Genomic DNA, 144,179 nt, shown 5'->3' with positions numbered 1-144,179 from the left:
TGATACTGAAGTACTATTGTAACTCAGTTAGCATTGAATCAACTTGACAATCACTAAAATAAATGCTTCTTAAGATGTTTAATGTGATTAACCTTAATTAACTTAGTTGTAGAGTCACAAAGTAAATAACATGAACACATATGACACCAAGATTTAAGATGGAAATCCAATTTAGGAAAACCCACCAATTGCAACTCGTTACTATTTTTTACTCTTTTAAAGTGAGCCTTGTTGGGAGCCAACCCTGCTAAAGGTTACAAAACACACTGTTAGGTGTGACCCTGTTAAAGGATTTAATCACCTTTTTAGGAGCGGCCTTGTTAGAGGCTTTTAGAAACTTCAATCTAGAAATGCCACCTTGTTAGAGGATTTGGAAAATAGTTGTTAAGCTAACTCTATTAAGAGATTTGATGCACTGCTACAATTCTTAGAGAGTAACAACGATACAACCTGATTGCTGATGCAACTGTATTGTTGATTTTAGATATCTATTTTGGCTTGAATACTTGATCCTTCTTGATCTGATAAAACTTTGCAGCTCGGTCAACTCAGAATACTCTAATATCCTTCCAATTCACTTCCTTGATTTATCTTTTCAATACTATGCTTCTCTCATTCAATCCCATAACTTGACATTATAGTTATATCATTTGCCTTGTCAAGTCAGCTTGAATACACTTTCAAATATTCAATATTCATTCCTTAAGTTGGCTAGCCTTAATAAATCAATCCATCAAACTAAATATGTTGACTCAAGAATATTCTTTGTTAGCCAACCCAGTTCGGTCAATAATAACTGAGAGAAAATTCTTCAAACTTCCCTTGGTAACACTCTGCACCTTGAACTAAATTTCCTTTGTTAACCAAGTGAGCTCGATTAACACTGGTTCCTTGCCCACCTCTCTTTGGTGCCCGAGTGAACTCGAAAGACGTTGTCTTCCTACAAACTTCCTTTGGTGCTTTAGTGAACTCGACAAACACTGTCTCTGAACTTGATTATCTCTAGAACGCTCGACAAACATTGGAAACTGTCGTCATCCCGAGTGAGCTCGAGAAACACTGATTGGTAAAGACTTTACATTTTGTGTAACATTAATGACAATATACAATTTGAACAATTATTTTCAACAAATTTAGGATTCTTAAATTTGCATTGGGATGTGATTTTGGAATACAATTTTGGGCACGTCTATCTTGGGTTTCGGTTTGTGTAAAATATATGTATTTGTACTAGGACATGGTTGTTTTCCATATTGTTGTAAGAACATATTACATCTTAGGTTTGCATCAAAAGCTACAACCAAAGTTTTTTCTTCACTTAATTCTTTCCTGTTGGTATGCTCCCCTAAATCGGGTTCACTGTGTAGTCCTTTTTTACAAATAATAAAATGTATATACATTTTTATTTAAACAATATTTTTTTTGTTTATTGTATTTTATTTTTAGTTGCTTCATGGGAGAGGTCTCTAATATAAACGTATCCAATTATTATATTTTACTTTCTTTTAACTATTATGACTTAAAATTTTGGTAATTACTCTTACTACCTTATTAATGTTGATAGTACAAATCATCAATTTTCTTTGCATCAATGTCAAAAAATAATGATTACTACTATAGTATATATGAGTTTTCTCCGATCCATAAAATTATTGTAAGAATATTTTGGACTTAGTTATGTGTAATTTAGTATTAATATTTCAAATCATGCTCAATGATCCATTATTAGAGTCATGAGAGCTATGATGAATGTATTCATCATGTCAAATTTTCCTTGAGTAATTGTGGACCTCCTCTAAATTAATACCGAGAACTGAAAAATATATATTTCACCAACTTTTTATAGACTAGTGACAATATCTCACCTTTTTTTATTTCAAATCATATATTAAAAAGGAGATCTTTATTAATAATTAGCAAACTCTTAAACTTAATGAAGAAATCAAAAGCCACAAAATAAATTGAAAAGTTATAAACAAAAATAACATGCTACATTTTTTTTTAAAATAATAATTTCATACTGGTTGTATTCTTTTTCGTTCCTTGATCTAATATTTTCAATTTTTTAGCTTTTGACCTCTCATAATCTTGAGAGTGTGGTCTCTCTTGTGTTTTCTTTGAAAAATTGTCACAATCACAAAATCTAAAGTTAGCGGAAGTACAACTTAGATTTTCTTAGAAGCATATATTCCTTTAGTCAATGAATCACTCCTTTTTGCCTTCTTTCTATTGACGTTTTGTTTGTGGAGGCACTATTGAATCTTAATGTGGATTTTACACATTTCGATGTGGACTTTGAGTCTATTTTAATTACTTTAGATTTAATTTTTGCTCTTTGTTGCTTGCTCAAATCACCCAATGCAAGCATACGCATAAGAAAAACTAATCTAGAAACTTTACTGAGTTTTCGAATTATAAATCCAAGTGTAAATATATTTATATTATTATTTAATACGAGTGATTTGTATTTCAATATTAGCATATTAGTATAATATATGAGTGGAATGGAATTACATTTCAAATATTTTATGTGCCTATATTGTAGATAACATTATCTTAGTGTAAAAGGAGAATTATAAAATAGGTGGGATCTAATATATTTTAGAACTTACATTTATTAACAATAGATTTCTAGTTTTTATGGACTTTTTTAATCATTACATTTGTCAAGCAATAACATGATTATGAGAAATACCAAGATCTAATGAAAAAAAAAACATTTCATTGTCAAATTAGATAGTATGACAATGTTGAAAAATAGAGGAATATCAACATGAAGGAATCCAAAATGATTGTTGAGGATGTGGATAGCCTTGGGAAACATTGTATCCTCGTATAAAACTATGACAACAAAAGCATCAACATAAAACAATGTTAAATGTTGAGTTCTCTCAAGCTAGCTTATTTACATAGCTTTGTTTTGCTTGAAAATGTTTCATTTTCTCTATTGTTTTATTTTTATTTGCTCCATTTCTCTTTATATTACTACTCTTCTATTTTTATTTATTTATACTAAAAATGTAGAAAACTGTTAGTATTAAAGAGACATAAATAGTAATCACATGCAAAGATAACCAATGTTAGAAAATAATAAACCACACAGAAGTGAACACAAGACAAAAAGATTTAATGTAGTTCACCTAATCCCTGGGCTACATCCACCAACAACAAGTCCAATATTCTTATTATCTAGTGATTACAATCTGCAATTGCTTACAACTCAATACTGCCACAAGAAGCTATAATCTCATCATACATTATAAAATCCATAACACTAAGCCGTTTTATACAAGCCTCCTTTTTTGCTTACAAATTTAGGGCTAGAATAAGTCATCCAATAGAAAAATAGTAACTGATGCCTTTTATAATAATAGAGTTAGTTGAGCTTTCAAGGATCTTGCCCTTGAAAACCCAGACATGGGTATTGCCTCTTGACCCCACCATGTACAGTGATGGGGAGCGCACTTGGGGCTCTACTGCAGGACCTCGAAGGGGCACTGCCCCCTGACCCCATCATGGGGGTGCTGCTGCCAAACCCCCATAGTAAATTTTGGGGGGAAAGTGGGCAAAATTAACCTCTTAGCCTAATTTGGCTCCACATAATAACACAAATATTGCATACTTAAATCTTATTTTTGATAAACAATACGTTTCCTTTCTCTTCATATTAAAAATTGACCATTATTTTGTAAGGTTCCATCAAGGAACCTAGAGGATGAACAACTAAAAAATTAAATAATGAGGATCAACATAACAATATTTCCCCCCCTTACAAATGGTTCTACTACAAGTACTGACATAATATCTATATCTCATGCATCTTAACTGTAAACATTAATATGCATATGATGCATAAGCATCCTTGTGTTCTTGGCAATCTTGCATTTTCAAAAAATACTTTTTTTATTTTCTATTTTTTGGTTCTAGTCTGAGTGTTGAGGTGGTGATGTTGTTGTAAATAAATATTACTAGTTACACTTTATTTAAGGTTACTTAAGTTAATGCATTTTTATATTAGTTTTCATGTAGACATACAAGAGTTTGCATTTTATTTTGACAAATGTTGTCCTACACCTCTCTTTGTTAGACACACCTTTGTATTCTTATCCTCTCATTGTTGCACAATGTTTCATGTACAAAGGAGGGTAATCCACCTTTGGTGGACATGTGCTTAGTTGTTATTCTTATCACTTGTACGACTCTTGGCCATCTTGCATTGCCTATATATTCAGGTACTTCTACATGCATTGTATCAAAATATCACTAGGCTATTGATCATTGTACTCTTTATTATTATTGACTGAATCATGTCATCATCATTTTGCTAGAATGGTTAGAATAACTAAGAGGGAGGTGAATCAGTTAACCAATTTAACATTTACTAACTTCAAACAGCTTAAACAAACTCATTAAATCACTCGATCAATATAAAAACTCATCAACAACTTAGCATTCTTTAACTCTTTCTTTTGTACACATGTCAACTAACAATAAAGTAAACAATTATAAAATAACATGCATAACATAACATTCACACAAGTAAATGACACCAAGATTTAACATGGAAATCCAATTTAGAAAAAAATACTAGTAACATGCTACCTACTTTTCACTCTTCTGAAGTGAGCTTGGTTAAGAGCCAACCTTGTTAAAGGTTACAAAATACATTGTTAGGTGTGACCCTATAAAAGGATTTAATCACCCTGTTAGGATTGGCTTGGTTATAAGACTTGATTAAAGGATTTACAAAATGATTGTTAGGTCAACCTTGATTAAAGGATTTTGATCGGTACAATGGTTAGAATGTAGCACCAGGTTTGATCTATAATACACAACTCACTTTACAAATTTAGATCTCCATTCAACTCATTTTGGTTCATTGACTGACCTCCATTATGTTTCTCCTTCTTTGATATGCTTGGAAACTCTTCAAGCAATTACACTTCACCAATCTTCTAACTTTTCCTCTACTACTATGTTCTTCCAAGGTTCTTGATAAATAGTTAACTTTAATCTTCTTTTTTTCACTTAAACATCACCATGGATCTTAGGGTTTGATTAGAATCAATGAATCTAATCACCATTTTGTTCTTCCTCTTCTTTCTTGAAACTTCTCGTCAAATCCTTTCCTTTGATTGCATAAGAAACTCAATCCTTGCATTAAATATGCTAGCTCATCAATTTTTATCTTTCATGCATTTTGACCATGTTGAAATTCCAACCATGTCAACCTCAAAACTTGATTCTTTCACAAAATGTTATTTTACTGACACTCGGTCATCACTATGTTATTATGCTCAGTCATCACTTGATTGATCAATCATCATTGTTCTCTCCAATGATCAAGTTTCAATGGCTCGCTCTATCTTCACTATGTTGGGTCACTACTCCATATTACCTTTCTCTTTCTCAGCCATAAATGGCACCTAACTTATAATTTTTGCTCAGATATCTCTTAAGTTCCTTAATCTTCTGCTTCAATTCCTTCATTGACCTTGTGAAATGTTCACTCGGTCAAGCTTACTATTTTACTCAATATCTTGTCTTGTCTTCAAGAATCTCTTCCATACTTCAACTCAATTTTCTTCTCTACTTCTTATAATGATTAAAAAATACATTTTCTCATCAAGGACTAGCTGATCAATTTCCCAATGTAATTCCATAATACTTACACTAGTTTTCTTATTAACACCACTAGTTCATCTAGTTATATTTTATTTTTCAAATTCTCTTCATCAATCAATTGATATGGCACACAACACTTGTTAGAAAATGTCTTACCATAAGGTTTGACATCAATGAAAACATAACAATTGTTCCAATTATAGTTTCCAACAATCTCCCTCTTTGGCATTGATGGAAACACCTCAAGCTACCATGCAAATTCAAACAACATCACTTGATTTGTCACTATCATCTCCCCCTATATTTTGTAACAAATATTCATTAATATGCTTAGGTTTATTTTGATTCTCATCCTTTTTGTTTCATTCTAATTCTCATCTATGCCATAACCAATATGCTTCCACATTTTTCTTATAGTATCAACTGTAATAGCTCCCTCTATCACATACATATCCAAAAATCTTATGTCTCCCTCTTTCTTGAGATTGTAACTACATACATATTCTCCCTCTTATACCTCAACACATACTCTCACTTATTCTGATATAGGATGGTAGCTATATACACATTCTCCCTCTTTGACAACAATGCCAAAGACATAATCTTTCATTCTTCCTTACACACCATCTTCATGTCACTGTACTCACTAATATAAAAACATCACTCCATATTTCGTCTTTCTTCATGACTTCTTGCAACTCCATCTTCTCATAATTATGTTCTTTCTTTTCACAACTTTAGACAACTCCTAAAGTGTGACCTCCTGCATAAATGTGTAAGATATTATGATCATAACATTTGATGCAATATTGCATCTCAACTTAGTTTTTTTTAGATAGGGGAATGACCCCTATTTTACCTCTTAGATACTCATATGCATCCTTAGATAACATCTTAGTGAATATATCATCTATTTTCTCTTTTATGTTCACATATTGCAGTTTCACTTCTTTATCTTGTACCAACTCTCTCAAGTAATGTCCGTTAATAGCAATGTGTTTTGACTTTGTATGCATCATAGGATTCTTAGATATGTTTATAGAGCTTGTATTATCATAGTATATCACCATAGGTTCCTAATCTCTTAATTCATACTTTTCAACAATTGCTTGATCCACACAATGTTTGAACAATAAATTACTGCTACAATCTATTCAGTCTCTACTGTAGATTGAGAAATACAATTTTTCTTCTTTCTTTCCCATGAAATCAATCTCCTTCCTAGAAATAAAGTGCCTCCACTTGTACTCTTTCTATCATCAATATGGCCTACCCAATCAACATCCATGTAAACCTTCACCTCAAACTTATCACTCTTTTTTTTACCATAATCCATAGTCTTATGTTCCTTTCAGATATCTCAAGATTCTTTTCACTGCCATCATATGAGTTTCTCTAACATGAGTATAAAATCTAGCTACAACACCAACTACTAATATATTTTGATTGTGTAATATAAATATCTTTCTTTGTTAGAAAAACTTGCAAACCAACAAAGAAATTGATCTTACCAAACATTGACATCTCAAATTCCTTCTTCATCTCATTAGCAAATGAATTTCACATCAAATCTTGTCCTCCAAATATGATATCATTAACAACTATTTTAATTAGCAATATCTTACTTTTGGATTCACTTTTCAAGTACATATTATTATTGTCATTAGTTCTTGAAAAATTGATTTTCACCAAATAAGTGTTTAACCTTTCATACCATGCTCTAGGGGCTTGCTTCAAACCATTTAATTCTTTGTGTAACTTACATACCATATTCCTCTTTCTAGGATCAACAAATCGTTCATGTTTCTCAACATAGACTTCTTCCTCCAAGATTCCATTCAGAAATGCAGATTTGACATCCATTTGGTATACTTTGAATCCTTTGTAAGAAGAATATGCAAGAAAAATTCTCACTCCTCCCAACCTTGCAAATGGGGAAAAATTTTCTCCATAGTCAACTCCTTCTTGTGCATATCCCTTACAAACTAATCTTGCCTTGTTCCTTGTGACTTCACCTTTCTCATTTAGTTTTTTCCTGAAAATCCACTTGGTTGCAATTACATACTTATCCTTTGGCCTTGATACCAATGTCCATGTCTTGTTTTTATCTATTTGATCAACTTCCTCACTCATTGCCTTAATCCAATCTTCATTCTCCAAAGCATCTTTAACTGACTTATGCTCACACTCACATAATAAACATGTGTTATTCTTCAACTTTTTCTTGTCAAGACTCTAGAATCTCTATCTCCAATGATTTAGTTATGGTGTATGATTAATCCTCACATATTTTGCTAAGATAGATTCAGGTCTTCTCTCTTCTTGTTGTATCACACTTGGTTTAGCTTGTTCAACATCCTCAATTATCTCTAGTTGTAACTCAACATTGTCTGTCTAGTGTTCAATCTCCTCATTCTAACATCAACTTCTTCATTCTTTTAATTGACTCTTATAGCCTGATGCTTGGCAGCCTACTGATGCTCAACAAATTTTTTTTTCTAAACCTCGATAGTGCCTAGTTGTTCATGCTTTACAACCTCCTTCTCTAGTTTAGGTAAGGTACTATTGTGGTTTCACAATGGATGCCCTATTTTGGACTCAAAATGAGGACCCTCTTTGTTTGCAAAGCGTGAGACCCCTTTCAAGGCACCCAGTTAGGTGCCTCAATGGATTAGGATCTCCCTCTAAGTCTAGGCAATTTTAGAGTGTCCATTCAAGTGCCTCAATGGATTAGGATCTCACTCTAAGTCTAGGTATTTTTAGAGTTTCTAGTTAGGCAAGTCCAAGCAGTGCGAGAGGATCAAAAAGGAAAATTTTGGCTAAGAGAATAAAAAAACCATAGGTGTACAACATGCACACACATCTCCAACCTTAAAGGAACACATGCACATGTGCACACCATCAGAGGTGTGCACTCTCCCAAGCCCCCACCCATAAATATGACATCCCTCCCCTCTTTTCATTCACTTGTTCACATATAGAATCTAAAAGATGCACCTTTGCATCTTTAAAGACTCTGCATCTTCGAGGAGTGCACATCCACATCAAACATTTGTAAATGTAAAATGAAGGTGTGCACAAGAACACATGCACATGTGTGCACCCTCCAAATGTGCGCATTATGCGCATAGTCCAGGAGCACCCCCTTTCTTGCACAACCATAGTGCACATGTTGCACACATGTGCATGTGCGCTATGTGCACAACATGTGCATGTTATTTCTTACTTTTTTTACAAGCCCTACATGTGTAGGTGCATCATGTACATGAGGTGCACTCTTAGGGTTTTGAGTTAGTTTTATTAGTCTATGACCAATCAGGTCATGTTTTCAAGGTCATCTTAGGTTTTCCTTGTTAATAATACTGACATTTATCTTTTGTGCAAATAAATGGCATCATCTTAATCTACTGTCTACAAAGATTACACCTAAACTAGTTGCATTCAAATATCAAGGAGCACCCAAGAAATCTAGGTTCACAGATAATCACTCATAAATATAAGACACAGAGTTAGGAGACATCCATTGGAATGCCTTCTTGTTACTGTGCAACAAGCCTAAGGAAAGATCAACTATGGTATCTACGTTGATTATAAGTGGACTAGTTAATGCAGATTCTCATGTGGTGTCAGTCTACTTATCATAACTAATTTATGACCCTAGCACACCACTATGTACTGAAAAAGAAAGTGGCTAAAAGTTTGATAAGGGAAATTGTCTTGGACATTAGGCCTTGAAACATCTAAAAGGTCTTCCATCTACCTTGGGTAGATCAATATTTAAAGATCACCTATGACATGGCAAACGTGTGGTATAGAGAGAATGAATTAGAAGTGAAAGAGTTGGTACAAGGGAAGTACCTTATTAATAGATCACCATTGGGCTAGAGGGGTGGAAAAGTTGATATGACCCAAGGTTATATGATAGATGACATTGTCTACTCTATATTTCTTTTGAGTAGAGCCATGGGCCTCCCTACAACCAGCCACCTAGAAACCTAGATGGTACATTTCATTGAGATCATCAGAATGGGGAAGATGCCTATTGATTGGGCTACCATTCTTAGTAAAAATATGGATGAACAACTCATTTTAGTGAAGAATGACCCACGCTTCTATATGACGTCTTATGTTTTATACCTTCTAGTAGCAAGACCAATAGATTACCCTAGGTTGGTTAAAAAGGGAAGTACGTGGGATGTAAACACCTAGCCATAGATTTTCTATCTCCAACTTGTAAGGAAGAAAATTCCTTTCAAGAGCCCTAAATATAGGTTGGTCAATGATGGATTCATTTTTATCATCATTTGGTTCATAGAAGGAGACTATTCCAAAAGGATGTCAGTAGAGGTAGTAGCTCTTTCATCTAGTTCAACACATTTTCATATATTTGTGTATTTGGTACTCTCCTATGCCCAAAGAAGCTCCCTAGATATTCATCAGACAAACTATTTCTATTAGAGATACCAAGAAAATTGGATTCTTTTTATGAAAGGTTATGAAAACAACATAAATATGGGTTTGGCCAATCACAATTAGGGGTTTTGAGATCAAGAAAAAGCTTAAAATATCTACTTTTGAGTCAGAATGGGACCAGTACCCTTTGGAGGATTATCAATCACCTCACCCATACTTTGACAACATCAGGATGGTAAAACACTTACTAAGGAAGACATTTGTACCTGATGTGGCGATTGAAGATCACTAGATAAACTATGTAGATGATTATGAGGTCTAGATTAGGGACTATTGTAGAATGAGTCTATAGCTTGTGAAAAAGGTGTTGAACTTGTAAGTATCCCTCAAAACATGGAATAAGGATGCCCCCAAGGTACTAGATCCATTATACAATAGGGATAAGATATATGAGTGTCTGTCATGAATGTAGAAATTGGCTGAAAGGAGATAGATGATATTCATCATAGGGCTCGACATGCTATATAATTAACAAGGGAGTGGGTTAGGAAGCCTTTTTCATTTGGATCCAATTCTCCAAGCTCTAACTCTACAAGACACTTCTTAACTAAAGAAGGTTAAAGGAACAAAAGTTATAGTTCCTACATACCCCATAAAGGCACTAGTGAGGCTAGAGACAGTGCATTGACACAAGCGAGAGGTGGAGTATACCAAACTAAATGGGTAAAGAGAAAGAAAAGAAAGAGGGTCAATCAAGAGAGAGACCAACAAGAACTGTCAACACATGAGGAAGCCCAAGCCAAGCAAGAAGAGCCTCAACCCAAGTAAGAAGAAGCTCTTAAACAAGAAGACCTCATAGTCCCAATAGAGGCTACCCCATTAGTGCCTGAGATAGTTCAAACTAAGATGAATATGGTATGAGAGAAGATAATGAAGTTAAATAAGAAAAACACTTTGTCACCTCAGGTTCTGGAAACTATTCTAGAGGCTCAAGATCAGGAAGAGGGGGAGAAGATTGAATATATCCCACTAAATAAAAGAACCTACTTAGGAAGACCTACAGAAGAAGAAAGAAGGAGTTTGACTAAAACACCACCTTCTATCCCACAAGATCATGTTCATATAGAAGCCTTAGAAGAGGAATAGGAGAGGGGGATAATAGAGATGTAGAGTGAAGGAACTAATATCTTCAACATTTTAGACTTCAACTTTATGCCAGTAGGTATGAAGATGGCATGGGAAAGGATATGGGATACCCCTCAGAATGAGTCATTAGGAGAATATTAGGAATAATTGCCTCCTCTACCTAAAGGAACCCTTGGTTTACCTCCTCTACCATTAGAAGACCTTCCATCTATAGCTCCTCATTTAGGGAAAGAATCAATAATACTACCTCCTCTGATAGTAGAGCCCGACAGCTAGACCATAGATGAAGGCGAGTATGTCTAGTTACATAAAGATGAGGTATCAGAAGGATAGATTGTTGAGGGATGGGAAAAAGTTCTTCCTATAGTAGAGACTAGGTCTTCAACTTGAGTAGAAACATAATCTCAATTAGTAGCCCTCTATTGATAAGAGAAGTCTCTAGAGTGAGGTGATAAAGGGAAAGGGCCAACTTTAGAACCTATGTATTCTACCAGTAATTGTCTCCAATAGGAATTACCCTCGCATGGTTAAAAAGGGAGGTTTTCATCCAACAAAGGAGACATATGGAGTTGACTAAAAAGGAGGAAATGATAGAATTGATAAAAGCAGTCTTGATGCTAGAACCACCCAAGGATGATGCTAAAACACTAGCTTTTATCATGAAGAACCAAAATGAAGACCTTTTGGAATATATTGTGATTCCGCTTTCCCATGTTGATACAAAAGAATTATCACCAAAAGACTATCAAATGAAAGAGGCAGTGTTGGGAAAACCCACACTTGATACAACAAAGGGTTTGACTATCGTGAACCTTAAGCAAGTGTTTTCACACTTAGATAAAGGTGAGTCCAAAATCTTTGTTTTGAAGATAGAGAAGTACAAATAATTGTGGGTAATTTAAACATTCTACATAGCATTCAAAATAACATCGACAAATTGGTTATAGCAGTAAACGAATAATTTGGGCTAATGGATGAAGTGTGTACCTGGGCTAATGACCTAGAAGCTTTGAAAACTATTAAAGGGTAAAGGTATTGAATTTTAATGGAAGTATATATGATAGAGGGGTTAGATAAAATAGATGATTAAATAGAGAAGGTATCAACAAGTAATAAGATTATGAGAGAATTATATGAAGATATTCAAGAGATAAAGAATAAAGCTCCAGGGAAGTTTTTGGAAGCAAACAAGTATTATAATGCCAGTAGAAATAATTGTGCAATAATTTAGAACATTATTCAAGGAAGCTTCATTCGAAGATGATGTTAGACACATATTTAAGACATAAGAAGCATTACTGTTAGATTATAGATTAGAAGATTTTGAGGATACCATGCTAGAAATTAGTAACTACTGCTAGATGGTGCCAAATAAATATATGAGTCTTTGGATTTATTGGAAGCTTAGGAAACCATGACTATTATCCAAAAGTTTAGGAGCAAGCATCCAAACATCATTTTGGTCCATAGGGAAGAAAACCTAGATGCTAGATTAAATTGAAATTTTGACACTTAGCAAAATCGTGGTAATTTTGATCCTGACAGAAGGTGTGCTTCTCTAGAGGTGTAAGAATTTAGCTTAGGCCAGAATTCACCTAAGACCAAGGAACTCAACGCAAGCACATAGTAGACCAAAATAGAGAGAGTATGATCAGAATGACGATATTCACTCAATATGCCAACTTGAGAGTACACTAGGAGTGCCTATATATAAAGGCCTCAGGATAGCTTCTAGAATGCATAGAAGCTACCATCACGATAAGTCATACAACCAGGCACATGTCCACTAGATATGGGTTATCCTCCATTAAGCACAAAATTAAGTGCGGTGATGTGAGGATATGTCTACACTGGTGTAGCACGCAAATCAGTGTTGTAGACAACATGTGCTAATTTAGGAGTGCGAATAACTGTGTTGTCAACATGACAACTCAGTGAAATAATGTCAACTCCTGTGTTGTAGACAACATGTCCATAATTAGAGTTGTGTAACTCATGAGAGTACACAAACTCCTCAGTGTCTCACCTAAATAAATAATAAAATAATAAAAAATAATTAAAATAATGCATTAACCTAAGTAAACTTAAGTAAGTGTAATAAGTAAATACTTATTTACACCAACACTCCCCCTTAAGTGCAACTTAGGGGAATGCCCTTAAGCTTATGAAAACTAGGATGATATGCATAATGAGTCCTGGCTACTAGGCCATGTTAGGTAGCCATGTACATAATGATATACAATCTCTCATAAAGCGAGGAAAGAGGGAAAATCACGTGGAAAAAACCCTTCCCTAAAAAGAGAGATAAATAGGGATGCATGGATGGATGGAGTAATCAAGACCCCCCCATTACGATATACATCCAGTATATACATAAGAGTATGATAAGAAGAGGAAGAGAGATAGGATAGGCTCCTCCCCCCCCTCCCCAAAGAAGAATGCCGAATAGTGACTACTCCGATGAAGAAGCTGATCCAAGACTGCAGAATGGTGTTCCTCCCCTTAGGAAGAAACAATGCCAAGGGTACAAATGAGACACTTCTGCTGTGCATGGAAATAATCCCATGGATAAGTGATGTCTTTGAAACCTGCTCAACTAGTTGAAGAACCTATCCTAAAGAACTATCTATCTCTGGAACTGATGAAGAACCCTACTGCAACTGCTAATCATAAGTATCCATAATCACTTCAACTTGTGAGGATAGATCATGTAGAGAATGAACAAGAGGATCTGATGGAGCCCTCGTGACAACTAAAGAAGGAGATTTTTCATCAAGAAGAAGAGGTAGATCATCAGTAGTGTCCCCCAAATCTATCATTGAATCTATATTTGGAAGACTAAATGTACCTTGCTATTCTAGACCTATCACTGTGGCGATGTATACATGTGGACTGAACTGAGGTAGTGACCTCTTGTTGCAACTGTCAATAGAACCCCATGTCTCTAAATCTGTTGAAGCACTATTGCTGGTGTCACTATCAATTTTCACACTATATGATGTGTGAAGAGGATTAGAGGACAAGCTTGCTGAACTTTCCTCAAAGTATACATCCTTCTCAACAAAAATCTGATGTGTCTTAGTATTTAGAAGTCTATATGCCTTCATACTATCTTCATAACCAATTAAGGTACAAGGCCGAGCTGACTATGCCTTGCATCCCCTAGAAGATGTATTTGCCCATGTATGACAACTGAAGACTCTGAAGTGTGTCACAATAGGTTTTCTGCCACACCATGCCTCAAAAAGAGTTTTTCCATCTAAGGCTAGATGAGGAGAACGATTAAGAATGTGAGTGGCACTAGAGATTGCTTCAAATTCTAATGATGGATCTAGAGACTTTTCTTGTATCATGCAACTTGCCATAGACTTAAGAGTTTAGATCCTCAAAGCTACAACATCTATCTTATGTGAACTGAATGTTGGTGGAGTCTGAAGATCAACACCCTCAAGTCTACAAAATTCCATAAGTCTTTTGTTCACATACATGCTTCCATTATCCATTCAAAGTACTTTGATGGCTTTCTTAGATTTCCGTTCTACATGAGTCTTGAAGTCTAGAAATGTGTCCAACACTTCAATCTTGCTATGAAGAAAGTAGACCCAAGTGAACCTTGAAAATTCATCAACTAAGGTAAGTATGTAGCGACCCTGGCTGAATGCAAAAGGACCTGCTAATACCATGTGAACCATCTATAGAACACCTTGTGCTCTTGAAGACTTCCCTCTATGTAACTTCCCCTCTGGATGCATATCTACTAGATCTATTGAACATTCACCCTTAGAAAAGTTGATTTGAGGTAGACCTTTGACCATTCTATATGTGCAAAGTTGCTAAAGGTAGTGGAAGTCAAGATGACCATACCGCTCATGCCATAATTACATGTTTGAATTTGATTGTGATAATAAGGCCTTGGAAGGAGACTTGGGCACAAAATGAGAAAAAGAGTACAACCTTTTGTTATGATTCACTTTCCTGACTACAAACAAGGAGTCATCTTTAAGATTGTGCACTTTTACTAAGTCTGGAAGGAACCCAACTCTATGTGTAGATTGATAGGAGATTTGAACTTAGGTTTGGAACACAGAGAACATCTTGAAACTCTCCATTTTCCATTTCCACACTTCCTTTTCCTTCAACTTCCATTTTTCTATCATCTCCCATGAAGATGTGTGGTACCTAGGACTGCTTCATTGAACAAAAATCCTCTTTTGAAGAACCCATGTGATATGAGGCACCTAAGTCAAATATCCATTCCTTTGAAGAGTGTGACTTTACCATGAATGCTTTCCCTTTGCCCTTTGAATCTGAAGAAGATCCCTTCTCCTTGTATGCATTAGGAAATGGAACATTATGTTTCTTCATGATGTTGGTCAACTCATCAATCTTCTTGAGATAACACTCATGCCCTTCATGACCCGATTTCTTGCAATAAGCACACTTTTTCTTCTCCTTATTATTGTCCCCCTTCTTGTTGGAATTTGAGGACTTACCTTGTTGATTAGATTGTGGTGTTGACTTTTCTACATTCTCTGATTTGTTTTTCCATTTCTTCTTACTCTTTCCTTTATTTGAAGACTGTCCAACTGAATTTTGAGAACCCTCATTGTTGGCCACCAATTCTTTAGACTGAGGTGATTTGAGAATCCCCATTGATTTCAACTTCTTTTCTTCATCATCCAATAGTTTAGCATATTTGTCAAAAGAGACTTTCTTGTAGGCAGACCCTAAGGTAGTCTTTGAGGTGTTTAAAGAAGATACAAATGTGGAATATTCTGATGGCAGCTTGTTGTGTATAAGATAGATTAGTGTGTCATCTTTGATAGATTTCCCACAATCAGTAAGCTTTTTCCTTAGTTCATTCACCTTGATGATGAAATCTTGTATGGATCCATATGACTTAGGATCTAAACAAATAAGCTCATCTTCTATTTTGAAAACATCCTTTTCAGACAGTTTACCATAAAGGATTTCGAGGGTATCCCAAGCTTCCTTGGATGTAGAACACTTCTTGATTCAATACATGATCTTATCATCTACCCCCAAAGATATATCACCTAGGGCTTTCCTATCCATGGCTGCCCAATCTAAAATTTAACTTGTTGATACATTATCACCTACTAGTTTAGGAAGAGTACCATCTACATATCATGAAACTCCATTATGCATTAAGTTATACAACATTTTGATTGACCACATAGCATAGTTATGAGGAGTTAATTTAGGAGACTTAAAGTTTCCCATAATGTAGAAAATGAAAGAAAAGTGCAGAAAAGAGAGAACACAACACCAATAACACCCCCCTTTTCACTAAATCAAGAAACCCCCCCAAAATAGATGCTTTGGGTACTTTATCAGTAGTGTGATCACAATGGGCCACTTACCAATTTTGGCCTTCATGGACTTCTAATTTTTCTTGTTACAACTTCTTAATGGAGTACAAATCTAAAACTTTACAATGTGCTACAATTCTGAAGCAATAGAAAGTAAAGCAAGGTCCTATTGCTGAAAGTGATACTTTTCTCCACACCACACTACAATTCGATAGTGGATCTAGAAAGTAGACAAAAAATAATGCACCTCCAAAAAGAATGGAACCTATTTTTGACTCTAGATGTGCTCGTATGGAGCATTTGAAGTTGCAAAAATGTAAGATTATGCAGGTGCAAAAAAAAACAATTTTTGAACAATCCTTGTATAAAAACTAGAAAAGAGCTACACCACTAAAAGGTTTAGGATATTCTACCCAATTTCAAAAAAAATTGCACCTGATTTGGAGTCTGAATGTCTAAGTTATGGCCTCCCGAAGTCAGACTACAAAAACCAAAATCAATCTAGAGAGGGGTTGCATCAACAAATGACGAGGTTAAATTTGACAGTCATACAACCATTGCAGTAGTTGAATTTTACCCTGAAATGATGGTCAGATGACTATCAATTTTAAGATAATGAAATGATGACATGGTAGATGATGTGTTGCACCATACTATATAGACTGTACATAATTGTTGGAATATTGACTGGACTACTATCGTATGTCTTGTTTACATGGCTATTGTATGATATCTAACTAGATTGGCGAGTCAATAGGGTTGATGTTAGATGTGATGATGTAGTGCCACGTGGGGCACTGACTGTGCACTACTAAGTGTGATTACAACATGTTGGGACTTGCCATGTGGAATTTTTGGATTCACCTATGTGGATGTAGGCTAGTGTGTAGCTATGTAGTCACAAATGCTAATGGGGCAATTCAAATGATGACATGTGTCATTATCTTAGCTGGCGACGTGTCTCTAAGTGTAGGTTATACTCATTACACTGGAGTTTCCTCTTCACAGGCGCCAAATTTTTTTAAGCAATTGTTAGATTGTTTGGGAAATATCCCACATTCATGGGAAAAGGTTTGCCAAGCTACTATATAAGGAAAGCACCGCAAAAAGAAAACAAGATGTGCATCATCAAACATTGGGGACTGTCCGACTAGAGGTAGTGATTGGGCCACCGATAGGATGGAGTCTACCGGTTTGATGGGTTCGGTCGAAAAAATTATGCGCTTTGCCAAATTTTGTGCACAGTATGGCTTGATAATGTATGTTGCTCGTAGTGATAATGAATAATATCCCTGCGTATTAATAAATAATATTCTGCCACACCAAAATTAAAAAGCCAAACCAGGCTATCATTGCCTGGTTTGGCTAATTTTTTTTTCTCTGACTATCCAAATAGGAAAAATAATTGCAAAGATAATAGAGAAATTGTAGAGATTCAGATCCAAAATATAATAATCAGATCAAAAAACAATCATACCCGGATTGCAAATCGGGGCCTTTGAGTTTCGATTTGCAAATTTTTTTTGCCTCATGATCAACTTTCACCTAGCATAGACAAATTTATAGTTGATCTTCACCAAATTAATGCTCTAGACACAATGGTGAGGTCAAATATGGCTCTAGACACTCCCAATTTTTGTGGATCCTTAGGATTTAGGTCGAGGTGTTGAAGCATGAATGGTCTTGAATGGCTATGTGTAGAGAATCTCACTCAGCTCTGATACTATGTAAGAATTTGGCTTAGGCTAGAATTCACCCAAGACCAAGGAACTCAGCACAAGCACAAAGTAGACCAAAATAGAGAGAGTATGATCAGAATGGTGATATTCATTCAATATGCCAGCTTGAGAGTACACTAGGAGTGCCTATATATAAAGGCCTCAGGAGAGCTTCTAGAATGCATAAAAGTTAGCATCATGATAAGTCATACAACTAGACACATGTCCACCAGATATGAGTTATCCTCTATTAAGCACATAATTAACTACGATGATGTGAGGATAAGCCTACAATGGTGTAGCACGTAAATCAATGGTGTAGACAACATGTGCTAAATTAGGAGTGCAGATAACTGTGTTGTCAACATGACAACTCAGTGAATGATGCAAACTTTTGTGTTGTAGATACCATGTGCATAATTAGAGTTGCGTAACTCATGAGAGTACACAAACTCCTAAGTGTCTCACCTAAATAAATAATAAAATAATGCAAAATAATTAAAATAATACATTAACCTAAGTAAACTTAAGTAAGTGTAATAAGTAAATACTTATTTACACCAACAAGAGGTTTACTTTTCCAAAGGTGCATTTTTTACAATGTTCACCAAATCAAAATGTGTGTCAATAATTTTGAAGATGAAGTAGTGTGTCGATAGTTAACTACTAGTTACTATTTTTGAGCATTCCATGCACCAGAAACACATTTTGATGATAGTTCAACTCCCAAAAATACCTAGAGAAGGCCAAGCTTGCATTTGTTGAAGTCCCAATGACTCTTAAATCATCTCATGATCTCTCTCTTCTTATCTTCTTCTTCTTGTATTATTTTAAGTTGTGTTAATTTATATAAACAAAGGTGGAGACCTACTTAGCACCATTTATAGAGTTAGTTTGTATGTAATTAGCTTTATTTTATTATTTTTTAGAATAATGTTTTCATTATAAGATCTCTCACTGCTAACACAAAAGGAGGAGAGGATTTATTTAAAATACATGGATGTAAAATGTACTCTAGGACAATATTTTAATGCAATAATAAATGCTATTGGTGCTTTAATTATGACTGTAGTAAATCTTGCCAGAGTTTGTTATTTTTTGTGAATTGGAGCTAATGGCTTTATTGTGTTGTTATAGTTGTGTAATCTTGTAATTATGGTATTTGCCTTATGTTAAGAAATTATGTTGTTGTGACGAATTGGAGAAAGGATCTCTATTTTTCTTACATAGTGTTTTTTCTCGCATGAGAAAACTTGATATGGCCACATGATTTGATGAATCATAAAACATCTTTCAGTTTTCATTAAATTTCCCATCAACGATTGTATTAGTGGATTTGGGAAAGCATTGTTTCTAATTTCATTGGTTTCCAACCAGATCCTTTTGATAATATAATTCATAGACGTGTTGTTTATTTTGCTTATGTCTATTAGGAATTTCCCTTTCAATAATTTTCTTTAAATATATTGTTACTCTATCTTTTTTTTTAAACACTTGGATAAAATAGGAATTCATATAGTTGCATTGATAAGAAATTCCATTCATCATAAAACAAAAAATACAAAAAATATATTGGTTTTGTGGTTACATTTAAGCAAAGTTGTGAAAATTTGGTGGATACTAGCAAAGGCCTCATTGTGGACATTCACATTTATCTTTGATTGAGCTACTCAACAGATTGAAAAATAGCCATCCGGATCCTTGGAATTGGTCATTGATCTTCTTTTCAAGAGAGAGAGATTAGAAAGAATTTTTGTCATTAGCGTCATGGTGGAAAGCGTGCTTACACAAGACAAAATGCTATTTAAGAACAATAGTGATCCTTTCTTCAATTTGTCACAACAGTAGAATTTGTTAATATAAGGAAAACAAAAGAATTAAAAGATTTCACAATTATAACAACACAATAAAACCATTAGCTCCATTATCCTTCATTAACATGAATTCACAAAAAATAACACACTTTGATGAGATTTACTACACTTAGAATGAGAGCAGCAATAGCATTTAATATTGCATTAGAGTACATTTTACATCCATATATTTAAAAGAAATCCTCTCCTTTTGTGTTAGGAGTAAGAGCTCTTCTAATGTGAACAATATGCTAAAAACTAATAAAATAAAGCTAATTACAAGCAAACTAACTCTTCTCCTCCTTTTGTGTTAGGAGTGAGAGTTCTTCTAATGCAAACATTATACTAGAAAATAATAAAATAAAGCTTATTACATACAAACTAACTCTCTAAATGGTGCTAAGTACATCTCCACCCTTTTTTATATCATTTAATGGGTGCATGAGCCTTTGCATGACTTAAAATAATAAAATAAGAAGATAAGAAGAGAGAAGTCATGAGACAATCTGAGAGTGACTGGGACTTCTAAAAATGTAAGCCTGTCCTTCTCTAGGTGTTTCTGGGAGTAGAACTAGTATAAAAATACATTTTTGATGTATGAAATGCTCAAAAATAGGAATTGGTAATTAACTATTGGTGCACTACTTCATCTTCAAATTGACGATGCACCTCTTGATTTGGTGCATGTTGTGCAAAGTGCATCTTTGGAAAAGTAGACCTTCTAAAAAGTGTAGCTATAAAAAAGTGCACCTTCTGATAGGATCAAAACTACCAAGATTTTGCTAAGTGTCAAAATTTCAATTTCCAACATTTGGGTTTTCTTCCCTCTAGACCGAAATGATGTTTGGATGCCCACTACTAAACTTTTGGATAATAGTCATGATTTCCTAAGCTTTAGGTATATCCAAAGACTCATATTTATTCCATACTAGTTGGAGGTAATTACTAATCTCTAGCCTAATTTTTGTAAAATCTTTTAATCTGGAATCTAACTTAAATAATGCTTCTTTTGTCTTGAATAATTTTTGAAGATCATCTTTAGATGAAGCTGCCTAAAATAATGCTCTAAATTTTTGCACAATTTTTTCTACTAAAGAAAGTTGAGCCCTTGAGTTATCCCCAAAAATATCTAGGCTAAATGGTGTTAGAATATATAGTGCACCAATATAACTGAGAAGGGGGGGAGGGGGGGGGGGGGGGGGGGGGATGAATCAGATATACAACTATTATCACAATTAACAACTTTAAACAAACTTAACCATATGAGTAATGTAATAAAAAACCACAACAAGATACTCATATAGAATAAAACCAAATATGTTAACTAGGGAAACCCTTGATTAGAGGGAAACCCTGATGGAGATGGTAGCCACAAGATGATGTACTAATATAAATATTCCTTGTTAGAGGATGCACCCTATTGGGAGTCTATAACAACATTTGATACGTATCAGTTCCTATTAGGAGACTTTGAATCCCTAGTAGGAGATTCTAACCTTGTTAAGAATTGTGACAACCCTATTAGGAGTTGTGGAAGACAACTAAACCCACTACCCAAATAGCATCAAGGATAAGACCAATGAACCCATTATCCAAATGATCTCTATATTATTCCTTGCAGAATAATATAAATGAATAGTACTTCCTCCCTTTGTCCTGTCAATAGACCTCTACTCCTAATCTTGTAACCAAATTAGAAAACATACATCCAATAATCCTTTGGATCACTTACTTCCATTTAGTAAAACACTTTACTCCTTTTCACACTTCACACTTTATACAGTGCTTGATACACTTTACAAACAATGGAAACATATTTCCTTTATACTACATCTTAAAAATAATTCCTTGAGTTAGCCTCGAGGCTTTCCCAATTAATTATAATAAGATGATTAATTAATTACAATTATAATAGCACTTTTAGCTCACATTCTATACAAAACTTCACACATGTGACACTAGGGCTTGTGCACTCACTGACATCACCAATAGACTATTCTCTGTTAGTGGCTAGTGTGCATCTCTTCATTGAATCTTAGATGTAAGATAGAAAACTAACATTAGGTACTACTTTCCTAATGCTCTATTTCTGTAGTGCTCTCTATAAATAAGGTATAGCTTCTATACATCTTTGACTTACATAGTGCACATTAAACCACGTCATCAGGAAACTATGTTGAACATGTCCATGATTGTGGATCACCAAACAATCAAAACATTTTCTGTACAACTAATATCTTTGTCTTCTACTTTGGAAATCTTCACAAACTTACTACTATGTTGACATGAATGAAAAAAATAGTCATGAATGCAACATGTCAATACTTTCCAATGCTTAGGATACTCCCCCAAAGTAGTATCATCAAAATTCATGCTAACAATCTCCCCATTCGGCATTGATGGTAACATAGATGAAAAAAATCTAAGTTCCAAGAATACCAAAACAATACTCTGCTGCTACTATTTTCATCTTCTCGGATACTCTTCATTGATCAAAGTCTGAAATCCTTTAGAACATTGCAAAATTCTTCTTCCTCTTTAGGATTGGCAATAGTTATTCATGATAAACAACTCACAATACATATCTCTCCCATAGAGATATGTCTTCAACCAACTCAAGTGTCCAAAAACACTATTCAAAACCAAATACCAAGAGTCCTCAATGACTCCACTCATGTCAGATACTACCCCATACAAGAAGCATCAACATTCAGTCTAGTCTAACAATAATGCTTTGTGGCAGTGGACTAATGCACTTATTTAATCATCTACTCAAAAGTAGGTAGGGACATAACTCCAAGCATACCTCTCAAGTACTCAAATGTATCTTTAGGTAAGGGCTTCATAAAGATATCTGCAATCTAATCTTTAGTACACACATACTCTAATATGATCTCTTTTTCTACTGAATTCTCTCTCAAGACATGATACTAAATAGATATATACTTAGTCTTAGAATTCAATATAGGATTCTTAGACATACTCACTATAGTTGTGTTATCACAACAAATGATAACAGGTTCTACAAACTCAATTATGATATCCTTTAGCATTTGTATCATCTACATTACTTGGTTACAGTTATTTGATGTTGCAACATGCTTTTCCTCAATTTTTCTCTATGAAATACAATCTTGCTTCTTACTTAGCCAAGAAACCAATCTTCCTCCAAGAAAAAATGCTCCACCACTAGTGCTCTTTCTATCATCCATACTGCCTACCCAATCTGCATCAGTATATGCACATAGAGTGAAGTCACTTGATCTATTATAACAAATCCCATACTGAGTGTTCCTTTCAAATATCTAATTATCCTCTTTATTGTTGCATAGTGATACTCCTTAGGATTAGCTTGAAATCCAATCACAATCCCAAGTCCATTTTCTATATCTATTCTATGGGATTCAGATATCGCAAACCTCCAGTCATGGATCTGTACTTCTTCTTCTCTATTGCAGATGTCTCATATTTGTTGGATAACTTGTGACCAATTATCATAGGTGTACCAAGGGGTTTACAACTTTCTAATCCAAACCTTTTCAATAAGTCCTTTAGGTACTTAGCTTGTGAAATGAAAATTCATCACTATTTTGCACAATCTGGAATCCTAGGAAAAACTCCATTTCTCCTATCATGCTCATTTCAAACTCATTCTTCATCTCTTTAGCAAACCTATCACTTGCTTCATCATTTTCTCCAAATATGATGTCATCAAAAAACATTACTATTACCAGAAAACCATTCTAAATTTCTTTCAAATACAAGTTACTGTCTATTGTACATTTAGCAAATCGAACCTTTTCCAAATAGTTGTCCAACCTTTCATACCAAGTTCTAGGTGTTGTCTTCAAATCATATAGAGCTTTCTTTAGTTTGTATACCATATCTTTTTCTTTTGTCAAAAGAAAACCTTTAGGCTACTCAAAATATACCACTTCTTCAAGATCTCCATTTAGGAAGGCTAATTTAACATCCATCTAATATACCTTGAGCTTCTTATTTGCTGCATAAGACAAGAACATTCTTATTTCTTTCATTCTAGCTACAAGTGCATATGTCTCCTCATAGTCTATGCCTTCTTGCTATGAATATCCCTTCCATACAAGTTGAGCCTTGTTCCTCACAACTTTTCCTTGCTCATTCATCTTGTTTCTAAATACCTCTTTGGTTCCTATCACATTCTTATCTTTAGGTCTAGGAACTAATTATCATGTTTCATTCTTCATACCCTGATCTAATTCTTTCTTCATTGCCTAAATCTAATTATCATATTTACATGCTTCATCGGCACTCTTAGGTTCTACTTGAGAAATCAAACATATCTCTTCATTAGTTATGTTTCTTGTCATCACACCTTTGTCTTTTCTTCCAATTATCTGCTTTGGAGGTTCATTCTTTGTTAGATTCATGTTAGGGCTAGGAGTTAAGATCTCAAATCTTATCTCATCTCTAGGTTCATATCTTTGCTCTCCTCTTTTCTCAACAATTAACCATGTTAGAATATATAGTCCTCTGATATAACTAAAGGGGGCAGGGGGGAGGAGTTGAATTAGCTATCCAACTATTCATTATCAACCTTAAAAAAACTTATCCATTTGAGTAATATAAACTAAAACCACAAAAATATACTCATAGGCAATAATGCCAAATATGTTAACTAGGGAAACTCTTGATCAGAGGGAAAACCCTGGTGGGGATGGTACCGACAAGATGATGTACTAATATAAATGTTCCATGTTAGAAGATGGACCTTGTTAAGAGTCTATGAATACATTCTGTACATATGAGTCCATGTTAGGAGATTCTAACCCTATTTGTAGTTGTGGAAGATAGTTGGACCCACTAGCCAAATAGCTTCAAGGGTAAGAACAATGAACCCACTATCCAAATGATCTTTATCTTATTCCTTACAGAATAATAGAATTGTGCTATACTATTCCTTCCTCTTTTTCTATTCTGTCAACTAGACTTCTATTCCTTTTGATCTTATAACCAGATCATAAATCTTGACATCCAATAATCCCTTGGATCACTTACACGCATTCAGTAAGCACTCTGCTACTTTTCACACTTTACACTTCTTGCAAAAATGGATACTTCTTAAAATCAAGGAAAACATCTTTCCTTTATACCATATCTTCAAAATAATTGCTTGAGTCAACCTTAAGGCTTTCACAATTAATTATAATAAGATAATTAATTAATTTCAATTACAATAGCACTGTTTGCTCACAATCTATACAGAACTTTACACATGCCATACTAGGGCTCGTGCACTTTCTGACATGACTACTTGACTACTACCTAACTGTGCATCTTCTTACTGCATCTCAGATGTAATCTAGCAAAAAAAATTAGGAAATGCTTTCCCAATACTCTATTTCTAAAGTGCTCTCTATGTCCATCTTTGACTCAAACTCTATGCACTTAACCATGTCATTAGGAACCTATGTCGAACATGTCTATATTGTGCATCACCAAACAATCAATCCATTTTCTATACCATCAAGATCTTTATTTGTTACTCAATCAATCTTTACAAAAACCATGTTATGTTGACATCAATGACAAAAATATTCATGAATCCAACATGTCAATACTCTCCAATGCTTAGGATACTCCCCCAATGTAGTATCATCAACATTCATGCTAACAATCTCCGCCTTTGGCATTGATGGCAACATAGATGGAAAAACCATCTAAGTTCTAAGAATACCAAATAGTGTTATGTTGTTGGTACTCGCCAACATCAGTTGTCCACATGCTAAAAAGAATCTCAAAACAATAGGTGCACAATAGGCCCATACTCCTTCTTCTTAGACAACAATTGTTTACTTTAGACTAAACGATTCACAATACATCATATGTATATTCCTACTTGCTTTCATGAATCTTTCTAAATCTCTCTAAAGAGATATCTCTCCCCCATACATAAGAGATGTTTCTTTTCATGCATACTCTCCCCCATGCCTTAGGAGATACTCTTCCCTACACCTTATTAGAATTTTTTTTTTCACCATCATACTCTCTCCCAATCATATCAATGTCAAGGACCTCAATCTCAGTGTTACTTCATACGAATTGATAGATACCAATTGCTAATTGTTACCAATTTTTACTACCCTATGCAAATTGGTGGAACTACTATTAACTATTCTTAGTAGGGTTTCTAAAGATGTATTTTTCTTCTTAGACTTTCTAAAATTGTATCTTTCCTTATAAAACCCTAGGGAAATTGCGTTATCTCATGTTTTGTTTAAGTTTCTCATAATTGACACTCCAATACAAAATGTGAAAATCTTGCTTATACATCGATATCCCTAAGTCATTTTATGCTTCTTAAATATTTTAAGTTGTGGTGTTGTGAAGGTATTTATGGTGAAATATTGCTTCTTTGTAATCACTAACTATTTGGAAAGATGCGAGGATGTGAAACACTTACCAACAGGCTAGTGTGACTTCATAGATGTTAAGGCTAATTGTCATGTTAAAGGTGTGAAGGAGATATTTAACGGTAATTGCATGATCACAATGGGTTCATGACATAAAATATTTTAAGTTGCAAAGTCATGATAAAAGGAAGCAGTCAACAAGTTAATGGTTAGTCGCAACATCACAAGAATTTTAAATTGAAGTAAATGTCAAGTTGCAATTCTGCAAAAAGAAATTAAGATAGTTAAGATCTAATTAGTCATTACCTTGCATGAAGTTAAGGTTAACTTGAGATCAAAGTGGCAAAGTGGAAAAAATCCTTCATTCACACCATCACAAAGGTATTTAAGGGGCAGGTTAATGATTAGATTTTGAAGGAGTTGTCTCATTGGTAAAAGGGGTTAAATTTCAATCAAATCACTCCATCAAAGGAATCAGATAAGCCTAAAAGTTTAAGTTGTGACTGTGCAAAGGGTTAACACAACTTTTGTCAAATCTAGGTTTGTCACATCTTCACAAGCAATTAAGAGAAACCCAAGGTTAAAGTGATGATGTAGCAAATGTTTTGGTCACATTTTCTTAGGGTTAAATGCTAAACTCTAGTTTTAGGTCATGAGGAAATTACTATTCGACGCGTGTCCCTACGGACCTCTCTATGGTTTCCAAGCAATGTAAAATGATATATCTTCCTAGCCATTAGATTTTAGTAGATCAACATCTATTGCTTTCTTTCTTTTCAAAGTTTCATGAAGGATAGCCACAACAAGAATACAAGCATTGGACACATGTCTGGTGGGCCTGATTCATAAGAGATCCTTCATCACATTGTCACAAGGCTATGAGGTAGGTCAATGCAATCAATTTTTGAAGGAGTACCTTATTAAATAAAAGAAAATAAATTAAATCAATATGACTTCATCAAAAAGCTTCAAATTTTCAAGTTGTGAGGATGCAATGAAGGTAGTCAAGTGGTTATCATTATTTTGCAGTGGTTAGGAAAAGGAAATAGTTTGCAGTTGTGAAGTGGCAATCAACACTTATATTGGTCTTCCTAGCCAAGTAGGTTAATATGGTCAATCAGGAAAATAGGTTGTGATGATGAAAAGATTAACATTTGTGGTTAAGGTCCTTCAACTTAACATTGCTCGCAGTTAGATAAACCCTAAAGTTCAAGTCACAAAGTTGCGAAAAGGGAGCAACAATAGTTAAGTCAAGGTGATCACATCTTTGCATGAGGTTAAGCTTGAATTGAGATCAGAGATTTAAGATGGAAAAAATCTCATGGTCATAGCACCACACTATTAGGCTTTTAACAAATATCTCAAGTTGCAAAGTTCCAAGGAGTGTCTAACAGTTGAAGGGAATAACCATCACACCATTGCAAGGGCTCAAATTGAAGTGGTTTAAGTTGCAAATGTGTGAGAAGGTGATCAAGACAATTAAGAACTAGGCATTTGTAGCATGGTTGAGAGTTACGGTTAACCCCTAGTCAAGGCTACGAAGTTGTGAAACACTTTTTTTTGCATCTTCACTGGGTTAGTGTGGTAGTTAGAGTTTTTAGTTGTGAGGATGTGAACAAGGAAAACATTAAGACCAAGGCAGCTAGTGCAAGATTGCAAGGATTGATTTGCAGTTATGATTTTTGGTTGCAAAGTTGCAAAAATAGTTGGCAGTCATCCAAGGTAGTGATCTTAATAATGTGTAGTTAAGTAATCTTTGCATCTGGTGGTTGTGTAGAGATGACATAGTTAATGATAAAGGTATTACAACTTCACTGGTAAAAGAAATATTAAGTTCGAAACCCCCATTAAGATGTGAAGTAGTTAGTTGATGGTCATCACAAAGTTGCATGTGCTAGGGAATTGGAATGATGGATTGCTTCAAGAGATTGTAAGGTACAGAAAGGGTTGGGCACGACTTTGCAAGGTCACACAAACAATGAAAAGATATGGTTGTAAAGCCACAAAATAGTTAAAATGACTCATCTCACAAGATTGCAACCATAAAGAGGATATGGCATTCAGTGTTCTAATCTTATGATATGTTGTCATTGTAAGATCATAAAGAGGGAAATGTCAAGTTAAGTAGGGCCAGGAACATGGGCATAAATAAATCAAGCACATGTCAGTAAGTCTCTGAAGACATGAAATAATAGAGGGCCCTTAGCCAATCAAATGTGATAAAAGTATAGGGCATGCAAACTTGAACAAGTTATATCAATGATTCACTAAGGTGGTAGAGAATACTAGGTTTAAAATTTAGATTTGTAGGAAAATGTCAACTCTTATCAACCAAGAGCAATGAGAATTGATGCTCAATCTATACCATGATGATGGAGATTTGATGAAATGAGATACACTACGTGACCCATCATGAGGGAATTAAATGTCTTGGAGACAAATTGGAGAGATGTAGGCTCTGTTGGTGAAAGCAGTTGAATTTTTGATAGCCAAGGCAGTGGAGGAAAAGTAGAATTAAATGAAAGAGCCTTGCATTAAGTGTTGACATACTGATTTTGCAACTATTATCCTACTTTTGTCTGAATACAAAGAATACTTAAGTATAACACTATTGATATCTTTGTATTCATTCTTTTAGTTAGATTTTGACATATGTCCTCCCATCTGAAGCTTGTTGCAATCCTTCTCTATTTAAGGATTTCAAAGATGTGAAGTGGAGGTTCCAAATTTTATGGAAAAAAGTAGTTCTGTCATGATCTCTTAGGAGTCCTTCAATATATTTTCTGTAGATTACTTTGTAACTAGTTTGATGAGTATTATTGTGTTACCTTTGAATCTCAAATAAGGAATAGTTTGGAAGCACTTCTTGCATTCACTTTTCTATCTAAACCTCTAATTTGATATAAATTTTGTAATTTATTCTGCATCCTTGAGTTTGTGTCTTAGTTTTACCTATAACCACATTTTGGATTATTCATATAGGTTACCAGTTGTGAGATTATGCTTTCTTTTTAGGTTAGTAAGTGTGAGTGTCATTATTCTTATTAGCATCCTGTTCAAAGTCTTTCCTTCTTATGAAATATTTATGTATGAGTTTTCTAAGGTCAATAATGTGCCAACCCTTAGTTGTTTTGGAAAACTTCATCACATCAAGTCAATGGTCATCTCATCTTAATGTTTTTGTACATCACCTTAAATTCAGTCAAGTTTACTTATTAGTGTTTGCATTTCATACAAGTAGTCCTTCTATCCCTTTCCCTCCCAAGTTTTAAATTTATGTTTGAAGAGAAAATAGGAAAAGCATCATAAGGAACTGACATAAAATCCAAAGATTCACTCCTATTCCTAGTACACGCACTACCTAGGAGTGTTTCCATGTTTCTTAGAGTGGCTAAGTTTTAGGATTTAGTTTGGGTGCAACATTGAGAGATAACACTAATAAGCTACTCCAAGTCTTCAACTAGTGTGAGTGTCCAAAGACACTATTCAAAACCAAATACCAAGAGTCCTTAATAACTCTTCTCATCATAGATACTACCCTTTATGGGAAGCATCAACATTCAATCCAGGATAACAATAGTGCTATGTACCACTAGACTAATGAACTATCTGCATCATCTACTCAGAAGTAGGAAGGGGCATGACCTCAAGCATACCTCTCAAGTACTGAAATGTATCTTTAGGAAAAGTCTTCCTAAAGATATCTATAATCTAATCTTTAGTACTCACATACTCCAATATAATCTCCTTTTCTTCTACGTTCTCTCTCAACACATGATACTTAATAGATATATGCTTAGTCTTAGAATACAATACAAGATTCTTAGACACACTCACTATACTTGTGTTGTCATAGTAAATGATAACAGGTTCTTCAGACTCAATTTCGATATCCTTCAGTATCTACTTCATCAACATAACTTGATTATAGTTATTTTCTACTACAACATACTCTTCCTTAGAAGTACTCTATGAAATATAATCTTGCTTCTTTCTTAACTAAGAAATCAATCTTACTCCAAGAAAGATAGTTAGATGTCCCTTTGAAATATCTGAATATTTTCTTCTCTACTGTAAAATGATACTAATTAGGATTAGGTTGAAATCTAGCTACAATCCCAACTAAATTTTCTATATTTGGTCTGGTGTGAGTCAAATATTGTAAAGCACCAATCATGGATCTATACTTCTTCTTCTCTACTGCAGGTGTTTCATCATTGCTCGATAATTTGTGACTAGTTATCATAGGTGTACCAATAGATTTACAACTTTCAAAACCAAACCTTTTCAACAAATCATTCAAGTACCTAGCTTGTGAAGTGAAAATTCCATCACTACTCTACGCAATCTGCAATTCTAGGAAAAACTTTATTTCTCATATCATGCTCATTTCAAACTCATTCTTCATCTCTTCAATAAACTTATCACTTGTTTCATCATTACCTTCAAAAATGATGTCATCAAAAGATACTACAATAATTAGAAAACCATCTTCAACTTCTTTAAAATAAAAGTTACTATCTGCCATACCTTTAGCAAATCCAAGTTTTGGAAAATAACTATCCAAACTTTCATACCAGGTTCTAAGTGCTTGGTTTAGACTATATAAAGCTTTCCTTAGTCTACATACCATGTCTTTTCCTTCTTATAAAGGAAAACCTTTAGGCTAGTCAATATATACCTCTTCTTCAAATTCTCCATTCAAAAAGGTTGATTTAACATCCATCTGGTAAACATTAAACTTTTTATTCACTGCATAAGCTAAGAACATCCTTACTGCTTCCATTCTAGATACATGTGCATATGTCTCCTAATAGTCTATGCCTTCTTGCTATGATTATCCCTTGCATACAAGTCTATATTTATTCCTCACAACTTTTCCTTGCTCATTCATCTTGTTTTTGAATGCTTCATCTACACTTTTAGGCTCAACTTGAGATATCAAACATATCTCCTTATTTGTTGTGTTCCTTGTCATCAAACCTTTGTCTTTGCTTGTAATTATCTACTTAGGAGGGTGATTCTTTTTTAGATTCTTGTTAGAGGGAGGAGTTAATATCTCAACTCTTATCTCTTCCTTAGGTTCAGATATCTGCTCTCCTCTTTGCTCAATAGTTAGCACATCATTCTACAAATCATTGTTAGTCTCAAAGAAAATTACAACATTTTTTCTAATAATTCTAGAATTATCTTCTTCTTACATTTGTGCATTCAACTATTGTCTTAGTTCCATAGTTAAAACATTTGTATTCCTTTCTTTTCAATCAATAACCAAGAAACATACCTTCATCACTTCTTGGAACAAACTTACCAATGTCATGATTTCTCTTAATGTAATATTTTCTTCTGAATATTCTAAAATACTTAACTAATGGTGAATGACCAAACCATAGTTTATAAGGTGTCTTGTTCATACCTTTTCTAATCTATACTCTGTTCAGAGTGTATATTGTTGTATTGACTACTTCTCTCCAAAATGTCTTAGAAACATCATTCTCAAACAAAATTTCTCTTGCTACTTCTGCTACTGACTTATTCCTTCTTTCAACAATCCCTTTTTTCTCAAATGTTCTAGGTGAAGATAGATGAATTTTGATTCCATTCTCTTCACAAAATAAGTTAAACTCTCTAGAGGTGAATTTTTCTCCTCTATCTAAGCTTAAATACTTTATCTAAACACCAGACCCATTCTCAACTCTATTATTAAATATCTTAAACTTCTCAAAAGCTTCAGATTTCTCTTTAAGAAATGATACCCACATCATTCTAGTGAAATCATCAACAAAAATCATAAAATACCTTTCACAATAGGATCCTATTGTTCTAGAGTGACCACTTAGATCTATATGAACGATCTCTAGCTTCTCTGTGGTAGTGAACTTCTTGCTAGGAACAGATACTTTCTTCTACTTAGCCAAAATACATTTCTTAAACACAACATTAGTAGGCTTAGTAAACTTAGGAAAGTCTCTGACTGCAAAAGTGCTACTAACCTTCACAATATTATCAATGTTTTGTGACAGAATCTTCTATGCCACAACCACCTATTATCCACTTTAGTTATCAAACATGTCATTTTAGTAGGATTCAACTAAAATACATTACCTCTAGATCTAGTGTCAGTTCCAATTATCTTACCATCTATGTCTTTGATAATGTAGGTATTCACAGTGAACTATAACTGATAACCCTTGTCATCCAACTATCCAATACTCAACAAGTTATGCTTCAGTCCATAAAAAAAAAATCATCAATCTTAGTTTTACCATCAAGAGTAATGGATCCAATTCCTATTATATGAAAGGTTGCATTGTTACCAACTCTAACAATACTTCCATCATTATTCTTGAAATTAACAAACTTATTCAAATCACTAGTTACGTGATGTGAACAACTGCTGCCAATTATCCAATCAGATTTCTTTTCCACTTGGGATATTAGAGCTCTTTCTTCTCTAATTTCTATATCAAGATCATCTTCCTTGATAGCCACAAATCCTAATTCGTCATCACTTTCACTTTAACCTTTCTCATCAGACTCTTCATCTTCATTTTCATACAAATGACTTCTATCTCTATCTCTTCTACGCTTGAACTTTCCTTTATACTTTCTCTCTCTTTTAGGAATGTCAGATGCATAACAACCAAATTCATCATAAGTCCAACATTTAAATATTTTCTTACCATCTTTTTCTCTTCCCAAAAGAAGGGATATTCCTTCCTCAATATTCTTGTTTTCATTAGATCTGCTACTACCAATGAAATATACATGTATGCTTGCACTCATTGTCAGATTAGGTAGAATATTCAGGGCATTGAAAGTCATTTTGACTCTTGCTATATCTCCAGATTGTCTCAAATCTATATTTTCTTATTCTAATCTTCCAAGCAATGTTTCCTTTGTAAAATCCTTAGTGCAGGGAACTACTAGTTGAATCATCTGAGCTACTTGCTTGAATGGTGGTGTCAAACTTTTCAAGATCTTCCATATAACTTCATCTTCTTCTTTGGTTCCACCATGAGACTGAGTTCTTGCAATAATTTTTGATATTCTACCAATATAACTTCTTACAAATTCATCTTCCATCATTTTAGCATCTTGAAATACACATATCCAATTTTGTAATCTCATTCTCTTTGCATGATCATCACCTTCAAAAGTGGATTCTACTACTTTCCAACTTTCAAAAGATGTTCCAAGTAATTTTACCTGACTGTATTCATTCTCTTGAAGAGTAGTAAGTAAAGCTTCTCTTGCTCTCATTTTACACATGAATAGATCTCTTTCATCTTCATTACATTTTTTTTTTCTTCAATGATTGTCTTCTTACTCTTTGTCAAGATCCAATATCTCAGACCCATGCACAATAGATGAGTCTTCATCTTCTGCTTCCAACTATCATAGTTGGCCCCATCAAATCTAGGAATATCCTTTCTGAAAAGATTTTCCATCAATATCCCAAAGTTGTTAAGCTTATCCTTCAAGGACCTAAAGCTTTGATACGAATTGTTAGAAGATATAGTCCACTGATATAATGTTAGAATGTATAGTCGATTGATATAGCTAGGTGGGGGAGGGGTGGGGGGGCGAATCAGTTATCCAACTATTATCATAATTATCAACCTTAAACAAACTTAGCCATATGAGTAATATAAACTAAAACCACAACAAGATACTCATACACAATAACACCATATATGTTAACTAGTGAAACCCTTTGATTAGAGGGAAAACCCTGGTGGGGATGGTACCCACAAGATGATGTACTAATATAAATGTTCCTTGTTAGAAGATGGACCCTGGTACTAGTCTATGGATACATTCAGTACATATTAGTCCCTATTAGGAGATAACAAAACTGTTAGGAGTTTTGAAAGACAGCTGGATCCACTGCCCAAACAGCTTCAAGGGCAATACCAATAAACTCACTATCCAAATGATCTTTATCTTATTCCTTGCAGAATAATAGAATTGTATTATACTATTCCTTCCTCTTTCTTTGTCCCATTGGACAAACTTCTACTCCTTCTAATCTTGTAACCAAATCATAAATATCACATCCAATAATCCGATGGATCTTTTACACACATTTAGTAAGCACTCTGATCCTTTTGCACTTCACACTTCTTGCAATAATGGATGCTTCTTATAATCAAGGAAAACATATTTCCTTTATACCAAATATTCAAAATAATTCCTTGAGTCAACCTTGAGGATTTCTCAATTAATTATAATAAGATAATTAATTAATAACAATTTGATGTAGTAGTGGATAGTGAAATCCTTCAAAAAACAAGGAATGGTGATGTTTCCAAATCCCTCAACACCCAAGGTGAAGGGTCCAAGTCCAAAATACATATCATAGGTATAGAAAAGGGCTTAGAGAAGGTTATCACAACTTTACAATGGAAGGTAACCTTATCACTAGGCCTACCAGGGTCCTAAGCACCAAAACTCATAATTGCATTAAGGAATCTCTTCAACAAAAAGAGGGATCAAACACCCAAAAGTGGATAAAAAGATTAGGATTGGCCTAAAATCACAATTCTAGCCTATTTAGGTCTTATTCACAAGGACTCAATTGTTCTTTCCTTCAAAAGCAACCCATAACACCAAGTTGCTTCACAACCCAAGGATTTGGCTTATAGCCCTTCCTAAAGTGAAAATTGTACATAAGTTTGAATATATCCAAATGAGATGATATTTTGGTTAGGGATTATGATATCCTTTTTGGTTTTACAAGACATGTCAAAACACCAAAGGATGGAAATGCATAGAGGTTGTTGCTATTGCAACATTAGACCAGGTTGATAGGCTTAATTAGGGCTCCAATTGCACTATAAGTGCTCTTTCTCCTATGCCAAAACACAAACCAAGCATGGAGAAATTTTTGGTGATGTAAAATAACCTAAAATCCAAATTTTTAAGCTTTGATGAATCCCCAACCAAGATCTAAGGATAACTATCCTTAATTGTTGTTTGGTGTACACATAGAGATGCACACCTAGGGTATGGTGGCAAATCCAGCACTCTACATTCTCACACTCCTAGCCTAAAAAGTTTCAAATTAAATTGATAGAGCTTGGATTTCATCAAGTAGAATTAATTTCCCATGGAGGAATGTGCCAAAATACCCAAGCCCTATTAGAACCCTGATTTTAAGGCTAAATTCTAGGCAACAAGAGTAAAAATTTGATATCTCCTACACTAGATTTGAATAAAGCATGAGACTTGTTGCAAAAGGAAGAAGATTCAATTTTCCAACTTTTATGTTTATTGGCACATGGACCAATGTCTATATCTATCCATAAAATAGCCTGAAACATGAGATTTGTAGAGAAATGATGTTTATTTTATTGATTGAAATGCCAAATTGCATTATTCTTCCTACCACCCACCTCTAAGGGATTTGTAGGGAATTCCCAATGGTTAGATGACCAGTTTAAAAAATTTTAGCCATTGGGAGAAGAGATTACAAGTTTATGACAACTTTTAGAGTAACTTTTGCAAAATTTGCAGAATTGCAAATCTAGTGACCAAACTTGGTCCAAACACTGTGCTAATGATCCAACATAGATATAAACCTTAAAAATAATAAAAATCTAAGATCCTATGAATTTTTAGGCTTACTAACCATTTTTTTGACCTTATTTATCTAGGGGCTCATAATTATGCCAATCTTACAACTAGGCCTTACAACTAGGTCTATGTGCCCGTCTAACCTAAATAGAATGTTTAGGACTCTAAGGTACATTGTTTGATGAGTTTAGAGTAGGTGCTCCTACACCATACTCCACTCGAGTTTTAAAACTCAAGTCCCTGAGGGTATAAAATCCATTGAAGTGCCATGTTGTTTGATTTGGTCTTCTATTAGCCAAGTAGTATCTATGTTGGGAAGGCCCTTCCATTTAACTAAGTATTGCATGTACTTCTTAGTTCTAGTCTACCTTAGTATCTTTGAGTCCAATATTTCCTCTAACTCCTCTGGTTTTCTTTGTGGAAGATTGGTAACATAATCTTCATCATTTTTGTCTTCACCTTGTTGATTTGATGAACCTTCTATAGCCTTATATGGTGTGAGGTCTGCCACATTAAATATGGGAGAGATCTACAAAGTTGGGGGAAAGGAGATTTCATAGGAATTGTCAGCTATTTTATTAAGTATGTAGTAGGGGCCTACTTTCTTCATTTTTAGTTTGGAGTATCTTCCCTTAGGTAGTTTCCCCTTCCTTAGAAAATCCCAAACTCTGTCTCCCACTTTGTAGTAGACCTCTCTCCTTTTCTTGTCAGCATTTTCTTTATAGTTCAAACTAGACCTATGCATAGTTTCCTTTACTTGCTATTGTACCTTTTTAATGAGTTCTGCCAACTCTTTTCCTTGAGCACTAATTTTAAAATTAGACAAGAGTTCCATCAAATCCAATGGTCCCTTGGGCTGTAAACCATATAAAGCTTGGAATGGAGTTTTAGCTGTTGACCAATTTATAGAGTCATTGAAGGAAAACTCTACTTGGGGTAGGATTGTATCCCAAATTTGTGAGTATTTCTTGGTTAGGCATCGTAGGAGATTGCCTAGGGATTTTTTCACTACCTAAGTCTACCCATCTGTTTGTGGGTGATAGGTAGAACTATAGGTTAGGTTTGTACCCAACTTCTTGAGGAGTGTCCTCCAAAAGTGCCCTTGAAATTTTACATATCTATTATTGGAATGTTCAAATGGGAAGAGTATCTAGTTTTTATCATTTTAAACCCTCATTAACACATAACTAAAAGTAAAGTACATGCATGTGAACATATAAGCAATCATAAAATGAAAGCATACATCAACACATAACACAAAAAATTTGGTAACCTAGAAACCCTCCAAGAATAAGAAGGTAAAATTGGGGTGGGGATGACACCCACACAAATTACTACAGTAATATGTTCAACCACTTATGATGGTTTGCCTTGTTAAAGGCCTGCCCTATTAAAGGCTTTACACTATGTCAATAGTGACCTACTTAGAGGATTTACAAACACTTTACAAGAAGTGTCACCTTGTTAAAGGATTTACAATAGGTTTTTAAACCCACCTAATACATAGGATTTTCATCACCTTCTCCAAATTTTTTCCCACCTAGATGTTAAGCTAACTTATCAACATAGGATATTCATCATCTAATACAATGGTAAGAAAGTATTAGAACATTTGACCTAATAGAGTGCAATCTTCAATTGCTGGGTTTAGGTACTAGATCTACTCTTCCTATTTTGATCCTTGCTTGATCTGATCTTTGTATGTGTCCCTAGTTCTATTCTAATCAACTAGATATGTAATTGCTACTCCTTTCACTAAGTCCTTGACACCCTTGCTGATTTCTCTCTTCTACAACAATATCTTAGCAAATTGATAACTTCAACAACCTTGACATTATGGTTTCCAAGTCCCCTTATAAAGATATTGTGGACTTAGGGTTAGGTATGGATCTACAATCCATATTGAATCTCAAGTTCTCGCTCATACTTTTCATTTTTTCTCATTGGTTGCATGCCTTCTCCATTGTTCTGATTGGCTGCATGTAGATCATATATGGAATGTAAAAGATTCATCCTTATCCTTTTTCTCCTTCAAAATATCTCTATGTCAGCTCCAAAAATGATTTACATATAAGTTTGTGAGGGCACAAACTCATATGTTAATTTTGTGTTACTTGGCACATATTTTATTACTGGTGCTCAACACATGAATGTTCCTATATTGCTCGAGATATGTTACATTTTTGGATTTCTTTGCACCTATTAAACTTTGTGTTGCTCGGCATGAATATTCTTGAATCACTTGGCATGTACTACACTCTGTCTTGCACGACATCTATTACTTGCTCGACACCTATTAAGATTCTAATTCAGCAACTACTATAACTCACTTGGCATACATAGTGTACTTGACATATATGGTGGAATTGAGTAAGTATGTTGACACTCGAATATCAAGACCATTCTAAGACCAACATTCTCCCACTTTGACATGAGTGTCAAAAACACTTAACTATGCATTAATGAACTGATTTGATTGAGTTCATTCTTTATTCTTGCTTGGCATACATGCCAAATTTCAAAAATTGTTCAAAATTTTGTGAGCAACAATATACCTTATGACTCCTCTTGAGTTGATTATGCCTAGTCCATTCTTGAAACTAAAATTCTATGTTGATGTGTGTGATTCTCTCTATCTTTTGTCCTATTCCCTTCCCTATGCCTGTGTACTATATCTGATCCATATGAGTTCCCTATTTTAGATCTATTTTCCACATGCTTGTCAAAATTTTGCATCTCCCCCTCACTTTGTCTTATTTCTTGTCTCCCCCTTTTTGGCTATCTACAAACTATGCACTTTGTTCTCAAAAAGAATGAAAGAATGTAATCAAAATTATCAAAATTTGGTATTCTCCATATATCTTTATATATCTCCCCATATATACATATCTCCCCCTTTTTGACACTGATGTCAAAGGGTTCTAAGGAGTAATACCATACTTAGCCAAAAATGTGCTATTTACCTCAAGGAGTATCTTTAGAGTTGCATCTCAATTCTCTAATACAATGTCTAGTGACTTTTGTTGGATGGAAGTCTCTATAGAAAGTTGTACAAGTCCATCTAGGGTAGAAATATTTGGATTTTTCTTTAGGACTATTTCTGTATATGTTTTCTCCTTGTGGAGAACCTCTAAGTGTGGGGTTATGGAGGACTATGTTTGAATCAATTTTGCCTTTATGTTTGCCTCCTCTGCTAATAATACAACTAATTCCCTTTGTGTGTTAAGCATCTGTGCACAATGCTTCTCACTCTAAGCTAGATTTGTTGGAAGTTGCATGCTAGAAATCTTGAGATTTCTTTCCAAGCTCATTACTCTTTGGCTAGTCTATTGTGTGAAGTTGGAAAAATCACATAGTTTGTTGTACAATGAGAAAGTGTTCCCAAGTACAATTTTTAGTCTTTCTAGTTTCTTAGCCAATTCAACTTGTGCTAATGCTATATCATTTGATATTTTCTCATTTACTTTGCCCTAGAATTTTCTTTCTAACCATTCCATTAATTTAACATTTGTATCATGGTCTGCATTAGTCACCTAGTCAACTATATCTGATAGTTGTTCTATTATAGACCTTGTTTCATTTGGTGACTGCAAGCTAAAGGCATCCATGAAGATGTCCTTTATCTCATTTAATGCTTACTTATACTTGTATTCTCTTCTCAATACTTCTTGTCTCTTTCTCCTATCTAGTGCATCTTGTATTTAATTCATCTTTTCTATGGTGAGGTTGTTGGATTTATAGGAGGGAATGATGATCTCGTCATCAAGTTTAGGATCTCCATAGTGAAGTATCCTGGCTACCTTTCTAGAGCTCAAGCTTGGTGTTTGAACTTGTATTGATATCATATCAATGCTCATCTTCTGAAGAGTCTGAGTGGGAGTACCAATTTTTGGTATTTCAACCAATGTTTGTATTACAACTTGCTCCTCAGCTCTTTTTTCTTCCTTCTTTTCTTCTAATTTCCCTTTTTCACTGACAATTTCTGGGGATGAACCTATTGACTATTCTTGTTTTCTTATATCTTCCCTTGTTGCTGAACTCGACATTTAAACAATTTCACTTGTTGCACTTGGTGGAGGTGGTGGTGGAAGCATCAGAACCTTAGTTCTAGTAGTTGTGTATGTGAAAGGTGTATCCTTTGTCTTCACCTTTTCCTTTTGTGGGGTTTCTACTACTCTTTGTAGTTCATCTACACTCACCAATACAAGGTTTGTACATAACTATGCCTATAGAGTAGACTGATGAAGGATCTCTGAGAGATCCTCTATAGTAAGTGGATTGATATTTTAACATAAAGTGTCAATAACATCCTTTATTTTTATGATCTTTTTAGGTGTGATGGTGGCATGAGGAGGGCTAGGAGGTGGCATTTGTATGTCTTGCACACTTTGCTCTTCCTATTCATCTAATGCTTTTTCCTCTCCTCTAGATGTATTCTCTTCTTCTTCTTCCTTATTTACTTCCTCTTCTACTCTTCCTTCCTCACCTTTCTTCTCCTCTTCATTTTTCTTCTCTTCCACTTTATCTACTATCCCATTTTCTCTACTGTCGCTTTTGATTCTTCTCTCTTTGACCTAGCCTGTGCCTTATATTCCTCATCAAATACATCATCAATTGACTTGTAAATTGATTTCCACAATTTTGTGAATTTATTTACAACATCCTCTATCTTATTTTGGAGGATGCAAAATGCTCTATTTTTAGGAGAAAATTTTCTATTATGCCTTTTATTTGCCTTAGTCATTTGACCTTTAGTCAAGTCTAGAAGCACTCTAGCTAAGGTTGATTCTCTTATCTCCCTTTCCATTTGTAAACAACTATCTTGGATAGCTCCTTGGGCATTGTACCATCTAATTCTAGAGGTGTTTGTTTGTATTCGACCATCATTACATACACTGATTCCTCTATATTTTTTTTCTCTTCTTTATTGAGCTTATTAAAGTCTATAGTCTTTAAATCATTCAAGTTTTATTTTCTAATACTTACACATAACTTGTCAATGGCAGACCCTGATGGATGACTTACCACTCTAAACTAGATGTTGTCATTTGACTCTATTCTTTCTTCTTTTGAGTTTGGCTGGGCAACATATTTCCTTCTCTTCCTTGGTTCTTCACTAGTCTTCTTTGTAGTTTTCTTCTTCTCTTTAGCTTCATCTTTTGCCTTTTGAGTTGCAACCCTAGTGGTAGCCCTTGTAGTAGGCTTCTTTGTTTTGACTGCAATGGGCTTTGTCCCCTTCTTTTCCTTGGTTGGGGTGCAGGTTGAGTTTTGTCTTTCCTTTTTGAGTTTTGTCTTTCCTTTTGGGCTTTAGTGGGTGCTTCCTCAGATTCTTCTTCCTAAGCACCTTCTTATTTGCCCTCTCCTAGGCCCTGTGTCAATTCCAATGGACCTTTCCTTGGTTCATCTTCTTCTTGTTCACTCTCATCTTCATCTTCATCTACTTCTTCTTTTGCTATAGTGCCTGCTACTTCTATATCAGCTCCTAATCTTTTCTTGAGCTTTCTTATCATTTTGTCCTTCTTCTTTAGTGCAGAGGATATCTTCAAATCTATTACCACCCTAGATTTGACAATATCATAAGTCCCAAAGGGTTTTGTAGCCTTGTGTATCTCCTCTGCTAGTAAAGCAGTGATTGCAATTGAAGCTTGGTCTACATCAAGCTCATATCCAAGTGGCCTAAGCCATCTTAATCTATGTCAACCAAGAAAAAAATGTCATTTACATTCTATTCAACCAGTGATACTAGTATCCTCATCCTTTTTTTCATGGACTTCTTCAAGTCCTCAAAGTAGCTTGTCATTTGAGCATCAAAATTATCTCCCATTTTATCAATAAACTCATTGACTTGGGTGACAATTGTATTGTTAGGATCCCAATTTACCTTTCCAATTGATGAAAATTCTTCCATGACATAGGAAAATATGCAAACCAACACTAATCCAAATTTGCATTGAGCTCCTTTAGATCTCCTTATGGCTCCCAAATTTTCATTGATTTGTTGTAGTATGAGCTCTGCTAGGTCATAAGTGTGGTCCTTCTTCACAACTTTGTATGCAACATCCATTGCTATACATGGCACATTGTTCAATCTACTTGATTGATAGAATTTGTTAGATATGACTCTGATGGCAAAATCAAGTAGGGGTTCAATGATGGTATCAATGGTCATTCCCCTATTGTTCCATTTGGCATCGATGTTTTTCTCTATTGCCTCCTTTTCGGCACCAGAAGTAACTAGTTTTTTTTCTTTTTAAACCCTCATTAACACATAACTGAAAGTAAAGTACATGCATGTAAACATATAAGAAACATTAAAATAAAGCATGCATCAACTCATGACACAAGAGATTTGGTAACCCAGAAACCCTCTAGGAATAAGAAGGTAAAATTGGGGTGGGGATGACAACCACAAAAATTTCTACAATAATATGTTCAACCACTTCTCATTATCTACCTTGTTAAAGGCTTTACACTGTGTCAATAGTGACATGGTTAGAGGATTTACAAACACTTTACAAGAAGTCTCACCCTATTAAAGGATTTACAATAGGTTGTTAAACCCACCTAATACATTGGATTTTCATCAGCTTCTCCAAAGGTTTTCCCACCTAGCTATTAAGCTAACCTATCAACATAGGATTTTCATCATCTAATACAATGGTAAGAAAGTATTAGAACATTTGACCTGATAGAGTGCAATCTTCAATTGTTGGGTTTAGGTACTAGATCTGCTCTTCCTGTTCTGATCCTTGCTTGATCTGATCTCTATATGTGTCCCTTGTTTTGTTCTGATCAATTAGATAAATAATTGCTACTCCTTTCATTAAGTCCTTGAAACCCCTGCTGATTGCTTTGTTCTGCAACAATCTCTTAGCAACTTGATAACTTCAACAATGTCGACATTATGGTGTCCAATTCTCCTTATAAAGACATTATGGACTTAGGGTTAGGTATGGATCTATGATTCATATTGAGTCTCAAATTCTTTCTCATACCTTTCATTTTTTCTCATTGGTTGCATGCCTTCTCCATTTTTTTGATTGGTTGCATGTAGATCATATAGGTAATGTAAAAGATTCATCCTTATCCTTTTTCTCCTTTAAAATCTCTCTATGTCGGCTCCAAAAATGATATACATCTAATTTTGTGAGGGCACAAACTCATATGTTGATTCTATGTTATTTGGCACATATTATATTACTGGTGCTTAGCACATGAATGTTCCTGCATTGCTCAGCATATGTTACATTTTTTGATTGCTCGACACCTATTGCACTTTATGTTGCTCAGCATGAATATTCCCAAATCACTTGACACATACTATGCTCTATCTTGCTCAACACCTAAATTCACTTAGCACCTATTAAGTTTTTGACTTAGCAACTACTATAAATCACTCGGCATACATAGTGTACTCGACATATATGGTGGAATTGATTAAGTGTGTTGACACTCAAATGTCAAGACCATTCTAAGACCAAAAATATATCTGATATAATTGTCTGAGGCAAGCCATGAATTCTAACTACTTATTTGAAGAATATATTGGATATATGAGATGCATCATTTGTACTCTTGCATGGCACAAAGTGGGCCATCTTGTTGAATATGTCCACTATGACAAATACACTATCACATCCTTGTTTGGTTTTGGGTGTCCCATGAAAAAATCAATTGATATGGATTCCCAAGGTCTTGAAGGGATTGGTAAGGGTTGGTAGAGCCCTTCATTTGTTGTCATCCCTTTAGCTTGTTGGAAAATGGTACAACATTCAATGAACTTCTTAACTTCATTGTTCAACTTAGACCAAAAATAACTTCTCTTCACCATGTCTATTGTCTTGTCATTGCCAAAGTGACCTCCTAGGCCACCACAATACTTTTCTCTAAATATATTTTCTCTCATTGAACAATTTGGTATTCATAATTGTGTTCCCTTGAATAGAAGCCCATTTTGAATCAGATATTTAGAATATCAGTGTGATATCTGCCCTCCATTTTTGTGCAAATCATATATATTTTTACAAAATCAAGGTCATTTGGGTACAACTACTTGAGAGACTCAATTCCAACACTTTTTAGTTGAACTTCTTCAATATGACCAATCCTCCTACTAAGAGCATCAACAACCTTGTTTGCTACACTCTTTTTATGCTTAATATTGAAGGTATAGGCCTACAATTGTTCTACCCATTTCAGATGTCGAACTGATATTTTTTCATGTGAATTTAGGAAGCATAATGCATGATTGTCTATGTAGACTACAAATTATTTTGGAATCAAATAGTACCTCCATTTATTGAGGGCTTTGACCATGGCATAGAGATCTAGGTCATATGTAGATTACTTTCTTTTAGCCTCATTCAATTTCTTTGAAAAGAAAGCAACTAGTTTGCCTCCTTGGCTTAGGAGTGCAATTATAGCCAAATTTCTTGCATCTATTTTCACAATGAAGACTTTTTTAAAATTTTGGAGGACCAAGATATGATATTGGGAGACCCTATTCTTCATGTATTGGAATGCATCATTTGCTTCCTTTGTCCATGCATTGGTGCACACACATGACTAAAAATTTAGATAAAATTTCTGTAGAAAGTTGAAAGCCCATGGAAGCTTCTTACATCACCTTGATTCTTTGGTGGAGGCCAATTAATGCTTGCATCTACCTTCTAAGGATCTATCTTGAGGGTACCTTGTGAGATCACAAAACCTAGGAACACAAGTTCCTTCTTCATAAACATGCATTTTTCCATGTTGATTACCAACTTGTGCTGATGGAGTCTTCTTAGTACCTATTCCACATGATCAAGATGATCTTCCTTGCTATGATTGAATATTAGTATGTCATCAAGGTAAATAACTAAAAAAATTTCCAATAAAATCTATGAATATTCATTCATAAGTCTAATAGAAGTGCTAGGATTATTGCTTAAACCAAATGACATTACTAACTATTCAAACAAACCTTAATTAGTCTTGAATGCTATTTTTCATTCATCTTCAGGCTTGATTCTAATTTGATGGTAACCAAACTTTAAGTCTATCTTGGTGAAGTAGAAATCACCTCCTAGTTGATCTAATAGGTCCTCAATCCTTGGCATGGGAAATTTGTATCTTATTGTGATTTTTTTTAGGGGCCTGCTATTGATACGTAACCTCCATTTTCCATCCTTTTAAGGGGCCAAGACAAGGACTAAGACTCTTTTGGATGAGCCATCTCTCTAATAATTCAATGGCCTATTTTGCAATCTTTGCATCATGCAATGATGTCATTTTATATGGTTCCTTATTAGGTAGGGATGAGCTTGGTATAAGGTCTATTTGATTACCAATGTCCCTAATGGGAGGAAGGCTAGTGGGTAGGTCACTAGTAGAAAAATCTTTATATTTTTGTAGTAGTTTAATAACTTCATTTGGTATGGGCTCCTTTTGATCAAACTTGATGTTATCTTTAGGCTTTGAGATTAAAATAAATGGCTCCATATTAGATTCTTTCAAGGTTTTTAGCATCTCCTTTTCCCCTATGATAATCATAGTAGGTTGCTTTTCAGATTTTTTATTTGATAGGTGCTTCATAGTGAAGGTCTTCCCATCTTTACTGATGGAGTATGTGTTCTTCCTACAATGATGTACAACATTAATATCAAATTACCAGGGCCTACCTAGAAGGATGTGTGAGGCATCCATTTCAACTGCATCACAAAGGACCTTGTCCTCGAAGTCAACAATAGAAAACTATATCAAAGATTGTACTGCGACTAGATTTTGTTGGCCTTTGGTTAACCATGAAACATGATAGGGGTAAGGGTGTGGCTTCTTAGGTAGGTTTAACTTCTGAACCATTTCACAAGACACATGATTTTCAGTTGAACCAGAATCTAAAAGAAGATTGCATGCCTTTCCATGACATTTGATCTTTGTCTTAAAGGGATTCTTCCTTTATGGAGGTTCTTGGGTTTGTGGAACTTGAAGGAAGACCTACCTCATCATCAAGCATGTTCCCTCTTCTATTTCCAATTCTCTAGCATCAACATTGTCTTCTTGCTTATATTCTTGGGCAAGTGTTCCTCTCCTCTCACCTTGGTTATTGTTGTTCCTTTTCTCAAGGAATCTTCCTATATGGTGTCTCATTTGGTTGCAATTGAAACATTTCAATGGTTCATTACCTCTTCTTGAATTCATTTTTCCTCTATTGAAAGTCCTTCATCCTCTATAGTTTCATCTTGGATTAGAGTCACTATTTTCTTGGTCTCCTTGGTCAAAGGTCTCGCTACTATTGCCACTAATTTGTCCCTTGTTCCAAAAGTTTCCCTTGAATCTAAAGTTCTTCCCACTATCATTATTCTTCCCTTTGCCAAAGTCTTGTTTTCTCTTCCAATTTTCCTCTACCTTGAGTGCCATTTGATATAACTTATTGATTGTAGTAGGGAAGTGTAGAATTAGTTCCTCTTGAATGGTCACCTTCAAGCCATTCATGTACCTTGCCAATTTCTCTTCCTCATCTTCTTCCATATTGGTCTTCATACATAGTTTAGGAACTCCTCAGTGTACGAGCCTACATCCATGTCCTTTTGTTTCAAGCTTTGCTTCCTCCTATGGAGTTGTACTCCATAATCTTGAGGTACATATGCATCTTTGATGAAAGCTATCATCCTTTTCCATGAATTGATCATGTTCTTCCCATTCCTCACCCTCTTTGTTTGGATGAAGTTCCCCCAAGTTAGGGCTGCCCTCATTCAACTTGGATCTTGCCACTTTTACCCTTTGTTTTTTAGGGATGTCCTCACATTCAAAGAATATGGTCAAAGCCTCTACCAAATCCAAGGCTAAATTTTCATTCATCTTACCATTGAAGACTAGAAAATCTATCTTCCCCTCCATGGTTCTCCTCCCCATGGATTTCAAGGCATCTATGAGAGGCCTTTGGTCTATAGGGATGTGTTTTTCATATCCATCCTCCTCTTCTTCACTTCCTCCTTCATCTTTAGACCCATTTTTTTTGTCTTTGTCATCAAGCTTCTTCTCAAGTTCTTGAAGCCTCTAATTTAAGGCCTTATTTGTAGCCTTGTGTTCTCTCACCATCTTTTCCAACTCACTATTTGTGACCCTTGCAGAGATCTCCTCACTCTCAGGATTAGACATGGCTCTGATACCACTTGATGCAGCAATGGACAATGAGAGCCTTCAAATAGCAAGGAATGGTGATGTTTCCAAATCCCTCAACACCCAAGGTGAAGGGTCCAAGTGAAAAATACCTATCATAGGTATAGAAAAGGGCTTAGAGAAGGTTATCACAACCCTACAATGCAAAGTAACCTAATCACTAGGCCTACCAAGGTCCTAATCACCAAAACTCACAATTGCACTAAGGAATCTCTTCAACAAAAAGAGGGATCAAGCCACAAAAAATGGATACAAAGACTAGGGTTGGCCTACAATCACTATTTTGGCCTATTTAGGTCTTATTCATAAGGACTCAATTTTTCTTTCCTTCAAAAGCAACCCATAACACCAAGTTGCTTCACAACCCAAGGATTTGGCTTATAGCCCTTCCTAGAGTGAAAATTGAACATTATTTTGAATATCTCCAAATGAGATGATAGTTTGGTTACGGAATCTAATACCCTTTTTGGTTTTACAAGATATTCCAAAATACCAAAGGATGGAAATGCATAGAGGTTGTTGTTATTGCAACATTGGACCAGACTAATAGGCCTTATTACAGCTCCAATTGCACTAGAAGTGCTCTTTCTCCTATGCCAAAACACAAACCAAGCATGGAGACATGTGTGGGCATGTAAAATAACCTAAAATCAAAATTTTCAAGCATTTATGAATCCCCAACTAAGATCTAAGGATGACTGTCCTTAGTTGTTGTTTGGTGTACACATAGAGATGCACACCTAGGGTATGGTGGCAAATCCATCCCTCTACATTCTCACACTTCTAAACTTCAATTTTTGAAATTACATTGATAAAACTTGGATTCCACCAAGAGGCATCAATTTCCCATGGTGGAATGTGCCAAAATGCCCAAGCCTTATTAGAACCCTAATTTTAAGGTTAAATTCTAGGTGACGAGAGTAAAAGTTTGATATCTCCCACACTAGACCTGATCAAAGTATGAGACTTGTTGAAAAAGGAAGAAGATTAAATTTTACAACTTTTTATATTACTATAACATTCCCCAACATCTGTACATATCCATACAATAGCCTAAAACACAAGATTTGTAGAGAAATGATGTTTATTTTATTGATTGAAATGTTGAATTACATTATTCTTCCTACCACCCATCTATGAGGGCTTTCTATGGAATTCCCAATGGTTACACAACCAATTTAAATTATTTTAGAATTTGGGAGAATAGATTACAAGTTTATGAAAACTTTTAAGAAAGTTGCATGACAACTTTTAGAGCAACTTTTGCAAAATTTGCAAATCTAGTGACCAAACTTGGTCCAAACACTATGCTAATGATCCAACATGGATATAAACCTTAAAAAAATGAAAAACCTAAGATACTATGAATTTTTAGGCTTATTGACCATTTTTATTACCTTAGTTAGGTAGGGGCTCATAATTATACCAATCATAGAACTAGGCCTTACAACTAGGTCTATGTGCCTAACTAACCTAAGTAGAATGTTTAGGACTCTTAGATACATTGTTTGATGAGTTTAGAGTAGGTTCTCCTACACCACAATTAAAATAGCACTTTTAGATCACAATCTATACAAAACTTCACACATGTGATCCTAGGGCTAGCACACTCACTAACATCACCATATGATTGTCCTCTGTCAGGTCCTATCTATGCATCTTCTTACTACATCTCATATGTAATCTAGAAAAAAAACATTAGGAACTACTTTCCATTTACTCTATCTCTAAACTAGGCTTTCTAAATTAGGTACAAATTTCATCAGTCTTCCACTCAAACTCTGCACACCTAATTACGTCATCATGACCTTGTGTCAAACATGTCCGTAATTTTGTGTTGCTAGAAAATCAAACCATTATCCATACCATCAAGATCTTTTTTTGTTATTCAACTAGTCTTTACAAAAACCATGCTATGTTGACATCAATGACAAACATAGTCATGAATGCAACATGTCAATACTCTCCAATGCTTAAGATACTCCCCCAATGTAGTATCATTAGCATTCATGCTAACAAACACATATTTTTGCATATCATTGTTATTCTCAAGGAAAACTTATGCATTTGGTCTAAAAATTCCATAATTATCTTCTTCTTCATTAGAGTTATAATCTACCATCTATTCCTTAGTTCCAAACTTTTCATCAATCCATACATTTGTGCATTTAACTATTATCTTAGCTCTATAGTTACAACATCTATATGTCTTTCATTTCAAAGAATAACCAAGAAGTATACCTTCATCACTTCTTGGATCAAACTTACCAATGTCATCATCTCTCTTAATGTAACATTTTCTTCCAAATATTCTAAAATACTTAACTCATGGTGAATGACCAAACCATAACTCATAAGGCATCTTGCTCATACCTTTTATGATCAATACTTTGTTAAGAGTGTATACTATTGTATTGACTTCTTCTCTCCAAAATGTCTTAGAAACATTATTCTCAAACAACATTACTCTTGTTGCCTTTGGTACTAATTTATTTCTTCCTTCAACAATTCCATTCTGCTCAGGTGTTCTAGGTGAAGATAACTACCTTTTGATTCCATTCTCTTCATAAGATATGTTAAACTCTCTAGATGTGAATTATCCTCCTCTATTGTATCTCAAACATTTTATCTTAACACTAGATCCATTCTCAACTCTATTCTTAAATATCTTAAACTTCTCAAAAGATTTAGATTTCTCTTTAAGAAATCCTACCCATGTAATTCTAGTTAAATCATCAACAAAAATCATAAAATTCCTTTCACCATAGAATCCTCTTGTTCATGAAGGACCACTCAGATCTATGTGAATGATCTTTGAATTCTCTATGGTAGCTAGTGAACTTCATGCTAGGAAATGATACTTTCCTCTGTTTAGCCAAAATACATTCTTTACAAACCATATTATTAGGCTTTTTTATCTTAGATAAGTCTATGACTCCAAATGTACTATTAAGTTTTAGAATATTATCAAAATTTATGTGACAAAATCTTCTATGCAACAACCAACTATTGTCCACTTTAGCTACCAAACATGTCATTTCAGTAGGATTCAACTGAAATACATTACCCCTAGATCTTGTGCATGTTCCAATCAACTTACCATCTCTATCTTCGATAATGCTGGTCTTCTCAGTGAATTGCAACTAATAACCCTTTTCCACTAACTATCTAACACTTAACAAATTATGTTTCAATCCATCAAAAATATAAACATCATCAGTGTTAGTTTTACCATCAAGAGTAATGAATTCATTTCCTGTTATATGATAGCCTACATTGTTATCAACTCTAACAATACCTCCATAATGATTCCTAAACTTAAAAAACTTATTCATATCACCATTCATGTGTTGTAAAAATCCACTATCAGTTATCCAATCAGATTTATTTTCAACTTGGGAAACTAGAGCTATTTCTTCTCTAATTTCTCTATCAAGATCATCTTCCTTAATAGCCACAAATTCCAATTCATCATCACTTTCACTTTGACCTCTCTTATCAGATTCTTCATCTTCATTTTCATACAAACAAATTCTGGGTTTCCTAGTGTAGACACTCAAAAATGGTTCATGTCTATGGTTTCATCACATTTACATACTAACTCATCCTATTTACTCACTCCACTAACTTTGATATTTTGGCCAACTTGATCATATCTCAACAACATCTGTCATCATTCATATCCTCTTTTACATCAATTTCATATCATTTCAAAACCATTTCAAATCAACTCAAAATCATACCAAATCAACTCAAAATCACCCCAAATAAACCTAGAATTAGTCTTAATCAATTTGGAATGTGTTGAACATCCCAATCAATCATCATCTATCCAATCCTAGGCATTGCTGTGACTTTTAGTGCCTTGGAAACCTATCAATCTATCAAATCTTATCAATCTAACCTTACTACTATCATGGCTCTTAGTGCTAGGTCAAACTATCATTCACATCATTCAATCTTTGACATTATCAAGTCTTTTAGTATTAGATCATAGCATTTTCAACCATTTAATAATATTGACAGTGTCTACCAATGTTATTATGATCAACCTTATCAATCAATCTTGATCCTGTAGCATTTACAATGTTAGTTAAATGTTACATATCTTTAATTCATGTCATGTGTCCTTGGAATGTTATCAATTTTTTCAATCAATCAATTTGACCATGGCTTTCGTGTACTCATCATCATCCTAGTCAATTTCCATTATCATCACATTTTGTTAAAGGATATTGTCACACTTATTTAATCAAACTGGCCAATCATCTATTAATTTTCTCTATAGGATTAAACAACCATCATTTAATCCTATGTCTTTTCACTAATTATTCTTCCTAACTAACATCCTCAATTAATTAATTGGTTCATCATTCACAAACCATGGATATTCTCAATTTCCTAAGTCATATTTTCCACTATTAATTCCATTTTTACTAATTTCTATTTGTGTGGAATGAGGGATTTTTTAATTCAAATATTCTACATGATATTGACATCATTGTGACACATGGGCATGACACATCATGGATTCTCCATTTATACTTGGCTAAGATATGTCATAATCTATATATTCTTATTCCTTATGCACATCTATATTTGTCTTCCTTTCTCATAGACTCTTGGCTTTAAGTGCGTTTGAGGTGTCATATGAAGCGTCATAAATCCTCTTCCATTTATAACCACGTTTGACTTCCAAAGAATCATACAATCCTACATTTGGCATCTTGTGTCATGGATTATCAAAGGAATATTTTGCCAAGTCACATGTCCAAGGTGACAATTACAATGCTCTCATCTTGCTAGTTGATTATAAATTGAGCATTCTTCCTCTCATTTTTGGTCCCTAGCTTCTTAGTATTTTTGCTCTTTCTCTCACACTAAAATCACATCTTCTAGTATTCTCATAGAATTATCACTATCATAGGCTTTTGCTTCAAAATTGTGTGGACTATAAGAAATTTGGTGCTACATCATATGGAGAAGAAAGAAGGACATGGGAGCTACAAATGAAAGAGGGATTTTTTAACATTGTGTTTCTTCCTTTTATTTATTTGGCTTTCATGGTAGACTAGAGGGTGTCAATCTATGCTTATTGAGTTTGGGATTTTCTCATAGTATGTTAGACATTACCTTATTTTCTAGTCCTAAAATTGGTGAACCTGACATGAGCATGCTTAACTAACTTGGCTTTATTGTGTTTGTGCTTGTAGGTGCAAGGAAGGAGCTCACTTGGAGGGGTATAATGCTTATTTTGTCTCCTTTATTAGACCTAGTCTAATTATGGGGCCTTGTAATATGATTTTATGCTCTCATTTATGCATTCTATTAGCTTTCTTTCCTAGGGTGCACTCTGCTCTATTAGGGCAGACTTGGGACCCCTAGGAGACAATTTTAGGAGCCTAGGAGCCACCATAACCCACATCTATTGTTCCTAGCTTGCCAACTATACTTAGAAATGACCAATTATGCCCTTCTAGGACCCAACTACACCATGGGCATAGTCTACACTATTTGAGCACACTTGGGAGGGTAGAGTTCAAAAATTTAGTTTTTGGGTATTGTTTAGGGCTCAATTCTCCACACTCTACAATTGGCCTCCCAATTGTGACCAAAAAATACTAACTGCACCCTTCTGGACACCAAGTGCACCATGGGCATAGTTAGCACTATCTAAGTTCATGTGGGGGTATTGTGAGCCATTCTGGCCTTCTGAGATGTAGTCTGCTCTATTAGAGTGCACTTGGTTCACAAAAAGCACATACATAACTCAGAATCTGCATCTTGAGTTTCTATCTATATTTAGGACCTAAAGTAGATATTTTTGTGTTACTAATGGTATATTTATAGCATGCGGCTATCATGGGATGAAGACTAATCATTAAAAAAACTACTAATGCTTGTTTGCAGGATGTTGTCAAAGACCCTATGTGTTTGTCAAAACCATGTGTGTGGATTTCTAGATTAAATAACATTTCACTTGATGAATAAAATGAACTTTTTATTTTCTGCTTGGCATGTCTACAGTGTTTAAAACCCTAGGGTTTATATGAATGCATCCTCTCTCCTCGCCATTTGTGGATCTTGGGTGTAAGAGAAATCCATGTGACTTTTATAGGAAGTCTTTCTTGGACCAAGATAACCAATATTGGGTATGCCAGGGGATGTCTTTAGAGCAATAATTGGCCAAAATCCAAAGTCAACTTTCAAGCTGCTATATAAAACTTGATTATGGTGTAAGCCTTGTTGGCAGTATTGCTATGTGATAGCTCTCCTCTAGTACCCTTATGGTGCGTCAAACCCTGATTGTCGGGGATGGGAGACCTTCTAAGGAGTTTTATCATTCACTTGTTGAATGGAATACCCTTACCAAAACCCTTGATTTAGTGGCCAAAATCCTTTCTATTAACCGGCTCAAGGGGTCACCCATGCCCATGAAGACATCCTACATTCTCGCAATCCTTAGTAGAGACAACAATCCCTTGGGAATTCATGCCCCTTGGGAAGTAGATCTTGGTAGCCCCAAGAAGTGAGTGCACTGTAAGGTAGAGCTTGTGGTACCAAGATCTTAAGTTGTTTTATTTGGATAAGCATGGATGAACATTGATTCAAGTAGGAATTTATCAAATACAATCCTAAAGCCTAGGTTGTGGTGTGTTTGTTCACTTTTAACAACAACTATTCGTGTCTTATTGTGTCTTGCATGTGTGTAAAACATTAATCAGGATAGAAGCCAACTTTCAAATTTAAACCTTGGATATCATTTGAACCTTTTCAAAACATTACACATTGTCAAAACATTACAACCTTTGTCAAAACTTTGCAAACTTTGGTCCAATACATTCAAGACTTGGAAAACATGGCAACTTGTGATCCTAGATATGCTTGGCAAAACATAGATTTCATCCTTGCATAGAATCCACTCGCATTCACCTTAGTTTGAGAATCATACTTACATTATCTAGGCTTCATCTTACATCTTTTAGTCCTCATTTTTTATTGCTTATCTATCATATTGCATTCATTAGGGTGTAGTTTGCATTCTTTGCATTTCAACCTCAAAATCTACACTTTGCATCTTCCATCTTGCATCTTTGCATACCCAACCTTCATCTTACACACCTTAACCATCATTTTGGGTGTCTTAACCTTCACTTTGCACATTCCTCCTAGTCTTAGCATTGTCCTCTATCATTTGGCTCTCTGTTACATCAATCTAGAAATCCCAGCACCTAAAACCATCTTAGTTTTAGCCTAGTTTACCAACCACACCCTAAAACTACCAACTATGCCCAAACTGTCCCCAATTGCACCATAGGAATATTTGGTACTATCTTAGCACACTTGGTGGTCTGAGGACCTAGTTTGGGCTTCTAGACAACATTCAAAGTCTCCAGAGGTGTCCTTAGGTACCTGGATAGGTCCTCCTATATTAGCATGCCTTGATTTGCATTCTGCACCTCCTAGCCTTCATTATCTTCACTTAGATCATCATTTCTTAGTTCATAACCCTCATAACACATCTCCCATCCAATCATAACATAAAACCTAGCAACTTGGCTCTCTGGTAGAACAACTTGGCAATCACTCAACTTAGAATCAGCAACCATTCAACCTAGTCTCCCAACTGCACCATGAAACTAACAACTATGGCCAAACTATCCCCAATTGCATTATAGGCATAGTTGGTACTATTGGAGTGCACTTGTACCTTTTAGAGCATATTTGGGCACTTGGATAACCATTTTGGGCCTCCAAACTACATTTTGGGACCCTAAAACTATTTTATTAGGAAGCCTCCAAAGGCACTCATTGTGCATATGACCCGAAACAACATCTTGCACACAAAATATCATTTTTCATCTTAGTAAATCTACATATTACATATCTAATAAGCATAACCACCATTTTGAGCCCCCTAAACATCACTTTGAACCCAAAACCTTTGAATTTAGTCAAAAATTTGAACAAAGTATGAGTCCTAGAGTATCTACTAGTTTTGATGGATGATGGATCTTGACTAGTGCTTTTGTCTTGTTTACTATTTTCTTTGGTCAAACTCTATCTATGTATTGATAGATTTGACCTTTTCATCTTTATCAACTTGATCTTTTTGTCTTTTACCACTTTTTGGTCAAGATCCAAAGTCCATCTTCACAAGATTAAACTCTTAGAAAAGATACTTTCCAAAGATTTCACGTAAGTTCAAAAACCTTGCATATACCCTCATCATTAGCATCATAGTATTCATAGTCTGCCTAAATTTCATTTTGACTTACCCTAGTGGTATATCCCCCTCATCTTGCATTTTCAAAACCCTAGCATCATTTCCACTATCAAACCCTATCAACTTGTCTATCAACCAACTTGCCTCTTTGATCACTTATGCTCATTTTGCATAGTCCAAACGTCATTATCAACCTTTGCATACCATCCCTTGCATAGTAGAACTTGCATATATCAACTTCCAACATCATTACAAACTCCAAAATCCAACCCTAATCTTCATTTTGCATACTCTAATCTTCACTTTGCATATCCTCTAGTCAACCTCCAAAACGTCACTTTACATTTGCATTTGTATAGCTTCTTGGGACATTTTCCCTTGAATATCAAAACCCTAGTTCATTTAGCACCTCCTTAGGTTTCATAACATCCCTAAACACCTAAAAATCCAAAAAAAACTCATGTCTTGCATACCCACTTCCAAATTTCCAAGTTTTTCCTTATTTTACCAACTGCTTCAAGTGTACAGTTGTTAGTTTCATGTGTAGTTGGTAGTTTCAAAGCATGCTTGGTAATAAAGGATTTAATCTTAGGTTCCATAACCTTAACCTGCACTTCCATAGTTTGCATTTCATCCTAAGACCCTAGAAAACACGCAAAATCACTCAAATCATTTATATTCTACATTTTAGTCACCCTAGCACCTTTTTTTATGAACTGCATACCTTTTTCTTACCAACTGCTTACCTTTAGGGCTCCAATTGCACCAAGGGTGCACTTGGTACTATTTGAGCATAGTTGGTAGTTGAGGTGTGCACTTGGAAGGCAGGGAGTCCATTTAGGTTTTCCTCCACTGCATCTGCATCCTTAGGTATCATGCCAGCACTCACTAGGACACAATCAGCTCAGAGACCCGAAGAACTTTACCAACCCTTATTTTTTGAGGCACCAACACAACCAAAACCTCATCTAAGACAAAAGAAGAGAAATAAAACCCAACAAACATCTGACAAAGACCAAATTGAGGCATCACAACCATTACCTTTGGACCCATTAAACATGTATCTACGAGATCATCATAATCAAGAGATTACATAACAAACACTAAGAAATGCACCTACTATGAGGTTTCCTTAAGACACTTCCCCTACATATGAGATGATTCAATGGAGTCCTAACTTTGAACCTATATTTGTATCAATACCACCCAAAGGTGGAAGTGTACCAACCACACCTGGGGATGAACAAACACACTCCTTTGAATTTAACAAACCCAACACAAGTACCTTCAACTCTAATACATCAAACACACAACAAGGTACTATACACCTAAGTGATGACTCTAAAACTTATTATGGCATTACTGATGAAGAAATGGCTAGGGCATGTCAAGACAAAAAAATTTGCAATAACTTCAAACTTTTGGCAGCCTAAGAAATTGTCAAGTTTAATCCACATTTGGAGGGACCTAAGTCCAAACATCAAAAGAACACAACAATTGAAAAGATACAACCCATGATCAATTTGGACTTAGATAAGGGAAAACAACCTTTGGAGTTATCAAACACAACAATTCCACCTATAACGTCCCATCAAGAATCAACTATCAATATCCTCCAAAGTACATTTGAACACATCAACATTAATCCCTTGTTTGATGAACGATAACCAATGAATGGAATCAAGAACCTTCCTAAATATCCCAAGAGGATGTTAAGACTTGATCTCAATCACATGATGCAACAACAAGACATGCCTAAAGGGAATTTTACTCTAGGGATGCCAAACATACCTCCTTTGGAGGAAAATCATCAAAGCACACCTTTGCTCCTAACTCTACCAAATGTTATGACATCAAATGTTATGGGACCTCCCATGAGTACAACATGTGAAACATCAATTACAAAAATCCCTATTGATTTTCAAAGGAAAATTTTTATTGACATTACACCCATTCCCAAAAGGAAGACATCACATTGTCAAGTCAATATGATGTCCCAAGGAGAAACCTCTAACACACAAAGGTACCAAAACAACAATGAAAACATGATGATCAATTCTCAAGGACATAACCGACTCCCTTAAAACATCAACCTATAGTAGTACAAGGACTTAATGTTTCCAACACACATTTGACATACCAACAACAACAACAACCTCAAGTGGTGAAAACATCCAATGTCCCTAACACACAATCCAATGTAAACCCACTTGACTTACATGAAATGTACCAAAAATAATTCCAACAAAAACAAGCCATGTTTACTAAACAATGAGAGAAACTCAAACAATAGTTGGAATACCAAAGTCACCTTGAGCAACAAATTACATATCAACAACACTTTTTGCAACAACAACATGTGCCACAGATCCCAAGAGGATGTTAAGACTTGATCTCAATCACATGATGCAACAAAAAGATGTGCCTAAAGGGACTTGTACTCTAGGGATGCCAAACATACCTCCTTTGGAGGAAAATCATCAAAGCACACCTTTGATCCTAACTCTACCAAATGTTATGACATCAAATTTTATGGAGCCTCCCATGAGTACAACATGTGAAACATCAATTACAAAAATCCCTATTGATATACAAAGGAAAAGTTTTATTGACATTACACCAATTCCCAAAAGGAACACATCACATTGTCAAGTCAATATGATCTCCCAAGGAGAAACCTCTAATGCACAAAGGTACCAAAACAACAACAAAAACATGATGATCAATTCTCAAGGACATAACTAACTCTCTTGAAAACATCAACCTATAGTAGTACAAAGACTTAATGTTTCCAACAAACATTTTACATACCAACAACAACTTCAACCATAGCAACAATAACCTTAAGTGGTGCAAACATCCAACATCCCTAACACACAATCCAATGTAAACCCACTTGACTTACATGCAATGTACCAAAAATAATTCCAACAACAAGCCATGTTTACTAAACAACGAGAGAAACTCAAATAGTAGTTGGAATACCAAAGTCACCTTGAGAAACAAATTTCATATCAACGACACTTGTTGCAACAACATCATGTGCCACAGATACCTCTACAATAGTAGTCACATAGATGGTCTCACATGCAACCAACAGAGGTATCTCAACAACTACCACAAAAAAAACACATAGTACAATAATCATAGTCAATACCACAACCAATACCACAACAAATACCAAAACAAATACCATAGCATGTACCACAACAAAGACCCTTTTGTCTTTGAGGTACTAACATACCTCCACCACCTAGTGACACATCACGTAACTCTTCAGACACAGAAATGTTAGAACTGGGTAGACATAGTTCTCACCGTAGCAAGTGATCTACTCATAAACATAAAAGACTTGAAGAGAAAACTCTTATGCAAAACTCTAATGAAGAATTAGTGCAAAAATTCAAACAACTTTCCAAACAAGTTGAGGAATTAGGAGTCCAAAAGAAATAAGCTCTATATATAGAACAGGACTTACGTCCTAATCTATTTGATAAAAGTTTGTACATGCCTCCATTCCCAAAACACTTCGAGGCTCCAAGATTCAAAAATATCAAAGAAAAGGTAACCTTGTTGATCACATCAAAAAAATTTGTGCCTCTTGTACCAAACTTAGTGATGAGCACACTTACCTCATGAGATTTTTCCCCCATTCTTTAGGTGGGCCCACACTTGAGTGGTACTCCAAACTCCCTGGTACTATCAAATCTTGGTTGGAGCTAGTAGAGAAGTTAATCTTCCACTTTGCCTTTAACATTACAAATGAGGTAACACTCTTTGATTTTTGCTCCACTAAACAAAAGACAGGAGAACCATTTATCATATTCTTACTACACTAGAGAAGCTTAGTCAGTAAATGCTCGCTAGACATTCCTAAAGAACAAAAAGTTAACCTATACATTGAAAACCTAATCCTTGACTTAATGTATGAACTCAAAATCAAAAGTCCAAGCACCATTTCTAAACTAATAAAAAAAGGGGCTAGTATTGAAGATGCTCTTATCTATGACAGAATCCTCAAGACAAACAAGGAAAAAACAAACAACAACTCATCTAATGAAAAGGAAAAAAATTTCTCTAAAAAAAAGAATGTGACTAATTATGGAATTTTGGATGCATGTACAATTAGCACAACACAACCTCAACTGACTTTGAAAGGTGCAAACCCTAAAAATTCACAAACTCCTAATTAAACATCACCTCCACAATAGAAATTTGAGACTTCCACGTAGGATAGACCTCGAAGACATCCTAGAACCAAAGATATAAAATTCACGCCCTTGGGGATACCTCTTGAAATTGCACTTCAACAATTACTCAATAATAACTTTCTCCAGTTACCCCAAATAAAAAATGAGCCACTAACTAAATCTTCTTGGTGGGATGACAAAAAATTTTGTGATTACCACCGCACTAAAGAACATAAGACCTCATCATGTTTCCAAACTAAAGCATGCAATACAAGACCTAATTAATGATGGTGTAATCATAATCAATCCATCACTACTAGCATCCAACTCTGATCACATTTAGGTAATCATGACAAAGAGAAACCCTCTAGTTCAAACTCAAACTCACAAGCTAATGTGAATTACACACAGACTAGTTATGACTACACCATCAATTGTTTCAATGAGTTCGATTCTTGCATATCCACATTCACCTTAAAGGATGAAGACCCTCATTGTGCTATCACTACACACCATACCAAGATCACCCTACCTAGACCTATTACCTCTACTAGACCTACACCTCCTAGTATACCTATTGCACCTAATTCATCTGATTATAGCTTTGTTAAATAGCTTAGTAAAACCCCTATGAAAATATCCATATTGGACCTACTACATGCATCTCCCCAACATAAGAAGATCTTTGATAAAGCCCTAAAAGATTCGGTAGTCCTAGATAACATCGATGTTTCCCAATTCCAAGCCATGGTTGAGAATCTATCTGCATCACATCATATCACCTTTTCCCCTTAGGATATTCCTAAAGAAAAACCCAACCACAATGATCCCCTTCATCTTGAAGTCTTTATCCATAATGCCAAGGTTAGATGTGTCTTAATAGATGGAGGAGAAAAATCACAATAAAGACCTCTCGTAGAATCACAATAAAGGCCTATGATGATGGAAAATTCTTCTCTAAGGGCGTCATCATATTACCCATCAAAGTTGGTCTAGCTACTAAGAAAACATTGTTCCAAGTCCTAGATATCAAAATGAACTACAACATGATACTAGGATACCCTTGGATGCATGCTATGAAAGAAGTGCCATATGTATATCATCAATGTTTGAAGTTTTCCTACAACAATGTGGAGGTTACCATCCCTAGTGATCCAAATCCATTCTAGTTTTGTGCTAATATGAGAGATGCTACTACATACCAAGTCCCAACAAAAAATGAAGCACAACCCACAGATTCCTCTAAATATGTGGATGCTGATATACTCCTCAGTAAGGCCAAGGAAAAGATGAAGATTGAAGATAATGGGTTTGGAGAATACTTTATGTCTCAAGTATCCCACATTAGGGAGTCACCAATTTCTCCCCAACCTTATGGTAAGTCAAAACTATTGCAAGACCAACACTATGAGATTAGTACACAAAATACCACTTCTATCAATGAGAATGCATTTGTATGTATTGAGGAAGCAAAAGTAGAACAAAAATTGACTTTGATATCTCCTAGCAAGTATGGACCTGGGTTTACTATCATGCAGAAATAAGGCTATGATGGCTACAACAGTCTTGGATATCTAAAATAAGGAATAATTGAACCTATCACTACAAAAGGATGACCTCCTAGTTTAGGTCTTGGATTTAGACCATTACGAATAGGTCCTCCTAGTACTACGGTACCTACATGTAAAACTATGGATGTTTTGAATGATGAAAAGGCATCTGAGGATATCCAATCTGAAATCAACAATCCTCCAACTTCTAAGCATGACCCCAATTATACCACTAAATTAGATATCCATATATATACCTTCAACCAAAGCCCATTCAACATTGATGATGACATCCCCTCAAGTTATCCTAAACTGTTGGATTGGGACCAATGTGGACCACTGATTTTTTATCGATTCAAAAATGATGATGCTCTCACAACAGACTTTGAAATCTATGAAGGCATTAAAATTGGTGATCATAAAGAAACAATTTCTCCTAAAGTGAACACATTCGCATATTTTGGGGAGCCAACTCCACCTTCTAGTTGCAAAGAAAAAAGAGAAAAAATGACAAAAGTAGATCTCTTGGCGAAAATTGAAAGGCACCATTAGACCATGAAAATTCAAAAGCTAAACAACTCTCAAGGATACAAGATGAAAAAGATGATGCCATGAATATCAGTTGTCCAGTGTTCAACATTTTTGAGCTCTTTCGATCAACCTTCATGTGGAAGGTTATTGGTCTCAATACTCCCAATCCTCCCTTATATCCAGTTGTTTATCCCCAAATCCAGCTACCTAATTTTTCCAACACCCAAGATCAAATCTTTATCCAACAACCCTTAGCATATGTCATCATCAATAAAATTCCATACAAAGAATCCTTTGACCCATATATCCTCAAATTCCTTGATTTACAAGAGGCAAAAACTATTATATATATGGTGCACGATGGTATACCTTGAGGCCTTTCCAGTGGTTTGATTTTAGCTACAAACTTGGAATGACTCTTGCGTAGTTATGGTCAATTGTGGGTCGAGAGATTATCAGCTAGCAATACCAACAACAGATTTATTCTCAAATTTGTTAGCAATGTTCTTGATTCCATCTAAAAGTCCTAAAATATATATTTAGAAAAGAAAAGAAAAAAGTGAAAAAGGTCATGGAAAAATGGATGCCCTGATGAAAACCTGGCAAGCAAGCATCTTGGCACAAAAATTTGAGTCAAGAGAAAAAATTTGTCCAAAAGTGAAAACCTAGCAAACAAGCACTTTGGGCAAGTACCATGGTGAAAACCTGGCAAATAGGTGTCATGTGTAACCAGTTATTGCTCCTCCATGTATTGGAATTCTATTTAGTTTTTCCACTTTTGTCATTCCCTGATCATATCCTTTATATTGCAAGACATCCCTAGTCCTTGATCATGGCCCACAAACTGGTTAATATCCATTGTTATCTTATCTAAAACATCACCAGTATTTACATACTCTATCTTTGGCCTTTGTACATAGTATGTGTCTTTTCTGGGGGCATATTACCTACATGGTGCATGAGCTTGAACTTGAACTAGGGGCATATCCCTAAGCACTTTTTATCCATTGGACTTATCACATAATTGATTGGAGGTAAAACTTGTATATGCTTTTATGATCCTAAAAAAATCTGAAAAATTCAAATATGATCATATAAAAATCCTAAAAAATCAAATATGAGCTTCAAAAAATCATAAAATGTCATGAGCCAATTCACTAAAAATCGTAAAATGTCCTAAACAAATCACTAAAAATCATAAAATGTCCAAGAAAATTCACTAAAAATCATAAAATGTTCTAAAAAAATTCACTAAAAATCATTTAATGTCCTAAAAAAATTCATAAAAATTGTTAAATGTCCTGAAGAAACTAGTCACGCAAAAAACTAAAATATCCTCAAAAACCCTAAAAATCAAAAAACCCATCAAATGTTTGTAATAAACCTTGTACATAATCAGCCCTTTTGCATAAACACTTGCACTTTTATAGACTACAACTCCAAGCATTTCACTTCAATGACAATCACACCTATGTGAGCAATGTGAACCAACAATTAATCTAACATGTCACTATGAACCTATCAACTGAATCCACAAACAAAACTATCAAATGATCAACCTATGAAACACTATTTGAAGACTTAAAAAACTAAAAAGCAAGTGGCTCATGTTTTTTAGTGAGTGATTTATTCTTGCTTGTTTTTTCTTCGATCATGTTTCTATGCCACTCAATGATATAAACTAATCTTTGAGAGTGGCTAGGATGGTTCATGGTCATCTTTTATTTTCTATCTATTATAATGCACCTTTGATAGTCTAGGGCATGTATATATGTCTCAGAAAGGAAAAGGTTATTTTCTATCTACATCATGCTTGTTTACGCAAAAGGTTTGCATTTGTACTCTGGCCCTTTATGCCATGATCAGTTGCATTCCATTTGTCATATCAAAATAAAGCTCCACTTGACATATAGTGCACTTTTTGAAAGAAAAAGTCTTCAACTCATTCTAATTGGTCCTCATATTGTCTCCTTGAACTTCTATCATTCATCTTGCATTCCTACATTCTTGCATCATCCTACACTATCTATCAACCTTTTAGGGCTTTCCACCCAGTCTACCTTAGTCTAAATTTTTTTTGACCAAGTTTAACCATATTTGACCATTTTTGACTAATTTCACCCATGTTCTAACCTCTTTCCATGATTTTGGGCATGCACGCAAAGTTGCAAACTATTTTGAGTCCTATTGGGTTGTTTTTGGCCCTTGAAGCCTTTTGGGCTGCAGTCTGCAATTTTAGAGCACACTTGGGCTTCCCAAGTGTGCCATAGGTGCACTTGGTACTATCATAGCACACTTGGGCTTACCAAGTGTGCACCAAGTGCACTTGGGTTTGTTTTGGGCACACTTGGGGTAGTTAGATGCCCAAAACTACTCTAAGAGCCCCTATGTTGCACTTCAGAGCCCATAACTTTTGCATTTCAACTTCAATTTGCAAACTGTTAGTTGTGTTGGATTTGTATCTTTTTTTTGGAAGAATTGAGCTGTCATATTCATTTTGCACTCTAGACCTCATAGCTTTCACATTTTAGCTTTGATTTGTAATCCATCAGTTGTTATGGTTTTGTCTTCTTATTGTCAAGAAATTGAACTATGATGTGATTATCGTAGTCAATTTCTTAAGGGGGAAACCATATATACCACCATTATTGGGGCTTGTTGTTGTGGCTTTCCATCAGTGCTCTTTGACACAATACTCTAAATCACACTGTATCAAAGAGGGGCAAAATGTAGATGCTCAAATATACTTCACATCTATGGTTTCATCACATTTACATACTAACTCATCCCATTTTCTCACTCGACTAACTCTAATCTTTTGGCTAGCTTGATCATATCTCAACAGTGTCTATCATCATTCATATTCTCTTTTACATCAATTTCATATCATTTTGAAACCATTTTAAATTAACTCAAAATTATATCAAATCAACTCAGAATCACCCCAAATCAACCTAGAATGTGTTGAACATCCCAAATCAATCATCATATATCCAATCCTATGCATTTGTTTGGCTTTTAGTGCCTTTGAAACCTATCAATCTATCAAATCTTATCAATCTAACCTTAGCACTATCATGGTTCTCAGTGCTAGGTCAAACTATCATTCACACCATCTGATCTTTGAAATTGTTGAGTATTTTAGTGTCAAATCATAGCTTTTTCAACCATTTAATAACATTGACAATGTCCATCAATGTTATTATGATCAACCTTATCAATCAATCTCAATCCTATAACATTTACAATGGTAGTTAAATGTTACATATCTTTAATTCATGTCATGTGTCTTTGGCATGTTATCAATTTCATCAATCAATCAATTTGACCATGGCTATGGTCTACCCATCATCATCCTAGTCAATCTCCATTATCATCACATTTTTTCAAAGGATACTGTCACACTTATTTAATCAAACTAGCCAATCATCTACTAATTTTCTCTATAGGATTAAACAACCCATAATTTAATCCTATGTCTTTTCACTAATTATTTTTCCTAACTAACATCCTCAATTAATTAATTTTATTAATTAACTGGTTCATCATTCACAAAGCATGGAAATTCTCAATTTCCTAAGTCATATTTTCTACTATTAATTCTATGTGTACTAATTTCTAGTTGTGTGGAATAAGGGATTTTTTAATTCAAATATTCTACATGATATTGACATCATCATGACACATGGTCATGACACATCATGGATTCTCCATTTACACTTGGCTAAGATATGTCATAATTAATATATTCATATTCCTTACACACATCCATATTTGGCTTCCTTTGTCATAGATTCTTTCCTTTGAGTGGGTTTGGGGTGTCATATGATGTGTCATAGATCCTCTTCAATTTATAGCCACATTTGACATCCAAAGCATCATACGATCCTACATTTGTCATCTTGTGTCATATGTGTCATGGATTCTCAAAGGAATCTCTTGCCAAGTCACATATCCAAGGTGACAATTCCAATGCTCTCATTTTGCTAATTGATTATAAAATGAGCATTCTTCCTCTCATTTTTGGTCCCTAAGTCTTAAGTCCTTGAGTCCCTAGCTTCTTAGTAAATTTTTTGTCTTTCTCTCACACTTAAATCACATCTTCTAGTATTCTCATAGCATTATCACTATCTTAGGCTTTTTATTCAAAATTGTGTGCACTATAGGAAATTTGGAGCTACATCATATGGAGAAGAAAGAAAGACATGGGAGTTGCAAATGAAAGAGGTGGTTTTTAACATTTCGTTTCTTCCTTTTTTTTATTTCACTTTCATGTTAGACTAGAGGGTATCAATGTATGCTTATTGAGTTTGTGATTTTCTCATAGTATGTTAGAAATTATCCCATTTTCTGGTCCTACACCTAGGTTTGAACTTTCCCTTATAATGTTTCTCTCTTTTAGGACATTTAAAGATTTTCTTACCATCTATTTCTATTCTCCAAAGAAGGGCTATAACTTCCTTCATCTTCTTGTCTTCATCAAATTTACTACTGCTAGCAAAATCGCCATGTGTGCTCGCACTCCTAGACAAATTAGTTCAAATTTTAAGGACATTAAAAGATTTTTCTACCCTTGCTAGATCTTTAGAATGTCTTAGATCTAATTCTATAGCTTCTAATATTCCAAGCAACACTTCCTTGGTAAAATCCTTAGTGTAGGGTATCAATAGATGAATCATCTAAGCTACTTGCTTGAATGGTGGTGTCAAACTTTTCAAGATCTTCCATACTATCTCATCTTCTTCCTTGGTTCCACCATGAGACCGAATTCCAATTTTTGATATTCTACCAATATAGTTTCTTAAAAATTCATTTTCCATTATTTTAGCATCTTAAAATGCACATATCCAATTATGCAATCTAATTCTCTTTGTATGTGTATCACCTTCAAAAGTAGATTCTAATGCTTTCCAAATTTCATGATATGTTTAAAGTTACTTTACCTAACCATTACTCATTTGTAGGAAGGGCTGATAGTAATGGTTCTCTTGCTCTCATGTTACACATGAATAAATCACTCTCTACTTCACTGCATTCTTAAAGATTTCTTCTTTCAAAATTGTCTTCTCATTCTTTGTCAAAATCCATTAACCTATACCCGTACATAAAAAATGAGTGTTCATCTTCTCCTTCCAACTATTATAGTTGGCCCCATCAAATCTAGGACTACCATTTCTAAAAATATTCATCATGGATCTTCCAAATCTATTAAGCTTTACCTTCAAGGGCCTGTTGCTCTAATACTAATTGTTAGAATATATAGTCCACCAATATATTTGAGAGGCGAGGGGTGGGGTGTGAATCAATTGTCCAACTATTATCAAAATTAAGAACTATAAACAAACTTAACCATATGAGTAATATAATCAAACACCACAACATGATACTCATACTTGATAACACTAGATATGTTAACTAGGGAAACCCTTGATCATAGGGAAAACCCTAGCGGGGATGGCACCCACAAGATGATGTACTAATATAAATATTCCTTGTTAGAGGATGCTCCCTATTAGGAGTCTGTAACAACATTCAGTACATATCAGTCGCTATTAGGAGACTTTGATTTCCTAAAATAGGAGATTCCAACCCTGTTAGGAGTTGTGGAAGATAGCTAGACCCACCACCCAAACAACTTCAATGATAAGACCAATGAACCCATTGTCCAAATGATCTTTGTATTATTCCTTGTAGAATAATAGAAATGAATAGTACTTCCTTCCTCTGTCCCATCAACTGGACCTCTGCTCCTTCTAATCTTATAACTAGATCACAAAACTTGCATCCAATAATTCCTTAGATTGCTTACTCGCATTCAATAAAAAACTCTACTCCTTTTCACACTTCAAACTTCATACAATGCTTGATACAGTTTACAAACAAGGAAAACATCTTTCCTTTATACCATATCTTCAAAATAATTCCTTGATTTGGCCTTCAGGATTTCCCAATTAATTACAATAAGATAATTAATTAATTACAATTACAATAGTCCTGTCACCTCACAATTGATACAAAACTTCACATGTGGGACACTAGGGCTTGCACACTCACTAACATCACTAGCAAACTATCCTCTATTACTGACTAACTACACATCTTTTTATTGCATCTTAGATGTAAGATAGTGAACAAACATCAAGAACTACTTTCCTAATGCTCTATTTTGGTACTTCTCTCTATAAATCATGTATAACTTTCATACATCTTTGACTTACATGTTGCACATTGAACCACGTCATCAGGATATTGTGGTAAACATGTCCATAATTGTGCATCACCAGAAAATAGAAAAAAATTCCATACAACTAATATGTTTGTCTGCTACTTTGGCAATTTTCACAGACTTACTACTATGTTGACATCAATGACAAACACACTCATGAATGCAACATCTCAATACTTTCCAATGTGTAGGATACTCCCCCAAAGTAGCGTCATCAACATTTATGCTAACAAATGGCATTATAATACTTGTCCACTTCCAAAAACTACCCTCAAGCTTTATTCTTTATCTCTTGATTATCTTCATATAGTCCTCTCATAATCTTATTAATCGTTGATACATTTTCTATCCAATCATCTATTTTATCTAACTACTCTTCCATATATACTTATAGTAATGTTTGATACCTTTTCCCTTTAATAGTTTTCAATGCGTAAGTTGAGTTGAGAAAGTGTTGCTCTTAATTTCATTGGTTTCCTACCAAATAATATTGATAATTTAATTCATAGACGTGTTGTTTCCCCCAAAAAACTCTAGGCTACTAACATTAATACTTGTCTATTTCCAAAAACTACCCTCAAGCTTTATTCTTTTTCTCTTTAATATCTTCATATAATCCACATTAAACCTTACCCCCACCTACTGTCCCACCAAACCCTCCATCAGTGGGTTTCTTTGCAAACATAGTAGATTTACCAATCAACTTTCAAAGTCCATGTATGTGTGAAAACCTAACCTGTTGGGAGCACACATAAACAAGAAAACATTAGTTATATAAGTATATATAAGATTGAAGTAAATCAAAATACAGCTAATTCTACTTAAGTTTTAAAAATTAATGCAACTAATAGACAAGAGTTTCCATGCAACCTCAAAGTAGCTCAATAAGGGCACCTATAAGAGGCCTTTTTGGTGTGCTCAATAATGAGGGAAGTGGATGTGCTCTCCTCAAACACAAGTATGAATGAATCCCTTTGAAACCATTCAAATGAATGTAAGAATGAAAATATGAAACTATACTAAAATGTATGTGGAATACCTTCAAGAAATGGCTATGAGTAAGCCAACCTGAAAAGGAATCCAAGGATGTGAATGTGGAAATGAGATACAATGAAGAAAGCTAACAATACTACGGTACCATGAAACTATGATAGAACTAGAAATTGATGGAATGCAAACAACTACCAAAGATTAGCTCTAAGCATGCAAATCTCTAAAAACTCTAAACTTAAACTAGCATGATAACAATTCAATGGAGGAGATAAAAAATTCTTGAGACAAGGGCTCTATTTATAGGCTTGAGGGAGAGCTTGAGGAGGTGGCATCTATGTGACATCCACATAGGTGCCACAAGGGAGACACATGGGCTAAGGGGACAAGCCATGCAAAGGTCAACATAAGTCTTTTGTGATTAAGATGGATCAAGGTGTGTTCATAAATGTGTAAGCAACCTTGGAGAAAGGAATGGGGGGACAAGGGTATAAGAGGGTTTTGGATGAATTAATGAAAGGGGGACTTTCTAGGGATTGGAGTTCCTCACACATGTGAGAAAATACTTAGGGGATAAAAGGTGTTTAAGAGGGTATTTAGGATAATAAAGTGGGATTAAATAGTTGGTAGGCTTAGAAGGATGATAGTGATGGGTGGTAGGCTAGGCTATGGGTGGGTTTAGGATTTAATTAATCATAGGATTATATAATTTATTAAAGTTAAAGGAAATTAAATAAATTGGAATTTATTTAAAAGGGGATTTATGGAGCACTATACATTGAATAAATTTAACACATTAGGGAGAAGTATTCAAATTAAATTTAAATACGTTAGGGAAGTGAACCTATTTAATTAAATAATTAGAAGAATAAGACAAATATAACTAATTGATTAATAATCAATTATAATTTAAAGGAAAATATTAAATAAATTAATATAGTATTTGGGATGATTTTAAGCATCTATAGTCCACTCAATGATTGCCCAAGAACCTTGATAAATTATGCCTAATGTTCATTTATAGAGAAACACTAATAGCCAAAGACCACATCAAGGTTTTTAAAGAAATATGCAATTGAAAAAAGATTCAAGAAGTAAATGTGGTCCTTCATCTATTCCCATATACATTGGGAGAGGTTACATTTAACTAGTATGTAAATATGTCGCCAAGGTCTATTCCAAACTAGGAAACTTTTGAAAAGTTTTTCTTGGATCAATTCAAAACATTCATCAATCTGGTCATGATACACCACTGGTTCATATATATCAAGCATGATCTAGCAGAGACTATCTCACATTTCAATCATCATTTTCAAGTGTTATACCGCAAGATGGAAACCCCTTATACCATACCAGTATGAGCTTCAATAAAAATCTATTTAAACTCTATGGACTACCTCACTACTATCTTCCTAAGGAGGTTTCCTTTTGCATACAATGCAACTCTAGAAAAGGTCTTCAAAGAAGAAGTTAACCTTTACTAAACAGGCTAACCCCAATGCAGGAGGTATGATGGTTCCAACTCATGCCAGTACAATAGTACCACCATACCATGTTGGAGTGCACATGATGCCTAGTCAATTCATTCCATTAACTCCAATCCCATTACAATAGGCACCAACTACTTTAGTGCTAGCTATAACCTACCTAGGATACAAACCTCCAAAAAATTTCTTCTTTGAGAAAAAAGTTGCACCATTTTGTTGAGGCAGAAAACAATGTTACTACCAAGATAGATCAAATGAAAAAGACCATGTCTTAAATAACCAATGAGTTGACCCATCTAAGACTATCTTACGGGTAGAATAACAATTTTTGAAGAACATATGCAGCCCCATACAATAATAGCTATGGTCAAAATTACAACAAGAATTTTGGCAAAAATAATACTAGTTCAAGAGACAGAATCAAGAGTGGAAGTATCCTTGCAGACACTAATAATAATGCTTAGTTCATTGATATCAATAAGCTCAACACTAGCCAAAGTACACCCAATGATGGCAACTCATTTTTTTATGGACATCTAGAAATGAACTAGAATTTTCATTGTGCTAACAATGTGTCCCCTATTTAGTACAGAACCATGTTGTTATTATAATATTATTATTCTCCATAGAACACCAAAATAGGAGACCTGGTCAATGAAGAGTTCATCTTCCCATTTAACCAAGAATCAGACCCTAAACCAACTGAAATATTCATTTTTCAGAATGATATTTGGAATACTTACAACCTTCACAATCAAAGGGAACCCATGACTGATGGAATCCCCCTAGATTAGAGCCAATGCCACCTAACCCAAGATAAAATAATAATCCAACACCTGCAAGACCACCCTTCTTAGGAAAAAAAACTTAGACACAAGGGAACATACCTACTATATTAAAAAAAATCCTTCTTGGTCAGATGAGAAGTATATTTCCATAGAGAAGTACATCACCATTGAATGATAACTAGAATACTTACAACCTGCACAATTAAAGGGAACCCATGACTAATAGAATCCCCCTAGATTACAATCAATGTCACCTGACCCAAGAGCAAATAAAAATCCAACACCTGCGAGACCACCCTTCTTAGGACAACAAACTTAGAGACATGGGAACAAACCTACTATATTAATGAATCTTGCTTATTCAACTAAGAAGTACATTACCATTAAAGAGTTAAAAAGTGTTGAACTAACAATCGATGTTTCCCTTTGAGATTCATGACATGGATTAACCTCCTCCTATTCTCTATTAGTTGCATGGTTGTATTAGATTTTAATAGGTTTTTCTTTTAGCATAATACAAAACATGACAACTTTTAAGTTTCTACCAATTGGTATCAAAGCTTTATAAGGAAACTCAAGGGCAAAAACAACTTCCTACACTAATCTCTTAAGGAAAGTATTGTGCAAATTTTTTTAAATCTTTACAATTTTAGATTCAATATTATGTAAACAATAATATTATAGCCAACCATGAATACAAAAAATAGATAGAGAAATAATAACACATAAACACAAAGATATGTCGGTGGGAAAAAAAACCTTTTGGTAAAACAACCCCAACCCTCCAAAACCTAGACAATGTATTATCTTCAGCTCAAAGGTTACAACACACTTGCAATGCAAGATCTTTTAGGGCATGGAAGACTTATCTAGTAGCAACCAACAATACACTACTCACACACTCACAGATCTATCTACAACCCTCAAAGTGCTTATATAATACAGTTTCTATCTGTCATAAGAATCCATCTTAGGAATCTATCATAGGAATTCATCATATGAATCTGTCATAAGAATCTATCATAATTCAAGATGCTAACACATGCAAGTGGAGTGACACATCAAAACTCTTCCACTTGTCAAACACCTTGTAGAAGCAAAAGGAACATAACAAGAACTAATCGCTATAAGCCAAAAGGCCCATAGGCTCCGAACACCATCTAAACTTCTCTGTGCCCATGAGTTTTGTCAATGCATCTACAACATTCTTTATAGTATCTACCTTCTCCAAATTTACCTTTCCATCTTCCACCATATCTTTAACAAAGTGAAACTGCACATCAATGTGCTTCATTCTGGCATGGAAATTGGATTCTTTGCAAGGAAAATAGCACTCTAACTATCACAACAAATAGTAATTTTTCCTACATCAACACCAATATCAAAAGATAGTCTCTTAAGTTAAATGGTTTCCTTGCAAGCATGAGTAGCAACCATGTACTCAACTTTTGTAGTGGACAAAGCAACCATAGGTTGTCGCTTACTCATCCAACTGATGGAACCACCAAACACAGTGAATAGATAAGTACTGGTGGATCTCTTGCTGTCAATATCACCCACCCAATCTAAATCCACAAATACAAATTGAATGTGGAGCTCCAAAAGAATTACCATCATAACAAATGGAGTAATCTAATCTACCCCTCAAATATTTGAATACTCACTTAACTACATCCCAATGTACTCATCTAGGATTAGCCATAAACTAACTCAGAACTCCCACTACTTGGGCAATGTTTGGTCTAGTACAAACCATAGCATACATAAGCCTCCCAACTACACTAGCATAAGGTACTCTACTCATGTCCTCCACCTCACTAGGAGATTTTGGACAATCATCTACAGATAACTTTTTTCCCATAGAAACATGAACACATAATGGTATACAATATTCCATGTTGAACCTTTCCATCAAAAACTTCACATACTTACTCTGACTCAACCAAAGTTTTCTATTAGACCTATCTCCACTAATTTCCACACCCAAGATGTACCTTTCTGCCCCAAGATCTTTCATCTCAAACTATGTTGACAATTGAGATTTAAAATTAGAAATAATACCATTACCCTTCCCAAACAACAACATATCATCAACATATAATGCATCAATAAGAAAGCAATCATTTTCAAATTTGAAGTAAACACAATGATCTGAGTTCAATCTTACAAATCCAATTGACAACACAAAGGCATTAAATTAAGGTACCACATACTAGGATATTGCTTCAAACCATATAGAGACTTCTTTAATCTACAAACTATTGAATTGTTACCTTTAATAATGTAGTGCTCAAGCAATGACATATAAATCTCTTCCTCCAAATCACCATGAAGGAAAGTTTTCTTCACATCCATCTTTTCTATCTCTAAATTATATCATGTAGCAAGAGATAAGATAAATCTAATGGATATCAATTTTTCAACAGGAGAGAATGTTTCACCATAATCTATTCCTTCTACCTGTGAGTATCCCTTCCCAACCAATCTAGATTTCTACCATTCAACACTGTCATCTACACATAATTTCTTCTTGAACATCCATTTTCTACCAATAGGTTTTCATCCTTTTGGAAAAGGTACAAGGTCCCAAGTTTTTTTTTTATCTAATGAAGCCATCTCATCATCCATGGCCTCAATCTAGGAACCTACATCTTTCATACCCAAAGCCTCTTTCATAGATCTAGGCTCATCAGTGTTAGTAATCAAAGCAAAGGCACAACTGGAATCTAACATAGAATAACTGAACCTTTCTAGCTACTTCCTTACTCTTGTGGATCTCCTCAAGGGCTGAGGTTGAGGTTGTTCTTCCTCTTCTTTTAAACTATCAGAACTACTAGAGCTCTCCTCATCACTAGACCCAACATGGTCTTTCTATTCAGTCTTCTGTAGGGTAGGAGCCAACTACACAATATCTTCCTTCTTTTCTTTTTCATCTAGTTGTAGCACAATAGGAGAAGATGTTAGCTCTCTAAAAATAACATTTCTACTATATAGCACCTCACTAGTCACAGGGTCCCAAAGCTTGTATCCTTTCATAGCAACATTGAATCTGATGAAAATACATTTGACATCTTTGTTTTCCAACATAGATCTTTTCTCCTTTGGAACATGTGGATAAGCTTCACAACCAAAAACATGAAGATATCTAAATGAAGGCTTCCTACTAGACCACACCTCCATGGGTATTTTACAAACAAGAGTTGATGTATGAGATCTATTAACCACATAGCAAGTAGTGGCCACAACTTTAGCCAAAAATCATTGTTAAAGACTTGCTCCACTAAGAATACTCCTAGCCTTCTCCAATAAAATAGGTTGAATTAACCTCAATTTTGTCTGACATTGAAAATTCTTTTAATAATGTAACCTCACTTTTTGCAAAAATTTGTGATGTTACTGAGTATACAAAGGAAATAAAAGAAAATTTGAATAAAATTGATGAGGATATAAAGGTTAGTGCCCAAATGCTACAATCTGACCACAGTGCAAGTTCATCCCATCATCTGAGAATCAAATTTTTGTTAGAGAAAAAGGCAGAATTGCTGAGAGAGGAAGCAAGGATCACGTCTACTCTGATTGACATCCAGAATATGATCCTTCCTGTCATGAACACAATGCAGAAGCACATTGCATATTCAAAAACATTGATCCATGACAATAACTTCTCTGTTGCAGACCATGTGATTGAACTTTTTGCAAAAGTTCAAGTAGCTCTCTCCACATGTAAAATCTTGCAAGACAATTGGGATAAAACTCTACAACTAATTCTTCAGGTACATTCTGAGTTTATCACACATTTTGGTGTCTCCATGTAAATACATTCTTTATTCTTTGGCATTAAAGTCAAAAAGGGGGAGAAAGTAATATATAGAGGAAAATCAGACACAAAAGGGGAGAAGGTAATAAAGTCATATAACTCATGTAAAAACCTTGTGTATATTGTATGAGGGAGTTATATGTAAGGTAGCCCATGTATATTCCGCACAGCAAAATCAAATCAGTTTAGTCAGATCTTGTATATAAATTTTGGCTCATAAGTGTTTTTGTCACTACTGCCAAAGGGGGAGATTGTTGGAATAATGATACATTTGTCATTAGTTACAACACTTATTTGATTCTGAATGCTTACCAAATTCATCACTCAGTTTACAGCTCATACCGAACATTCCTTGGTTACCAAGTATGTTCAGCAGTGTTTACCGAGTCAAAAAGGTAAATGAAAGATTTAGTGTTTACTGAGTTAGAAAGGTAAATGATGGTTTCAGTATTTACCGAGTCACAAAGGTAAACGAAGGTTTTAATGTTTACCAAGTCAGAAAGGTAAACGAAGGTTTTAGTGTTTACCGAATCAGAAAGGTAAACGAAGGATTTAGTGTTTACCGAGTCAGGAAGGTAAATGAAGGTTTTAGTAGTTACCAAGACAGAAAGGTAAAAGAAGTATTCAGTGCTTACCAAGTGAATCGAAGGAGTTAGTTTCTACCGAGTGACACAATGTTTGCCAAGTCACCAGTGGTTACCAAGTTCCAAGCTACTCAGAGTGATTAGTATGGACCGAGCCCCTACCTCTATCGAGTGCATGATGATGCCGTATAATGTAGTGGATGCCGAGTGTCAGAAGGTCACTGAGTGAGTTTGAGGAACCTGATTTTTCTACTATCTGGCTAACTCAATAATATTTTGTCCACTTGTGTTTGGCCGACTTTGTTGCTGTAAATATTGGAACGGTATATATGTAATGTATTGTGCCATTTACAAAAAAAATAATGAAAAAAAGTAACAGTGAAGTAAGAGCGAATTGAAAGAGAATTAGCAGTAGAGTATTCAGCAAGGTTATCAAGGAGCAATAAAGATATATCCATCACATCAAGTGATTAGTACATAATATCTAATCAGCAAACCAGTTGCAAGCAGATCCACTGCTTCATCCTAACAGGTGAATTAGTTTTGTAAATCCTTTAAGAAGGTAGAATTGACAGTCTTTTGTAAATCTCCTAATAGAGTGCATACTTCATTGTATATTTGTAAATCCTCTAACAAGGTGGATCTAGCAGTCCTACTTGCTCCTAACAGGGCAGATCACTAGAAGTGATCATTATAAGCCTTAACTAGCCAACTTTATACTGTAGTATTGAAGTTTTTTGGGTATCATCCTCACCCCAGTTTTACTTTCAAATTGAAAGGTTTCTGGGTCATCAAATCAGTGTGTTAATCTTTTTATGCATACAGTAAAGTAGATGAATGAATGGTGAATTTATTATTATGCTGAATTTGTTTAAATTGTTTAAAGTTTACTGATTCACCCCTCCCCTCTCAGTAACCTTGTTAGTCCTGAATATTTCCAACAATTGGTATCAGAGCTTTGTGGTTCTTAGGACAGAGCTTGACAGCTTGAGAAAAGATCAAGGACAATGGAGATATTCAGACTTGACAAAACTATTGAGAATGAGAAGCTAGATTTGGAGATGGCCATGGTTCAACTCAAAGAAGCAAAGAAACATCTTTCTTGATCCCTAAAAAAAAGAAAGGAACTTGCAAGACAAATAAATGACCATTTTTATGTTGAAGAAAGGATTGAAGATTTGTTACCATCAAGTAATACAGAAGAAGCTGACAAAGCAATCAAAGAACTTCTAGAAAAGAATGGATCTCTGCAAGAAGAGGTAAGAAAGCTTAAAAGAGAGCAAGAAATATAGTGAATTAGGCTATGTGAAGTTTTGGAACAAAGAAAAAAAGCACAAGAAGAATTGGAAGATAGAAATCATGAAAATCAAAATCAATCCCTTGAACATGAAGATCTAGCAGATCAACTATCTAATGCAAATGAAGAAATCAGGATTCTCAGAGCACAAAATGAAAGTCTATAGAATGACTTAAGAACTGAGAGACAAATCAATGAAATCTTGGAAAATGATCTAAATATTGAAAAACAAGTAAATGAAAGGATGATGAAATCTCAAGTAGACATGAATCAATTGAATCAGCAAAATGAGCAGAATTTTTATAAGCAAAAAGGTAAAACTGGTCTTGGATACAAGGAAGAAGGTGAATCTTCTGAACAAGGTACCAAAAGGAATCAAAGACCCACTTGTAATCATCATGGAAAGATAGGTCATACATCTAACAAATGTTGGAGTAATGGTAAAGGTAAATTGAATGGCAAATATTTTAATTGCAATCAGCATGGTCACAAAGCCAATGAATTCAAGGAGAAACCGAAGTTTGAAGGAAAATGTCACAAATGCAAGAAACAAGGACACAAGGCATCTGCATGTAGATCAAAATCATTCAATCCAACAGAACAAATTGTCAAAGCAATATTTGGTTGGGATTACAATACTTGGTGTAGATGTCACTATTGTGGAGAATATGGACACATAAGAACAAACTGTAGAAGGCATCACCTAAGGAAGAAAGATACAACCATAAGATGCTATACTTGTACTAAACTTGGTCATATAGCCAAGAATTGCATGAATATAGGAAAGGTTGAAGATGAAAAGAAAACTAGAGCTGATAATATTCGAAAAAAAATGAAACAATAGTGGATTCCTAAGTCTACCAAGCAAGAAAATTCAAATGATGGAAATGTCACTCTAGAAGTGGGTGACTCCACCATTCCTAATTAGACTTATCAAGAAGGATAAGGGACTGCATCTTCAGGCCATATCCTAAGCAGTTCCAGAAAGAAGGAGTGGAAATGATAAATGAGTATTGTAGATACAAGTCATAATTCACAGTGTTGCATCTACCAAGTAAGGTTGGTTTTCAGACTTTACCAAGCTTGGTCGGGATAATAAGAAAGGTTTTGTGTGTTCACCGAGTTGCAAGGTTTACCGAGTAAGTCGGTGACTATTTTTAAAACCCTAATTCTCATCTACCTTTGTACCCAAGAATTAATGATAGAATTTTGATCAAAAAGGTAGAATTTGATTTCATTTTTCATCGCGAATTCAGAATTCACAGAGCAAATATATTTTCAAGTGCATCCAAGCGAGTTCAAGTAATTTGAAGTGATTTTCCAGCAAAGAATTTGTGTTATGAAATTGTTCTCTCACCGAGCAGCAATGGCATCTGCAAGCACTAGTGGCAGCAAGGCAAAAAGAGGTTCTGAAATGCTTGTGAAGGTAGTCAAATGAAAGGCGCCCAATTTCAAAATCGTTCCTACCATCGCTGAATCACTCAACCCGCATGGAGCTCAATCGCAGATCCCTCCAAAGGTACTTCTTATCAATGATATTCGTACTCATTTCAAGTGTACTGTGCAAGAAATAGGGACACTAGATATGGATAATACCCTAGCCAAGTTATGCATGGATGAAACCCTAAAACCCGAGTTTAAACATTTGGAAACCAAAGGTTTAACCCATATCCTGCATCTGCCAAGAAGTTTCCAAGTGAAATGGGTGAGGTATATCTTAAGCCGTGTGCATAATGGACAATTGTGGTTAGAACAACCCATCCTCATAACAAAGAAGATGATCCACAAGATCACGAGTTTACCAATGTTGACCAAAGCCAAAACCACCAAAACCCTAGGTCGAGATGAACTTCAGAAATTAACCCAAGTCGAATGGGATGGCAGAGGTTTAAAGCTCAACAATGTCTCAGATATAGAACTAAAATTTGGTATTTTTGTTATTGCATACAAACTGTATAGTTCCAACAGGCTGAATAGTGTACCCTGTGAGGCTATAGATTTGGCATATAAGATTGTGAAGAAAAACATGGAGTTTGACCTAGCTGATGTGCTATTAAAACAATTGAATAAAAACATGGATAGCATAAGGACTGCAAAGACAAACCCCTGTAAATTTGGTTCTATGCTAGTTTGTTTATTTTTCTATGTACATAAATTCTTTCCATCTAAAGGTGCAGTTGTATGGAGGAAAGATACTCCGATTTTGTATCAAATAAATGAGTTCATAGAAGAAATGGGTATCAATTTTGACAAGGTAATGGATAACTATTTTGAAGATTTCAAGGAAAGGATGAACAACAGGTTCAGGATACCTCTGAAACTTGTTGAAGATTATAAGGATGATGTCTGTTTCATGGTTGACTATGATAGAGTCTACATCCAAGCAGTCAAACCCCAAGTAGCATGGGTAAAACCATTGCCCTATGAGCTAAATATTGATGATGCTAGAGATATCATTAAGGCACTAGTAAATGAACTAGTGGATCCCAAATTGCCTGCATTTGGAACCTATGAAGAGGCAAAGGTCAGAATAGAGCTTGAAATCAAGCTTCCTTAAGCAATCTCTAAAGGCAAGAGAAAGATAGAAAAGCTGAAAGCCGATACTGGAGCTCTTATGCTTACCGAGGGCAATGGCGAGGATGAAGAAAAAGAAGAAGAAGAAGAAGAAGAGGAGGAGCCAGAAAAGGAAGCAGAGCCAACAAAGAAAAAGGGTAGGGTAATCATTACCAAACCTCAGGCGGTGTTCACAAGGAGAACCAGGAGAGGCAAGAAAGAAGTTGTGTTCAGAAAACCTCCTCTAACATTCGAAGAAAGGATGAAACAACTAAGAATTGGTGCAGGAATCAACAATTTCAAGGCATTGAAATATGAAACCAGAACTCCTACTGAGCAAAAAGAAATTGAAGATCTGATAATGGAGAAGTTGGGAACCTGGAAATTCTCTCCAGACCAATTTGTTTCCCAAATTCCTGCTGAACTGTTTGATAAAATAAAGGTGAGATGGGAGCACACCGAGCAAACAGTTAAAGACATTTTTGAGCAAAGATTAAGAGAGCTGGTCCCTAGCCTAATAGATGCAGAAATCAAAAGGGCATTGAAGGATCATGAAGGCAGAATGAATATAAGATTTAATACATGTCTCATATTACTAAAAAGCATTGAGCCAGTTGTTAAAAATGCAACTGATGTCTGGAGTGATGTATATAAACTGCATAAGACAACTGAGGAACCCATAGAGATCAAGGATGATGATGGTGATGATATTGAAGACATTCCAGAAGACCTGCAATCATTAATGTTAGAAATTGAGGAAGAAGCTGAAAGAGAAATGGAGGAAGAACCAGCCTCTACTGGTGAGATTGTGAGGTCAATAGCCTCATCAATTGATCAATCTCCACTTGTCTCCTCTCATCTCCAAGTTTCTGCAATGCAAGTGCCAAGTACTTCATCTACCGAGCTAGCAGTCACTTCTTCAATTACCAAGCTTCCAAGCACATCATCAGCCACTGAGTCATCCACTACAGCAGTCACTTCATCGAGTGTATCTTTTCCACCTACAACTTGTACAGTAAGTCTTCCAAGTTTCATATCAATTTTGTCTTCCTCAGCCACATTGGCCCCAATTTTTGCTCCAGTTAGTTCTTCAATTGTAAATACACTAGTATGTACATCATTTTTGGGTAGTATATCAAGTTTTGATATAGCCAGCACTTCTCTTAGTTTACCTTTAGTTGGTCCCATTCCAGTCTTGACTGCTAGTCCTGCAGCATCGACCATTGTATCTACTTCAAAAGGAAAGGAGGTAAGTATTGTAGATAAACCAAAGACACCCTTGAAACTACTGCTTACAGGCAAAGTATTAGATGGTGATATAGATTTGGATGAAGAAATTGTCATTCCAAAGATAAATCTAGAAACTGCTACAATTAATGAACTAATATTGGTTAGTCAGCGTCTAGAGAAAAAGGCACAGCAAATGCAGCTAAGGAATGAAAGGGACAGAGAATTCAACATCATTGAGAGTGCTAAGAACATAATAATTGAGGCTATAAGTGTTGATGTGGATTCATCACAACACATTTTGTTACAGCTAGAAGAAGCAGTGAATAAATTTAATGAGGATATCTCAGGACAAGAAAAGTTAATAGAGAAAGTAGAAAGGAAATTTGAAAATAAGGTGCTTCAGCACATTGCTCAGCACTTAGCAATAAATCAAGTTGAATTAACCTCAATTGTGTCTGACATTGAAAATTATTTTAATAATGTAACCTCACTTTTTGCAAAACTTTGTGATGTTACTAAGTATACAAAGGAAACAAAAGAAAAGTTGAATAAAATTGATGAGGATATAAAGGTTAGTGCCCAAATGCTACAATCTGACCACAGTGCAAGTTCATCCCATCATCTGAGAATCAAAATTTTGTCAGAGAAATAGGCAGAATTGTTGAGAGGAAGCAAGGATCAGGTCTACTCTGATTGACATCCAGAATATGATCCTTCCTGTCATGAACACAATGCAGAAGCACATTCCATATTCAAAAACATTGATCCATGACAATAACTTCTTTGTTGCAGACCATGTGATTGAACTTTCTGTAGAAGTTCAAGTAGCTCTCTCCACATGTAAAATCTTGCAAGACAATTGGGATAAAACTCTGCAACTAATTCTTCAGGTACATTCTGAGTTTATCACACATTTTGGTGTCTCCACGTAAATGCATTCTTTATTCTTTGGCATTAATGTCAAAAAGGGGGAGAAAGTAATATATAGAGGAAAATCAGACACAAAAGGGGAGAAGGTAATAAAGTAATAAAGAATAAAGTCATATAACTCATGTAAAAACCTTGTGTATATTGTATGAGGGAGTTATATGTAAGGTAGCCCATATATATTCAACACAGCAGAATCAAATCAGTTTTGTCAGATCTTGTATATAAATTTTGGATCATAAGTGTTTTTGTCACTAATGCCAAAGGGGGAGATTGTTGGAATAATGATACATTTTTCATTAGTTACAACACTTATTTGATTCTGAATGCTTACCGAATTCATCACTCAGTTTACAGTTCATACCGAGCATTTTTTGGTTACCATGTATGTTCAGCAGTGTTTACCGAGTCAGAAAGGTAAATGAAGGATTTAGTGTTTACCGAGTCAGAAAGGTAAACGATGGTTTCAGTATTTACCGAGTCAGAAAGGTAAATGAAGGTTTTAATGTTTACCAAGTTAGAAAGGTAAATGAAGGTTTTAGTGTTTACCGAATCAGAAAGGTAAACGAAGGATTTAGTGTTTACCGAGTCAGGAAGGTAAATGAAGGTTTCAGTAGTTACCAAGACAGAAAGGTAAAAGAAGTATTCAGTGCTTACCAAGTGAATCGAAGGAGTTAGTTTCTACCGAGTGACACAATGTTTGCCGAGTCACCAGTGGTTACCAAGTTCCAAGCTACTCAGAGTGATTAGTATGGATCGAGCCCCTACCTCTACCGAGTGCATGATGATGTCGTATAATGTAGTGGATTTCGAGTGTCAGAAGGTCACCGAGTGAGTTTGAGGAACCTGAGTTTTATACTATCTAACCGACTCAGTAATGTTTTGTCCACTTGTGTTTGGCTTACCTTGTTTCTGTAAATATTGGAATGGTATATATGTAATGTATTGTGCCATTCACAAAAAAAATAATGAAAAAAAGTAACAGTGAAGTAAGAGTGAATTGAAAGAGAATCAGCAGTAGAGTATTCAGCAAGGATATCAAGGAGTAGCAAAGATATATCCATCACATCAAGTGATCAGTACATAAGATCTAATAAGCAAATCAATTGCAAGCAGATCCACTGCTTCATCCTAACAGGTGAATCAGTTTTGTAAATCCTTTAACAAGGTAGACTTGACAGTCTTTTGTAAATCTCCTAACAGAGTGCATACTTCATTGTATGTTTGTAAATCCTCTAACAAGGTGGATCTAGCAGTGCTACTTGCTCCTAACAGGGTAGATCACCAAAAGTGATCATTGTAAGCCTTAACCGACCAAGTTTATACTGCAGTATTGAAGTTTTGTGGGTATCATCCCGACCCCAGTTTTACTTTCAAATTGAAAGGTTTCTGGGTCATCAAATCAGTGTGTTAATCTTTTTATGCATACAGTAAAGTAGATGAATGAATGGTGAATTTGTTATTATGCTGAATTTGTTTAAATTGTTTAAAGTTTACTGATTCACCCCTCCCCTCTTAGTAACCTTGTTAGTCCTGAATATTTCCAACATCTAGACTGGTCATTTTGTTTGCAACATCTAGACTGGTCATTTTGTTTGCCTCTATCATTGGATCTACCATGAATAGTAAGAGCTTCTTTAACTGAATCTAAGTACTTTCTCCTTGTCTCCTTAGATAATAGTGAAGACACCACATCATCTATTCTAAAAGTGACTAAAGTACTTCTAAGAGCCATCACAAGATGGTCCCATGAATCTGGTAAGGAACATAATAGGGTCATACATTGATCCTTCTCCTCTATCTTGACACCAGATGATGTCAACTCTACAATCAATAAATTAAAAGCATTTAGATGATCTATAACAGATCCTCCTTCCTCCATTCTTAGAGAATAAAAATTCTTCCTCAGGAACAACTTGTTCACTAGAAATTTGGCCTGATACAAAAACCCAAGCCATGTCCACAAACTATTTGTGATCTTCTCATCAAGCACATTTAGGAGAATTGAATTAGCTAGACAAAGTCTAATGAGATCCTTAGCTTTCTGATCCTTGAGATCCCAATTTGCTGGAGATATTGTTGTGGGTCTCACATCAAGTGAAGTTGCCTCCTATAGCTCATGATCTTCAAACAAGTCTTCCATATTGAGTTTGCACAACTCAAAATTACTGGCATTAAATTTCTCCACCTCTATTTTTTTGTATGATGAACTACCCATCTCAAGTTGCAAATAAGATTTAGAATGCTCTATACAAAACTCCCACTCAACTTGAGGTTAGCTCAAAAAACCCACCCAACAACTAGGATCAAAAGTTGATCAAGCTCTGATACCACTTGTAAGGAAACTCGGGTGTAGAAACAACTTCCTACACTAATCTCTTAAGGAAAGTATTGTGCAAACTCTTTTAAATCCTTACAATTTTAGATTCAATTTTATGTAAATAATAATATTGTATCCAACCATGAATACAAAAAACAAATAGAGAAATAATAACACATAAACACAAAGATATGCTGGTGGGAAAAAACCTTTCGGTAAAACAACCCCACCCCTCCAAAACCTGCACAATATATTATCCTCAACTTAAAGGTTACAACACACTTGCAGTGCAAGCTCTTTCAGGATATGGAAGACTTATCTAGTAGCAACCAATAATACACTACTCACACACTCACACAACTATCTATAGCCCTCAAGGTGCTTATATAATGCACTTTCCATTTTTAGAGCATCTTCCAATGATAGCTCTAATGTATCACAAGAATCTATCATAACTACATGATCTCCTTACACACAATTAAATATTCCAAAGATAGCTCTTATGCATTATAGGAATCTATCACAAGAATCTTTCATAGGAATCCGTCATAGGAATTTGTAATAAGAATCTATCATAATTCAAGATGCTAACACATGAAAGTAGAGTGACAGATCAACATGCCAACTAGACATGTACACTCACATGTAATTACATTATTTGCAAAGAATACATTTACAAAACAAATAATAAGAATAGGAATTATCCAAGGTTGAGACACCTTATTCCTAAAAAGCTTAGTCATAGGTTTGAATCTCCTCAAGTAATGTTGAGAGGGGATTGTTGGAATAACATCCGATGTTTCCCTTTGATATTTGTGACATGGAGTAACCTCTTCTAGCTTTGGTGCTCTATAATTCATGTGATTGTATCAAACATTAACAGGTCAATATTTTAATGCAATAACAAACACAATGACTTTTAAGTTTCTAACAAAAAGAACCAAGGCTAATATCTCAATGTATGATATGCTACAAAGTTCTCCTATCCAAAGGGAAGCACTATTGAAAAGCCTTGATCATACAAAGAAAACAATTGGGGATAGTTCCTAGAAGACAGTATCACCATAGGTTAATACCTCTGAGGCTATGCCTGCCATGTATAAAGACAAAGCCAAAGTTCCTCTCTTTTTGCTCAGCCTCAAATTTTTTGGAAAGAATCTTCATAATTTCCCCATAGATTCAAGTGTTTTCTATAATTTCATGTCACTCTTGATATCTCAAAATTTAGGAGTCACTCCACAACCTACAAAATTGAATAGTAATCCAACTTGACAAAATAGAAGTGAAAGTCATAGGACTATTGAAGGATGTTTGCATACAGTTGACAATAGATCCATGGATCTAGAATATCATTAACATATATATAGTAGAAATTCTAGAAACATATGGTCTACTCCTAAGTAGAGAATGGACTAGATGTTTAAGAGGATGGTTCTCAATAGATTTTACTCAATTATGGATTCCTTGGAAGGGATTGAACAACCAATTCAAAATATATGTCAAGCCAAAATTAAAGAAAATCATCACATAGTATAATGCCCCAAATGAAGTGGCATTTCTTCAACTAGACTTAGGCTCTTACAAAGTAGTGGTTTTTGATATAACTTTGACCAAAAAATCTGAGAGCAAAACTACTAAAAGATCACATGACCGCACCCCACAGGAGGAAACCATAACTCAATTCATAGAAGGCATGGTCATAAATTTGCAGCATTTGGGAGAAGATGTAGATCCAAATATTCTACTCCTAGGATTCAGCAAGTTTCATTGTATCAGCCACTCAAAATTTGAATGTTTAGATTGTCAGCGAGTGCTTGCTCAAGTTTTAACTTAGGTAAGACACTCTAGGGCTAGCCAAACCATTAGTGAGATACCCAAAGGTAATTAAATTCAACTATGTATGCCTAAAATTATGAACAATGTCCTTAGGAAGGAACTCTAAGAAGATCTAAATGCTTCATGCAATGATACCTCCTCAAATGAAGGAGCTTTAACCTCTCCTCTAGAAGGGATGAGTAAAGTTCTTAGAAGAAGATGTTTTGTGAAAGGTCAAGGTTGGACCTTGGTTGTCATTTAGTCTAAACCTGAAACTACTAGAATCACAGAGCTAATCATGGAAATTGAGGATAAACAAAAGGAAAAAACAATCCCGGTATCAAGTGTAACCACTAGTGATTCATCAAGCCCAACATAGGGAGGAATGCAATGGGTCCCTAAGAAACAATCTTGCAAAGACAAAATGAAATAAAAGGTTCAAATAAATAAACAAAAGTTAAGGTTTGATGGTTCCAAGAGTAAACTAGTAGCTTGAGTAGGTATTGAGCTCATTAATCCCAAAGGTAACTCCTTTTATGTTGCATATCATTTATAATTCATGTGTACTAACAATTTTGTAGAATATGAAGCCTTGATACATAGACTCCTCTTTGCACTAGAAAAGGATGTAAAGGCTCTCATAGTTGAATGAGACTCCAGTTGGTGATTCAACAAGTCAAATCAATCTATTCTTGCAATGATAAAAGATTTCTCACTTATCAAAAGATATTTTGGGACTTGATGGAAGGTTTTGAAGCACTAAGTGTTAGATCCATCCCAACAAGAAGGAATGTAGTAGTTTATGACCTTGCAATCTCTTCTAATGTATTACACCCCATGGAAAGAATGAAACTCAAAATATTTGTAGTAGGACTCATTGTTTCCCCATCTATCCCTAATAATATTACTCACTTCTAGGTCTCCCAAGATGATCAACACATTTTGGATATCATCATGTGTAATGATTTGTTCGAAGTACAAGAAATCGATGAAAAATTTGATGACAAACCTAAAAGAGATGAACTAGAAGATAAAGATTAATCAATGTAGGAGCTACATTTCAAAGAGGGATGAATGAAGCATTTAAGGGGCCGGTAAAAAAATACATAGTTATTTATTTGGATGACCTCATGGTCTTTTTAAAAGAGAGGAGTACCCATATTGTTGACTTGAAACAAGTTTTCAACCAACGTCAAAAATAGGGTATATCTCTTAATCCAAAGAAAAAATCATTCTGAGTTACAAAAGGAAAGCTCCTCAACCACATCATTTTTAAAGTCAATATTTCAATTGATCCTGAAAGGATAGAAGTGATTTTGATATTTTTACCTCCCCATAGTCACAAAGAGCTTAAATATTTCTTTGAGAAGATTAATTTTGTGTGTAAGTTCATTAGTGAATTCACCAAAATAGTTCACCCCCTCAATGATTTATTAAAGAAAGGAGAAAAAATTGACTTGGTTCCTAAAGTACAGAAATCTTTTGAAGATATCAAAGTGGTCATTTCTATTACCCCAGTACTTGTGTGTTTGGTTTATGAATTACCTTTCAAAGTCTATTCTTTTTCTTCAGAACATTCATGTGCAAGTATCCTCACTCAAAAGAAAGATAAAGAAGATGAAAGACCCATCGAATTTATGAGTTACCCACTGAAAAATACTAAGTTAAATTATCCCAATCTAGATAAATAATAATTCTCCCTAATAAAAGCAATCAAAAAAATTTGCCACTACATACTCTGGAGTAAGGTATATGCAATTATACCAGATCATGTAGTCAAGTCATTGCTAATGCATAATGAGTTAGGGGAGAGAAGAAGAAAATGGATGGCCATCTTACAAGAATCTAATTTAGAAAATCAACCAATAAAACTAGTAAGAGGGCAAGGTTTAACAAATATGATAGCCAATAGTGAAGAACAAAGCATAGTGTCTCAAGTAGACACTAATGAAGGGGTAATTATAGATGTCTAGTACCAAGACATTGAAATATACCTCTTGCAAAATCAATACTCTCAATGGATGTATAGTTCCCAACATAGAGGACTAAAAATGAAATGTGATTCCTATATTCTTCAAGATAGAAAAATCTACAAGAAAAACTATGAGGGAATTTACTTGAAATGCTTAGTTTGTGAAGAAGCAAGAGAAGTACTAGAGCAATACCATGACAAGTACGGTAATGGAGATGGATCAGTTGAGGCCATGATCAGGATACTTTTGGCCTACCATTTTCAAAAACACATATGAACATGTGTGTTCTTGTCATATTTTTTAAACAAGTGCCAATAGGGAATGAAACCTAGCCATGCCATTGCAACCAATGTTTGAGGTTCACCCCTTCACCAAGTGGGGACTCAATTTCATTGGGCCATTAAACTTACCATCATCAACATGACATATTTGTGTTCTACTAGATATAGATTGTTGCACACAGTGGACTAAAACTAAAACTTTCAGAGATTGTATAGAAAAAGTGGTCACTGACTTCCTAGAAGAACACATTGTGACTAGGTTTGGAATGCCATTCTTCCTGTTATGTGATAATGGGGTAATATTTTATATCAATTTTTCTTACTCAATGGGCATTGGGCAATCAATTCATAATCAAATTCTCTTCCAACTATTATCCACAAGGGAATGGGGTAGCCAAGTCTACCAACAAGAGTTTGATAATAGTCATAAAACACTTACTCACAAAAAATCCAAAATATTTGCATACCCAATGGAAATATGCATTATGGAAAGATAGGGCCAAGATACAAAAAAATGCTTTGGAAACGTCCTCGTATCTACTATTCTATGACCAAGAACCAGTATTCCCACTTAACCTCAAGATTTTAGTACTATGATTTATGAGAGGATATGTTGAGGATTTTATCAAGGTTCAAATCAGTCTAATGGATCTCTTAACATTGGACAGGAAGAGGACAACAAATTTGGAACATGTGTCAAAATATCAAGCAGTCATAAAATGTTGGTTTGACAAGAGAGCCATGATAAAAAAAAAAAATTAGAATCTTAGACCTTGATCTTATGTGGGATAAGGAAAAAGAAAAATAATGCAGTCATACCAAGTTTCAACGCTTGTGGATTGGTCCTTATCATATTACAGAGATTTTGGGAGAAAAAACCTTTAGGCTAAGTACTTTATAGGGGGAATTGGCTCCATTACGAGTTAGTGGTTTATTTCCAAAATATTAGTTCAAAGCCTAACAAGAGAAAATGTACCAAAAAATAAAACAAACAAAAAAATTCATGTTTTCTTTAAGTTGTGTGCTTGCTTAAGTTGTGTGTGTGTGTGTGTGTTTTTTAGGTTGTTTTACGATTTTGAGTTAAGGTGCGATCAAGTTTCTCCTCGGTAAGAGAGACCATCCCAATTGGTCTCAATTTTGGGAAAGAGGTATTTCTTCATCAAAGAATTCAGATAACTTTGTTTCTTATACTAACTAAAATATAGGTGTCATTTGTAGGCATAAAGGACTTCTAGCCTTAATTGTCAGAATCTAAGTTGATGGCTCTCAACACTTTATAAATTTAAAGAATTGATCATCCTAGTTCTCTTAAAATCTAGGTTGATGGTAGAAAGGGACAAATCAAAACTTATCAGTTTAGATAATGGGTCTCCTAATAGACCTATAAAAAGATCATTGTTTGGCATGAGAGTTTCCCAAAAGTTCATTAAAAGAGGAATGCAAAAGTTATCAAACTGGAAATTCATTTGGAAATGGAGTGCCAATTCCTTGGACACACAATCTAAACACGGTGAAGGTAAGAAAAGGAAAAGAAAAGAAAAAATCATAATGATGTCATATACAAGATTCCAAACACTTGCAAGAGTAATCAAATATAGAGCTAGTATGGTAGTTACTATTCTATTCTACATAATGAAAAAAAGAATTCAAGGAAGAATCAAGTTGAAACATGTAAGCTTTACGAAGAAAGTTAAGAAGATTACCAAAGATTCAAAGACAAGTAATTGATAACTCATTAAGAGCCATCTAAATAGATTCTCTCATTTGGTCATACAATGATGGATAGTAGGTTTATGGGATGTCCAATGTCTATTCTGATTAGTAAAAGATTGTTTCCACATTGCTAAACACTCATGATAGTTTGTACCTAGAGATATCAAAAGGAATTAAGACACTTAACACACACTAAACATGAAAATTTGAGATTCTGATTTTCTAGTTTTCAATTACCTAAAGACCACTTGTGACATCTAAAATCAAGTTGCAACTTGACACAAATTATAAGAATTCTTGTTGATGAAGAAATGCATTTGTCATTTCTTTCCTTATGTCGGGGCTATTTTTTGTGGTTTCATAATGCACGCCCCATTTTAGACTCAAAATGGGGACCCCATCTTTTTTGCAAAGCATGAGATCCCTTTCAAGGCACCTAGTTAGGTGCCTTGATGGACCATGATATCCCTCTAAGTCTAGCTAATTTTATATTGTTCAGTCAGGCAAGCCCAAGCAGTGCCAGAGGGTCATCAATGCAAATTTTGGTTGAGAGAATAAAAAAAAATCTAGGTGTGCACCATGCGCACTCACCTCCAACCCTGGAGGTGCACATGTGCATGTGTACACCTTTGGAGGTGCACACTCTTCCAAGTCCCCACCTATAAATAGGACACCCCTCATGACTTTTTATTCACTTGTTCACATAGAGACTCTAAAAAGTGTACCTTTGCACCTTTAGAACTTCTACATATCTGAGCCATACACATCCACATCAAACCTTTTTAAAGGTAAAAAGAAGGTGTTGACAAGTGCACATACACATGTGTGCACCATCCAAATGTGTACATTAAGTGCATAGTCCAAGAGTGCTCCCTTTCTTGCACATAGTGTGCATGTTGTGCACATGTGCAAGTGTGCAACATGCACATCTTATTTTTTTCCTTTTTTACACGCCCTACTAGGAACACATTGTGCACATGTGCAAGTCTGCCATGTGTGAAAAGTGCACAAATGCACATTTCAAGCACTTAGTTTTGTTAATCTCCCAACAATCACATCATGTTTGTAAGGTCATCTTAGGTTTTCCTCGTTAATAATATTAACATTTCTCTTTTGTGTTGATAAATGACATCATATTCATCTTCTATGGCCACAATTATTGCACCTAAACTATTTTCCTTCAAATATCAAGGAGTACCAAATAAATCTAGATTTAGAGATAATCAATTAGAAATATGAGATACGGAGTTAGGACGCATCGAATTAAACACCGTCTTGCTACTGTGAAACAATCCCAAGGAAAGATCAATTATGGTATCTACATTGATTAGAAGTGGAAAAGTGAACATGACTTCTCATCTGTTATCAATCTAGTTATCAAAACTAATTATAACCCTAGCACACCACTATGTACCAGAAGTGGAAGTGGTTAAAAGTGCGACAGGGGAAATTGTCTTAAACATCAAGCCTTGAAACATTGAGAAGGTATTTTATCTGCCTTCGGTAGATCAATATTTGTAGATCACCTATGACATGGTATATAGGTGGTACAAAGAGAATGAATTAGAGGTAAAAGAGTTGGTGCAATTAATGTACCTTATTAATAGATCACCATTGGGCCAATGGGGTGAAAAGGTTGACATAACTCAAGGTTATATGATAGGTGACATTGGCTACTCTATAGTATTTTTGAGTAGAACCATGGGCCTTCCTATAGTCAGCCACCTAGAAACCTAGATGGTACATTTCATAGAGACCATCTGAATGGAGAAGATTCCTATTGATTGGGCTATCATTTTTATTGACAATCTGGATGAACAATTCATTTTAGTGAAGAATGACCCACACTTCTATATGACCTCTTATGTTGTATATCTTCTAGTAGCAAGACCAATAGATTACCTTGGGTTAGTTAGGAAGGGAAGTATGCACGATGCAAATGCCTGGCCATACATAGTCTATCCCCAACTTTTAAAGAAGAAGCTTCCTTTCAAGATCTCTAAATATAGGTTGGTCAATGATTGATTCATTATTTTCATCATTCATTTCATAAAAGGAGACTATGCCAAAAGGATGTTAGTAGAGGCAACAACTCAAATATTGTAGATCAGAGCTTATTTCATCTAGTTTAAAAAAATTTTCTATAACCAAGTAGTTGGTACTCACCGTAGATATCCATCAAACAAAATGTTGCTATTAGAGATAGCAAGGCAATTGGCCTTCAGTTATGAAAGGGCACAGAAATAACATAAGAAGATATGGGTTTGGCCAATTGCCACTAGGGCTTTAGAGGTCAAGTAGAAACATGGCATAACTAATTTTGACTCAAAATGAGACCAATAGCCTTTAGAGGATTATCAATCACTTTTCTCATACTTTGACAATATCAAGATGGTACAACACCTAGTAAGGATGAAATTTATACCTAATATGGAAATTGAAGATCGCTGGATAAACTATGTAGATGTCTATGAGGTCTCGATTAGGGATTATTGTAAAGTGAGTCTACAATGTGTAGAAATGGTGTTGAACATGGAAGTATCCCTCAAAGCATGGAATAAGGGTGCCTCGAGGTATTGGATCCAATATTAAATAGGGATAAGATATATGAGTAGCCTATCATGAATGCATAAATTGGCTAAGAGGGGAATGATGATATTCATCATAGGGCCTGACATGTTATAGAATTGGCAAGGGAGTGGGTTAGGAAGCCTTTTAATTTGGATCTAGTTCCCTAAGCTCCGACACTACAAGTCACTGCCTAGCTAAATAATGGTAAAGGAACAAAAGTCATAGTTCCTGCATACATTGTAAAGTCACAATAGAGGCTAGATATAGTACATCAACATGAGTGGGAGGTGGAGTACTGTGAAACCAAAAGGGCTGAGAGAAATAAAAGAAAGAGGTTCAATCAAGAGAAAGCCCAATAGGAACTGACCACATAGGAGCAAGCCTAAGAAAAGAACCAAGAGCCTCAACCCAAATGGGAAGAAGCTCTTGCACAAGAAGACCCTATAGACCTGACAGAGTCTACCTTTCCAGTGCATAAGAGATATCAAACTAAAATGATGGTGGTAGGAGAGAAGAGAAGGAAGTTAAGGATCAAAAGCACTTTGTCACCTCAGGTTCCAAAAGCTATTCCAAAGATTTAATATGAGGAATAGGGGGAGAAGATTGAATATATCCCACTTAATAAAAGAACCTACTTAGGAAGAGCTACAGAAGAAGAAAGGAGGAGTTTGAATCAAACATCGCCTTCTGTTCCACAAGAGCCCATCTATATAGAAGCATAAGAAGAAGAACAAGAGAGGGGGATAGAAGATATGGAGAGTGAAGGAACTAATGTCTTTGACATTTTAGACTTTGACTTTATGCCAGTGGGTATGGAGATGGTAGGGGAAAGTATAGAGGATACCTCTCAGAATGATTTGTTAGAAGAAGATTGGGAAAAATTGCCTCTTTTACTTGAAAGGCCCCTTGGTATACCTCCTCTGCCATCAAAAGACCTTCCATATATACCTCCTTAGTTAGGGAAAGAATCAATTTCTCTACCTCCTCTAATAGTAGAGCTTGAGAGCCAAACCATAGAGGAAGGAGAGTATGTCCAGTTAGATACAAACAAGGTATCAAAAGAAGGATGAATTGTTGAGGAAGGGGAACAAGTTCTTCCTACAATAGAGACTAGGTCTTTATCCTGAACAAAAATGAAATCTTGATTAGTAGCCCTCCCTTGACAAGAGAATACTCCAGAGTGAAGTGATAAAGGGAAAGGGGCATCTTTGTATTGGCTCTTGATTTGACAAGATTATAACTACCTTTTGTAAATGCAAAGGATACCTAGGATATAGTCAACAACCATAATGGGTATTCCAAAATAAAATCAATAAGGCCAACTATTAAGACTACTTTAGTCTTCTTCCCTTCAAATTCTTCAAAAATTCTAGTAGGTACACCTAGGAATTTATGATTTCCCTCCCTACTAGCAATTTATAGTATAAACTCCCCTTTACTAGATATATACCTATGATTCTTCTAATTTAAGGAACAAAAAAGGGATGCAATATGGAAAACTCCTCAAAATCTAATAATCCTTAAATCAAGTATAGGCTATTATTTCTAACTTAAAACAACAAAATTTAAAGATTTTGATTGATTAATTTAACACTATATAGTCCATCTAGATTTTAACAATTCAAAATATGACTAGTGCCTTATCTATTGGGTTGTTACTCACAAAACTTTGACACATAAAACTGAATCTATTTGATGACTTTGTGGAAAGGAGAACAATAATTAATCTAAAATATAATTCTTATCATGATATTGTTTTGACAACCTCCAATTCTACCAAACTCATATCAAGAATTTACATAATCCATTTGATTATCAAAAAAACATGAACTAAAATATAATTTGAAGTGAATTATAATTGAAATTCAATAGACATTATGATCAAACTTTAGAAAAGAAAAAGCAACATGAGAAGATACAAGATCTAGATTGGATAACCAAAAGGTAAATGCTTTTGTATTATCTTCTTTGAAAATATACAATACAATATCAACTTCAATGAGAAAAACTCAAACAGACTCAGTCATCTAACTTTGTATTTCTATTAATGGCATTTCTAAAACAATACAACTATAGAGCTATGGACTAACTCCAAAATATGAAAGTATACATTCATTTAAAATTTAAACTTGAACCCTTCTCTATTCTTGGGAACTCATTTATATGGGATAAGTTTCAACAAGCTTCACACTTAGAGGAAAAAGGAAAATTGTCCTAAAACAAAACAAAGTTACAGTGGAGACAAAAAGGTCATTATCACCAACCCATGGGATAGATGGTTTAAGCACATGTGGTACTTTTCATGTGATTTGAAATTATTTTATGTTGGTAGTAGGCCATCATCCCTCACATGATTCATCACATGTCTTAACAACCTCTTGTGGTTCTATAAGACTATTGGTTGTATCGGGCATTGACAGGTTGATCTTCTAGTGCAACAACAACCCTGTCCTTTCTAACAATTAGTATTAGAGCTTGGTCACAGGTTTGAATCTCACAAGCCATGTCAAGTGAAACTAGGAGGTGGATTGTTGGCATGGGCCATCCTTCCTTGCAGGATTCATGACATGGATAAACCACCTCCTATGGTTGTATAAGACTATTGGTTGTATTGAGCATTGACAGGTTGATCTTTTGGTGCAATTGAAACCCTACCCTTTCTAATAGTTTCATGATTTTTTATGTAGATATACCCATTGTGGATGAACCAAAAAAGTAAGGTATCCTATTGTAATAACTAGTTTCCTCTTCCGGTGATCATTAGTTTCCATGCATCCTAGCCATCTGTGCTTTGGTGTGGGGCAAGGGCTTCTTCAATTTTGTCTTCTTCGCACTCAACCACAACCTTTTGTACCTTTTCATTTGTCATTTCTTCTATAGGTTGTGAGGCCACCCTTTCTATTTCCTCAATTCTTAACCAAATATCACTTTCCTCTTGTCGAACACCCTTTTCAACTGATTTCTACTCCTCTTAAGCGATGTCTATTTCCTGTGTTTTATCCTCTATTTCCACCTATGAGGAGTTTGTTACCTAGGAATATTTTTTTACCCATTCACTATAAACTAAATCATTTGGCCAATCAAAATTGAGGATCTCTTTCTCTTTACAAATAATATATTTCCATTTAATCTTCAGTCACTTGGCCTTAGATATGAAGCATTTATTAAATATCCTTTCCTCCATTAGGTCTTGTACGAACAAACTATTATCATCAATATATATTATGACACTCACCTTATCATTCAACATGACAAGAATGTCATCATCCTAGTCTCTGAGTGTCTTCATCTCATGGTCGCTTGTAAAAAATGAATGAAAAAATGCATGCCCTTTGTTCTCACACTTGGAGATGTTAAATCTCATTTGCCTATGTAATAATTCTCTATTTAGATCAAAATCTAGGAAACCAATTATTTGATCATATGTCTTTTCAATATGATAACAACATTTATCTTATCAACAACATTAAAACACATTTAGTTATCATCTCCTTTGTCCTAATCCATTTTTTTCAAAATTTCCCTTAACCTGTCTTCATTATCACCAAAATATTTTGTCATAGCCATCAATTTTTCTATCATATGGTGAAGTAGTCTAGTATCAAGCTCAAAGAAAACATGTAAATTTGTGTTTCTTATATTTTTTCCACATCTCTACCATACTTTTATTTGTGTAGCCTTGATTCTAGCTTTCTCCTCTTCTATATCTTCCTTAGAAGATTCCTCTAGATGTAATGGAGTCTCTAGGATCTCAACAATGGGACTAGTAGGTTGTTGGGGAGCAAGCGAGAAAATAAATAAATCTTTGGGAAGATCCCCCTACCTCCAACTACTTAATCTATTGTCCCTTATATCAGAAAAGCTCATTTTCAACCTTCAATCTTGGCCTTATCTCTTTATTGTAAGCCACCAAGACTTGATCATATTTCATATGCAATTCATCCATTATTTTCTTCTCTTTACTTGTTGTGACTAATGAAAAATTTGATGTCTTAATATTCATGGAGGCATCCTCTTCATTAAAATTATCTTCAACTCTCTTCACAAATGAACTTCCCATTATATTGGTTAGAAGAATGAGACCTATTCTTCTTTGTAATGACCATATGACTAATGCAGCATGGTCTTCACTATACTTCACACCTTTGGATGGCCTTTTTGCCTCTTCTTAATTTGTTTACATAGTGTTGGCTTTTTTCCTTACTGCATCAAAGACCACAATGTCTGCAATATCCCAATTAGGGAGAAGTTGTACTCTAGCCTTCCTGATCATTGTTCTTCCTTCTTCTAGAGTTATTTTGAAAAACTCTTACATCATTTATTCTTTATCTCATCTTTGACCATAGAGTCCTCTTTATTAGGTTGATCTTCTCGCTTTTTCTGACATCTTTCCTCAAAATTACAAATATTTAACCTCCAAGCAAATTGAAGAATGCTCTAGACTTCACAAAACTGTCATCTAATAAAAGTATATGACAAGCCTATTCAATAACAAGGTCTAGCTCCTTACCTTTAAAGTCACTCATAGTCAAGTCCTTCTTACATTCTTTTCTTCAAATTCATCAACTCTAACATTTTCCTTTACCAAAATTTTGTAAGTGTTAGTGTAATACCCCAAAATTGGCTCATTGCCATGATACCAATTCTGGTCTATTTGGATCAATTCTAAAGTCCTATTTCACTAGGCAAATTATCATTCTGCTACTCACTACTTGACTTAATTGTCAAATACAGAACATCTTAATCTGCATTCATCATACTCATTATTTAATCCCTATAGTATGCACTCATATTAGCGACGTTAATCTAAAGTATTCATACTTTATTAAATTAAATTATCTCCTAAGGCTAATGTACTACGAAATTAAATTTATTTAATTTCATAAATATGCTCATTTTAATTAATTAAATGAAATTATTTAATTAAATAGAAAAGCTATTTCTAATTAATTAAGAAAAGTTATTTAATTATATAGGAAGCCATTCCTAATTAATTAAATGATGTTATTTAATTAAATAAGAAAAGTGTCTCTAATTAATTAAATAAAATTATTTAATTAAATAGAAAAGGTATTTATGAGAGCATATCTCATTTTATTAAATTAAATATTCTTTCTAATTCTTCTCTTCGGTTAAAAAATAGAAATTCCCAGTTCATTGCTGATCAAATTAGAAGTGACCCAGATCACTTGCTTTCACACTAAAGTCTATCTGAGCTGATTGACTCTTACACTCAGATATGAGTTAGTTAACTCCCTTTAATTTGGGAATCTTCCACCTTAACTGAACCTCATTTTCAATCCTAACCATTGATTGAAATCAATCTCAACCATTGATGGATTCTAGAAAAATCTATTTAAGAGACCCTCATTTCTTCATTTTAGGGGGATAAATTGGAATAGATGTCGAATTGTTGCTGCATTTTGCATTCACATAGCTCATTTTTATTTTTCATACATTTCTTAGCTTAATTCCATATAGTTTTAGAAATGCATACATTTAGTGTAATTTTATTTACATGTTCTTAGATTAAAATGTATATCTCATTCTAGATTACTTTGCATTTTCATATAAATTAGTTGCATCTCAAATCCTTCATTCTTAGAGGGTTTGGTTGCTTACACCTCAAATCTAAGGATATTAACAGGCAAAATCTATTTAGACAGAAGGCAACAGGTCAGCTTGCAAGGAAAATCTTGGGTGAACAATCTCATGTTCATTCCAGGATGAATCCACAAATAATGATCGTGTTGAAGTGTGTGTGTTAATAGAGGCCACATTCCACACATACAGTTAGAACTCAAACACTTGTAAGCCTTGCTTTTGATATAATTTCCTATAAATATACCTTCATCACTTTTTCCATCAAGTTTTTCTTTCCTTGCATCTTTTAGAATGTAATACTTTCTTCATAAAAATTTGAAATAATAGACATTAGGTGCATATTCATTCCAAAGTTCAAAAGGTGTTTTGTTTATACCTTTCTTAACTCGAACTTGGTTCAGTGTATAAATGATAGTACTTACAACTTCTCTCCAATACTTTTGTGAAACATTCTTCTCTATCATCAATGTTCTTGCACAATCCATGATTGATCTATTCCTTCTTGTAGCTATCTTATTATGTGGCGGAATCCTTGGTGCACTCATTTGTCTCTTGGTTCCTTTTTCATTGCAAAATATGTTGAACTCATCTGATATGAATTCACTACCTCTATTTGATCTTAAACATTTCAAACTCTTTCATGTTGCCTTCTCAACTCTATCCAAATACAACTTAAGCATTTGAAATACATCAAGTTTTTCCTCTAAAAACATCACAGTCATTATTTTAGAGAAGTCATCAACAAATAAAATAAATTATTTATCACCATAATAGCTTTTCACTCCAATAGGACCACATAAATTAGTATGAACCAAGTCCAAAATATCATCAAAAGAATAGGTCTTTCTCTTGAAACTAGACTTTGTTATTTTAACCATTTCACATTCTTTGCACATCACTTTATCAAGTTTTCTTAATCTTGGTAACTATTTTACTCTTTTCATTTTACTAATATTTACCAAATTATCAAAGTTCACATGACATAGCCTTTTATGCCATAAATAAATATCTTCATATTATGCAAATAGACAAGTATCTTTAGACATGTCTAGATAGAACAAGTTACTTACCTCTTGTTTGATCTCCACTTCCAATTAGTTCAATGGTAGCATCAAATATTTTTTCCTTCTTCTTTTGGAATTCAACTTGATAGCTTAAACTATTCAATTGTGCCACACTCAATAGGTCATATTTGAATCCATCAACCCAATATGCATTTCCACATTTAATCTTATGATCCAGTTTAATTGATCCTTGACCTTTCACATAATATGGTGCATCATTTCAAAACTTCACACTACTTCCATTATAATTTTCTAGCTTATTAAACTTACTTATATAACTAGTCATATGATGTGAGAAACCACTATCAATTATCTATCTGTCATTCTTACTCACATGAGAGATTAAATTAGTGTTCTCATCTTTATTAGAATCATCTTTCATTGCTACACATACAACTTCTTCATCATTTTCATCATAACCACTATCAAAACAATCTTCTTTAGCAATGTAAAAAGATTTATTACCTTTCCATTTGTAGTCTTTGTTACCTTGGTTGTCTCTGATGTCTCTACTACCTATTTCTTTAATATCTTTCTTTTCCTCCTTTTCATCTCTATCAAGACATCTTGTTGCCATACAACCAACATTGTTACATGTAAAACATATAATATGAAGTTTACCTTTATATTTGTCTTTTCCTCTCGGTAGTCTTGTTTCGAACAATGCTTCAAGATCATCAAGATCGTCATCTGGTTCACTATCACTATCCACATACCTTTTTTACTTCTTTCTTTTGGATCCATCATGGATTAATTGAGACCTTAAAGAACTTTCAACACTAGCATGTGAATAACTATCAAAATTTGATAACTTAAATGTAGTGAGTCTACTAATTAGACTATCTAGGGACATATCATTACTAGGTGTGCACCTTAGTTCTTTGATTGTAGATGCCTTGATTCCATAAATATAGAGTAAATTCCTTAACACTTTTTTAATCACATTTTCATCAGATCCTCCAAATTATATAATAACATTCACAACTTCCTTGATTCTACCACAATATTGTGCAATAGTTTCCCCTTCTTTCATTATCATGTCATCAAACTTTCCTCTCATGATTTTTTCTTTAGCTTTTAGCACATTTTTGTCTCCTCCATGAATTTTTACCAACTTATCCAACATTTTCTTTGGAGTAGTGCAATCCTTTACATCATCAAATTTGACATAACTCAGTACATGTGTTAGATCTATCATCATTTGATTATTCTTCTTCTTCTCCTTCATTTTCTCAACAATCATGGGTCTAGGTACATCAATGTATTAATTTTACATGTAATATATTGTAGAGTCTCCAACTCTATATAGATGCAATTTCATTAGACATTGCCATGTTGGAAAGTTCTCCCTATTCAACTTAGGCACCTCTCTCTTGTACATCTTGATCTTTGACTTGAATCCCTTTAAAATTTCTTACAAACACCAAATTCTTTTATGTGAATTTATAGAGTGATTAGAATAACTAAAAGTGGGGTGAATCAATTATCCTTGGGTCCAGATGTACCAATTCAACATTTAATAACTTTGAACAACCTAAAAAAACTCATTAAACCACTCGGTCAATATAAAAAATCATCAACAACTTAATGTTGGAATTCTTTAAAATAACTTAGAGGGGGGTGAATTAGTTATCCAAGGTGTTAGAAATAGATAATACTGAGGAGGGGTTGAATCAATATTCTAAAAACTTTTACCAACAACCGAATATTATTAATTAGTTTATAACTTGCATACAAAAGTAAACCAACAATGTTGAATAGTGAATATAACCGTGCACATAGAAAACTCATAATACCATTATTTGTTAACTAGGGAAACCCTAGTCAAGGGGAAACCCCAGTGGGGATGATACCCACAAGATGATTTACTAAACAATAGGATCTTGTTAAGGATATTGACCCTGTTAGGAGTCTATCAAGTACATATAGTGTATCAAGTCCTTGTTAGAGGACTAGGCCTTGTTAGAAGCCTCAATCCTATTAGGAGCTGGTAGAACAATTACAATGTATGCAAGAAGAGCCCATTATCCTAACATGCAATTATACAATTCAATTCCTTCACAAGATAGGTTTACATGCAATACTTTCTTTACTATTGTAACTAACACTTTCTCTTATGTTACATCAAATTTTGCATCACATAAGGCTTATAGATAGTTCTCACAATAGTTCACATGTCACATCTAATCATGCAACTTCCCCATTGTCTGTGCAAGATAAGATCTTTACTTTTACCTTACACAATCACAAAACTTTGCATTGTCAACCTTCATTTCTTCACACACTTGACATAATATAAAATAACTTATGGAATAATATCCACATAGTCAACTCAACATAACTTAGTAATTATTTCATAACCAACATAATTCCTAAATTCGTACATCTTTGTTTACTGCTATGCTTTATTCTGCACTATTAAATACTTGCACTAATAATCTTACTATAACTTGTGACATACTGTTTATACACATTTGCACACTGGAACATATCATCATGACATTATCATGAAGCTTCCCTCAACTATGCATAAGCTAACTCTCAATGAGTCATCCACATGCTTAAGATATGTACTCTGAGTTGCTGCAAATTTTCTAACACTTAGACAATTTTCTATCTTTAAATGCATAAATGAAATGTTGAATATATGTTTCAATAAATGACATCCATCAAGACATCTAACTGACCACATTGCCAAAAATCTCCCCCTTTGACATTGATGGCAATATTTGGGAAAAATGGCTAAGTCCCAAAATGATGTCATACATAACAAAAACAAATAAATGTAACTACACAAAAATTACCTTCAAAACATAACAATTTTATTCATGTTTTGATGGATCATTACATTCCTTGTCACTCCTTTACATTGATACATACTTAAGCTCCTCCTTACATAAACATTTAGATATATATAATTTTCTTCTACAAAATACTCCCCCTTTGACATCAATGACAAAGGTGCCAATACTTGTATCTTAAAAACTTGTTGCTTGTTGTTGATTAGCTCATCATTCTAGATATGTAATCTGCAAAATCAATCTTTATTCTATCAATTTCCTTCTTTTGATTCCCTTTGACTATATCTGATATATTGATGAGTGTGCAAAGTGCATAAGATGCAAGGTTTCAAGTACACTCAGGTTAGTATAGAAAAATTTGTCATAGGAATTCTTTTTTGTAAGAAATTCATCCAACTGCCTTTGCAAATTACAAATTTGGGTGTCAAATATTCTTTGAGAATAGAGAATCTCCTTATTAGCTTCTCTTTGTCAAAGTTAGTGCTTCTGACAACAATGTGGATCTTCTCAATCTCATTCTTAGAATCTTCAATTCTAATCTCTAGTTGCTACAATCTTGTAGTGAGTGTTTGAAGCTCGCTCATATGGCCTTTGATCTTTACTTCAAAATATGATAAGTAAGTGGAAGACATTGTGCACTATCCATACAACTTCTTACCTTCAATAATACACTTTCTTAGTTCCTTGATGTTTCCATTGAGTGCCTTCAAATTATTCGCACATTGGTGAATAATATGTTGAATAGGGTTGCATCATGAATTGTCTATACTTGCACTACTACTACTTTAGCTAAAGTTGTGAAATCCTTATCAAAGGTTTTCACCAACACTTTTTCCTTGGCCTACATGTTTGGATTTTCTATAGTTGTGGAAACTATCTTTTGCATGTGCTCCAAGACTTCAGCAAGACTCTTCTCCAAAGACTTAACACTTTTATTCTTCTCAAATAACTTGCTCAGGGTGCCCATTAGTTCTTTTTGATCTTCATCATCATATGGGATAGATATTATTGCTAATGTTCTAGTTTTTGATACTATTAGAGGTACAATAGCCTTTATCTTATGTTCCTCTTCTTTCTTCTTTTCCTTAGCCTCTTTGTTCACATCTTCTTCTTTATTTTTCTTTTCCTCTTTTTTCTTTTCACTTATTTTCCTCTTCTTCTCCTCTTCTTCTTTTCTCTTCTTTTCCTCTTCTTCTTTCCTTTTCTTCTCTTCTAATTCTTGTTCCCTCTTTTCTTTTCTTCCTTCTTCTTTTTATCTTCTTCCTCATCATTAGAATTGGTATAAGCAGTGATATTGTTGATATTGCCAACAATATTTGCTTCATACCCTACTAATAGGTTCTCCTTTGCATCCACAGTTATGTGTGTTCTATCCACTTGCATGGATTCAATATCCATAACAATGTGAGGTGGTGATAGTGCTTGATGTGTCCCTTCTGCCTCTTCCTCTTCACTGGAAGGTGTTTCTTCCATTACATATACTGGACTATTAGGCTTTTCTTGCACACTCTCCTTAGGCATTGAGGATATATAATTTACTATAGCCTCCTTCATTTTCTTCCTAACTTCTTCATAATTGCCTCCCATCAGAAGAATTGCTCTTCTTTTGTTCGTCAACAAGGGGTCAATACCCTTCAAAAAAATTTAGATTCTTCTTTTGATCCAACATCACATAACTTATTTATTGATGTGATTATCATATTCAGATCTTCTTCTACTACTCTTTTCTTTCTATTAATTAACCTATTATATAGGTCTTCAAGAATTTTATTCTAAATGCTTTCAAATCTCGTATTTCTCAAAATCATGTTTCTTATGCTGGCATTCTCTAATTGCCTCCTATCCATACTACTATACATGCTATAAAATTTATTTAGCTAAACAAAATTGTCATCATTTATAATCTATGTGTTCAGATTCTCTACCTTTGGTTTCCATTCCTTTTTGTCTATAGCTATCATAACTTCCTATGCATCTTGTTCAATAGGTTTTTCTTCAGTATCATCTTCTGAGCTTTCAGAACTACTCACATGCATGGTTTTTCTTCTCTAACCAAGCCCACTGGTGGTCTTCTTTACTCTTTTCTTTGCATGAGGTGTAGGTTATTGTTTAATCTTCAATAGTCTTCTTGACTTCCTTCGACCTCTAGTTGCCTCCTTGATTGTTCATAGTTGGCTCTTACTAGTTGCATTTTTGTGACTACTATATATGGTGCAATAGGAGCTTACACACATGGTTGTGCCACCATTACTCCTTCTAAGGGTCCTGCTATTATAGTAGGTGTTGTTGCCAACACTTCAGATTATCCACTAGCCTTCATTTCTAGCATAATTCCTTTAAACTTTTTGAATTCTTGTCTTGACATACTAGATTCCTTAAGGATGGAATCTATCTCCTTTTCTACTTTCTTCTTGCTTTCTTTCTATGGAGCTCAGATTCTACTATCCTTAGCCTTTCATCATATATTCCCCATCTAGGACATTTTTTGTCCTGCTTAGATTTAAGTATGATCTATGCATACCCTTCTATCAATTCTACACTCATCTCATAGCCCATAGGCTCAATGAACTTCACTCTAGGTATCACTGCTTCCATGTAGATGTTGCCAGTCTCCACCATGAAGCATAAATCATCCTTATATTTATCCACCATAGAGGGAGGTATCCTATACCTCAGATTTATCTCAAACTGAAAGTTCTTCGTCATTCTGTTTATATCAATGTCTCTGATATTTTGAGGCTTGGATCTGTAGCATTGAGTCACTATCTTCATTGCGCGCTCACTACTATCCCAATTGATTATTCCAGGAAACTTCTTTCTAACATAGAAGAAAAAATGATTTAGTAAGGACTCAAATCTAAATAATGTGCTCTTTGTTTTCTTTATCTTTGTAATCTTATCCAATAGTTGCAATCTGATAATGACACATAAGTTTACTTTCCTTCTCTTAATAGATATCACATATGTTTCATGAAGAAATCTAGCTGGTATAGATTTAACCCTTGATCCATGGTTCAACTTGTACCCTAAGATCTTAGTCAACAATTTGACTTCTTTATCCTAAATAGGATCAACCTTCATATTCCTTCCATCAAATTTAGTTGTTATATTCATCTCAACCATTTTCTTGATGCTTCTCTCATTAACAAGATTACAACCTTCATTGCTTAATCCTATGACCTTGTGAATTAGGTCATTTTCAATGACAATTTGCGCATCACCCTACTAGAACAAATCATCATGTATTCTACTCAAAATGATTTGGGTCCACTCATGATTATCAATTTTTTTGTAGAACATATACTTCACTAAATTCAAATCTTCAAGGTGCACATATTTAGAATTCAGGGATAATTCATTATTTCACATGACTTCTAAGTTCTTGTGAATTTAATCATCTCCTATGCTCTCAATCTTACAATGTATATAACTCCTTATATCTTCTACATGTAACATATTTTCTGAAACTTGCAAAAACGTGCCCATTGGATCATTTGATAAAGAAAAAAATGGGTTTTTCTTGAACTCATACCTTGGTCTGTCACTAACATCATACACTCTCTAGCTGGCCATTGCTCTATAACTATGAAAATTGGATGAAATACTTTGTAAGATACCTCAAATTCATGATTTAGGGCTTCTACAACTTTTGGCTTCACAAACTTTACTTTGCACTTTAATATGTTGTCAAATCACTCAAGACACTTTGCATGAACAAATGGTACATCAAATATCTCTCATGATCCTTAAATCATTTCAAAATGGACTATGTATTAAATGCATATCTACCACAAACTCAAAATATTGTCTCTATTTATCAATGACCTTGTTCTTATAATTCTTGCTTACTGCAATCACATCTAGACTTGCGCACTGAACCATAGCTTTCTCTCTATTTCTTCTACCTTTTGTTAACTGAACAATCTCTAACTCAGTCTCTAACATCAATTTTGACCAACTAATGCTCTAATGCTTCTATAATGACTTAATTAAGATAGGTTGAGCCACAAACAATCTATGACTTCAACTTTCCATTAGGTGCATCAAAGAATTGTTCTTCCAATACTATATGTGAACTCTCTAGATTACAAGACTTCACAAATGCTTCTTTGAATTTATCAACATGTTCCTTGACTACTTCTTTCTAACTATTGTTGCTTTTATTTTAATTCCTTCTATCATTCATGTTGTTATTCCTTCTATGATTAGGGTTCTTGTTAAAGTTCCCTTTCTCCATTCTACGAAAACTTGTTGTGTGTCCAAAGTTATTGCATAACTGATATATAGGTGCATTTCTCCATTGATTGTTTCCATTCTAACTTTCAAGTGCTCTACAATTTATTGCAATGTCTCTAGGATTTTTACATTTGTAACAAATAAACTACTTTATCTCACCATTAGGTTTCTCTCCATCATTATATCTACTCTGAGATCTACCTCTTCCATTACCTCTAGGGTTAGTAGTCCTAAAGATTCTACTATTCTTATTATCATCAACAAATTTAAGTTTCTTACATTCTACTACCTTATGTTCATAACCATCAAAATTATAACAATAGAAATTAGTAATAGGTTTAAAAGACTTACCTATAAAATCTCTATTCATATGTCCAACTTTATTTCATATGAAACATCTACCTTTGAATTCATGTCTTACCTCTTTGGATGAATATGTTGGACTAACTACCAACATTCCCCTTCAGGATTTGTGACATGGCTTAACCACCTCCTATGTTCTATAATTCTAGTGGTTGTATCAGGCATTGAAAATTTGATCTTTTTTTGCAACAACAACACTAGCTAGTAACAAGTGATATCAGAGCTTGGTCACAAGTTTGAATCTCCTTGGGTAACGCTAAGGGGGGATTGTTGGACTAACTACCAATGTTCCCCTTCAGGATTTGTGACATGGCTTAACTACCTCCTGTGTTCTATAAGTATAGTGGTTGTATCAGGAATTGACAGGTCAATCTTTTGGTGCAATGGCAACACTAGCTTGTAACAAAATCATCTTGCTTTGGTTCTTCAACTTGCTCTTTTGTTCTAGGTTCATCAAATTTCTCTGCCAATTCAATTTTCTCAACTTCATGAGACCACTTGAACTTATCTTTAGGGATTTCTTCTATAGAATCTAGTTCTACCCTAATCTCATCTTTCTTTCTTGACTTCTCTCCAAGAAGATATCCAAGACCTATCTTGGTATAAGAGGGTCTCTAGTGAAATATATGTTCATCAATTTTATCAGAAGTTGTATAAAGTTTCTCTAACTATTTTTTGCTTGTTTCAACTCCCCTTTTACAATGATGTTGTATTTTTCCAACTCTGCCTACTCTATTTTAATAGAATCTAATTCAGATGTTATGTGACTGAACTGGGATCTAAGGTCTATATTCTCATGTTTTAGATTAGGTTCACTCTTATTGTGACTAGTCTTAAGACTCAACTTTAGTTCAACAATTTTCAACTCTTGTTATAATATCTCATTCTCTTTCTTGAGATTTTTTGTATCATCATTATTACTAGTCTATGCAAAAGGTTCTTTGCCAAATTTAAGATCATCAATTTCATCTTTCAGATTGCCAATGTAAACTTTTGCATCTTTGTATCTATCTGTCAAGGTATCTCTTTCTTTAGTAAGAAGATCAATCTACTTAAGAGCTTGCTCCAAATTTCTCTTCAAATATTCCATATTCATAAGGATCTTACTTAAGCTGTTAAGGCTCTTCAAAGTAACTATGCCATGATTCCAATTGTTAGAAATAGATAATATTGAGTGGGGGAGGGTGAATCAGTATTCTACAAACTTTTTCCCACAACTAAATATTGTTAATTACTTTGTAACTTGCATATGAAATTAAACCAACAATTTTGAACTATGAATATAACCATGCACATAGAGAACTCATAACACCATTATTTGTTAACTAGGGAAAACCTTGGTTAGAGGACTAGGCATTCTTAGAAGCCTTAGCCCTATTAGGAGTTACTACAACCTTATTAGGAGTTGGTAGAATAATTACAATGTATGCAAGAATAGCCCATTGCCCTAAAATGCAATTATACAATTCAATTCCTTCACAAGATAGGTATACATACAATACTTTCTTTGTTGTTGTAACTCGCACTTTCTCTTATCTTACATATGATTTTGTATCACATAAGGCTCACAAATAGTTCTCACAATAGTTTTCATGTTACATCTAATTATGCAACTTCCTCATTATTTGTGCAAGATAAGATCTTTACTTATACCTTGCTTAATCACAAAACTTTGCATTGTTGGCCTTCATGCCTTCACATGCTTGACATAATATAAAATGACTGATGGAATAATACCCACATAGTCAACTCAACATAACTTATTAATTATTTTGTAACCAAAATAATTCCTCAAGTTGTATAGCTCTATTTACTGCTATTCTCTATTCTGCACTGTTAAATACCCACACTGATAATCTTACTATAGCTTGTGACATATTGTTTGTACACATCTAGGCACGGGAACATATCATCATGAAACTATCATGAATCTTTCCTCAATTTCATATAACATAACTCTCAACAAGTCATCCACATGCTTAAGATTTGTACTTTGTGTTGTCGCAAACTATCCAACACTTAGATAATTTTCTATCTTTAAATGCATAAATGAAATGTTGAATATATGTTGCCATAAATGAAAAGCATCAAGAAATCTAACTGATAATATTTCCAACACAAGGTCCAAATGCACAAATAAAACTTTTTAGTGCTTAGCAAATTCATATTTATAAAACCATAACATGCATGTATCCATTAGATCATACAATTCCTTAACTTAGTAGGTCATTGTCCTAGGTGAAAATAGCTTTGCAGAAATGTAAACATGAAATGCCACAAGATCATTCACACATTTTGACACAAGGATTTTATGTGGAAACCTAATTTGGAAAAAACCACTAGTAATATGCTACCAAATTTCACTCTTCTAAAGTGATTCCCTGTTAAATGGAAACCTTGTTAAAGGTTACAATACACACTATTAAATGTGACCTAGTTAAAGGATTTCAATCACCCTATTAGGAGTGAGCCTTATTAGAGGACTTTAGAACATTCCATTATAATGTCACCCAGTTAAAAGATTTACAAATGACTATTAAGTCAGCTTTAATCCAAAGGATTTATCCACACTGGTACAGTTCTTAGAAAGTAACATCAAGACTTTATCTAATAAAAACTTACAACTCACTTGTAGATTATAGATCTTTGGTTTAGTCCTCCATTCTTCTTGGCATTTATACTCTTTAGCTTTGATAGTCTATTTATCTTTCAAGAATTCAACCTCTTCAGCTTTTTTTCTTGGTATGCCAACTATAGTCTCTTATGCTAGATGAAGCAACACCCTAGACATCTTGTCCTTCTTGGGTTCTTGGATATGAAAACCTTTGCTTCTATCCTACTATCTCTATAAATAGAAAATTTAGATCTCTATAATATTATTTCAATTTACCTCAAAATAGTTTGTCTTGAATTCTGTTCCACTAGCTTATCATAGTTATCTTCCACATGCTTCACATAATTCAAGAAATCAAATTGGTCAGCTCAGATTCGTCAAATCTTCAATTTAACACTTTTTTTGTCACTCAACGCTTACAGTATTCTATCACTCAGCCAACACTAGTTCACTCAACACATACTAAAGTTTACTAATGTTTGGCATCAACTAAACTTTACTTAACTTATACTAACTTTCACTCAGCTTCCACTGTTTCTCTTCTTTGCTTGACACCTATTGATTTTCACTTGGCTTCTACTCTTTTCTGCTTGGCTTGCACTATTTTTTTGGCAAAGTTTGGTAGACACATTTCTTTACTTGATCTTTTTCTAGTCTTTTCTTGAGTAATCTTTCATTAAAAACTTTAAGTAGATAAGCAATACACTATAGTATCAATGTCTTACTTGGTCTTAGTGCTCCTTTTATACACTAAAAAACTCAACCTTTCTCTAGATGTTCTTGTTATCTTCTCTTTTCAAATCCTCTTCATCCATCAACCAAATGATAGCATTTAGACCAAAAAGTAATTGTCTCACTAGCAAGTAGCAGGTTTGACATTAACAAAAGAATGATTGTTTCATGATAGGTTCTACACTTCAAACAATCTCTTTTCAACACTTATCATTCTTCAACTCTCTATTATCTATATGTGCTGACTAAAAAGGAAATAAACAACGATAAAATAACATGCATAACATAACATTCACGCAAGTAAATGTTACCAAAATTTAACGTGGAAATCCAGTTTGGGAAAAACCACCAATAACATGGTACCAAACTTTTACACTTCTAAAGTGAGCTTGGTTAAGAGCCAACCCTGTTAAAGGTTAACAAACATACTATTAGGTGTGACCCTGCTAAAGGATTTAATCACCCTATTAGGAGTGGCATGATTAGTGGAATTTGGATCATTCCATAAGAATGTCACCTTGATTAAAGGATTTTGACTTCCAAAATGCCTAAAATGTAACAAGAGGTTTGATATGTAAAATAGAACTCTACAAATCTAGATCTTCATTCAACTCATGTTGGTTCATTGACTAGCCTCCATCATGTCCTCCTTCTCTGATCTGCTTGGAAACTCTTCAAGCAATCACACTTTACCAATCTTCTCACTTTTCCTCTACAACTTTGTTCTTCACAGGTTCTTCATAAAATCATCGATCAACAATGAACCAACCTTAGAAGATATCTATTATAACTCCTTAAATAGGTAGCTTTGATCTTTTTCCACTTAAACATCAGCATAGATCTTAGGGTTTGATTTTATTAAATAAATATGATCGCCATTTTGTTCTTCCTCTTTTTTCTTTAAACTTCAAGAAACTTCTCACCAAATCCTTTCCTTTGATCACATAACAAACTCAATCCTTTCATTAAATATGTCATCTCATCAATTCTTATCTTTCACACATTTTGACCATCTTGAAATTCCAACCATGTCGGCCTCAAACTTGATTCTTTTAGAAACAATTATTCTGTTGTCACTCAGGCATCACCGTGTTCTTTTTCTCAGTCATCACTGAATTGCTTGGTCATCATTTTTCTCTCCAACATTCAACTTTCATTGGCTCACTTAGACTTTACTATGCTTGATACCTACTCCATATTTCCTTTGTCTTGCTCAGTCATAGTTGACACTTAGCTAATACTATTTTCTTGGCTATCTCTTAGGTTCCTTAATGTTCTGCTTCAATTCCTCCATTAACCTTGTGATACTGTCACTTGGTCAAACTTAGTATTTTACTCAACATCTTGTCTTCTCATCAAGTATATCTTCCATACTTCAACTCAACTATCTTATCCCTTTATTATAATGATTAAACAATAGATTATCTTGTCAAGAATTAACTGATCAAGTATCCATTTTAATTCCATCACTAGTTCATGTAGTTATCTCTGTAAGAATCTACTTCAAACTCTTATACAATGTAAGATTTTTCTTAAGGAAAGAATGAAATTCCAATATCAAGAAGTACAAAATAAATCACAAGAGAGACAAGAGATAATAAAATGAGAATGGATTAATCATACAATTGGATAAATACATCATAGAAGTGCCTTGTATATAAAGGTAACCAAGATGACTAGGAGTCATGAAAGAGATAAGCATAACAACTAAGTACATGTCCAACAAGAGTCAATTATCCTCCATTATACATGAATGTACATGCAATAATGAGAGAATAAGAATACAAAGGTGTATCTAATAAAGAGAGGTGTGAGACAACATGTGCTCAATTGGAGTGCAAAATACTATGTTATCTACATGAAAACTCATATGACTATGCAAAATCCTAGGTGTCTACATGATAATAAATATAAAAATGTATTAAACTAAGTAAAGTGTAAATAGTGAATACTTATTTACACCAACACCCCCCTTAAGTGAAACTTAGGGTAATGCACTTAATCTAACAAAAGATAGATAATAATGCAAGATGGTTCCTAGCTACTAGGCCATGTTAGGTACCCATGTACAAACTACAAGTGCAAAAAACATGCAATGCAATCTCTCATAAAGTGGAGAAAGAGGGAAAATCACATGAGAAAACCCTCCCCCAAAAAGAGAGATAAGTACAATACGAGAAAATGAGAGAGAAGAAGACCTCATGTGCGAAAAAGACCCCCTCATAAGAGACAAGAAGTGGAAGAGAGACCAAGTAGCTCCCCCTCAATTTAGAATGTGCACCTATGGTAGATACTCTAGGATTGATGTAGAAACTACTCCATGAGTGTAGAATAACATTCCTCCACTTATGAAGAAACAAAACCAAAGGTGTATCCATGAAGCCTCACCCATCTATAGGAAGAAAGCTCAAAATGTATGGAATCTCTAAAACCTACTCGAGTGTCCCCATTTCAATACTAAAAAGTGTCTCCTCCAAATCATGTGTACTATGCAACTCTTTTGAAAAAGACAAGTCGAGATCAACTAAGAATGAATGTAGAGCATGTATGAAAGGATCAAGTGTCTCCTCTATCTAAAGAGAAAGAGACTTCCTCCAAATGTTGTATCAAAGTATCCACCATTATGTCAACCTCAAAAGAATTATCAATTAGATAATTAAGATGACGGTCAAAGTGTTCCCTCCCAAAAACTAAAGTAGGATCATCTTCACCATAGATAAGATGAATGTCCTCAATAGTCTCCCCCAAGTTTGTAATATAGGACTCCATAAATAAATTGGCAATATCTATCAAAAATCCATCGCTTGGAACTAAGTCTAGAAGACAATAAATATTTCGATGCACTGAATGACCTAAATCCATAGCTGTGTGAATACAAGAATTATCAAGAAAAATAGTAGATGAAATAGGAGGAGAAGAAATGGAAGGCTCAAGAACTTGATCATATCTAAGAATACCCAAGTTTAGGTAGCCAAAGTTCTCCTCAAAATCTAAGTCATCATTGGAAAAGTGATCAAAATCTATTGAAAAATCATTTTCATCATCATGAGAAAAGTCTAAGAAGTAGTATAGTCAAGAGGTATGATCAACCACGCATATAGAAATGACCTCTCTAGTCTCCAAGTCTCTAATAAAAACTAAATCAAGTACGAATTCCATGGTCCTCCTATCCCCATGAGTGAGTTGATAGATGGAAATAAGATTATGACTTAGGTAAGGTACACACAACACATCTTTGAAGTATCCCTCCCCCTTATCAATAGTTCCTTTCCCAATCACATTCAAATAAGCATGATTTCCCATCAAAATAGGTGGAGTATGACAAGGATCAAATGATGAAAACATAGACTATGAAGATGTCATATGATGAGAAGCCCCTAAATCTAAAAGTCACCTCTCTAAATCATGACTTGAAGTAGAAACTAAGGATTGACCTTTTCCCATATGATCTTTTCCTTTGTCAAAATCTCAATGTGAAGAAGGGGATGAAGTATTCATTCTTTAAGGTAGACTAATTTGATTCTTCATAAAAAGATTCTTGAGTTAATCTATATCCTTCTTATAACAATGATGTTCTTCATGTCCATTATTCTTACAATATGCACGAGTAAGCAACTCCTTCTTGGATGATTTCCCCTTATTGTTGGAGTTGTTTTGTGGTGAGGAGGTTGAGTGTTCTTTCTCTTATTGTGAATTTTGTTGCCATGATTTATGCTTCTTGTTAGACCCTTTTCCTTGGTTCTCTTTACTAGGTAACAATTCTTTAGACTTTGAAGACTTGAGAATCCCCATGCTCATCAAGGTTGATTGTTCTACATCAACATCTCTATAAAAGCATCAAATGAAAGCATGGTCTAGGAAGAACCTAAGGTCAACTTATGAGTGTTGAAGCTAGAAAAAAATGGTGCATACTCTAGAGGAAGTTTTCTCATTAGATTATGGATCAATTTTTCATCTTCAATGGTAATTCCACAATCCTTAACCATTGACCATATCTCATGTGCCTTGGTGATATAGTCTTGAATTATTGAAATCTCCTTAGGATCTAATTGCATGATATTTTCATCAAGTTCAAAACCCCTAGATTTGTCTACTTTTGCATACAAGATAGAAAACTTATCCCATGCTTCCTTTATAGTTTTACAATTGTCAATATGGAAGATAAGATCACCATGTACATACTTCCTCAAAGTACCAATAACAACCTTATTGTTATGATTCCATTCATTTCGTTTATCAAGATCAAATGGTGCAACCATGGTTTCATCAATATATTCAATTAAATTTTTTTCCATCATTTTACTCCATGCTCTAATTTTCCATGTAGTATAATTATGTGGAGTTAAAACTAGAAATCTAGGAGAACCCATGATGTAAAATGAATGAACATGAGAGAAAGAGAATAACAAACACTCAAGAAACCCTCCCAAATCACTCAATCAAAGAACCCCTCCAAAATGGATAATTTTGGTGCTTATACTTAGTGTGTGTACAATTGCACTTGTCAAAATGAATCAAAGTGGACTTCAGATTTTGATGGTTACAACAACAAATATGAAGCTATATCAGACTCAACAAGATATGATACAAGATATGAACCAAATTTTTAAAGTAAAAAATCCACTCAAAATAACTCCAAATTGATACTAGATGTGGAAAGTAGAAAAAATATTATGAACTTTTAAAAAAAAATACACTTGAATATGTGGCGCAAGAGCACCTAGGGTAAGGTTAAACCCTAAGTCCAATTTTTGGTTTTAGATGGTCTAAAAAACCACTAGGATAATAAGGACTAATGATAAATTCCCAAGTTGTGTTTAGGAGGTTTGAGTTGATAGGTTTTGGTTTAGGAGTCTAATTTGGTCAACTAGGTCATGATAATAGAAAATTGCAAAATTGCTGTAGAAGGCAACATGAGGTGAAATGCCATGAAAATGGGAAAAGAGGTGTGGAAAGATGGCCCTTATATTTTATGAGTTCATCCTAGTAGGTTTGATAAAATTCTCTCCATGTTTGAAGAGTCTAGGAGCGAAATTGCAAAAGTTGTCAAAAAGTTGCATTGACAACTTTGCGAAAATTGAAAAATTGCTTGACAACTTTTCAAGCAGTTTTTGAAAAACCAATGATATGGGAAGTTATGGTTTGAAATGAAGTCTATAATTAAGTATGATGTCTATTTAAGACCTTCGCTACTTAGTTCCATGGGTTGGACAAATGGGTGTATGGAAAACACCAACAACATGACAATTTTTGAGCATTTAAAGTGTGGTTTGAAGTTTTGGTTGGATTTTTGGATTGAATAGAAAATTGTGTTTTATGAAGTAAGATCTTGTGGTCATGCCTTGAATATATATCTAGCTATTTTGGTTTCAAATAGGCATCAATAATGTTTAGAAAATTATTTTCTTTTGATAAATCTTGTTGTCTAGTTTTATATAACAAGTATGGTTTGGGCTATAGCTTGAGTGTCCTTGATCTAATCACCATGGCTCTTGGATACCAGTAAATAGCCTCTATAAATAATCTAAATATGGTTTTTGGAGGTTTTTTAAGGCCAAATTTTATTTTTAAAAGTGAGCCCTAGGCAAGTAAACAAGCTTGGCAAGGTGCAAGGAGATGCTTATAAAGAGTTCTTGTAAGGAGAAGACGATTAGCATGGGTAAATATTGAATTGGTAAAGTAGGAGAAATGTGTGAAGGAATAAAAACTCAAAGGAGGAGGATGAATATGGATTTTGATGCTTGTGGGGAAGAAAATATTAACATTTCTTTCAAAACCCTTAAAAGTAGGGTTTTCTGATTTTGTACTGTAAAGATATTTTTGGAACCTTAGACCTAAAAAATCTTTAAGGGTTGGTCATAGGGAACAAAAATATAGTATATAACAAGGGCTCTTATTAAGGTTTTTTGTGAGTTATAGATCATTCCTTGTTTCTAGAAGGGCTAATAGGGGCTCCTAGGGCTACAAGGCCTAACTAGTCAATTTGGTGATTTGGGTGTGAGAAACTAGAAAGAATGGAGTAGAATGATGAGAGATGAGTCAAGAAAATTGGTAGGAAGGTTCAATCTAGTTTTTGAGCCACTTAGTGCACTTACGAAAGTTTTGGCAATCTATGCCAAAGAATGAATTTTAGGTGAATTGGGAGAATGGCATTGGAGTTTGAATTGGTGGATAAGTTTCTTGGAGAAAGGGGATTGTAGAGGGATCTTCTAAGCTAGGGTTAGGAGAGAAGACCATATAGTGGGCTAGGAATAGCCTGGAAGAACTAGAAAGCTCTTAGTTGAAGAAGCTCCCCATCAAAGTAGTATCAAAGACATAAGATCAAGCTAGTGGTGGCATGATGTATTCCACTGAGTCAAGTGGATCTTCCAAGATGGTGACCAATGAAAAGTTGGAAAATGAAGTGGATGAGAAAAAGAAGCTCTTAGAAGAGAAGACCAGGGTACTAGATGAGGCCCTAGAGGAGATGAAAGACAAGTTGAAAGAGATAGAGGATGCAGCCCAAGCTAAGGAAGATGAAGACTTTGGCAAGGGTAAAGAGAAGGTGAGTCTAAATGATAAGATACCTAAACCAGATCATCCACTTGGTGAATAGGAACCATTCCTCTAATCCCTCAAAGAATTTTGAGAAAAGAGTCTAAAGAATGTTTCTTTATTTCATGGAAAGATGGATGCAGAGGTAGTCTTAGAATGGCTTGAGAGCATTGAGAACTACATTGAGTGTGAAGGGACAACAAAGGCCCAAAAGGTGAGTTTTTCAAAGTCCTGGTTGAAAGGTCAAGCTTTGACATGGTGGAAGTTTGTGTAGGAAGAAAGAGAAAGTGGGGGGATGAAGCATATAGATAATTGGAAAGAAATGCTAGCAAAGATCAAAGAAACATATCTACCAAATGATTATGAGATTTAGATTCATAAGCAAAGGTAGAACCTTAGGAAGAAAGATCTTGATGTGGCTACCTATACTAAGGAGTTTCAAAATTTGGCACTAAGATCAAGGGTGCAAGAAGAAGAGAGTATCAAGGTGGCAAGGTACTTAAATGGCCTTAAATGACCTTAAAGGGGACTCCAATTCTAAGAACAAGGTTAGAGGTAATGACTTCAGAGGTGGTTCAAGGGGAGGCTCTAGTGGCAAGAGTAATGAGCAAAGAAGTTATGGAGACTCTAAATAGAGTGAGTAGACTAGTGAGTCTAGTCAGAGAGGAGGCTCTAGAAGAGGTAGAAGATCCAAAAAATGGTGGTAGAGGTAGATATGGAAATAGAAATAGAGGTTCACACTTTAGTAAGATGAAGTTCTAAAATTATGGTAAGCTAGGACACCCTACTTATAGATGTCCGGAAAAGGCATCATCTTCTTATGGAGAAAAGAAGATTACCTATGTCCAAGAAAAAAACAATCAAAAGTTAGGAGAAGTGGACCTTTATGTGGAGAAAGGTGAAAACCTTACATTGAGGAGGGTGTCGGTTAAGGAACTAGTCAAGGGTGAGCCAAATTAGAGGAGACCATTTTTTATTACAACATGCAAGATATTGGGAAAAGTATGCAAGTTGATCATAGACTCAGGGTCTACTATCAATTTTTGTCATAGGAGGTAGTACAAAAGCTTGGTTTGACCAAGGTTCCACATGTTTGCACTTATAAAGTGACTTGGTTGAATAAGGGACATAATATCCTAATGAATGAACAAGTGTGGTTCACCATTGGCAAGTATTAGGATAAGATCCTATGTGATGTGCTTCCCATGGATGCTTGTCACTTGCTATTGGGAAGACCTTGGTAGTATCATAGGGAGGCAGTGCATCATGGGAAGGAGAACAAGTATTCCTTCAAGAAGGATGGAGTCACTTATAGGATTCAATCTATAGTGGAAGAAGAAAAGGTGGAGAATTATACTAATAAAGCATTAATCATTAGTCGAGAGGATTTCCTTGAGGACTTGAAGGAGGGTGAAGGAGTAGGTTATGCCATTATGTTAAAACCTAAGGAGAAGAAGACATCTTTATCTTCACCTATACCTACAGAAGTGCAAGAGCTATTAGACAATTTTAAAGACATCATCTATGAGGGAGCACCACCAACCCTACCACCCAAGAGGACCATAAGTCATCAAATTGACTTCATACTAGGAGAATCGCTACCAAACAAAGCTGCATACAAGATGACTCTAGAGAATAACAAGGAGATTGGAAGGAAAGTTCAAGAGCTTCTTGATCAGGGGCTGATTAGGAAGAACATTAGTCCATGTGTCATACTAGTGGTCCTAGCACCTAAAAAGGGAGGTAAGTGGAGAATTGTATTGATTCTAGGGCAACTAATAGAATCACATTTAGGTACATATTTCTTATTCCTAGGATAGAAAACTTGATGGATTGTCTAGCTAGAGCTAGGTAGTTCTCCAAAATTAATCTTAAAAGTGGATACCATTAGATTAGGATAAACGAAGAGGATGAATGGAAGTCTTCATTTAAGACTATTGAGGGTCTCTATGAGTGGTTGGTAATGCCATTTGGCCTTACCAATGTACCAAGTACCTTCATGAGAGTCATGAATGAGGTTCTGACAAATTACATAGTAGTATGTTTTGTAGTCTACCTAGATGATATTCTCATCTTCAGTAAGACCAAGGAGGAACATCTTAAACACCTAGAGCTGGTATTAAGGAAGCTTCAAGAGGAGAAGTTTACAGTAAATTTGGAAAAAAGTGAGTTCATGAAAAAGGAACTCATGTACTTGTGGTTTGTAGTATCCAAAGGGAGTCTTAAAATGGACAAGGAAAAGGTAGAGGCTATTTTGAGTTGGCCTACACCTAGATCTGCTATTGACATCAGGAGTTTGCATGAATTGGCAAAATTTTATAGGAAGTTTGTAAGAAGGTTTAGTGAAATATGTGCACCTATGATGGATACAATCAAAGGGGGGCATGAAGACTAAATTTATGTGGACCAAGTTTGTAGATCAGAGTTATGAGAGGTTGAAGAAGGAGGTAGCAACCCAACCTATTTTGGTTCTACTTAGTTTTCAGAGGCTATTTATGGTGGAGTGTTATATTAGAAATATAGCAGCTGGAGCAGTTCTAAGTCAGGAGGGCAAACCAATAGCATTTTTTTAGTGAGAGGCTTAATGAAGCCAAGACAAGGTATTTATCATATGACCTAAAGCTGTATGCACTTGTCCAAGCCCTCAAGTAGTGGAGGCACTACTTGTTGCCTAAGAAGTTTGTTGTCTTCATAGATAACTAGGGTTTGAGTTTTATTAACTCACAAGAGAAGCTAAGTATGAGAGACATCAAGTGGATGGAGTTCTTGCAGTCCTATACCTTTACTATCAAGCATAACAAGGGGACAAACAACAAGGTGGCAGATGCTTTGAGTAGAATATTGTTGAAAGTGCAAGAAGTCAAGTTTCAGAGCATTGGGTTGGATGGTTTTAAAGAAATGTATGAGGAGGACACTCACATTTCAAAGGCTTATAAGGTATGTACTAATTTTGCTAATCATTTCCATAGTGAGTTTGCTTAACATACTTTGCAGAATGGAGTATTGTTCAAGGGTCAACAGTTGTGCATCCCAAGGGGGTCCATGAAATAAAATTTCATACAAGATAAGTACAATGGGAGCATGTATGGGCAATTTGGTTTGAACAAGACCTTGGACCTTGTAGAAAGGTTCTATTACTGGCCTAAAATGTAGAAATATGTTATGAGGTATGTGGAGCAATGCAACATATGTTAGATGGTATGTTGGAGTTATTTATGGTAAGGAACATATTACATATATTTAAACCCAATATTAGGAAGCTTAAGATATGAACAAGCCTAAGGATTAGCTAAATCATATATTCAGCAAGGTTAAATCTTAGTTATGGGCCCACTTCAACAGAATCACTAGGATTCTCTTCACTTTAGGCTCTGTAGGGCCAAGGTGGGAAAACCTTAGGGATTGATATGGCTGCTTCTATGATACTCTTCTCTTCAAAACTATCCCTTATAGGATAAGGTGGTCAATGTTCTTGTTGAGTTATCATTTTGCACAATGCTTGACGGTAGGAATCCTTTCAAACTCCTCTCTTAAAAATTTGATCTAGGACCAACTCCAAGGTTCTAGGTGATCTTGTGACCTACTAGAATCTACTTAATAGAAGATATATGTGAGTGCTCATGAGGAGGCCTTTTTTGGTTTTGACCAATTTTGGATAAGATGTTGAATATTTTTGCTATCTCAAAAAAATAACCACATCAATATATATATATATATATATATATATATATATATATATATATATATATATATATATATATATATATATATATATATATATATATATATATATATATATATATATATATATATATATATATATAATTTTTGTTTTTAATAAATGTAGTTTTAACTATGCAACTATATGAATTCCTAAATTAACCAAGTTTTTGTCTAAGAAAATAACAAATATAAGGTAACAAGAAGTTTAAGAAAATGACTTGAAAAGTAAATCCCTAATGGACATAAGCCAAAAAAATAGCACATTTGCGAGTTAAGCCTTTGAAAAGATCATAGGTAACCAATGAAAATAGGAGTAGTGCTTCCTTAATTCCACTGATACAATTGTTGATGGGAATTTAGTAACTATAACATGTTTCACTTTTCATCATATCACAAGGTCATGGAAAGTGCACTCATGCGAGACAAAAAGCTATGCAGGAACAACAAGGTGATCTCTTCTCCAACTAAGTATGTTAGCAAAATTTGTAAACCTGTGAAAAACACCTGAATTAAAAGATCGCTCAATCAAAATAACACAACTAAACTATTGGCTCAATTACACTCCATGAACATACATTCACAAAATATAATACACTCAGGAAAAAATAACTACACTCTGAATGAGAGCACCAATAGAATATATTATTGAATCAAAATAATAACCTAGAATACATATTTAATTCCTCAATTTATAGGAAATATTTTCCTCAATTTGTGTTGAGAGTGACAGATCTCTTCATGCAAATATATGCTTCTAAACTAATAAAACAAATCTATTTATGTACAAACTAACTCTCTAACTGGTGCTAAGTAGGACTCCACCTTTATTTATATCAATTTAATGGGTTCATGAGACTATACATGTTTTAAAACAAAGAAAACATGAGAAAATAAGGAGAAAAAAGCCATTAGATGATGTAGGAGTCTTTGGAGATGCCAAAAATAGAAGCTCAACCTTTTCTGGAGGTTTGTAGGAGTTGAACTGGCATCAGAATGCATTTCTAGTGCATGGAAAGCTCTAAATTTGGAAATGGTAGTTAACTATCAGTGCACCTCTAACTTCTTCAAAAAAACTTTCAGCACACCTTTGGAGAAGTCCGCCTTGCACACCTTCAGCACCTTGGGAGAAGTGCACCTTGGAAGATAGGTCCAAAAAAATGCAATATTTCCCAAGTGTCAAAACTAAAATTCTAGCTTTTGGGTTTTGTTCCCCTTCATACTAGAGCTATGTCTAGATGTTTTCTTTCAAATTTCTCTATGATCTCTATCACTTGGGTTGAATCTATAAAATACAAAGCATCATACTTATCTTTTACTATTTATCGATAGTTGCCCACTTCTATACGAGTCTGCAAAATCTCCCAATTTCACATCCAATTCTAGCAATGCTTCTTTAATCTTAAATGCTTGTCTAATATCCTTATCAATGGAAGCTTCTTCAAAATTCCTCCAAAATTTTTTGATGACTATTTACACTGGTAGGATTTTATCTCTTGACTCATCTTCAAAAATGTCAAGACACGCATCATTATAATATTTCTCTGCTTCCAAAATTTTCTCTTGGGTTTGATCCTTGAGCCTATGAATATCTACATGTAGTGTCTCCATTACTTTATTAGTAGTTACAATCTTCTCAATACAATCACCTATCTTATCTAACTCATCCCCTATATATACATCTATCAGCATACGATACCTCTGACCTTTTATTGATTGCAATTCTCGAAGATCATTTCCCTAGGTATGTACTTTGTCCATCAATCCAAAATTCTAGTTGTAAATGGCAACTAATTTCTTTGCATTATTCTACATGTGGTGCAATAACTTGAGATTCCCCTATATAATCTACACACCCTTTTCCTCAAAAAAAAAATTTCATAACTGACAAGCCTTAAAAAATGGATCCACCTATATAACTGCCTTTTCTTTATCTTTTCTCTCTAAAGCTACTTCAAGAGTGGCCTATGGATTATCTAGGTCAATAGGACCAACTAACTCACACAAAAATCCCCTCATGATTTCATTCTACTTTCTCAATTTGACCAATTTAGCCTCATCTTTGTCTAAGTGATTAAACACTTCTTTAATTCTTGTAGTGACTATCAATTTACCCACATCCACAATTGACTTTTCCAACATACTTCTTTGCTCTAATAATAATTTGTGGTTAGATCTTCAGTATCTACATGTAGAGGAGGAATAACAATGTGAGCAAATAAATCCTAATTTTGGTCCTTCATAATGAAGGCCAATGTCCATGCATCACCCTTAGGTAATTCGGGGTTTTTGAGAGCTTCAACTAATTCTCTCATTCCATCTTGTTCAGTACAATACAATTGCCTTTTATGTGTAACCATCACCTCTTTTCTCAACCACCTTGGAATAGTTTCCATCAAAGACTCATATTTAGATTAAGAGAGGGTTTTCTCTGCTAGACCCTTTCCCTTATTGCTCCTCTCCAGAGTCCTTTCTTTCTATGAGGTATTTATATCAGGCATCCCTGTATCTATTGAGCCCACTATCCTTACCTCTGTATCTTGGAAAGTTTGTTGGGGCTCTTCATATATTTTTCCCTCCTCTAATACTTCATCAGTGGGTCTTTGTTGTGGCTCTTCTTCTTGAACTGGTTGCACTTTTTCTTCATTTAGCGGGTGGAGAGGAGTGGTTTATCCTTTATCCACTAAAGCTACATCTTGAGTTGGTGATGATGGGGCACCTAGAGGTCCTTGTCGAGAATATGGCAATTAACTCCAATCCTCTTGTGGAGCTTGATTTTTTGGTGTATCCCATATCTTTTCACCTACCAATTTAGTGCCTACGAGCATGAAATCAAAATATGACATTTTAAAGAAATCAGCTCCTTGGTCCTCTTACTCATCAATCTGCTCTTTGTAACTCATCCTCCAAATTTGTGACTTGAATAGGTTGTGTAAGAATTGATGGTGGCATTATACGGGAACTCCTTCTTCATTCTACCTCAGTAGCCCTAGCTAAACGAGTCCTTTGACTCAACGAAAGGTTATTGTTGTCACAGAGGTTTGTACGCTTGTCCAAAGTCTTACCTAAGGACAACCTTGTGAAACATGGAAACAACCTCCAAGCTGTGGGACTTGAACTGTGAGGTTGAATCTCCAAAAAGGTCAGCTTCCTCTTACTATTAGGATGCACCTAACTATTCTTGGAGAGGAAAAGGGAGAAGGAGAGCATGAAAAGAAAATCTACCTATTCTAACCTAAGGAGGTGATGCACCAACATAGAGTGTTCAACCAATCTTTGCCCATGTATGCACTACTAAACCACTATGACACCAAACATATATGCCCTCAAACATGTTCAAACCTATGAACCACATGTAGGTCAGAGAACCAGAATGAATGACACAAGGAAAGAGAGATTCACTTATATATCATTCATAGGTCAGAAAGAAACACAGTCATGCAAATCATAGATTTCTACAATACACCAATGAAAGGCAAAAGATTCTTGCACTTTCACACCAATGGCTGAAGGAGATAAGTAGAATGTTATACAGTTTAGAGACAAAGGGAATTTACACTGAAGATTTGCAGAGCAATATCAGAGAAAATAGAGAAGAGTCAACCCTTGCTAAATTTACAAAAGTTGTCTTTATAGGTCAGGAATAACTGAGATGTCCTTAACTGAAGTTACTCTACAACTACCACCATTAAGCCCTACAGAGAATTATCATGGAGAAAATTTGATTTGGGTGCAGATCCAAATGCAATGATATCTGATCTTGCTGGAACAGGGGGCTGAGAAGACAGAAATGGCACCATTAAACCATCCTGATTGAGGTAGATGGATCGGATCAAAGGGGTGGAGTGTTTTCCTGCATCTACTAACTTCAGCATTTATCCAAGAGTGGTTGGCATTGAGCACAAGGATCAGATCGCACAATAAAACTCAAATTCCCTTGCTTCTAACTCATGAATCAGCAGAGTCAGCAGGTCAACTGGACACTAGGACAAGAATGGGCCACGTGGACCAATGGTTTTTTATCTTTTCACCACCTTGCATGGTCTTTCTAAGTTGACCATCCTTTTTAACTAACTGCACCACCCCAAAACCTTGTTCATGGAAGTTACATTAACGGTTAGCACCATTGATACCCTAGCCGGGTTACTGAGACATGTGTCACTTAGGCGCTTCCCTGCATTACTTAAAAACCTCATAACTTCATAATGCAAGAATGCCCTGGTTGTCGATCTCTGTGAGATCAGTAATTGAGAAGATCCTCTGTATTTTGCACTTGCTCATATAATCTAGGCCCATGAAACTCGGCACCACCTTGGCAACCTGTACAACAACTTAGCGTGATGCGGCACCACCTGGCATCACTTGACAACTCACAAAGAGATAGGCCCCACAGAGACACGCAACAACAAAGCTCTTGCCCGCAATATTTAAAATCCTCGCATCTTGATAATGTGGGGAAGCCTCAACTATAGATCTATTTGCATTAGATGGTGAGAATTCTTCATGCATCACCCTATGAGAAAGGTGGGTCTGTGACGTCATCTGGGATAGGTGTCACTAGGGCGCTTGCCTGCAATAATTAAAACCTTTGCACTTCCATCAAGTGGGAAAGTGCTAACCCTTGATCCTCGCAGATCTGACGATGGATAAAACTCATGCCTTGAACCTCTATGAAGACCCACTATGATGTCATCAACACACGTGTCATAAAGGGGCTTTCCTGCACTGTCAGAAAGTCTGACAAAGCTCAGAATGCGAAAAAGCGGGCACCAATCGATCTACCAGCTCAACTTGCCACTCAGTCCTCCTTGTAGCCCACAAGAAAAGCATGGACCCACTAATCCACATGTCACTAAGGGGCTTCCCCACAATATTTAAAGGTCATGCATTTGGAAAATGCAAGGATGCACCCACCATAGATTGCCAGAGATTTGACAATGCGGAAAGTTGCAGGCCGACAGCAACATATTTAGGAAATAACATAAGGTTTTAAATGTTTTATTTTTTTGAATTTCTCGGTCACTAAAATAATAAAATATGGGAAGGTGACCATTGGGTGGGCTTACATTTAAATTCAAATTTTGGCAGGGAGGGCAAAATGGGTAACATTCCTAGTGACTCAGAGGGGATACGAGCCTGCTACGCATAAAACCAGTGGCCTAAAACATCCATTGGGCTACAGGGTCATGAAAGATCTGGGTCAGTGCACTGAGAAACTGTAACCCTACCTCTACAATAGTAAAATACTTGAAATCTCTATCTCTGCAATTGGAACTCAAAGAAAAACCTTCTACAACCTTCAAAATTTTGAAACTGGCTAAATAACAGAGAGAAACTTGTGCTCGTGCACTTCTTGGAAAGCAAGAATCGACAGAAAGAAACTATGCTACCTATGTACATGGAACATCAAGCCCTCTCTTAAATAGGGCTTGAGGTGGATCCCATTGACTGGGATGCATAAAACTTCACCATCAAGCTTGCTTAACTAGAAAGCATTGGCCTACTTGCAACTTACAATCACATAGAGACCACTCCACAGTGCATCAAATTTTGAGTGCCTCCTTGGTTTTTCCCTATCTGCATCCCATTTTAGGACTAAGTGACCCTCTCTAAAGGTTCTGACCCTAGCCTTTCTATCCAAGCTCCTTTTAACTTGTTTCTGATGTGTCTCTAAGGTCTGCATGGCTTGACTTCTTCTTTCTTCTAACTTTAGTAGCTCTGTCATTCTCACTATCATGGCATCATTTTCAACTAGCTCCAACTGATGAGCTAACTCTAGGGCTAGGAACTCTAATGAAATTGAATGCCTTGCCTCTCTACCATATACTAACATGAATGGAGAATTTCCTAATGATCTCTTAGGTGTTATCTTGTCAGCCCATAGAGCTATTCTCAATTTTTTATGACAACACCTCTGGTTATCTTCTATTGTCCTCTTTATAATTTTGATCAGGTTCTTGTTGGATGACTCAGATAGACCATTACCTTGGGGGTAGTAGTTTGAGGACATGCTCAAATAGATATTGTGGTCAACTACCCATGTACAAATCTAAACTCCCACAAAAGACTTTGTATTGTCTGAAATAATGATTGAAGGGGCACTGAACCTGGTTACAATTCCATCAAGGAACTCAACAACTAAAGATTTTGTAGCATCCTTCAAAGAAATTGCCTCTATCCATCTGGTAAAGTAATCTATAGCAGCTAAAATCCATTTGTGACTAGAGCTAGAAGGAGGGTTGATAGGGCCTATGAAATCCAATCCCCACTGAGTAAAGGGCTGGTCCACCTAGATGGCATGAAGGGGAAGAGCTGCAAGCTTATGTTTTCCAAAGAAGAAGGCACACTTCTAAAATTTCCTCACATACTTGTGACAATCATGAAATAGGGATGGCTAGAAGTAGCCATCCCTCATGATCTTTGTTGTAGTCGTCCTTGCTGAGAAGTGACCACCATCAAGACCATCATGAAGTTCTTTGATCATCCTCTTAGCTTGATCTTTATCAATGCATCTCAATAGGGCTCCATTTAAATATTTCTGGAAAAGAATACCATCAGCTAAGACATAAGGGATTGACTGCAATCTATATTGTCTTCTTTTAACTCTATCTAATCCTTGAGGGTATCCATTGCCTAGCAAGAAATGCTTCATATCATCCATCCAATTTCTTGGGTCCTTATTTCTCACCTCTTGTTGTTCTATTAATATCATGGTAACTTCCTTATCTAATTCCTAAGATGATAGCATTTGTTTGCATAGCCCTTTCCCTCTTACCAACTAGGTGATCTAGATGTCAACATCATATTCCATCACTTTTGTAATCCAACTAGCTCTCTTCTCACCAATATCTTTGCTCAAAAGGAAATCCTTCACACTGGCATGAGGTACTAATAAATGAATCTTATTATGGGACAAGAGGTGTCTGAATTTCTTCAAAGTTTTGATGACTGCAAAGGCTTGCTTCTCTATAAAGTTGTACTTGTCCTCATACACTTTAAGCCCTTCACTAAAGAAGGCTATGGGCTGCTCCTCATTCTTATAATTTGTTTGAGTCAAGATAGCAAAGATACTTGACTCACCACCTAGGGTATAAAGAATGAAATCATTTTCAAAGTTTGGATTAATGATAGTAGGGGGGGCTGAGGCTATGGCTACCTTGATCTCTTCAAAACTTTCTCTCCCTTCCTTGGTCCATGCAAATACCATAGTTTTCTTGAGCATAGTTGTAAGGGGTTTCACCATGGTAGAAATATTAGGGATAAATCTTCTCACAAAATTTATCCTACCAAGGAAACTTTGCAGCCCTTTCTTATGTTTAGGAAGAGGCAGAGCAAGTATTACTTTTGTTCTCTCCGGATCAATAGTTAAGCCATCCTTAGATACAATGTGTCCTAACAATTTTCCTTGATTGGTAGCAAAGATACACTTGCTTGGGTTAAGGGATACCCCAAACTCTCTACACCTTAAGAATACCTATCTTAAATGATCAAAATGATCTTCTATATTCTTTGAATACATTGTGATATCATCAAGGTAAACTAATACAAACTTTTCAATCATGTTCTTGAAAGCCATCTTCATTGCCCTCTGAAATGTAGTACCTGCATTAGTTAGTCCAAATGGCATCCTACTATAAGCATAGGTACCCCACTTGGTAGTGAATGTAGTCTTGTATCTATCAGACTCCTTGACCAGTACTTGATTGTAACCAGAGAACCCATCAAGAAATGGAAACCTCTCTAAACCGTTGACCTTGGACAAGATCTTCTCCATGGAAGGAAGAGGATGGTGATCTTTAAGGGAAGCTTGATTAAGGTCCCTAAATTCCACACACAACCTAATTTCTCCATTCTTCTTCCTAACAGGGACAAGATTTGCTAATTATGATGAGTGCTTGATAGGGAAAATTATGTTGGCCTCAATCAATTTGGATAGCTTCTTTCTCATTAAAGGTTCAATTTTAGAATTCATTGGCCTCTGCTTTTGTCTCACTGGTTTGACATTATCAATTAAATCTATGGTATGCTGAAACAACTTTGGGTCAAAACCCTTTAAATCATCATACGTCTAGGAAAATACATCATTAAATTCTTGACATAGATGGACAAAACTTTCTTGTTCAATTTCAAAACATACCTTCCCCAAGTTTAAGGACTTCCCATCAGCAATCATGACTGGAGTGTAGTCATTTTCATCAGTAGCTAGGTTCATGGCTCTGCCTCTTGCTTGCTCATCAGGATTAAAAGAACTCTTTAAAGTAATGAGACCTCTAGGAAATTTGTTGGAGCTGAGATTAATGATTTTGTCCCCATACTGATTCTACAATCTTGACTGGTTTCTATGTAAAAATTCTGCTTCATTATGCAAGAAGCTCACAATTTTCTCATCAGATTCAAACACTTGCCAATGGGTGTTATTGTCAGGGATGGCAGGCCTTACTACCATCCTGATTTGTTGCCCTCTTTTCTACTCAAGATTCCCTGGCACATTATAAGATGCACCTATTGCTGCAAGTCGATTAGCATGTCTATTTTCTTTCCTAGGGATGCTTTGGATATTAAATGCATTAAAACCTTCAAGAAAATCCCATACCCTATGTTTATAAGAATAGAGCAAAGCATTTTTGGTAATATTCTGGTTTCTAACTTGATTAACCACCAACTCACTATATCCATATATACTCAAGGCTTGAATTCCTCTTTTTTGAGCAAGTAGGAGTCCTTGAATCAAGGATTCATACTTGGCCACATTATTAGTGCAACTGAACTGGAGCCTAAAGGAGAAGTAGTACATTACTTGTGCAGAAGAACTCAACATCACACCAACCATTGATCCATTTTTATTTCTTGATCTATCAAAGTACATACTCCATATCCCACTCATATCTCCTTTAGTCTCCACAAGATTGGGAACTAGAGCATCCTTTTCTAATATGCAATACGTACTAAGGCCTATCTCAAGAGTTTCTGACATAGGATCAAATTGATATGCATTAGCCCATTCATCTAATAGAAAATCAGGCATCTTTGCTAGGGGAGTGGTAGGCTCATTCACTATGTCATTCTCATCCACTTCTAGGATAGTGCAATTCATGTTGACAAGATTAGGGGTGTAGGGTTTAGTATGATGGAGGGCTAGAGGCTCTGCTCTAATTGAAGCTTTGGCCCCATATCTTGTCCTAAAAAACATATATGACCAATCGGAAGATATGTAGCCACATATTTGGGCCATGAAGTCTCTTGACAGACAGATGGCAAAATGTGGCTTGACTTGAGCAACTGATAGGTCTTGAGTTACAGTGCAACCAAGGCATGCATGTAGGGCCATTTCTAAATTCCTAAGGATCCCTATAGTCTTGACAATACTACCATCCAACTATAACACATTCCTAACAATGGGCTTATATTTCATTCCCAAAATATCAACAACACACCTAGGCATCACTAAACTACTAGCCCCTAAATCAATCATGCAATTGTGGACTAGTTTATCCCCTATAATTAAAGAAACATAGAATGGAGGAGGCCTAACCTTTTTATTTTTTTCTTCCCTATCTAATGGTTGTACTAGGCTAGTGGCACTTTCCATACTAGGCATCTGGTCCTTTGATTTAATACTTTCTAATTCTTTCTGTAGCAACCTCTTTTGCATAGGTATAGTAGCAATAGCATCCCACATAGAAATATTCACATTTTTCCTCTTCATTTTTTCTACCACATTGAATGGAGTAGAGGGCACTTTGGTAGAAACCTTGGGAGTTGCATTTGTAGGAGGTTGAGGTGGAACAATCGGGGGATCACTCACATCCTTTCTGACTTTACTTTGCCTTTGCTATTGAGAAAAATTTGATTGATCATTTACTGCTTGCTCATGAGGTGTTTCATTCGAAGCTGAGGCCTAATTGGGAGGAGGAGGAGCAGCATCTTCAATATCTCTTCTTTTTCTCCTAGTATTGTGAATAATGGACTCCTAGTTTACATTGTAATGTTCCTCCACCTAATGATTCATAAAGTAACAATCATCTTGCCCTTGCATATATGAGGCCTCTTTGAATTGGTCCTCCTTGTATGATTGCCCTGCTACAGGCTCTTGGATGGCCAAAGCCAAATAAGATTCAACCTTTTGACACATGCAACAAGTGTAGTAGTACTTACAGGAGGCACAAAAATCTTAATCTTGAGCCATGTCATTTTGAGGGACTATGGCCCTACTTTGACTTGCATTTGAAGTTGAATCATGGCTATTCTGCCTATGCTAATCAAAAGAATTATTCCCATAATTATGATTTAGAGGCCTACCACCTTGTTGCTCATTTTCTACATCACAAAGAAGCTATCCTCTAGCTTTTTCTCTTGGCCTTGCAATCTCTTATCTATGTTAAACATCATAGATTGCATCATATCCTTAATTTAATCTATTCCATTTGAAGATGTGGAAGCTTGAGGGACTAGAGTAGGGGATTTTGATGAAAAAGCTTTGGGAAGAGGGGCCATTGTTGGTTGGTGGTTTGGGACATTAGGGAAGAAGGTCATAGGAGGCCTTGGAGCTAACTTCCCTCCTTCTATCAATATATTTTTTTCCCTTATTGCTATGTCATAAGCATTAGGTAGAGTATCCCCTCCCATAGTTTGGATTGTAGTGGCAATATCGCTATTGAAAGCTCTAAGGTAATGCAAGAAAGCATTACCAGGGGTAGGCTTCACTAAAATAGGTATTCTATCCCATGTTTTTTGCAATCTATAATTGAAATCAGTCATACATTCATGGGGGGCCCTTTTTATGGTAGTCAACTATTCTAAAAGTAACAACTGGTCACTTTTTTCCTCAAAGTGCTTACATAGTCCTGCTCCTAATCCATCCCAATCTGTTATAGAGCCATGGGCCAAACCTTTGTGCCATTGTAGTGCTTTTCCTTTTAGGGATGAGGCTAGAAGCCTAACTGCAACATCATCTTTTGTAATACCATGGATATTGCAGACATTTGCAACCTCTTGAATGTGTTCTAAGGGAGAAATGGAGGTTTCACCAGTAAACTCTGGTATACTTTTGAGTGCAGCTATTGGTATGTCATGTCTTTGGGCTAGTAAAAGAGGACTTCCACCATTAAAGGTGGCAAAAGCATGAGCTCTAGGCAATGCCATATAGACAAGCGATCTATTGATATGTGCTAATGGCAATCTAGGCTGAGATCCAATAGTAGGAGGAGTAGAGATGGATCTTGCAGGTGTACTTGTTACTATTGCACTCCCAACTAGTGATAAAGATACTCTAGTCATCCTTCTTCTAGGATTTGAAAATGAAAGCTCTTGGTACTGAAATTTACCTCTAGAAGAAGCTCTTGTTTTAGCTTTGGGCATGAATTACTACAACTTTGGTCTGGAACCAGATGTATTTGAAGCTTAGATTCGCCAAGTTCTTTGAAGAATGAGACATTTTAAGGCTTGAATACTAAAGCCAAAACTATCTCCTTGGTACCAATCTTGAAATCTTTCTTCTTGACACCAGTAGACTTGAAATCTTCTAATATATGTCCCACTAGGCATGCCAAAAACTATTGTTACAGAGGTTTGCACCCTTGTCCAAAGTCTTACCTAAGGACAACCTTGTGAAACATGGAAACAACCTCCAAGCTGTGGGACTTGAACTGTGAGGTTGAATCTCCAAAGAAGGTCAGCTTCCTCTTACTATCAGGATGCACCTAATTATTCTTGGAGAGGAAAAGGGAGAAGGAGAGGATGAAAATAAAATGTACCTATTCTAACCTAAGGAGGTGATGTACCAAAATAGAGTGTTCAACCAATCTATGCCCATGTATGCACTACTAAACCACTATGACACCAAAGATATATGTCTTCAAACTTGTTCAAACCTATCAACCACATGCAGGTTAAAGAACCAGAATGAATGACACAAGGAAAGAGAGATTCACTTATATATCATTCATAGGTCAGAAAGAAACACAATCATGTAGATCATAGATTTATACAATACACTATTGAGAGACAAAAGATTCTTGCACTTTCACACCAATGGCTGAAGGAGATGAGAAGAATGTTATATAGTTTAGAGGCAAAGGGAATTTACACTAAAGATTTGTAGAGCAATATCAGAGAAATCAAAGAAGAGTCAACCCTTGTTAAATTTACAAAAGTTTCCTTTATAGTTCAGGCATAACTAAGATGTCCTTGATTGAAGTTACTCCACAACTACCACCATTAAGCCCTACAGAGAATAATCATGGAGAAAATCTAATTTGGGTGCAAATCCTAATGCAATGATATCTAATCTTGCTGGAACAGGGGGCTAAGAAGATAGAAATGGCACCATTAAAACATCCTAATTGAGGTAGATGGATTGGATCATAGGGGTGGAGTGTTTTCCCGTGTCTACTGACTTCAGCGTTTATCCAAGAGTGGTTGGCATTGATCACAAGGATTAGATCGCACAACCAAACTTGAATTCCCCTGCTTCTAACTCATGAATCAGTAGAGTTAGTAGGTCAGCTGGACACTGCAATGAGAATGGGCCACGTGGACCAACGGTTTTTTATCTTTTTTCAACCTCACGCGGTCTTTTTGAGTTGACCATCCTTTTTAACTAACTATGCCACCCCAAAACCTTGGTCGTGGTGGTTACATTAACTATTAGCACTGTTGATACCCTAGCCAAGTTGCTGAGACATGTGTCACTTAGGTGCTTCCTCACATTACTTAAAATCCTCGTAACTTCATAATGTGGGAATGCCCTGGTCATCGATCTCTGCAAGATCAACGATCGAGAAGATCCTCTGTATTCTGTGCTTTCTCATATAATCTGGGCCCATGACACTCGACACCACCTTGGCAACCTATACAACAACTCAACGTGATGTAGCACCACCTAGCATCACCTAACGACTTGCGAAGAGACATTCCCCACAGGGACATGCAGTAGCAAAACACTTGCCTGCAATATTTAAAATCCTCGCATCTTGATAATGTGGGGAAGCCTCAGTCATGGATCTGTTCACATCAAACAATGAGAATTCTTCATGCATCATCTTGTGAGAAAGGTGAGTCTATGATATCATCTGGGATATGTGTCACATAGGGTGCTTACCCGCAATAATTAAAACCTTTGCACTTCCATCAAGTGGGAAAGCACCAACCCTTGATCCTCGCAGATTTGACGGTGGATAAAAATCATGCCTTGAACCTCTACAAAGACCCACCATGATGTCATCTAGAAACGTGTCATAAAGGGGCTTTCCCGCACTGTGAGAAAGTTTGAGGAAGCTCCGGATGTGGGAAAGCAAGCACCAATCGACCTGCCAGCTTAACTTGCCACTCTATCCACCCTACGGCCCACAAGAAAAGCATGGACCCATTGATCCATGTATCACTAAGGGGCTTCCCTACAATATTTAAAGGTTGTTCATTTGGAAAATGCGGGGATGTGCCCACCGTAAATCAGCAGAGATCTGATGGTGCAAAAAGTTGTAGGCCAACAACAACATATTTAGGAAATAACATAAGGTTTTTAATGTTTTATTTTTTTGTATTTCTCAGTCACTAAAATAATAAAATATGGTAAGGTGACCATTGGGTGGTCTTGCATTTGAATTCAAATTTTGGTGGGGAGGGAAAAATGGGTAACAGTTATCCTCTTCATCTTCTTCATCCTCTTCAGCTCCTTCAGGAATAACTTCTGGGATTGATGGAAAAGGTATAACCTTTCTTATCACCTTTTTTCTCCTTGTCCTTTTATTGGAGTCTTAACCCTTTTCTTCTTGGGAGTTGATGGAGAGGCTTCTTCTTCTAGAACCTATGGGGACACCTCTTATGCTTGCTCTTCAGATCCATGTCCCTATTCTAGTGGTGGCACTTGTGGATTATCTTGAGCTTGGGTGGCTTCTTGGGCTTGAGTTTCTTCTCAGGCTTGATTCCCTTCAACCTCGAGCTCAAATCACTATGGAGAAACTCTTTTCCTTTTATTCTTTCCCTTATGTATCTTGAAGTACCCAACTCCCCTACCTTTCGCTAGGCAGGTTGTAGCTTGGAGAACTATTATTTGTGGAACCAAATATAGCTCAAATGGTCTCTTAATCCATTCCTTGATCAACTAGATGATATTCCTTTCCCTATGATTAATATCTTCATTTTCTTCTCTATCAATTTTGACATTCATGATTAGTTGATTGCATATCTTATCTTGATTATATAGGGAATCCAAAACATCTGAAGTTTCTTGTTGAACAACCTTCAAAGTGGCCTTTATTTTCAAGGCACTACCTTCCAAATAAAGAGTCATCCTACAATAATCCCTTATTCAAAACTCATTGTCATCTACTGCATTCATCCAATGATCCTCTATGGCATCTTCATGTTTCAACTATTTTCCTGCCAAGTATTGAACTCTACCAATGTTGTCAAGACATGGATGAGGGGAGTTATAATCCTCCAAGGGACACTAGTCCCATTTTGCCTTAAAATTTGTGATATCCTGCTTCTACTTAACACCAAATGGACCTATGGTGATGGGCCAAATCCAAGTCTTCTTATGTTGCTTCCTTACTCTGTCATATGCAGATGAGAGTTGTCATGCAATCTCTAGCAAAATGAGTCTATCACATGGATATCTAGGGATCTTCTTAGGATTTTTAATTGCACCTACTACCCTTAAGTAGGTGAATGTCTTGAATTGGATGTAGTAGGAGCCTATTTCTATAATTTGTATTGTTTCCTCTTCTTACATCCTTTTTGCATAGTCTCCCTCAATGAACCAGATGATTGAAAAAATGAAGGCATCATTCACTATTATGTATTCTTTACTATGATCCAAGAGCTTTTTCTTCATAGTTGGGGGTATACCACCTAAGGCCATGCATTAGCATCTTGCAAGTTACCCCTTTTAAACAATCATGGGTAATGTGTAGTTCTTGTTGCTAACAAATACACCAAATAAGATGTCATATAAAACCTTATATTGTTTTTTAGCACCACCAATTGTTCATCTAAATTCTCATTGGGAATTATGGCCCAATCAATTGGCATCTTGGCCATTCTTATAGTTTCAAAGAAGTGTACCATCCATATGTTTAAGTTTCTTGATGTTAGTAATCCCATGATTCTACTTAGGAGCACTATGAAATGTCTAATATCATCTTTCATGTAACTTCTTGTCATATCTACTTTCCTAGCTTTTCTTCCCAAAGGTGTTCTATCAATGAGATATGAAGATTGTATAATTTCTATGGCTTCTTGTTCATGATCTGTGTACCACCTTTCTACTTGATGGTATGTTAGTCCTATATATTGATTTTCCCTTGGAATATGAAATAATTTCTCTTTATTCTTGGGTCTTAGATTGAGAATGATCTCTCCATTTATGCTTTTGACCACCTTCTCTTCTGAAACATGATTCTCAACCAAAGTCATGATCAACTCAAAAGATTGTACTAAAATTGGGTGTAAAGCTGCGTTTACTAACCCTAATCTTATAAGTGTAGACATCATTGGGGGCCTCTCATTTGCTTTGTTTCATAGAACCAAGAATGCATTCTAGTCAGTGTGACCCATTTCTGTATCTCAAATTTCTAAATGCACATTTTGAAAGCATGATTTAGGTTAGACACCTTGAAACTTGAAAACCACCAGTTTTGGAGCAATCTTTGTAGGGAGGGAGGATGAGGAGGAATCCATTTTATCTACATAAAATAGACATACGTTAGTCCAAAAGATGGGCAATCAATTTAAACAAACACTGGTTAAGAAAACTAAAAAACCCATTATTTGCCTCTGATAGACAAAACTTGGCACACCTTACACACCTTGAACATGCACTAGGTGCACCTTTCTCCTAAGGAAAAACTTCAATCATTAAGGGTGCACACCTAGTGCACCTTATGAGATGCACTATGTGCACACCCTTATGGTGTAAATAATCCCTTTAAGTGTTAAAAAATGATGAGCACATAGCACACCTTGTGGAGTGAGCTATGTGCACACCCTTTCAATACTTAGGAGAAATTTTTCTTTTAAAGGTGCACATGTGGACACCTTGGATAGGTGTGCACATGCGCACCTTTCACTTAGGTGACTACATTCTTTATTTTGTAGTTTCATTAAGTTTTGTTAAAAAAGGTGCACACCTTGGATAGGTGCGCAAGGTGCTCACCTTTTTTCGTAGTTGTTTTGTTTAGTGTGTTATGTGTGTGTAGGTGCAAAATATTGGTGCACCTCACAAAGTGTGAAGGTGCACTCACCAAAGATGTAGAAGGGAAAATGAGGTAAGGAAGAGAAGGGGTCTCAGGCTTTTATAGGCCTAGGATGGAGCGTACCTTTAGAGGTGTGCACCTGCGCATATGCACAGGTGCACTTTTCCAAAGGGAATTTCTCCCATACTAATGCATCTAACACTCTAGTGCACATTTTAGGGTGCACTTGGTGTGCTAGAGCACATCTAGATACCAAAATTCACTTTTCCATCAAAATATCCTATTTCTAACATTGAGTTTTTCAAGCAGAGGGCTAGACTAGGTTTAGACACTAGGTAGAACCCTAAAAAAGACTAACCCCGAACTAGGGGTCTGGAAAATCAAAAATATTCCTAGGGGGTCCACATTTCTAAGGAGAAATGGGGCGTGCATTGTGAAAACCTCAATAGGTCCCCTATGATTTTCCAATAACTTCCTCATCATAGTAGCTAACTATAATTAAGAAGATATTGCAAACAAGTAATGACGAATAGTTTTAGTTCTTCATTATATAAAATGGTAAATTGATTTTGATTGATGTATGCATTTTGCAACTATATAAACCATCACCTTGCAACTAAAATTAATTGATTAGTGCCTTATCCATTTTTATATATAGTCAAAACTAGTAATTGTAGACCTATTCAATTGACTTGTAATTAAATTTTTTAATAGTGGACTCTGAATCTCATTCTTATCATATCCTCCTTATATATCCAAAACCCTACCACTTACTAAAAGAAATTACTTAATTCTTTGAACTAGAAGCAATCAATAAGAGATATACCACTTATCTGAATAGTATTAAACTAAAAGGACATTGCTCATTTCAATCTCAAGATCAAAGATATGCAAGGGAGGAGATAAAATTCAGATACACAGATATACAGATTTTTCTTTTGTATTATTTTCTTTGAAAATGAACACAATACTAATATAGACTCATAGTATAACTCAAAACTTGGCAATTTGATCATTCATATTCACTGTTCTTTCATATTCACAAGCTTGAACACATTCATATAATCACAAAAAAATGGACGGATTGTAAAACAACATAAGATTGAAAAATATACAGACTTCCAACCTCAACTCCTCATCCTAGAAATCCTTATATACGATTGCAACAAGCTATAGATGGGAGGAGGACACATGTCAACACCTTAATGGAAGAGATAAAAGGAAAGATATACAAAACATTCTTCTGCTCTTGATCTAAAATTTAGGAAGGTAGTTGAAAAGTCAGCAGGTGGCACTTTACTGCAACAACTTAAACTTTAATCCACTTTGTCTTCTTCTGCCCTCTGTTTCCTCAAAAGTCTCAAAATTTGAAAAGAGTATTTATGAGAGATTTATCCTTTTGATGAATTTCTCAATGTATCTAATCTTGTCCCTAATCTCTTGTTTCCTTTATACTCAATTATTTATCAATTGCTTCCTGTTGGTAAATCCTTTATTTCTCCCACCGCTTCCCAAACATAGATATCTCACTTGGTGGGTCACTCTATGCTTTTAACCTCTTATAGGTCCTTCATGTCTTTTCTCCACCTAGCATTCATTATGGCTTTAGACTTCACTATGAATTTATTCAAGTCTATTTTTGCTCTGAACAAGGAGTCAATTAAATTATGGAAAGAGGCATCACTGTTGTCTTCAAAAAATTTCATTGTGGCCTCTTGAATCAATATTTCACTAAATGCATCAGAGCACTCATTCCATTCTTTCAACCTGTTACTATTATCTAAAATTGGTGGTATGCAAGGCTCAATTCCCTGAGATAAAACTTTTAGTTTTCCTTGTATAATTTGTAATTTTCCAATGAAGAAACCAATTAATTCCTTAACTATCTTCAGGCTTTCCTTCACTGTGATTATCTTATAAGGAAAATCTAGCTTCTTAGCCATCAACATAATAAACCTCTCAAAGAAATAAGTATATGGCCCCCACAGATTGAATGTAGTTGATAGCCATGAGAGTGCTTCATTACAAAATTGCTCAGAATCTTGTAAAGAAACATACAATGTATGAGCATGTTGTGATATACTCTTTAGGGTTTCCAACCTATGGCCAATCATACACCTAAGGATAGATGTCCTTAACTCATCTCCTTGCTGAGTTGGTGGAGCATCAATACTCATTATCCTAGGCTCTGTTGTATCATCTGGCTCCGACCAATCAGTATGTTTTGTGGTCTTTGTTGTGACCTTAGATGGTTTCTCTTGATTGTCCTTCTCTTTGCTCTATTTTGTGCTCTGCACATCCATCATCTTAGGTTTGTTTGATGAAGGATCCATGCTCCATACTACTAGAGATTTGGTGTCAATTTTGAATCTTGATCCTCTCTACAAACCACTAGCACCATATAACTCATATGAGATGTCATTTTCCTATCTTCTAATCTAATCAAGCATAAATACTTTCTCCAAATCCCACCTAGGTACCAAAATCATCCCACTCCTCTACATAAGATCTGTTGCCTCCTCTAGAGTCATGACCTCACTCTTGGGATCATAGGCTTGTAAATTCTCAACCAGTTCTAGCTTATGTTCATCTAATTCTACTAGTTTCATCTTGAGCACCAACTCACTTTGTTTTACCTTTTACAAAAAAAAAATGTGAACTCTGTTGAATTGATGAATTCATCATCCTCTATAAACTGTTGGTCTTGGATGATCCTATCATCCAACCTTGCTATAGCTAGTTCTAAGTCAGTGAGTGTACTCTCAATTGCAATGACCCTATCTTGTATATAGCTCTGCCCCAAGTCAGCAAAGTACTGACCTTTTCTTGGTAGGATTTTTAGTGTCCTCTATTTAACTTATGTAGGGATATGGACAACCTTTTTCCTCTTATTCCCCTTGGTGACCCATGATGCCTCAATAGACTCTTCTTATTCTTCTTCTAGAGTCACATCAGGTCCAAAGCTATCAGGACATACCCTCTCTTCTTCTCCTATGGGTCCATCCAACATTTGGGCCATAATTTTAGCATGGTCAATGACCATCTTCCTAATCCTATGAGGATAGAGGACATCCATATAAAATCCCTTGAAATTGGGATCTACTCTCTTCATCTCACTCTCTACTCTCAACACATCATCAAGTTTGGCTAGTTTTTCTGTTGCCTCCCCCTCTAAAACAATATTAGGGATAACATCTTCATTGTGTAGATCCTTAGTATTGTACAACACATAGTTCCTTATTTCTTTGAGGGTTTTCTTCATTCAATTATCAAGATCATACATCCTGTAAGGACCAATTGAGAGGTTGTAGTGGTGGAGGAAAGAATGAATCTGATCTAGGGCCTCCTTTCCAATTGAAAAGTCCCCCACCCTAAAACATCTACATAGGAATTTTCCTCTATGTACTTTAGGCCCTAGATACTCCCTATTAACCATAAACAACTACCACATAAATTCAATAATGGTAAGTCTGGGAGGGATGAATTTTGGCAATATGTGTGGTGTTAGGGGACAACCATATATTCTCATCAAGGAAAAGGTTGAAAAAAGGAAAATGTTCCCCCAATTATGTCTAACCTTTTATTCTTAGGGAGCAATGTTGGTCTCAAAAGAATCTTCAAGACCTCAAGTTCCCTAAAGTAACCTGGGTCTAGCATTTTCATTATGAAAGCACTAAAATTATTTTAAAAGGATACAGAATTAGGAAAGTGATATGTATGAGTGGGAAATGTGGGCCTATGTATTCACACAAACTTCAACATGATCCTTATTTGAAGAATCATCATGGAATGAACATGGGATTGTTCATCAGAAATAACCCAACATGTTGATCTATTGCCTGCTAACTAGAATGATTTTTCTATTCACTCTCAAATTGAGAAACTAGCAACCAGACATCTAGAATGAAGGATTTTAATAGCTAGATGATATGCAGTATTGAGCTGGATGTATGCAAGTAAACCTAAGAACATAAATAATATATCAATCTATATGTATGCATGATTAATCTATATGATATTGCAAATATGAGAGTATTAAGCTAAGAATGTAAGAACAATGAGTCAACAATTCAGCATAAGTTTGATACTATTCATATGCATCATTTTCTTTTGAATGAGAATTACAAAGCCTCCTTTTATAGAAATCCAAATAAATCAATGGTCAAGATTGATCTAAATGGAAGGTTGAGATTGATTCAAAGTTGAGTTCAAATAGAAAGTTTCTATCAAAGAGGGAGCTTTTGAGAGATTTTAGGAAATAAGATTCAGTTGAGAGTTAGTTGACTGATTTATTTCTCTTTCTTTTCAAGTTAACTCAAAGTTTCAGTTTTTTTGAGCTCAAGATGAGATCTTTGGAAGATATTTGAGAATTAATTTAATATTACCTCATATTTGATGATTTTCTCAATTAATGAATTATTTAAACTTGATAATTGAAATGAGGAGATATTGTTTAATTAAATGTATTTAATTCCTATTGTTTATTAGTTAAATGAATGAATTTAATTTCATTAAAGTACTAGGACTTATAATTCAATTAATTCAATTAAAAGGTTAATTTAGCTAATTTAAGTCAATGTTTAGGAATTAAATAATATTTTTTATTAATATAGATTAAGGATTTTTTCTATTTGACACTCAAGCCAATTAAAGACAAGTTGTCAGAAATGCCCAATACAATGGGAATTTAAGTAAGATTGATAGACTAAAATTGGTTTAGCATGGTAATGTGCCAATTTTGGGGTATTACAATATGAACTATCCCATACTCGTGTCCAACTCTGGCAGCTCTCCATTTGTATCAAAGGTATGATCAATAAAATCAAGGCTTATGTACCCCATGTTCTTGTATAGGATCAGGTGCATCAATAGTGAGTAGAGATAGAATTTGAAATCTTTCATCTCTCCACTCTAATCCAATGCAATGTTTTCCTTCATCACCTCTAGAATATATTCAACATAATCATATTCCCCTCCATGGTATGAGTCTTGCACATCCCTGGTTATGATAAACTCTTCTCCATACACCATATATGTTCCATCCTTGCCAACCACCTTATGGACACCATACACTATTTTTACAAAATAATTCTTAAATTTATCCAAAGGCATCATTTTTTCTAGCTTCTTAGGGGAATCACCCAAACTCTTTAGGTCCACAGGAATATGTTGTAGCATAGACTTCCCTGTATAGGCTTTTGTGTTTCTCTCAAATTTCCTCTATAGATCCTCCAAGTCCACAGATTGGCCCATGGCACCATCCAATCCAAATGCTTCAATGAATGAGGCATGGTGCAGTGTACATAGAATAGTTCCATCTCTCCTATGGAATGATTTGGTGGCCAAATTGTACAACTTGATTAGGGCCTTTACCAAATCAGCATCAATGAGAACCTCTAGAAAGATTAATTTTGCCAAGTTCTTCTTCCATAGATTGCACACAGAGATCTTCTTCTCTTTGTTGTAGCAAAAGTATCTAAAAAGTTAATAAACTATAACTCTAGGACATGTAGCATCTCTGCATAGAACATATGGGTCCACAAAAGTACAATCATTTGAAGCATTAGCATTTGAGGATCTTGGGAAAAGCTTAATCCATTCCTCAACAAACCTATTAGGTTTCTTTTGTCTTGTTTTTCCTCCCTTAGAAGTGGAGGTCCCTACAATTTCCATGTTCACCACCTAAATCTCTTCAACTTCCTTTTAAGACATTCTGATTGTATGCTGGAAAACACTGGGCAAAACTATACTTAGGAACTAAAAGTAATAATCTATGTGCACTAAAAACTCTACAACTGCTTGGATTTTCTTCTCTTTGAAAATGGTAAATTATAACTGATCAACAAAAAATATTTATAGTTCAATGTACATCATCAATGTCCCTTTTCATTGATTTCAACATGCTCAAGCCTTAAAATCAATTTCTTTTGTCACCTCAGGGGAGCATCACCATTACTATCCAACATTACACTTTCTATATGTTGCTCAAATATCATTGGTCAAGAGTGGCTTGTCGTTTCTAGTTCAAAAAAGTGAAAAGAATTTTTTAGGTCAAACATAGGGTTTCTGATCCTATGACCAACTAAGAAGTCAAACCCTTCGTAACATATTAGTCAAGGAACATTTGATCTATGATCCTACGATCTCACAAAATCAAACCTTTTATACATCATCATAAGCCTTGAGAAAGACCTTTACAACCTCATGACACACTAGTTATCATAACATTGGAGCCTACCTTTATATCCTTTATGATCTTATGGCAGGTGGCTTATACTGACAAGAATTGCATATTATCTCACTTTCCTTTTCCTTATGATCCTATGATCACAGTTTAGTTGACCATTTCATAACTTTGGTAATCATCCTTCTCACCTCTACGATGTTACAAGAAATTGTTACCTTGCTTCATCATAGCATTGCTGACATAAACTTTCACCTTTACGATCTCTTGATACATTGTCTGTTGTAGCATCATAAATCTTTATCGTTTCCCTTGAGATCTTTAAAAACATTATTTTTCATAAGATCAAAGAATGGGATCTATCATATTACCATAAAACTTATGCAAAGACATTTTGGGCCCCACTGGCCTAATGTGGCACCCACCTTTTATGTGCTATAGCTCTAACCAATTAGGATAGAACATATGTCATTTCTCTAACATTGAATTGACACCTTGCTTTGTCATTTTTTACCTTACAATCTTACGATCATCATCCCTATAGCATGGTGAGCTTCAAATTCTTCTCCCCTGATCTTATGACTAGGGCATTAGCGTAACATCAAAAAACTTCACAAAGACTGTTACAATGCCTTGATCACTCCTTTATTGTAAGATTGACACTCTATAGCTTCTTCCTTATATTTTCACATCTCTACGATCCTACAATAAGCCACTCATTGTATGGTCATGATCCCTCTCTTCTGCCTCTACAATCCAATCATCACTCACCATGGTCTAAAAAACCTTTTCATCGGACTTATGATGGCACAACACAATGAAATTGTAAGATCGGGAATCTCATCCTTTACACTTGTGATATTATGATGACAATGTATCATAAAATTGAGAGACTCAGATTTTAACCCTATAATCACCTACCAACCCCTTTGATCATAAGATCATAAGAAATAATTCAAAATAAAAATAATCTCCCACTTAGAAATAAGTCCTAGGGTAAGGGCTAGATTATGAAGTTTTATGATTTTTTTTGTGAGAAAGATGAAAACACAATCCTAGGGCATTACTTCACCGGACTAGGGCAAGAATATCATATTGGGCTAGGGAAAAAATACCATGTTAGGGTCATTCTCAGGAAATAAAAATAAATAAAACACAAACCCTAACACACAACATTTTTTCAAAAAATATTTTCACCATAAAATTTGAAAATTTAGCTTAGTGAAAATAGGGGCTATCAAGGCAAAGGGAACTTCATCAAATACAGGGCTCTACCAACCTCTTCCCATTCCAAATATGGATTGGGAGTGCATCAGTATGGACTTTATAGTGGGCTTACCAAGGACTAGGATAGGGATGGATAGTTTCTTTTTGGTAGTAGATAGGTTCAACAAGATTACCCACTTTATACCATGCAATACCACACATGATGCAAGTAATGTTACCAACCTATTCTTCAAGGAGGTGGTCAAGATGCATGGCTTTCTAAGGAGCATAGCAGCTGGTAGGGATGTTAAGTTTATGAGGCACTTTTGGAAAACCCTATGGAAGAGGCTTGGAACAAACCTAGCACATATCTCTTCCTACCATCCTCAAACTAATGATCAGGCAGAGGTGATAAATAGGGTATTGGGAAACCTATTAAGGTGCCTCACCAAGGAATATGGACAAAGTTAAGAGCAAGTTATTCCCCAAGCTGAATTTGTGTACAATGATAGCAAGAATAGGAAAACATGGTTAAGTCCTTTTCAAGTGGTATATGGTACTCACCCAAGGGGTGCAATGGATTTGAGGGACCTACCTTCACATGCCAAGATTAGTGGACTAGTTGATGACTTT

Source organism: Cupressus sempervirens, chromosome 11 (genome assembly GCF_028749045.1).
Source record: "Cupressus sempervirens isolate cs-2001-9-10 chromosome 11, ASM2874904v1, whole genome shotgun sequence".
NCBI lineage: Eukaryota > Viridiplantae > Streptophyta > Pinopsida > Cupressales > Cupressaceae > Cupressus > Cupressus sempervirens.
The sequence above is the reverse complement of the archived record's forward strand: the minus strand, read 5'-3'. Positions refer to the sequence as shown.